We start from the raw sequence: 144,179 nt of genomic DNA on the forward strand, positions 1-144,179 counted from the left end.
GTTTTTGTGTATCTGTGATGTTTTTTGTTCGTCCTTGTCGTGTTATTTGTGTGTCTTTGTGGTGGTTTTGTGTGTCTATGTGCGTGTTTTACGTCTTTTTGTGTATCTGTGGTGTTATTTGTGGGTCCTTGTGGTGTTTTTTGTGTGTCAGTGTGGTGTTTTTGTGTATCTGTGGTGTTATTTGTGTGTCTTTGTGGTGATTTTGTGTCTCTCTGAAGTTGTTTTGTGTCTCTTTCCAGTGATTTTGTGTGTCTATGTGGTGTTTTTGTGTTTCTGTGGTGGTAATTGTGTTGCTTTATGGTAATTTTGTGTCTCTTTAAATTTGGTTTGTGTCTTTTTGTGTATCTGTGGTGTTATTTGTGTGTCTTTGTGGTGATTTTGTGTCTCTCTGAAGTTGTTTTGTGTCTCTTTCCAGTGATTTTGTGTGTCAATGTGCATGTTTTTGTGTTTCTGTGGTATTAATTGTGTAGCTTTATGGTAATTTTGTGTCTCTTTGAAGTTGTTTTGTGTCTTTTTGTGTATCTGTGGTGTTATTTGTGGGTCCTTGTGATGATTTTGTGTGTCAGTGTGGTGTTTTTGTGTATCTGTGATGTTTTTTGTTCGTCCTTGTCGTGTTATTTGTGTGTCTTTGTGGTGATTTTGTGTGTCTATGTGCGTGTTTTACGTCTTTTTGTGTATCTGTGGTGTTATTTGTGGGTCCTTGTGGTGTTTTTTGTGTGTCAGTGTGGTGTTTTTGTGTATCTGTGGTGTTATTTGTGTGTCTTTGTGGTGATTTTGTGTCTCTCTGAAGTCGTTTTGTGTCTCTTTCCAGTGATTTTGTGTTTCTATGTGCGTGTTTTTGTGTTTCTGTGGTGGTAATTGTGTCGCTTTATGGTAATTTTGTGTCTCTTTAAATTTGGTTTGTGTCTTTTTGTGTATCTGTTTTTATGTCTTTTTGTGTATCTGTAGTGTTATTTGTGGGTCCTTGTGGTGATTTTGTGTCTCTTTGCAGTTGTTTTGTGTCTCTTTGTGGTGATTTTGTGTGTCTATGTGCGTGTTTTATGTCTTTTTGTGTATCTGTGGTGTTATTTGTGGGTTCTTGTGGTGATTTTGTGTGTCTGTGTGGTGTTTTTGTGTATCTGTGGTGTTATTTGTGTGTCTTTGTGGTGATTTTGTGTCTCTCTGAAGTTGTTTTGTGTCTCTTTCCAGTGATTTTGTGTGTCTATGTGCGTGTTTTATGTCTTTTTGTGTATCTGTGGTGTTATTTGTGGGTCCTTGTGGTGATTTTGTGTGTCTATGTGCGTGTTTTATGTCTTTTTGTGTATCTGTGGTGTTATTTGTGTGTGTTTGAGGTGATTTTGTGTGTCAGTGTGGTGTTTTTGTGTATCTGTGGTGTTATTTGTGTGTCTTTGTGGTGATTTTGTGTCTCTTTGTGGTGGTTTTGTGTGTTTATGTGGCATTTGTACGTCTTTTTGTGTATCTGTGGTGTTATTTGTGTGTCCTTGTGGTGATTTTGTGTGTCTGTGTGGTGTTTTTAAGTCTTTTTGTGTTCCTGTGGTGTTTTTTGTGTGTCCTTGTCGTGTTATTTGTGCGTCTTTGTGGCGTTTCTGTTCTGTTGTTGTTGTGGTTTTATGTGTCATTTAGTTGTCGATTACCAATAAGATTGAGGGGCCCCACACACCCACACACACACACACACACACAGACACACACATCCAATTTGGCTCACCTAAAGTGACTGTTACCGTGGTAACCGGTCTCTGGGGGTGTGGTCAGTGATGTCATAACTCCGTCTATCAGCGTCGTCCTGGTGGAGGGTGTGACCTCATCAGCGGCGCTAAACAGGAAGTTTATCAGCGTGTTATCACAGTGTGTGTCTGTCTGTGTGTGTGTGTGTGTGTGTGTGTGTGTGTGTGTGTGTGTGTGTGTGTGTGTCTGTGTGTCTGTGTGTGTGTGTGTGTGTGTGTGTGTGTGTGTCTGAAAGTAAAAGTGACTGAAGCAGAATTAAAAACCTGTTCAACAACGTGTCGGCATCTCTGGTTTCAACTGGTTTGTGTCTGAAATAAAGAGTTTTATTTTATAATGAATTAAAGGGATAGTTCAACATTTTTGGCAAATTGGCCCATTGCCATAATCCCTGTAGTCATAGCAGTAGGTTTGTTACATTTAATTGTCGGTGCAAGCTGTTTTTAGAACGGCGGAGCAGAGCCGTGAGCTGCTCAGAGCTACGCTACGGAGGCTCATTATGGGATTTCTTGGTTTCCCTCATCAAACTCATCAAATACACAATCCAACAACTCCACAATGCTCTGGTGGACAAGTTGTGACCTGCACATTCACCACGCTATGAGATAATAACACAACGTTACCAGACAGAGTTGTTTTAGAGGGAAATTCAGAGACTGTTGATGAAAAACTGTCCCTGAAGGCAACGTGCATCAGCTGTTTTGCATGAATTTCCCTCTAAAACAACTCTGTGTGGTAACGTTGTGTTATTATCTCATAGCGTGGTGAATGTGCAGGTCACAACTTGTCCACCAGAGCGTTGTGGAGTTGTTGGATTGTGTATTTGATGAGTTTGATGATGAGGGAAACCAAGAAATCCCATAATGAGCCTCCATAGCGTAGCTCTGAGCAGCTCACGGCTCTGCTCCGCCGTTCTAAAAACAGCTTTCACCGACAATTAAAGGTAACGAACCTACTGCTACGACTATAGGGATTATGGCAATGGGCCAATTTGCCAGAATGTTGAACTATCCCTTTAAGGACTTCGACCTCTGGTTTATTTAAACATGTTTATATTTGTTAAATTACTGTTAATTATCATGAATCGTTCTGAGTTGTTGTGAATATTTCAGGTGGTTTCAGTCAGAAGTCACAGCTCACTGACTCAACCTGTGAAATGTCACAGACTCATTTAAACACAATGAACTTCCTGCTCGTCCTCCGCTCTGGAAACTTCAGACAGAATAAATTCCCCCTCAGTTTATTGGAAAGTTTTTTGTTTTTTATTTTTCATTTGTTATTTCCCTGTCCAGAAACAGAAACAACTTCCTGTTTGATTCCAGAACAAGAACAAACATCAGCTGACGAGAAGCAGCTGAGTTCAGGTGAGAACTCACCTGACAGGAAACTAAACTGGGTCACTGACTGTTTAAGACTTTAAGAGACAAAGTTATTTTATTTTATTAGTTATGTTGAGTTTATTATTCTTATCATTTTTATAATTATTATCATAGATTAGATTCTCAGCCTCTGGAAACAATGGAGTTTAGAGGTGAATATGGTCTGTTTCAGTCAATAATTCACTGTGTTGATCAACTAACTTTATGAAAATCTGAGAAACTCATTATTTCTTGTTCAGACTGAGATGTTGTTAACTAATATCTGATCAATAACTGAACATGTTCTCTGATCGATCAGTTCCTTCTTCCCGTAAATAAACATTACAACAACTTTTTAATCTGGCTTTTATGCTATAGTCTCATAGTGATTTTATTCTATTTTACAGTTTTATACTCTTTCTTATTGTTATCTTTCTCCTTAGTATTTGAGTTTTTTTTGTTTTTTTAAAATTTATTCTTAATATTTTGCCCTATATTTCTATCTTGCATTTTATTCTATTCTATTTTATAAAATTTGTTATTTTAACTATCTATTTTCTATTGCTATATTTTATTTTATTGCTGTTTTTAATCTTCGTGCATTAGTCTTTCTTTAATTTTTTCTTGTTTTACCTCCTATACAGTGTATATATTGTTAAATCAAAATGTAAAGCACTTTGAAAGGCATCTATTTGCTTTGAAAGGTGCTATTTAAATAAAATTTGATTGATTGATTGATTAAAATATTTAACCTAGTTACTCAAGAGCCAAGATGGAGGCTCAACCCCACCATAATTGACCCGTTGTTATGGCAACGCCTTAAATAAGCCGTCTGTCTGAGCCGTCTGTAATTCACCAAAATGACACGTTTCCTCTGCAGGAAAACTTTTACAAAACAGGTGATTTAAGAATAAAGAGGAATTTATTTTGAGACCTTTAAAAAAAAAAAAAAAAACGTGACGGAGATAGAAAACCACCCAGAGTGTAAATACTTTAAATACTGTAACCACGGTGACAGGCAGCAGCAGCTGGTCGGACTGAAACTGTGTCGTTAGAGAGTTAAAACTGAAACTGAAGAGTTTTGTTTCGTCTTTCCTGCTGCTCTGAGTTCAGTCTGATTGTTGGTTTTCAGTATTAACAATACATTTATGATGATTTTCTGTATTCTGTATAGTATATATGTTTGGTTACACTTTATAATAAGTAACTACACACTATTAAGCATTAATAAATACTGAATTCTTCATTTATAACACATGAATACACTTTAGTATGTAGTTTATAAATACAGTTAGTGCTTAGCAAGGATGACAAAACATTTTTAACTGTTTATAAACTACATACTAATGAGCATTCATGCGTTATAAATGATGAATTCATTATTTATTAATGCTTAACTAATGCTTAATAGTGTGTACTTATTATAAAGTGTTAGGCCTACCATCTACCTTTATTCTATTACCGTACTCTACTATTCTTTTTTATATAAATCCTAAAATGTATATAGTATGCGTGTTTTTTGCACTAGAAAATTACATTTTTTCTATTTTATCGCTACGTTTTATTATTTTTTGTACCTTTGTGTACGTTCACTGTGAACTGAACTTTACTCTTGGAAATAAAAACATTTCTGATTCTGATGAACACATGAATATTGTGTTCCTTTTTTATTTCTACTTTGTCTTTGGTGTTTTTTTTGGTTTCTTTTTTTCTTTCTTTAATATTCTAAAATTCTGGTTTTCTTTTTTTTTTTTTTTTTACACACGTATATACATTTAAAAAAACCAAAACATTTCTACTCGATGATGTCATTATGTTTTATTACTGCAGTAGAGAATCACAGACCACAGCAGAGAACTGATGACATCACAGAAGCCCCTCCCTCCCTCCCTCCCTCCCTCCCCTCCTCTCAAAAAACAAAACAAAAACAAAGTAAATCAAAAAAAAAAAAATCCAAAAAAATCAAATAAAACACAGCAGAGCTTCAATAAAAAGCACCAATCGCTGCTCAGTCACGACAGAGTCACGTGACCCGACTGCTCCGCTTGCTCATTTACTTCCTTCCATGATGCAAGGCATTCTGGGAAATGAGGTTCCTTCTCTATTAAAGTCTGTAACTGCAGGTATTTTGTGAATCGGAGCACATACGTAGATATATAAACACGTAGATGCCCATGCCCATTGACGCTTTACCATAGATAATATACAAGGAACTCCCTCCCAAGATGGCGGCCGTGCCTGACAAGCCCGAATGCGCCATCATCTAACGTGTATATACTGTATCTATAGACCAGAGCGGCATTTTTATGCAAATGAGAATGACTGATGCATTATGGGTAATTTAGGGGCAGCATCCGGCATTTTTACTGTAAATTGCACTCAGTGGCTTTTTGTGTTTTGATGGAGCGTAGACTAACTAACTAACAATCAATTTGAATGTTTTATTTTGTGTTTCTTTTGTAGCACTATGTCTCATATTAATTATTTTGACACCCTCTTTGAAACCCACCGTTCACGCTAATCTTGAAAAATTACAATGGATGAATCTAGCGGTATGCTCCTTTAGCCTCCCACAGTGATCAATGACTCCACACAGTGGCCAGAAATGTCTGACCCAGACATCTACACGTATTTGGTGGAATCAGCGGGGAGGTTTTGGCTCAGTGTTGTCTGGAAACAGCCTGTTAATAGACAACTTTTTGTTAGTTAGTTAGTTTGTCAAGAAGCCAGTTAGGCTGAACTTTTTTCAATGGAGGGATGCCAGGATTACCCAGGATGCATCAGTCATTCTCATTTGCATAAAAAATGCCGCCCTGGTCTATAGATAATATACAAGGAACTCCCTCCCAAGATGGCGGCCGTGCCTGACAAGCCCGAATGCACCATCTAACGTTTATATATCTATATATGGTCGGAGCAGACAGGAAGTGAACTCTGTGTTTCCAGCAGCTTCACAGGAAAAAAAAACCAAAATAAAAATAAAAGAAACGGAATAAAAGTCTCTTAGAAACAGCTGTTAAAATAAGATCCATTAAAATAAAGGCTACTTTATATTTTCATATATAATATATATATATAATATGTATATTTAGCTTTGACCCCTCCCACTCCCCCCGAGGCGTTGGCTCCGCCCACTCTAGCTTTGACTCCGCCCACTCTCCTCCCGTCAGGATCGGCTGTTTCCTGTCTGAACATCTTCATCTTCACACATTGATCAACTCATCAATAATAATAACTGATCACTTCCTGTCGTCAATAATCGGCTTCAAAATAAAAGCATCGGCTTCAAAATAAAAGCGTTGATTATTGATTATTAACTAGCTGCTGATGGACAGGACTCGTCCGTCCTTCCTCCCGAGGTTTATTGATCCTCACAGTTTTTAGTGTCCTGATCAGTCCCGATTATTATTATTATTGATCCTGAGTGGAGGAGAGCAGCTGCAGCGGCGGCTCAGCGTTGTGATGTCACAGGAAGTAGTAGTAGTAGTAGAAGTAGAAGAAGAAGAAGGCGATGGTTAGATTGTTATCGTCGTGTGCGCTGATCAGCGATAAGGTGAGAAGAAGAAACGCGGCGGTCGTTGTGGTGGTGTCGTCACATCTGGAGGAAACAGAAACAGACAGAGACACGAGGTGAAGCAAACTTCTCTGTAAAAAAATTCTAATAATTTGTGATATTTAAGTAAATAGACGTGCATAATATAAAAAAAAGCATGCAATTTATCATTTGTTTTCATTATTCTGAATGGGTATATGCCAATATGCAACCAAATAATCTCCAGGAGATTGTAGCTACAGTAGATACAATAGTGCATACACAATAATTAACCCAAATAACTTCAGATAAGACCAAACCAAGATAAGATAAATAAAATAAATATATTTCCATATAATAGTTTCCATTTTCCATACTTTTCCAGACCTGGAAATGTATCAAATCAAATTCCATACTTTTCCATACTTGCGTAGGAACCCTGAAATATGGACTTTTTCATTGTTACTATTTTTACTGTTAGGATCATGATTTCTGTTTGCTCATTCTCCTCTCGTTGATCTTGTGCTCTGTATTGTTTAGTCTGCTACTGTCATGATGTGGTGTCATGCACTTGGTTTTATCTTATACTGTTGATAACATGTGACCTGATCCAGCAAAATGAGTCGCAGTGACCTAAATTGAGGTTGATTTTGGTATCAATGGAAAGAGGAGAAAATAAGCTTTAAAATGATACCCTAGTCAAAGTCATACATTGGATAGTTTTTAAGATATGGCGATTTTAATTATGGTCTTCCACTCACTGCTTTCCATTGAAAACCTGAGAAAATTGCGTTCAAACAATTTAGAACGTCTCTGGTTTAAAGCCTTCTGTGAATCTGGCGTCTGTTCCTTACCATGTGATTACACGTACCTTGTAGAGGCACCGTTCAATGACCCTCGGAAAGCAGAATGTAACTATTCAGATGCTGTTTACAGCTCGTCTCTTTCATAAACGCTTCAGAAGATATTTCATGTTTTGTAAAACACAGGGTTCCTACACATTTTAAATTTCCAAATTCCATACTTTTTCCAGACCCTAATTTCCGGACTTCCACTGCAAAAAACTCAAAATCTTACCAAGAATATTTGTCTTATTTCTAGTCAAAACAAATCTCATTATACTTAAAATAAGACTCATCACATAAAAAGTAGCTTGTTTTACTTCTTTCAAGCAGATTTTCACTTGAAATAAGTAGAAAAATCTGATAGTGGAGCAAGTTTTTTCTTTCTTATTACAAGCACAAAAATCTTGTTTTCACTGGCAGATTTTTCTACTTATTTCAAGTGAAAATTTGTTTGAAACAAGTGCAAATTATCTAAAAACAAGATAATTTTTAGGTGATGAGTCTTATTTTAAGTGGAAAGAGATTAGTTTTGACTAAAAATTAGACATTTTGACAAGAAATAAGACAAATATTCTTGGAAAGATTTTGAGTTTTTGCAGTGTCTCAGTAAAAAAATTCAAATAATTTGTGACATTTGAGCCAATAGATGTGTTTCATGCTAATAAATTATACAATTAATTTGTTTTCATTATTCCGAATTTGTATGCCATTATGTAACCAAATAATTTCCAGGAGATTGTAGCTAGGTAGCCTACTGTACAATAGCGCCTACAAAATATGAATAAGACTGAATAAGTATTAAGATAAATATATTTCCATACAATAGTTTCCATTTTCCATACTTTTCAAGACCTGGAAATGTATAAAATCAAATTCCATATTATTCCATACTTTCCATACTTGCGTAGGAACCCTGAAAACATCTGCAAGCGTTAGCATGCTATGCTTGGTTTAGCATCGATGCTACCGCTCAGCTAAGCATCTGGTCCCGTACTACGTGATTACACGTGGCTACCCTTGTTGTCATAAATGCACCATTCAAGGCCCCTCGGAAAGCGGAGAATCTCACGATTCAGATGCAGTTTACAGCTCGTCTCTATCAGGTTCAGAAGTTATTTAGTCTAATGTTGTGCTCCTCTCTAGAGGGTTAAAAGTTGTCCTAAGTCAGCTTTAATCGTCATTTACGTGCCTTTCCTCAATTATCTGGACTATGAAACTTTGGGAGATAGTTTTTGAATGTCATTGCTTTGAAATTAGCAAAAAAAAAATGTCCGTTATCAGCTGATTATCTAAAAATAGAACGTTGCGACTTCCGACTCATTTCGGCAGGGCGGGTCACAAATATGGACTTTTTCATTGTTACTATTTTTACTGTTAGGATCATGATTTCTGTTTGCTCATCCTCCTCTCGTTGATCTTGTGCTCTGTATTGTTTATTATGTTATATGTATTGTTGTCTGCTACTGTCATGATGTAGTGTCATGCACTTGGTTTTATCTCATACTGTTGATAATATGTTCTGTATTTTTAGATTAGCTGCCAATGGACTGGTGTTGGAAAATTAGCACAAGTGCTCAAGCAAAGCATCTGGTCTGTCCACTGGAGCAGTCTCAATGTATTTGTGACGTCCATATCAAATAAATTAACATAACATAACATAACATGTAATGAGACAAAGCTTCTTGGCTCTGACGGGTGAAGTGAAGACGCCGTTTCACTGTTTTAACAACTCGACTCACCTGGACGGGCGCTCTGTGCAGCCACTTCTCTTTGTCTCCGCCCACTTTCATACAGGAGAACAGGTCGCAGACGGTCGGCAGCGCCAGACGCTCCTGAGGACGGAAACAAAAACAACATATACATCTATGAAAACACTCGGGGTTCAGACACATTTTAGCCAACAAGTTTCTCTAATCCGTCAATGTATGCATGAAATATAGGAATAAAAATATGTTAAAAAAGCATGTGCTCCAACATGCTTGAGCTTTACACCGCTGACCAGTGATGGGAAATAAACGGCGTTACCAACGGCGCTACTTCTTTTCAGTAACCAGGAATCAAACAAGTTACTGTACCATCAGAAAATAAAACACCTGTTTAGAGAGGAGCTATGTGTAAGTCCAGTCGCTTTTCCTCTGTGTTTTTCTAACCCTCTGTCTGGCCATGTGCATTTGTTGACAACGAAGCTGGCGAGAAATCAATAAATGGAGCGGTGGATGACGTAACTGTCATAAACAAAAGATTACGGGTGGGTTATGGAGCGCGTTTGTGTCGCGGTGCCGCAAAGACAGAACGTTACCAGACAGAGTTGTTTTAGAGGGAAATACAGAGACTGTTGATGAAAAACTGTCCCTGAAGGCAACGCGCATCAGTGGTTTTGCATGAATTTCCCTCTAAAACAACTCTGTCTGGTAACGTTGTGTTATTATCTCATAGCGTGGTGAATGTGCAGGTAACAACTTGTCCACCAGAGCGTTGTGGAGTTGTTGGATTGTGTATTTGATGAGTTTGTTGAGGGGAAACCAAGAAATCCCATAATGAGCCTCCGTAGCGTAGCTCTGAGCAGCTCACGGCTCTGCTCCGCCGTTCTAAAAACAGCTTGCACCGACAATTAAAGGTAACGAACGACTATAGGGATTATGGTAATGGGCCAATTTGCCAAAATGTTGAACTATCCCTTTAATAGTGTGCACTTATATACCGTAAATTCCGGACTATTAAGCGCACCATGAATATAAGCCGCACCAGCTAAATTTTAAAAGAAAATAGATTTTTTACATATATAGGCCACACCTGAATATACGCCGCAGGTTTTTCATGTTGTAACATGACATATTTACACAGAAAGACAGTACGCGGAAGATGTGTGGAACTATGCAAGTCCGCTCGCTTTTCCGCTGTTTGGGTTACGCGCCACACTGAGGAAGACGTTGTCGAAACCGGTTTGTGCATGTTAAGCGCCGACGCAGTATGAAATAAAAGACAATGAGAGGGACACGAGTGCTGCTGGCCTTTCTTTTGTTTCTTTGGGTTACGCGCCTAGCCATGTGCATTTGTTGACAATGAAGCCAGCGAAAAATCAATAAATGGAGCGAGGTGGATAACATTACATAATACGATGTTACGGCGCGTGTGCATTTGTGTAGTAACCGTCATGAACAAAAGATTATGGGTTACTGAGCGCGTTTGTGTTGCGGTGCAGCAGAGACGAGAGCTGGGACACCGGGGCAGCGACCAGGTAGCTACTGTAGTGATGTTGCAAGGTTGGTTTTCAGCCGTGAGACGCCAGGTGAAGACAGAGAGCCTCCGTTCTCACTCGTAACAAGTCACAAGTCATGTAGCGAGTTAAACCATCACAATTACTCCGGAGCTTTTTAATTAAGGTACAAATGTAGCAGAGCCACGGGGGAAATCCTGCTTAGTTCCTGACATGCTTTTTTTTTTCAAACTGTGCCTGAAAATCGGCAGTACGGCACCAACACGGCATCAACACAGCACCAACAGACAGTAACATGCCTGGTCAGAAAATAAAATACTGCACCAAAACGCAAAACCAGTGTCTTCTTCGGAGGATAATCTTTCCCCACATGTCTGTCTCACTTGCGCTTCCTGCTAGAGCGCCTCCCGGAGGCCGTTAGCCAGTAAAAGTCTATAAATTAGCCGCATCGTTGTACAGGCCGCAGGGTTCAAAGCGTGAGAAAAAAGTAGCGGCTTATAGTCCGGAAATTACGGTATATAAAGTGTTAGCGATACTTTTTGTTTTGTTTGGACGTGTCTTTCCCTTGGTGTTTGTGGGAAGAGGAAGTGTCTCTGCTGCAGTGATGATGATGAAGGTTACCTGAGCCTGACTCCTCTTCTTCAGCAGCCACTTGTCCTCCTCCTCCTCAGCAGGAGCAGGTGAAGGAGCAGGAGAAGGAGTCTTGGTGGGGAGAACCCAGAGGTCCGGGTCCAGAGGATGCTGGAACGGAGAGGAGGAGGAGGAGGAGGAGGAGGAGAAGGAGGAAGGATGTTTGAACTCTGAGCTGTGCTCCTCTCTGCTGGCCTTCTCCGCCTCAGGAAGCATCCAGGCAGAGAGGGAGGAGGGGAGCAGCTTCAGAGGAGTCCTGCAGGAGGAGGAGGAGGAGGAGGAGGAGGAGGAGGTGTTGGTGGGGTGCAGCCAGGCCTCCAGGATGGCCTGAACCTGAGGAGAGAGGAAGAGGAGGAAGAGGAGGAGCAGAGTGAATCCACAGGTACCAGAACAACTGTCCTACAAAGGCAAAGTGCAGTAGCGATCTGTAAAAATGCCAAACTGAGAAAAACAGCTTTTTGTGTTTTTCATTGTCAGGTTTAAGCATCAAATTATGAATAACTACCAAGTCTATAATTGATTAGATAAAGGTGGAGTGAATTAAATTTATTTTATAGTTTGTCTTTCTGACCAATTTTGACCGTTTTCTGGCAGATACTGCACTTTGAGTTTTTGCAGTGTAGCTAAGCCAAAGGATATTTGTCTTATTTCTAGTCAAACAAATCTCATTCTACTAAAAATAAGACTCATCACAGTAAAAAGTAGCTTGTTTTTAGACACTTTCAAGCATATTTTCATTTGAAATAAGTAGTAAAATCTGATAGTGGAGCAAGTTTTTCTTCCTTATTACAAGCACAAAAAACTTCCTTTCACTGGCAGATTTTTCTACTTATTTCAAGTGAAAATTTGTTTGAAACAAGTGAAAATGATCTAAAAACAAGTTAATTTGTAGGTGATGAGTCTTATTTAAAGTGGAAAGAGATTAGTTTTTGACTAGAAATAAGACATTTTGGCAAGAAATAAGACAAATATTCTTGGAAAGATTTAGAGTTTTTGCAGTGTACTGCTTTTTTGGATGGAAAGCAAAAATAAAAAGCCCAATAACTCTGGAAATTTTAGCAGCACCAATATCAAATTCTACCAGATTGAAGAGAATATGCCATAGTACTTGTGATTGGTCAAAAAAAAAAACCTGATCCAATCCGTGACTCAAAACCGTTGCACCTCTACTGTCTTTCCACCTCTAGACTCAAAAAAAAAAGACTAAGATTTAGATTCTCAACATGTGCAGGTCCAAATTAATCTAAACTTCATGTGCAGTAACAGTATTTTCCGTCACTAAAGTTCGTTTTGTGTTTTTCTTTATTTAACCTGCTAATTCTTCCATACCATGTGCAATAATAATAGGTGACCCTTTAATCTACAGGCCGCTAATTACGTCATAATGTCTAGAAATAGCCTAGAAATAACAGTCCAATGGTATTTCATAGTGATGTTGAGAAACATAGTGAAGAAATAACAACTGATTGTGTAGAAATAACCCAGAAATGACGACTTGGTGGAGAAAAAAAATGCAAAGCATAAAAAAAGCATGTGTAATCTTTTGCCTTTGTGAAAAACATGACATTACTATGACATTGACTGTTATTTCTAGGCTATTTCTTGACAATTAATTGTTATTTCTTGGCTATTTCTTGACATTACCATGTAATTAGCGGCCTGTAAATTAAAGGGTTACCTAATAATCATTAACACGATGTCACAAGTTCAAGTTGAAGCAGATTTTCTGACCATTTAAAAAAATTAAATAACAAAATATATAGCAATAACACGATTTTTCTCCTCAGCAGGTAAAGAGTTAAAGCCTCATTAACATGTTTTATTCTGTCCGTTACCTTCAGCAATAATAATAATAATAGGTGACCCTTTAATTTACAGGCTGCCAATTATGTCATTATGTCAAGAAATAACAAGTAATTGCGTCATAATGTCTAGAAATAGCCTAGAAATAACAGTCCAATGGTATTTCATAGTGATGTTGAGAAACATAGTGAAGAAATAACGACTGATTGCGTAGAAACAACCCAGAAATGACGACTTGGTGGAGAAAAACTCAACAAAAAAAGCAAAGCATGAAAAAAACATGTATAATCTTTTTCCTTTTTGAAAAACATGACATTACTATGACATTGACTGTTATTTCTTGGCTATTTCTTAACAATTAATTGTTATTTCTAGGCCATTTCTTGACAATATCCCGTAATTAGCGGCCTGTAAATTAAAGGGTGACCTAATAATCATTAACACGATGTCACACGTTCAAGTTGAAGTAGATTTTCTGACCATTTAAAAAAAATTAAATAACAAAATATATGTGCAATAATACGATTTTTCTCCTCGTTAAAGCTCATCAATGTGTTTTATTCTGTCGGTACCTTCTGCTCCTGCTCTCTGAGGTGCAGCGTGGGCGGGGCAGTTTTCACCGGGGCGTTCTTCTTCTCTGTGGCGTCGGCGTCATTCTTCTCCGTCGTCGTCACGGGAACGCCGTTCTTGTCCCGCCCGTCCTGCTGCAGCAGCCAGGCGTTCAGGGCGCCGCGGCCGCAGTTCTCCTCGCACACGCACTCGGAGTAGGCGGAGCAGAGCTCGTTGGCCCGGCAGTTCTGCTGCACCGGCGCCAGCTGCTGCAGCCACGCCTCCAGGGCCGTTACCGGGGCAACGGCGGGGCTGGAGGCGTGGCTGGAGGCGTGGCTGGAGGCGGGGCTAGAGGCGGGGCTAGAGGCGGGGCTAGAGGCGGGGCTAGAGGCGGGCGGCGTCTTCAGGCACTTGAGCTGCCCGAGGTTCTCGATCTCCACGGCCGAGGTCTTGGTCTGGCAGCAGGAGGAGCAGTCGCCGGCGGCAACCGGGCGGCTCGGCGCCACCAGCCAATCAGAGGACGACCAGCCGGCGTCGAACGGCTTCAGCACCTGCCGCCACCGCTCGGCGTCCGTCATGGTCTCCGTGGCAACGGTGGACGGAGTGATGAGCCAGTCGCCCAGCTCCTCCTCCTCCTCCTCCTCCTCGCCGCCGTCACCTTCCTCCATCTTCTCCTCCTCGCTGTCGTCGAGGGTGACGATGAACTCCGACTCGTCGATCTTCTCGATGGAGAAGGAGGAGGCGGAGCTGCAGTTGCTGCTGGTGCGTTGCCGGGCGACGGGCGGCGCCTGGTCCTGCAGCAGCCACGCCTCCAGGTCGCGCAGCTGACCCCAGGCCTGCAGGAAGTCCATCGAGGCCAGGACGGGACAGGACGTCTGCAACCAATCACCCATCAATCAATCAATCAATCAATCAATCATCAGCTTTTAAATGTGAATCTGTTTGTACATAGCCTCACGTGTCTGTTAACTCCGGACAGGAAGTTTTTTTTAACTACAAATGCTAAAGTCTCTTTTTCTCCTTTTTTTACATCTTAATCTATAACACAAGGACGATAACTCCTCCTTTACTAACCACGGAAATAAAGAAAACAGATATAATGCTCAAATAAGATGAAAGAAATATTTAAATAAAGAAAGTTGACAATTTAATAGAAATAATGATCTGGGTAGGGGTTATAAAGAAGTATATAGTTTATGTTCAAATGTGTTTTTATACTGAAAAGTTACTGCACACTTCCTGTATGAAAGGAAATGAGAAATGCTGTCGAATGAATTTACAGTTATCATCATTATCAAAACTCAATCACACTGAGGAAGGGGAGAAATAAATTTACTTTTTACTTCTGCTTTTACTTTCTGTAATATTTTTATATCATAATAATTATTTGTGTTTAATTTTCATTTTAAGGGCTCAACTTCCTCTTTTTTTTAATATATTTGTTACATCTCATTTAACCCTCCTGTTGTCCTTCTGGGTCAAATTGACCCAATCCGTTCCCTTCCTCCATCGTTCCTTCTTTCCTTCCTTTTTCCCTTCCTTCTTTCCAAAATCATTTTTCCATTTCTTCCTTCCTTCTTTCCCATCGCCCATCCTTCTGCTTCCTTCCTTGACCTATTCTGTTCCTTCCCTCCATTTTTCTTTCCTTCCTTTTTCCCCTCCTTCCGTCCTTCCTTCCTCCAGTTTGTACATAGCCTCGTGTCACCTGGTGTCTGTTAACTCTGAATTTTTCTAGCGGATCCGGAAATCACCAAATTCACCAAAATAAAAGTGTTCACCAACATAAAACTTATAAAATAGAGATTAACTTGTAATACAATAGAAGCAAAATGTTAACTTAACGGCTCGGGGTCTTTCTTGTAAATTATATTCCTTAAATGAAAGAGTTTCACCGCATTTTATTAGCTTGGTGCTTTTATTTTGACGGAAAGGCCTGTCTCTCTCGTCCTTACCAAAACAGCGAGTCAACGGCCCCAGACTACTCCCACAAAAAATGATTTATAAACTCTTCCTGAGTTCAAATATTCTTGCTGTGTTGTTTAGGAATAAATATGAACATGTTTTCTTTGCATTATTATTATTCAAGGTCTGAAAAGACTTGATATATTTTGTTATTTAGACTAGTTTAGTCATTTTCAGCCAATAGAAGCTCTAAATGACAATATTTTTATTTCAATTTTGGGAGAAATGTTGTCGGTAGTTGATAGAATAAAACAATTTTTTTTAAATTTAATTTTACTCAAACACCTATAAATCTCTGTGTCGCTTACCTTGCTCTCCTTGTGTGCCATCAGCCAATCCTGGGGATTCTTGCTGGACTGGTAGCCAATAGGAGCGCTGCTGCTGGTTGGACGGTTTCCCAGCAGCCAATCACCCAGAGCACCGACCTCGGTCTTCTGCAGAGACACACACACACACACACAAACATCAGTCCAGTTCACACACACACACACACACGTAGCTTCCTGCTCGAGGGGGAAGGGGGCGGAGTTACCTGTTTCTTGGCTGCGATTGGACAGTTCTGCATCTGACCTCTCTGGTGGGCGGAGCTCTGAGTGGACACGCTTTCAACCAGCTGCAAACAGGAAGTACAGAGTAAATATCAGCACCGTATGTACAAGCGATGGCTCAGATTTTTATTAACCCAATCTGTTCCCTTCCTCCATCCTTCCTTCTTTCCTTCCCTTTTCCCTTCCTTCTTTCCACAATCCTTTTTCCCTTCCTTCCTTCCTTCCCTTTTCCCTTCCTTCTTTCGACAATCCTTTTTCCCTTCCTTCCTTACTTCTTCTTCCTTCCTCTTTTGATCCAGTTGACCTGGTCTGTTCCCTCCCTCCATCTTTCTTTCCTTCCCTTTTCCCTTCCTTCTTTCCACAATCCTTTTTGCCTCCCTCCCTTCCCTTCGTCCTTAATTCTTCCTTCTTTTTTGACAGAATCTGTTCCCTCCCTCCCTCCATCTTTCCTTCCTTTTTCCCTTCCTTCTTTCCTCCCATCGTTCCCTTTGTCCTTCCTTCCTTCTTTTTTCCCCTTTGTCCTTCCTTTCATCTATCCCTTCGTCCTTCCTAACTTCCTTTTCTTCCTTCCTTGACCCAGGAGGACAACAGGAGGGTAAAGACAGACAACTGTAACATGACAATGACAAGGAGCATAATAACAAAGCAAAACTGTGAAATTTGAAGATGCAGGACGACATTTGGCCGATCGTCCCTCTTAGTGCAAGGTAGAAAAACACCTATGGAGTTCTTTACCATCAGAAATTAAATCCCAAACAGAACTAAAGAGGTTTAGTGTTAAAGTTAAACATTGGCTTAAGCAGCAGCAGAAATATGAACATTAACTTCTCTCAAGTCACTGTAAACACAGCACTTTATTAATGTTTATTGGTAAATTTAACTTGTGTAATTGTTTAATCTGAATTTTGCAGCTGTGTTTATTTATTCATGTTACCTATTTCATTTCATTTTGATTTATTTCATTCATGGTTCTCACATAGTTGCACATATACATTGTGTTCACATTTTCATCATGAATGAAAAGGAGCAGGATGAAGAAAAAACATATAATACCTGCTCCTCTCTGTTGTTACAAATTTCATTGGCTTACTTCAACACCAGTATTATTCTCTGTTTCAAAATATTAAAGATAATGAAACATAGTAATGACAAAAAAACAAACAAACAAAATAACGGTAAACACCACTCATCTATCTATCTTTTTCTTTTTTTTCCCCTTCTTTTTCTCTTTCTCCTTCTTCTTTTTTGTATTCACTGTATTTGATCCTATTCTAAAGCCTGATCAGGGACAACGACTGCAAATTAGCTGAAGCTACTGTTGACGTCTTGTATGCATCACATTTTCCCATTTTTTGTGGCAATGTTGTTATGTATAATCCCTGTTAAATAAACATTAAAATAAAATAGATAAATGGTCACATTACACCTACATTGTGTGTGTGTGTGTGTGTGTGTGTGTTACCTGTGCGGTGATGCTGCCGAACGAGGTGATGGCCTGTCTCAGAGAGCGAGTGTCGGCATGGAAACTCATCTCAGGCGTTTCCTCTGGTGTCAGACTCAGAGACGACAATCTGCACACACACAAACACACACAAAGGAGGAGAAAACACACACACATCGGTTAACACCTCACACACCTTCATCATCATCATCATCATCATCAAACACAAAGACAGGAAGACGCTGCAGCCTCTTTGGATTCCTGCAGCTTTTATTGTGAAGGGTCGTCCTCCTTGGCAACACTCAAAAAGAAACTACTTCGTCAAAATTAACAGAACAAAAAAAAAATTGGGTTTGACTTTTCAATTTTGCCTTTTCTTTTTCTCTTTTTTATGTTTTATTAAATTTAATTTATCTGTATCAGTTTTTTTCTTTTGCTTCGCTTTCTTTTCTCACCTCTTTCCATTTATTTATTTATCTAGTGTTGTTATCATTACTACTACTATTATTATTACTATCATCATCTCCCCTTATCTTCATTTCTTTTCCTTTCTTTTTTTTAATTTTGTTATTTCTCCACCAGGCTATATACAGGAATCTTGAAGTTAATTTTTATACCTTTTTAAGACTTTTTCAAGTCCTTCTCAATATTTTTTAATACCTCACCGCCACTTCAAGCTGTAACCATTTACATCAGTGACACTTTTAACTTAACAGTTCTAGTTTGTGGTGAAGACTATAGACCACTATGATACAACAGTATTCAAAAGAGGCTAGGATAATAAATAAAAGGCAAAGTTTATCAAAAAACAAAAAAACATTGCTCTACTCAAAAAGCAAAAACAACAATCTTCTTTTCTTTTTTACGTACCGGTTCATCTTTGGTTTTTAATATAATGAATAAATTCACACACTTTTACAATGTTTTTTAGGACTCAAATTTTGAAGGTATTTTTTCTGAATTAGCTGTCCAAGAGTTTAAGACTTTATAAAGTCGTGAAAAGACTTTTTAAGGGTCTTAATTTTCCCAAAATTGATTTATCGCCTTTTAATACTTTTCAAGATCCCGCGGATACCCTGTCCACCTTGCACAAGGTTTGTGATTGTTATTTCTTCACTGTGTTTTAATTATCCGTTAGGTCGAGGTGAGGTCGTGTTATAAGCCTTTCACCTGCACATTTTGTCTCGTATCTTTCTCACTAGTAAGGGAGAAAAGTAAATGTTATGTTCCGTTTTAAATGTGCAAATAAATAAAGTCTAAAAGTCAGAGGTGATGACATCATCAGGAAGTGGAAACTGCAGCTATTTTGAGCCGATAAGTAACGAATGACTGAGTGAAGGTGTGTTTGTTCACAGATTAAAGACCGACTGTTGATGATGCAGAGTGTGTGTGTTATTAAGAAAAGAGAAACAGTCATTCAGTGAATCCTCCTCATCCTCAGTGTGTGTGTGTGTGTGTGTGTGTGTCACTCACTTCTCCATACAGCTGGTCAGTTGGTTGTTGAGGTCGTTGCTGCTGTTCGAGTTCTGCAGCTGATGAGCGATCACATCGAACTGACCCCGGAGCTGAAACAATTCATCGAACAATAATCGATTATTAAATTAATCATCACTCATTTTGATCATCTAATAATCGGTTTGAGTCGTTTTTTTAAGAAGAAGAAAAAGTCCAAATTCTCTGATTGCATCTTCTTCAATGTGAATATTTCTGGTTTCTTTGTTCCTTTATGACAATAAACTGAGTCTCTCTTTGGTTTGTGGACAAAACAACAAGACATTTGAGGACGTCGTCTGGTGGTTTGAGAAACACTGATTGATGTTTTTAGACATTTTTTAACCTTAAATTGACCAAACAACTAATCGATTAATCGTTTAAATACTCAACAGATTAATTGATAATGAAAACAATCGTTAGTTGCAGCCCGACAGAAAATAACTAGAGAATGCATTTCCTGAAGGAAATACGGGTGAATGCTGAAAGCTGGAAGCTGAATGAGCTGAATAAATTGTTTCAACAAAATGGAAAGAAAATAATAATCATAATAATTGTTAGGGCTGTTCGATTAATCGATTTAAAATTGTAATTGCGATTATTTGGAATTGTAAAAATCGATTTTTTGAAATCGTAAAAATCGATTTTTTACTGACTGCTGCCTCCTTCCTCCCATCACGCTCTCCCACTGCTCTCCTCTCCTCACACACTGGAAACAAGCATGTCGGCATTTTGCTAAGACCAGCGAGGATTTTGTTGCCAAAAAGACCAACGGCCCTTTTCCACTACACATTTACATCTCTCACGGTCCATTAGGTCCATTTAAAAAGACACAAACAGCACACAAAATAGTTTATCAATCATTTAACAAAAAAATCGTAATTGTAAATCGATTTTTCAGAGAAGAAAATCAAGATTTTATTTTTGGGCAAAATCGAACAGCCCTAATAATTGTTATTGTTATTAAAAAAGCAAAAAAAAACAATATAATAATGAGAGTAATATTTACCCGGTGCAGTTGGTGCAGTTGCTGCTGCAGAGTTTCGGTCTTGACTTGTTCGAGCAGCTCGATCTGACTGAGCAGCCAGACCTCGCGGCAGCGCAGCGCCTCCTGCTGGCGGCTCACGCAGCTCTGCAGCTCCGAGCGAACCTGACAAAGACACACAGAGAAACGACACAGGACAGTTAACACGATCCACTCAGCTGCTGCTTCTTCTCCTTCTTCTTCACCGTTTCCAGAAGTTTAAAGCAGAAGTAAGCGATCCTTACGACTTTGTAGCGTTCCAGGCAACCCACTCGTGTTTTTCCGACCTGTTTTACCTGTGAAAGTCACTATAACGGCCACTCGTAACTTCTGACCCGTGAACTCGTACCAGATCGAACTGGTACGACTTCACAGGTCGGAAAAACACGAGTTACGGGTTGCCTTGAACGCACCATAACTTCTTGTCAGCCGATGGAGTTAGCAGTCCCCGCCCTCGTCATGGCTCTATTGGTCCTCGTCCCTACGTCACCACATTCACGCGCATCCCTTGGCTGCACACACAGAGAGGACTGCCCCTTTATGCCGTTCTCTCTCCTCATTGGATAAAACGAGTGACTGACAGACCCGTGTTTCAGTCCAAACACTCTATAGAAGTGATTGCTGTCGGAAGATACAACTATTTAAGACTTATATTAACACAAAAATATCACTTACTTCTGCTTTAACGACAAAATGATGAGTTGGAAAAAAAGAAAAACAGGAATTAAAAAACAGCTGCCGACAACTCGCTGACCTCAGACGTAGTCACACGACACAGTGGCAAACGACCAATCAGATCAAAACGAGCTCTTTTTAACAGAAAGCCGAGTCCAGAGTGGAGGAACTGAAGGTCTCAGGTCTCAGTCCGCCAGCGATCTGAGCTGCTCTCTCTCCTCCACTCTGTTATATACTCACTCTACCACGCCTCTTCTCTCTCTTTCTCTGTCTCTCTCTCTCTCTCTCTCTCCAGTCTTTTATATGCTGACTCTACCAGCTGGTCACGTTTCCTCATAAACTTACACACAAATAACAAGATCGGACCTGTCAATGGGTGATGATGGGAGCCTGGATTACCATGGCAACCGCAGGTGGAGGACAGAACAATGCGAGGGCTTGTGTAGGAGGTGTTTCTGCGACCACACACACACACACCTACACACAGACACACACGGTGAGTCAGCAGCCAGAGGATCAGAGGATCAGACTGATCCAGGACCAGCAGCTTCAGACGACGTCATCGTCTTCAAACTAAAGGACGAGCCCGCGCCGCTGAGTTACAGAGATCGTGATGAATTGATGAGTCGTAAACGTTGAAACGATGAGTCATGAAAACTGGATCGATTTCAGCTGATCCGAAACTTTTTTATTTACAATTTGATTTGCTGACAAAACAGTAGAAGTTAAACTTGTTCTGTTGTTTTGTTTTGTAACGCCACGTGAGCGAGTGCAGAGACCAGAGTCGAGTCGAGTTCACGGCTTCTTATCAGCAGCTGATTCAGCAGCTCAGGAAGGAAGCAGCTCGTTAACTTTATTTCATTTTATGGCTGTTTTTTTATTTTCATTTTTTTCCCACCAAAAGCAAAACGTGACGACGGCAGATTCTGAAAACAACAGCTGCACAGACTTCATCCAACACAGGCTGGATGGACCTCTGTAGACCAAAGAACCAGAACTAGGAATCAGAACTTAAGACCTCTTTAGACTTTAAAACCAGACCTCCAGACTTCTGTAGACGCAGAAACGAGAAACTTCAGACCTATTTAAACTGAGGAACCACAACTAGAACTAGGGATGGGCATTTCAAATAATTTTCTAACCGAGTAACCTAACCTGGTGTTACCCGGGTAACCGAATACTGTAATAAAAAATAAAATGACTTCATGTCTGACGGACAGAGCGCAGCCGGGGGAAATAAATGCGCTCTGTCCGTCAGACAGTCGCATCACTGACACACAGCGTCGTCAAACTCCAGTCTCTACTCTTATTATCCACCTGATATTTAGTCTAAGATGCACATATGGGGCAGATGTGTGCATGTTTATGCCGCGGAGGAGAAAACCTTTTTAAAAATCATTAGCAGTGCTTATTTATTAGTCCACACTACATTTTGGTGCCTTCGGTCCTCTCTGCCTCGCATCGTTTCTAACAGACTTGATGACACCTGTCGTCTCTCTCCCCCGACGGTTTAGGCCAGCAGAACCACCACAGATTCTTGTAAAAGGTTTGAAAGTCCGAGGCTCGATCCAAAAACGCTTTTACACAGCAAAAAAAAAAATCACGTTGCTTGATCCGAAACTGTTTGACACTACAAAAAGCCGAACCATGCTCCTCCCCTCTGGCACCCGCTTTAGTTTCCCCCGTCAGAACCAACAGATACAAATACTCATTCACCCCCACAGCTATCACCCTCCTTAATGCGGGGAAAAGGAGGTAGTCACGCAGTCACTTTGTTTTGCAATTACTTATTTATTATGGTTATGTCCATGTATTTTTAGATTTCGATCTATTGTTGTTTTATCTATTTCTTGTTGATTTTTATAGCGGCTTGTTGCTTTTTACCTGACATCATTGTTGTAGTGCTGTGCTCTTTGTCTCTTTGTCTTTCCATCCCCTTGTTGCCTGTCATGTATTTTAAATGTTGAAGCAGTTGCTGCAAAACACTTGCCCGTTTCGGGACAATAAAGGAATTTACTTACATGGCATGATAATGTAGTTTGATCCGACACTAGACTGCGCTCTAACGTGGCATTTTTTTAATCCTAGGTTAACCGGGTAATAATTCATAACCGAGTAGCAGATAGCCTACTCGGGTACTCGAGCACTCGGGTAACCGCGCACATCCCCAACTAGAACCTCTTTAGACTGAGGAACAGGAAGTTTCCTATTGGCTGCTCGCTCTCGTTGTTGATGATGATGATGATGATGAAGGTGCTCACCTCCCGGGTGTTCTCCCTCAGCTGCTGCTCGGCCTTCGTCACCCCGGTGACGGCGTCCTCCAGCTGACTCTGGGCCAGTCGGCACTGCTTCAGCCCGGCCGCTGCTGTGGCCTCGGCGGACGGCATCCTAGGAAACAGGAAACAGGAAACAGACGGCAAAGTGTCAAAATAAGAGACCAGACTACTGGACCCAGACAACAGTCGTCATGTGACTGTTTTAATTTAGCAGCACTGATCCAGCTGCACAGACTCTCAGTGTTTCTATTATTACCTCCTGTGGTGTTTAAAGGGGATTTTAACAAAACTCCAGCTCAACACAAAACAACCTCTTGTGTCTAAATCCCCTCAGGAGGTTTAACAAACCTCTCATTTCACTCCTCATGTTGTAATTTCTGTTTTCAGCTCTGATGGTGAAACAAAACACACACAAAAAAAACAAAAAAAAAGGAAGAAGAAAGAAAAGAAGTGGGGGGAAACACATGGGGACAGAGTTTCAACTTTCTCTTCTGTTTTCTTGGCCAACGCTGCAACTCTGTCGTCCTCTTTCTGCAACATTAACACTATTCACGCCATCACCTGATCTCTTCAGTTCCCTCGCCAGTTTAACACTTTACTTTCTGCATGAAGACTCTTTGTCAACTAAACACCGAGTCACAGGAGTCGTTTTAAATTAGGAAAATGTCAATGAACATTATTAAAGGAATAGTAGCATTTTTTTTTTTAAAGTGGGGTTGTATGATCTCCAAATGGCCCCTAAGTACTTTAATTGCAGTAGAAGACTCTCTGCACTCCTCCCGTTAGCAATGCCAGCCCATAATAGCCCTGCCCAGAGATTTACAACATACAGTGTTGTGAATGGACCCAAAAAAACGGCCTATTTTCGCGGCCTAAAAGAGGTTTTACCTGAAAAAAAAATACAGTTTCATTGTTCGCTATAATATAATTTTTTCCAGCCCTTCAAAGTGCAGGAAAAACACAGTTTTTATTTGGACCTAACCAACTGCTGATCGGCGGGCGCTAACCCTGGGCGGAGGGATACGTGAGTTGGTTAGGTCCAAATAAAAACTGTGTTTTTCCTGCACTTTGAAGGGCTGGAAAAAATTATATTATAGCGAACAATGGAACTGTGTATTTTTTTTCAGGTAAAACCTCTTTTACCCCTTGGTCGCACTGGACGCGGAACCGAAGCGCAGCGCCCTGGAGCGGAGGCAGTTTCAGATCGGCGTACATGTTAACCGGTCTGCCTGGTCGCACATCTCGCGCCGTGGAGCGCAGTGCGCGCGCCTACGGCGCTTCAGATCGGTTCATTTCTATTTTTCACGCGAGCCGCGCGCGCCGTCTGTCAAGCTGGATAGACCAGATCGTACCAGACAGGAAGTCGGGCACAGAAAAGGCGAGAGAATCCGGTCAATTTTCAAAATAAAATAAATAAAATGATGATTAATTAAGTTGTTGCTTGTCCGTCTATACATATTTGACCGTTGCGTCTGCACACGGGACACACACACACACATGTTTAAAATGACGTGTGTGTGGAAAACCGAGTGAATACGAGTATGAACGACTGCAGTCAATGTCTGACCGGCGCGGAGAGAGGAGGAGAAGTAGCTCCCAGTTCGACCACCCAAGCGCCCGAGAAGCCGCGCGCAGTGCGACCAAGGGGTCAGGCCGTGAAAATAGGCCGTTTCTTTGGGTCTGTTCACAACACTGTATGTTGTAAATCCCTGGGCAGGGCTATTATGGGCTGGCGTTGCTAACGGGAGGAGTGCAGAGAGTCTTCTACTGCAATTAAAGTACTTAGGGGCTATTTGTAGATCATACAACCCCACTTTAAAAAAATGCTACTATCCCTTTAAAATCTTTTTCTAATTTGGGTTATTTGTATTTTTCCACCTCCACAAACCAAATAAGGTGTCAAACAGTTCATGCAGAAGATAAGTGAGGTTCGACCTGGTTGATGATGTCACGTGAAGCCAGGTTTACAGCTTCAGGTGTTTCTCAGACGGCAGCTGACCACAGATCAGCTTCAGGTGACACACAGATGTTTGTCCACAGCTGCTTTGTGCGGTGCGACTGCCCACGGCCCAACTGGATCAAACCAGTTTAACCACCGAGCTATTTTCAGACGCAGTCGGCCAGACAGAACTCACAAATACAGAAACACCGGCTCAGTACTGCAGTATTCACAGAGAGAGGAGTACTACACAGATGCTGCTGGGAAGTACTTACAGTACAACCAAGGTAGGCCGAGTATCTCCAGATGTGGCCGAGTACTTGATGACCCAGAACCTCCGGACCGGGATGCGTTTGTGACGAGGAAGTAACTTCCAGATACCAAGTACTCGTACTGTGAAGTACTTCTTGGTACTGGTGTGTACTTCAAGATAAGTGAAGTATTTGCAGGTACTGGGGAGTACTTCCACACAAGTGAAGTACTTACAGTTACCATGCAATCCTTCCAGACAAAGGAGGTATTTCCACACATTATGGAATACCTCCGTAGAGTGAAGTATTGCCTGATACAGAGCAATACTTTTAGACATTGGAAGTACTTCCAGATACCCAGGAATACTTCCACATAAGGGAAGTTCTTCCAGATAACATGGTGTACTTCCAGATGGTTGAAGTACTTCCAGATAACATGGTGTACTTCCAGATGGGTGAAGTACTTCCAAATACCCAGGAATACTTCCACATAAGGGAAGTTCTTCCAGATAACATGGTGTACTTCCAGATGGGTGAAGTACTTCCAGATAATCCGGAGTACATCCACACAGAGTGAAGTACTTCCAGATACCATGGAGTATTTCCTGTAACAACGAAGTACGTCCAGGTGCCCCGGAGCGCTTTTTTGAACAGTGAAGTACTTCCTCATACCACGACGTACTTCCTGACACAAAGAAGTACCTCCAGATACCGTGACGACGTACTTCGGGACAACTGAGGTACTTCCATGTACCACTGAATCCTTCCAGGCAAGGGAAGTACTTCCAGATTCCCCGGAGTACTTCCTTGCACTGGGAAGGACATTCAGATACCATGGTGTGTACTTCCGTGCACAGTGAAGTACCCTCCAGATATCATGAAGTACTTGGAAGTACTTACAGATATCGTGGAGTACTTCCATGCACAGCCAAGGACTTCTAGCCTACCTCCGCCTCCTCTAGTACTCTGATGTGCGTCTACTGTCCAGAGAGTACAGAGCATTATAAAACGGAAAGGTGAAATCCGGCGATCTGATTGGCTGTTAACCGTGGTATAATGAGCATATACCACGGCTACTATTCTAAAGCCTAAGCTATCACCAAAGACGGTTTATAAACCAAGACCTTCCATGAGGAGTCAGCTTCCTGTATGATGTCACTAGGCTTCTGCACGGCCACGCCCCTTTAGGGAGACCAGAGGCAGCCTGGAGTGTATTGATTCCTATGGGACAATTTAATGTGAACACAGATTATGGTCTGTCCTTTCTCCCCACAGTCACTGAAGCAAATTTTGGACTCATTTTTCACAAGCCACATCTCTTCTGAACAGTTTGACACCAAAATGGCAACTTTCAGATGGACACATCAGGAGAAAATCCACTTTGTTCCAGACCTGTCTCTGTCTCTATCTCTACGACACACTCTCGCAAGATTTGGCACCGATCTCCTAGGCAACGTCAAACAAACGCCCGCGAACTCCCGTGAAAATGATTTAAATTATTTTTGTCATGCTAAATATGACTGTTAGTAGTGTAAATATTTAATGTTATCATTAGAAAATATAAAAATCTCACTTTCATCTACCTACAAATTGTATAAATCCACACACACGTTCACAGACGAGGTGGTGACGGTTGGCCACGCCCATTTAGAGAGACAGGAAGTGAAACCGTTTCATATCATTGGAGCAGCCGCTCATGGAGGATCTTTCCATTTATTGAATATCTTTGCCACTCCGCGTCCGGCACGTATGACTGGTATGAATGGAAGTTGTTGTCATGCATCCATGACAACGGACTGTTGCAGTCCGTAGCAAAAGACAGTCGATGTTTTTACGATGTTAAAAAATGGACTAAAGTAGTTGAATTCACATGTTTAAGGTTTAAACTTTCACCTCCGGGGAGGGTTAACAATAGTAGAGGGGACTGAGCAGTGACTTTCACCTGAAAAAAAGCGGAGGAAAAGACGAGATGCAGAGCTACTAGGAGCTAACGTCTGAGAGGTGGGACTATTTTTTTCACAGTGAGGCTATTTTATTGGATAATATGTCAGGGATGCAAACGGGTCAGGACCAAAAAAGAGAGGAATTGTCTGGCGTGGGGGGGGGGGGTGCTCACCATTAACAAATTATTACATTATAATATCATGGAAAAGTCAATTTCCAGTACTTCAACCACAACCAAGTAATTGAGTGCAGATGGACATAGTTTTCAGAAGGCCAACATTTCTATATTAAAAATGCTTAAAAAAAAAAAAAAAATCCTTTGCAATATTTCAATTTTGGAGATACTGAATTTTAGGTCTTCACTGAATGTTAGTCATAATTATTACTATTAAAATAAACTGAATAAATAAAGACATGGGATGTTTCATTCAGTGTGTAATGGACATATATATAATGTGTTAGTTTCACTTTAATTGAACACAATCTACATCGCGGAGGCGACGTCTTTCCACTTAGAGCTTCCTTCACCTCTGAAACGGGGCAGAGCTCCGTGGGAGACACCTGCCTGACACAGCAACGTAGAGAACCGTGCATGTCCGCGGCGCACAGCTCCATGGACATGCACGGGGGGAAAAACGGCGTCGCCGTCGCACCGACTGCACGCGGATACGCGCCGCTTTAATGAGCGCGCATGTCGCGCGTCTACATCGGAGGTGAATAGGTAGGCTGTTATCAGTAGTTCGCCTCAGTTTCACGTGATTGTCACTGTCAGCCTGTTAGATAAACATTTTACTGACCCCAGCTGAGACGCTGAGACCCCCCCCCCTCCCTCAAAACAAAAACTCTTCGGATCTGAACGATTCACACAAGTCACCTAATTGGTCATGAAAAAAGCGAGTTTCGCTTTTCGGCGCGCTGTTTGCATCCCTGATATGTATTTCTGTTTGAATAAAACTACATGAAATTGATTGCGTATCCCTCTTTTATATTGTCATTATTGGTAACCATTTTAGAAAAGCAATATATCACTTCAGTCCGTGGCTCATTGGGGCGTTGTTCGGCCCTCCGCGAACCCCCTTAGCCGTGGTATAATGAGCATATACCACGGCCTGTCGTGATATATTCACTTTAAAATACTGTGGTATACTTCTTGTCATCAATATAGTATATATTGGTGAGTCTGTTGCTATGGAAACTGCACTGATATGACACCGTATATTGACTAGCGAGGAGGTGGTTGGTTGGTTGTAAGTCAGCGAGGGTGCGGCGTGTTTTTCAGTATCAGCTGTGAACACACGTTCGGTCGCCGTCGGTGATAAGAAGAAGCTGCTTCACTTTCTCTGCAGGAAAACAACAGTCGACCTTCGGCCTTCACCTCGCTCACGCTCCGTGTTTACAACAGTCAGCACATTCAAAACGAGCAAAGAGTGAACTTGACGACCTTTTGTCACTGTCACATGGGGAGTGAAAACAAAAAAAAACGTCTGAAATTACAACCTCTAGACTCGAGCATTACCGGTAGTTTGTTTCCAATAATATGATATCACAGCTGTCTGAACATGTAATTCAAGATTTAAGAGCTCAGACAGCGTTTTAAAAATGAAAAACCTAACAACAGACAGCAGGAAAAATGAATAATACTCCAATAATATCACAGCTGTACAGTACAGTAAATGTTTGAGCTCTCTGAACATGTAATTCAAGATTTAAGAGCTCAGACAGTGTTTTAAAAATGTAAAACCCAACAACAGACAGCAGGAAAAATGAACAATACTCCAATAATATCACAGCTGTGTGGACTCAGGAGTAGCTACAGTAAATGTTTGAGCTCTCTGAAAATTTAATTCAAGATTTGAGAGCTCAGACAGCGTTTTAAAAATTTGAAACCTAACAACAGACAGCCGGAAAAATGAACAATACTCCAATAATATCACAGCTGTGTTTGTGGACTCATGAGTAGCTACAGTAAATGTTTGAGCTCTCTGAACATGTAATTCAAGATTTAAGAGCTCAGACAGCGTTTTAAAAATGTAAAACCCATCACCAGGCAGCCAGAAAAATGAATAATACTCCAATAATATCACAGCTGTGTGGACTGAGTACAGTAAATGTTTGAGGTCTCTGAAAATTAAGAGCTCAGACAAAAAAAACAAAAAAAAAAACGTCTGAAATTACAACCTCTAGACTAGAGCATTACCGGTAGTTTGTTTCCAATAATATCACAGCTCTCTGAACATGTAATTCAAGATTTAAGAGCTCAGACAGTGTTTTAAAAATTTAAAACCTAACAACAGACAGCCAGAAAAATGAAAAATACTCTGAATATTTCGACAGAACAAACCTGTAACTAAAGGGAAGTGTAGTTACTTCATGTAAAGATTATATAATCTAATTTCTAGAGTAAAAGGAGACGCCTTCAACTGAACTAAATGTCAACACCTGCAAACCACAACAGCTCATTTGCATATTAAACACTGTGGCAACAAGACAACCTTGGCTTATCCTTGAATAAATACAGTAAAAGAAAGTAGTTCCTCCACTTTCCTCCACTACTTTCAAATTCACAAACTAAAACGCTATGACTACTTCATCAATATGAAGCATTGTTTCAGGTAAAGCAGTAAATAACAAAGAATAAATCATAAAATAGTTAAAAGACTGAGTCAAAAAACCTAAATTAACCTCAATAAAGTACTAAATAAACAGTACTGCCATAAAAACACACAATGATACAAAGTGCAGTATCAGATCATCATGAGGCACCTGTTTCCTGCAGGATAAGCAGTTTTTAATTTGCATTAAAGGAGTATTTTTAGCTATAACCTAATGAAAACACAAATTAACTTTCTCCCTGTGTCTCTAGTCTGCAGAGTTTCCTCTCATAACTTCTCTGCAGCAGGTTTATGTATTTATTTCTATCTTATCTGCTTCTTCTTACACAATAATCCCCATGCAGCTCCATCAACAGAGCCATGTGCGAGATAACCCGGCAAAAAACACACACACACACAAAAAAAACACTCGTACCTCATGCCACGGATAAATCGCCTCGTAAAAAAAAAAGAAAATTGTAGATACAATCTGGCTTGTGTGTCCTCCAAAGCTCCGCGGCGGATACTGAAATGAAATAAACCCGGTCTTTGTTTGGCTTTTTCTTCCCTTCCTTCTTCTCGCTGCTGCTGTTTCTCTCTCTGTGAAGGTTCAGAGTTCAGAGGAGGAATGAGGAAACAGAAACACAGCAGCAGCTCAGCGCGTTCAGCTTCAGCCCGGCCGCCATCACTGCAGCTCCGCCCGCACGTAGGCTGCTGCACTCTCACCCCGGGGGGGAGGAGGGGAGGGAGGAAGGAGGGCCCAGTCGGCTTGTTCAATAATATTCAAGCCCCATATCAACACCCATATTACCCCATGATAGCAATTATAGCTCCGATAAGGACAGACAGAGCGCCGGTGTGTGCGGCTGATAACGTGACAAGCAGCTGTGACTATCTCCAGTCCAGACTCCCATAGAAAAACATTACATATGTATTTCCTCACAGGTTTATCTGGTGCAATAAACAGCTATAGGAAGAAATTCACACTTTCTCCTACATCTTAAAGATCTCCTGGTAAATTCAGCACACAAACCAGCCACCTATTGGCACTTTATTTTTCAGTAAAACAGCTATTTTAACAGTAAAAAGGTGCTGTAAACACAGGACACAATGCGACCAATCAGTGAAGGTGACATCTAGATTAAAAGTGCCACAATACAAAGTAAATCCACATACTGTATGTTTACTAAAAACTGAACTGGTCTCTGGATTCCCATATAAAAACATTACATTTGTATTTCTCACAGGTTTATCTGGTGCAAAGAAACAGCTGCAGGTACAAATTCACTATTTTTCCTAAATCTGAAACCACTTATCGGCAATTCATTTTTCAATAAAATAGCTAATTTAAACAGTAAAAGGTGCTGTAAACACACTGTCACGTCAGTAGGACAGTCTCACCTCTCTTTCAGGACACAATGCGACCAATATGTGAAGGTGACATCTAGATTAAAAGTGCGGAAATACAATGTAAATCCACATATATATAAAAACTAATGAGAATTTTGCAGCTGTCTCCGGATTCCCTTATAAAAACCATTTAGATTAGCCCTATTCATTCCTCCCATGTTTATCTGGTGCAATAAAAATGCTTGAGGAACAAATTCACACTTTTTCCCTAATCTGACAGCTCTCCTGGTAAATTCGGCACACAAAACCATCCACTTATTGCCATTTAATTTGTAATAAAATAGCTAATTTTAACAGTAAAAGGTGTTGTCAGGTGCCTGCGTCAGTGGGTCAGTATCAACTCTCAGACAATGCGACCAACCAGTGAAGGTGACATCTAGATTAAAAGTGCCGAAATATACAGTAAAGCCATGTAGTTTTAGTTTATAATATTTACTAAAAGCTGGTGTTATATGGAGCAAAACTTAACACATGTGCAGGCGATGCTAAAAGCTGAAATTGTCTAAATAGAGTTTGGTTTTAGACTTTTAGGAGACAAAGGTGAGTCTGTTTTTATTAAAGCTGAGGTGAAACTGTGCTACAGCATCGAGACTGGGTCATTACAACGTTTTAGATGAGAGAAAAACCTCGTTTATTGTGTGATGTTTTGTCAACCAGCTGGAGGTCACGCTGCCTGTTAGCCGAGCTAGCTTCGCTTAGCTTAGCCTAGCGATGCTAGCTACGTTAACGGACACCGTAACATCAACGAAAAGACGTTATTGAAAGGTAACGACATCAAAAACACACACAACAACGACTTTACAACCTCATTTTCAACACAAATTGGCAAAAAAACGCCATTAAAACAGATAAATAAAGGTTCTGGTGTCTGTAGCGGTCACAGTTAGCAACCGAGCTAACGATGCTAACAGCGGAGCTAACGATGCTACCTCCGTTGTCAGCGGGGGAATCGCCGGAGTGAAGCCGGTCTAACTCACCGTGAGCTTCGGCCGTGGACTCTCGTCTTCGATGTCATAAATAATCTGGTTGGTGACAAGTTGGACTAAAAAAACTAAACTAAAGAAGAACCTCCGCTCGGTGCCGGTTCTTCTCTAAAAAACACCGGCCGGGACCCAATGTCACGATTACGTCAAGGAAAGAAAGAAGAAAAAAAAAAAAACAATATGGAAAAGGAAAATGCTCACACGCAAACCGTGGAGCTATGACGCAAACGCCGCGGTCGGTGTAGGAGTTATCGCGAGAACTGAAGCAAGATCTCGTTATAGTTATTATATTCAGGTCAACACTGCCCCATGCTGACCATACTTCATTTTTAACATAATATATCATTTAATATGGTAAAATTTTTATATAATTCAAATGTTAGATTTAACAGGGTATATACAGGAATCTTGAAGTTAATTTTAATACCTTTTTAAGACTTTTTCAAGACCTTATCAATATTTTTTAATACCTCACCACCACTTCAAGCTGTAACCATTTACATCAGTGACACTTTTAACAGTTTTAGTTTGTGATAAAGACTATAGACCACTATGATACAACAGAATTCAAAGTAGGCTGGGATAATAAATCAAAGGCAAATTTTATCAATTTACAAATTACGAACGCACCCACAATAGCCTATTTTTTTTATGTACCGGTTCATCTTTGTTTTTTAATAAAACTAATAAATTCACACACTTTCACAATGTTTTTTTAGGACTCTAGCTAATTCAGTTGATTCAGAAAAAATACCTTCAAAATTTAAGACTTTATAAAGTCGTGAAAAGACTTTTTAATACTTTTTAAGGGTCTTAATTTTCCCAAAACTGATTTATCACCTTTTAATACTTTTCAAGACCCCGCGGATACCCTGTTTAAATATGATTACTAAAAAGTTAAATAATTAAAAAATGTCCATATTCATTATCCTCACACCCTGCCTGCTGTAAATATTGTCAATACAGTAAATAATTAATATATTTACATATATAGAAATGTAAACCATACAATGGAGATGTCATTCATAACTTGTACAAAAATCTATCCAGCATTTTTTAAAATAGAACTACCTCATTATCTATTTGTACAACATGTGACTGTACAGTACAATTTGGCCACTTTATTTATCTTATCTTTTTTTTATTGTTCAGTTGTTCTTGTACATCTGTTATGTAAATATCAGAGTTATGCAAACTGGAGTCAAATTCCTTTCATTTATGCAGCAAACTTGGCAAATAAATCCAATTCTGATTCTGAAAACCTCCTACATGATGTAAATAAATGAATCTGCTACATCAGCCAGTCAGTATTTATGGCCTGTGCGTGTTGTGTTGTTTAATTCTTCAGTTGTTTAGTTGTATAATAAAGCTACTAATAAATACTTAACATAATTAATAGTTGTGTTAATTTTTCTGCAAGCTCACAACTGTACAGGTTCTTGGCCTCAATTATGTGTAACAAACCAGACACCAGGTGAGAATGCAAATGTGATTATACAGCTTATGATAAAATGTTTTACTTATAATAATAGTGTAATATAATAACAATAACACAGAGTTGAAACAGACTTTCTGTAATGAAATGAAGCTTTTCATTGACCTGCTTCACCCTCTGTGTACTTTAGATTTATTATTCTTTAAAGACGAGCTTTAGGTTTGGATATCAAATCAAGACTATAGTTGAATATACATATTATTTATAACGGTATGTAACGGTGTCTCTGATAAATAGACTCGAGTAGGTTTTTTTTTAGCACAATGAAGTGGTGTACAAGAGATTTTTTTGTTCTTCTCAAATAGTTAATAGTCTCAAAATAAATTTGCTTTTTGAACCAAAAATTGCAATAAACTTTGGACAATTCAAAGATAAAACAAGTCTGTGGTTTAGTTTTGAATCGACAGAAAACAGAAAAAACATCAATTTGTGGTGGGTTTGGATGCAAACAGTTTTTTCTAATTTTTTTATTAGTGCCTTGAAGGTCACACAGTCATCGACCCTGATTGACAGCAACACGCTTTAAAACAAAAACATCCACAGTTACAGCAGCACCACATCTCACATCTCATTAAAATCTCCCCAACACACACACACACATCTCACAGAAACTCATACACACACACACCTTGACACTGGCAGAGACAGGCACAACAAGGACCTGATGTGAACTGTGTGAACTTAAAGGGATAGTAGCATTTTTTTAAAGTGGGGTTGTATGATCTACAAATAGCCCCTAAGTACTTTAATTGCAGTAGAAGACTCTCTGCACTCCTCCCGTTAGCAACGCCAGCCCATAATAGCCCTGCCCACAGATTTACAACATACAGTGTTGTGAATGGACCCAAAGAAACGGCCTATTTTCACGGCCTAAAAGAGGTTTTACGGGAAAAAAAAAAAAAACACAGTTCCATTGTTCACTATAATATAATTTTTTCCAGCCCCTCAAAGTGCAGGAAAAACGCCGTTTTTATTTGGACCTAACCAACTCACGTATCCCTCCGCCCAGGGTTAGCGCCCGCCGATCAGCAGTTGGTTAGCTCCAAATAAAAACTGCGTTTTTCCTGCACTTTGAAGGGCTGGAAAAAATTATATTATAGCGAACAATGGAACTGTGTATTTTTTTTCAGGTAAAACCTCTTTTAGGCCGTGAAAATAGGCCGTTTCTTTGGGTCCATTCACAACACTGTATGTTGTAAATCTCTGGGCAGGGCTATTATGGGCTGGCGTTGCTAACGGGAGGAGTGCAGAGAGTCTTCTACTGCAATTAAAGTACTTAGGGGCTATTTGTAGATCATACAACCCCACTCTTAAAAAAATGCTACTATCCCTTTAAACGTGGTCGTCTTCTGCGACCTTCTGACCTTCACAGCAACAATATCACAAATTTAAGTCGTGTGGAAAGTGTGAACACGTCAGTAGTGGTTTTATTTTATTTTTTTAGAGTGAGCTACGTTCAGGAAAAATCGTACATAAAGGGCTCAGAAAAAATACTTCAGGTTCGACTCAGTGGCAACGAAACAAAAAAAAGTCAAGTTCTTCAGGTTTTGGCCTCGGCTCAGTGCGAAGAAGAAGGTTTGGCTGAAAAAAAGGCAAAAATAAAAACTCACAAGTTGCATAATTTAAAATGAGAAAATCAACAAAACAATGATGGATGTTGTTTTTGTCGTTGTTGAGTTCAAGTGCAAAGAGTTTCAGTGCCGAGCAGAACGGACGTCTGTGCTGCTCTTCAGTCGGTTCATGCAGGGAGAAGAAGGAGAAGACCAGTGGTTCAAAGACACAACGTGCAAAAAAAAAAAAAAAAATCCAACACTGAAATAACAACAGGCAGGTTCACCATGATGCGTTCAGGAGCAGTCGTTCACATGAGAAACATGGGAAATCCACTGATTCCTCTGCTCACATCTCTGGGTTAAACGAAAATAAAAAATAAAATCTATAATCAAAGTCATCAGGAAGCGCCAGGAGGAGGGAGCGCTCGTTTCGCCTTCTGCTTTGACGTCAGTGAGCGGAGATATGGCCTTTAATTAAGAAATACTGCAATACATTTAGGCTTTTATCACAATACGTGATCAATATGGCGACGATTCACAGCCGTACGGTGGCCAGGGAGGGACAAACCAGTGTTACAAAGTGTGAAATACTTTTACAAAGCTTGAAACAAATTTACGTTTTTGGAAAACATTTTTTTTTTTACACATTGTAAAGCAAAATGACATCATCATAACACAGGGTTCCCACTCTTTTCTAGGACATTTTCAGCAGCTAAAGTCTGACGGACATGTTATTATTCTACATCCTCTGTCCCGTTCATGCTTTGGAGAAGTGTAACTTCTTTTTGACAGTTGTACCTTACTTTGTACATTTTTGTTTCCATGTTTCTTCCTCTCTCAGCCCCAGAAGTCTGGTTTAAAGATGTGCAGTCTATGGCTCTAAGTTATGAAATAATCTCTTATAGTAACATGCTTAGAAATTCCTATGAATGTATCATAGAACAACACAAACATGGGATCGATTGGGATGGGATTTCCAGGACAAGTGGGAACCCTGATTTACATTGTGGATAACAGATTATTAACAAGACGCAAAACACTTTTATAATTGGCAAGTAGGGGTGTAACGGTATATGTATTCGTCCCGTGCCGTCACGGTACGGGGGTCACGGTTCGGTGCACACAGTCACACGACGAATACGTCTGAATGAATATTAAAAAAAAAAAAAAAAATAAAAAAAAAAAGTCGAGTCCTCACTCCAATCTAGGTGGCGGTAATGAGCCTCGAAGCTGCCACAACCGTCATAACAGACAAAGAAGAGAAGTGATGAGAGAGTGAAGTTAGAGGAGGAGAGCTGTCTGCTTCATTTATGTCACCGTGGCTTCTCAATGAAACACAACGGCGTCGGCGGCGGCTCGCGACCATAGACTGTGGCAGCTCGCGACTGGTCCACCGGACAAAGTCCGTCGGCGATGTTTCACGGATGCGCGCTGCGTCGCTAGAAACGCATCAAACACGTAGCGCATGTTCACCCGCCTCCCCTCCCACATGTCAATCACTGGTGCAGGAAAAAGACAACTTGTGTGCAACAACTTATCCCACTGCTTCTAAGCCTCTTGAGATGAACACAGACAGGAACAGAAACATCACCAAAGCAACTGGCATCTAGTCTAAATTAACTGTGTAAACCAACATTGATGTTAGTTTATTGTTTTTTTTAATAATAGTTGTCAGTTGTCAAGTGCAAGTTTTTTTTCCTCTAGAATTAATGAATGGCATGATCCTAATGCACTTGTTTAATTTTATATTCTATTTTTTTTTTTTTTAACTTTTATAACACAAGACAGATTTTAGTTTTACATTCAATAGTGTCTGTTGTACCGAAACCGTACCGTACCGTGACCCCTGAACCGAGGTACGTACCGAACCGTGACTTTTGTGTACCGTTACACCCCTATTGGCAAGATAAATTTACAATTTACAGATGACATTAACTGGAAAGGGAACGGACCAAATCTTTGGCTGGAAGTGAGAACTTGACTTGGCCTGGTTGACGTCATCTGTAAATTTAAATTTTCACGTCTTGTTAATCTGTTTTCTGAAATGTGAATGTGTTTCAGGACTTGTAAATGTGTTACGGTGATGTAAATTTAGTTTTTTATGATATCTAATATCTTTTTATTTGTCATCGTTCATCACTATATGATTCACTGCCACTTTACAATAAGACGATCAGTTATAAAGGTTTACAACTAGGCTGCTAATTCAGTTGCTAACACGTTACAAATAGTTTTCATATGTTGATATTTTATTGACTTAAATATGGGACTTGTTTTTTAGGACACTATAATGTGTTACTTATTTTTTATGACTTTTTCAGTGGTGATACGAGGCAGACTCTCTTTCTTTATCTTTTTTAATATGTTTGAAATAAAGACTAATCAATCAATCAATCAATCAATCAATCAATCAATGTGGATTACTAGTATTTATAACTGGGTTTAATGGTTTGTGAGCATTAGCTTGATCTTGCCAAATAGTTTGTAATTGTTCACCCATGAACAATAAAGTGACAACAGCCAAATATTTGAATGTTTTCATTGTATTTTTTGTTTTACGTTATCTAAAAATGTTTTTCCAAAATGTAAATTTGTCTCAAGTTTTGTTAAAGTGTTTTCACATTTTGTTATTTTGGTTTGGACCTCCTCAGCCACCATACAGCTGCATGATCTCAGAAATATTAAATATGACGGAAACCTTTCACTGGTCTTCAGCTCAGTGTCTGGACTTGATATGAAAGAAAAAAATATGTAAATAACGTAGATTTTTAACGGTTTTATCGTCTGAACGGAGACAGAGGAGACACGTAATCTAACAGTGATCAATAATCAATAATCTTCACTCACGTCTTCGTTATGAGACAGTTTCTACTCGTTGTCTGTCTGTGAGTGTGTTTGTTTTATCCACCTGTGACAGGACGGAAGACGACGTCGCTGCTTCGTCGTTGTTTTTTTCCGTCTCAGCTAGAGATGCACATGATTAACCGTTTAACCGTTAACCGATAACAAGAACTTTGACCGATTAATACTATCGTTTTGGTTTTTTTTTTATTATTAGGTCCTTATGTCGTCAACTCATGAGGGCGTGTGCGTCGACACGTGCAGAGTTCACCTGCCTTCAGTCATATTTTGCAGCAAAAAGTTCCACAGGAGGACTGACAGTATGTGCAGCAGCAGCCCCCATGAAGGAAGGTCAGACCATAAATGTAGCTACACGGACATAGATGTGAATCACCTGTAACTACGGCGCTGAGAAAAAAAAAAAAAGGAGCTGTCAGAGGAGCTCTGCTGCTCCTTCAGTCTGGTGTTTGGCTGCACGTTGTATAAAAACAGTTCTACAGTGGACAATCTAACCTCCATGAGCGCGATCAGCTGAGACAGAGCTCAGTGGATGTGGCGCTGCTCTGTCGCAGCGCACGTGTGTATTTAAAGCAGAAGTAAGCGATCCGGTCGTTTTGGCTAAGCTTCAAGTCACGACTTACGACTTTGTAGCGTTCCAGGCAACCCGCAACTTGTGTTTTTCCGACCTGTTTTACCTGTGAAAGTCACTGTAACGGCCACTCGTGTTTTTCTGACCCGTGAACTCGTACCAGATCGAACTGGTACGACTTCACAGGTCGAAAAAGCACGAGTTACGGGCTGCCTTGAACGCACCATAATGTCTTGTCAGCCGATGGAGTTAGCAGTCCCCGCCCTCGTCCCTACGTCACCACATTCACGCGCATCCCTTGGCTGCACACACAGAGAGGACCGCCCCTTCATGCCGTTCTCTCTCCTCATTGGATAAAACTTGTAGGATACGAGAAAAGTTTTCTCTTCGGCTCAGAGCAGAGCAGAGGGACTGACAGACCCGTGTTTCGGTCCAAACACTCTATGTAAGTGATTGCTGTCGGAAGATATAACTATTTAAGACTTATATTAACACAAAAATATCGCTTACTTCTGCTTTAATGGCAAAAAAGCCTCTTAATCTTTTCGGTTAACGGTTAATAATCGGTTAACGAGCGTCGGTTATCGGTCAGAAAAAAAATTCATCAAAATGTGCATCCCTAGTCTCAGCTTCCGGTCGTCACTTCACTTCACTTCCCTCCCGTCTCGACTCGCTCCGGCTGCGCCGCCACCGTGTCGTCGTCTCGTCCGGCTGCTGCTGCTGCTGCAGGAAGCGGAACAGCAGCGTCCTCTCGTCCCTGAAGCGGATGCGTCCGGTGCGGTGGTCCAGCACGCCGCCGCGCTGCAGCCGCACGCCGTACAGCTCGGCCTCGCGGCGCCCGGCGCACAGCAGCCGCCGCAGCAGCCAGTCCACCAGGTCGCTGCCGCGGAACACGCTCTCCATCGTCTCCGCCGCCGCCGCCACCGATGATGATGATGCTGATGGAGCGAGGTGCAGGTGCTGAGGATCGTGGGAAATCTCCGGTGGATCGTGGGTCTGGTGGATCAGAATCTGGAGATCCTGATGCGAGTGTTGTCGTCGTCGCTGCTGCTGCTCCTCCTCTTCCTCTTCCTCTTCCTCCACTCCTCCTCTTTCTCCTCCTCCTCCTCCTCCATCAAACCTGTCATTATCAGAGGAAGGATTCACCTGTCGAAGCGCTCACACTCTCACCGGAGCCACTAGAGGGCGATGGAGGAGAGGAAAAAGAAAAGGAAAAAGGGAGGGAGCAGAGGGAAGAAAAAAGGAGGTAATAATAAGGAGGAGGGAAAAGAGTGGAGAGACGTTTTTAATGTGTTAGAAGGAAGAAAAGAAAAGAACCCGAGAAAAATAAACTAAAAATCCACTGAGAGAGTTTTAGTGTCGTTAGTTTTTCTTTTTGAAATATAGTAAATAAGAACAACAGAGGTTTATAGATTCAAAACCTTTTCACACGGGGGACGAATTTTTCATGTGAGTAATTTGTAATTTGTGCGTGTGTGTGTTGTTTGTCTTTCTATGTTGCACTGTACATTTTATTGTTCATTTTTAATTTTTTGCTGTATTTCTCATTGTTTATCTTGAGTTCATGTAATTCTTCGATGATGGGAGTGGAACTTTGTACAAGCCTCCTAGGCTTCGTTCCCTCCTTGCACTGTTTTAAAATTGTGCTAAATAAATAAATCAAATCAAGTCAATATTTATGGTTTTTCATCATGAGTCCTTTCACTCAGACCGCCAATGTCACGCAGGAAAAATGTGACATAGTTTTTCTTCAAAGTGAGCTTTCGCCCGGCCAACGTTAACAAACCGCTGCTGAATACGTGAGGGAGAATCTACGAGCAGCTGTGTCAAATGGATTTGAAGGGATAGATCAACATTTTTGGCAAATTTCCTCGTTGCCCATAATCCCTCTACTACTATGACTATAGGGATTATGGCAATGGGCGAATTTGGCAAAATGTTGAACTATCCCTTTAAGGCACGACGCGTAAGCGAAGAACCACAAACTTTGGTTCATAATCGTCACGCCTGTGTCACATATTCGCATCGCCGTCAGTGTGAAGGGTTTTGATGTGAAATATTTGCTGCTGAATATTTCGCCATTTCGTGTCTTTCATGCGTCTCGTCCCCGGTGTGTACGGGCTTTAATCTCTACTCAAGTCTGTGTGTTAATGAAACAGTTAAAACATGCATTCACAGTCACAGTGAGAGATTTCTACTATTTAAATACTCGTATCTGCAAACTGCACTCAAGCAAAAGGTAAATTATATAAAATAATAACACAACATTTCCACCTTTAATGTGTAAAATAAAGATCAGATTAAACAGGAGATATGAAGCAAATCTGGTTGTTAAAAATCTAAATGGTCTATGACACACACACACATTAGCACTGCATACCTGCGTGTGTGTACGATGTCCTGCACACACTGGTCTTTGTGGTAGCGGACGAACTGGGTGCAGGTGAGTCTGACTTCCTCAGGTACGGCCGACGGACTCAAGTCCTCGCTGTCCCGGACCGGCCACAGAGCCTGCAGCCTGATAGGTCAACAAAATAAAACAAGAATTTTGAAATTGGCTTCATCCATTGTTCAGATGAACTGAGATTGTTTTGTTTTTACAGTGAAACCGTGGCCTCAGCCTCTCACCTCTTCTTGAACGGTAAGATGATCAGGTGTCTGTCCAGACCGAAGATCCCGAAGGACAAGAAACCCTGAGAGACACAGAGACAGAGAGGAGACAGATGAGTCAATGTACACACCTGGAAACACACACACTAGCACACACTAGGCCAGAGGAAGATCAACATATTTTTTAGAAAGAGTAACTGGTTGAAATAAACCTTTACCAAATAATTTATAATATATTTTAAAATCTCTTTTATGGAAGAAAATACACTAAATCCACTTAAACAGCTCAACAGCGCCGCCTGCAGGAAGGTGGGGGCTTAGGGGAGGACGGAGGGCTTCTGTCCTCCTCTAGACGCCTCGGGGCGGGATCTCCTTCCAGCATTTAGGATTTTTTCATGCTGATCTGTGATTGGCTAAGACACGTAAAATGACGCGCTAAGGGAGGACGTCCTCCATTACCAATCAGCAACCAGAACACAAGATTGACATCAGGTTGGTCCAATGACAGTTCTCCAGCTCCCCTTGGTTACTGTTGCTATGTGCGCCAAACTTTCACTCCCAGCCGTGCTGCTCATGCTGCTCCTAGCTCAAGAAATACAGAGTTTTCAGCGATATTGCATCGATTTTAAAGGAAATATCAGCAGATTTCTGGATAAACTGTTGGGAGATATCAGAAAGAAGCATTCAGGAGGTACCAGTAAGGAGAAGTGACAGCGTGTGGCGGTCAACAGTACTGACGGTAAACTCACTCACCCATAAAAGACGTGCTAACCAACCTGCTTAGGGCATGTTGGGCTCTTGGTGAAGCGGTTAGCATTGTCGCCTCTGGTGCAGGGTACCTGGGTTCAAAACCAGCTTAGGGCAAGTCACTGAACAACTTTTTTTTTTTTTCTTTTTTTTTTACATCCCACATCCATGATAAATGCTCTGTCTTTTCATTAGGCCTGTGTTAATCTGAAAAAAGTAAGATTGAATAAAATTATGTTGTTTTTAAGAAATCTTGTAAGACATTGTTTTACTGTTTAATTTTCATTGAATATAAGAAAGTAGGGGTAAGTAGTCAACTAAAATAACATGACGCTGTGGACTGGTGTTCCTCCTGTCCTCCCCAATTTTTTCAGTCACCAGCCGCCACTGATACACAGACACTACACACACCTGTCCGTAGTTTGCCACGGCGCAGAAGAACTGCAGCTCCAGGTAAAGCCTCCCTGGGTCTTTGTTGAACAGCCACCACAGGCAGCTGGACAGGTTCTGCAGAGACACCAACGGACCAATCAGAACACAGCGGTTTTTGAGTCGACATAAAACATGATGCAACTCACATTTTATCCGGCAAAGAACTGTTTCCATCACAATTTGTCACATAAACTTTGTATCGATCAAGAGAAAATCCGATGAAATCGAACGTATTAATGATATTTATGACATTTAATCGAATTTTATTGTTTCCATGAAGCATTTTTAATTGGATATTGCTTAATGGGAATAAAAACGTGGTTAGTGTGGTGACGTCATCGTCCTCACCGCCAGCAGGCTGACGCTGAGCAGCAGACACAGCAGGACGTGTCGGACCGTCTGCTTCTCGTCGGGCGGCTGCTGGCCGGGCGGCGGCAGGTTGAGCGGCTGCTCCGAGGAGGAGGCGGAGCTCTGCTGCAGGCCGTCACACAGCGCCCCACTGAGGCCTGGAGGGGAAATACACGTTACTACACACAGCACACAGCGCCCCACTGAGGCCTGGAGGGAAAACTACACGTTACACACAGCACACAGCGCCCCACTGAGGCCTGGAGGGGAAATACACGTTACACACAGCACACAGCGCCCCACTGAGGCCTGGAGGGGAAATACACGTTACACACAGCACACAGCGCCCCACTGAGGCCTGGAGGGGAAATACACGTTACTGCTGCAATACAACAGCAGGACGACTGGGGAGACCTAAGTTGTCTCTTATCATTATAACATGTAAGAAATATATAAAGTAATATTAGTACATGCACATGTTTCAAATATACAGTATCTATATACAGAATTTTAATTTCCAATAGTATACCGGTACATTTATTTAAGTATATGCGTTTATTAAATACTTTAAAATGTTTTTCTTATTATTTCTCATTCATTTTAAACATTTCTCTCTCTATATATATATATTTATGTATCATATGTCAACAATATAAGCTACCATACCGCTAAACACATGTTTCAATATATGACGTTATTCCAATTTCTTAAGGATTTTATTTTTCCATCTGTCATATTCAGAAATTTCATGTATCATAGAATATAAAACAAAATAAAAATATGTTTTAGTTATTTATCTTGACTAATGATCAACTGTGATAATCACTGCTGAAACTTTTGTGTTTAAAGTCCATTTTTAATTTTTCTACTTGACTGTGCAGATTTCTGCTGTTATATGTATATATATACTATATTTTATATAAGTTTTATTCTACAGAAGGAAACATGTGAACTTCCCTCTGCTCCACTCTCTAAATAAGATCATTAACATGAAACTAAACTTAGACCGTTTTTTTGGGGGGAAGTAAATTTTGGAAAACAAAAGAAGAAAAGATAAATCTTGTTACCTGCGTTGTTTGTGTGATCCCGTTGTGTACTGGCGATCATGTCGGGTAAAGACTGGAGCGGAGAGAAACTGTGGATATCTGACAACACAACAACACAACACAAAAGTGAACTGGATCGTCGGCCTCAGAGTCGTTCATGTCATCTAAAGCCGTGTCGTACCTGAGTTGTTGATGCTGCCGGCCGGTGAGTCCACAGGCGGCGTGTGTTGTTGTGGTTGTGACTGCAGTGAGTCCTCCAGACCAGCGGGGGGCCTCAGCTCCTCGCCGACGCCCATCACGCCGGCTCGGCTCAGCGCCTGGTAGCCGCTCTCCTCCCGGGCGCCCTGACTCAGACCCATCAGGGAGATCGCTCCCAGCAGCAGGCTGACGGCCAGAACCACGGCCGAGCAGATGATCTGATGGAGAACACACACAGAGATTTACTCACAGATTCAACATCTGTTAAGTTTTCAAAGCGCAGAGTTCAAGACAACTCCGAAGTCGGAAAAAAACGAGCTCAGAGTTGTCAAAATTGAATTGATCAGCGTCGAACTCGGACATTACAGGTCGGAAACTCGGTTCTCAGAGGTTTTAGCTCCTCCGACTTTCCAACTTGACGTCACAACAACATCAAAACATGGCGGCCCGTGTCTTAAACGGTTAGAATTTAGACATTTGAAGTTATTTGTTGAGGTTTTAATGCAAATTTTTTGTGTATTATTGCAGTAGCCTATATGGAATACGTTTATATTAAGCTGTGATTGTTGTATTGTGTGAAATTGCGGTCCTCATATGTGACAGAAATAACGTTTAACTGTTATCAAGGCTATAACGTTATATGTGCACTCATCTCCTCTTCATTTGCCTCCAAAACAAACATCATTTACTGCTGCATATATTTTTCGTATTCAGCGATGAGCCACAATACGCCAAACTTCCTTCGGGTATCCATGTTTTTTCTCTTCCGAGTTCCTGCAGCGTGAAGGCAATGATGTCGGAAGTCGGAAATTTCCGAGTTGGGAATTCCGACCTCTGAGTTGTCTTGAACGCAGCATTACTCACAGATTCAACGTCAAACAAGTTTTCAAAGCGCTACAGTGGAAGAGGTCGTGAGGTCTCGGACACATGTTACGGAGGATTCATGAGGTTAAGACTCGACTGTCTGCATCTATACTGAGCTTCTTCTTTATTTATAACACTAGATTTAGTTCCTTTTCTCACCACAGAAACAAAATTAAATGTTAAATTAAAAGAGCTGTAACACAAGGAAAAAAAAAAAAAGAGGAAGTTGGAGTAAAATGAAAATGAAACAAAAATAATTATGTTATAAATAATAATTTGCCTTTTCTATCTATCTATCTATCTATCTATCTATCTATCTATCTATCTATCTATCTATCTATCTATCTATCTATCTATCTATCTATCTATCTAAAAATATTACAGAAAGTAAAAGCAGAAGTAAAAAGTAAATTTATTTCTCTGCTTCCTCAGTGTGATTCAGTTTTGATAATGATGATAATTATAAACTCACTCGACAGCATTTCTCATTTCCTTTCATACAGGAAGTGTATGAAAGGAAATGTAGGGGGTATAAAGAACTATATACTTCCCCTACCCAGCAGCTTTTATTGTCAACTTTCTTTATTTAAATTTTTCTTTCATCTTATTTGAGCATTATATCTGTTTTCTTTATTTTCATGGTTAGTAAATGAGGATTTATTGCCCTTGTGTTATAGATTAAGATGTAAAAAAAAAAAAAGGTTATTTTGACCGAGGCCAGAGACTTTAGCATTTGTAGTTAGTAAAAAAAAACTACAAATAAAGAATTCAGAATAGAAACAGGAAGTGATGTGTGTCTCTAACCTGAGCTCGGCCGTAGAAGAAGGCCGAGTCCAAGGTTTCAGTCCTCTCTCCCGCTACGAGGAGACCGCCGACCATGAGGAAGGGCACGCTGCACACACACACACACAGATTATTAAAACCAAGCAAATTCCTAACATTCATTCCCTATTGTGTTATATATGTGCTGTTCCTGTCCCCTCGTCCTTTCACAATAAAAGCCTCTGAGCACAACCTGCTCGCACTGCAAAAACTCAAAATCTTACCAAGTATATTTGTCTTATTTTTAGTCAAAATGTCATTTCTAATCAAAACAAATCTCATTATACTAAAAATAAGACTCATCACATTAAAAAGTAGCTTGTTTTTAGACACTTTTTACTTCCTGCAAGCATATTTTCACTTGAAATAAGTAGAAAAATCTGATAGTGGAGCAAGTTTTTCTTTCTTATTACAAGCACCAAAAAACTTGCTTTCACTGGCAGATTTTTCTACTTATTGCAAGTGAAAATTAGTTCGAAACAAGTGAAAATGATCTAAAACCAAGTTAATTTTTAGGTGATGAGTCTAATTTTACGTGGAAAGAGATTAGTTTTGACTAGAAATGAGACATTTTGACAAGAAATAAGACAAATATTCTTGGTAAGACTTTGAGTTTTTGCAGTGATATGCAGTCTGGTCATCCTGAATATCAGAATAACTTGGATGTTAACTGTGATAAATGATAAAAAAATAAAATGTATTGATCTCTACGAGCCGGTGAATGTGTTGCTTAGAGACGGTGACGTACCCCCAGCCCAGAGTCATGAACACTCCCGGTCTGAGCCTCAACATGTCGTCTCTGTTCGTCAGAGCCAGACACAGAGGGATCAGCCCTGAAAACACACACACACACACACACGTTACAGGATATTTGTTTTCCGAGCATTCCTGTTAAAATACTTTATTTTATCTTTATCAATCGCCCCAAAATGTTAGCACGTTGGATATCGGCAGAAACAGAAACAGAAACCACAGTCGTTCATCCCCAGATTGTGAACACAGACAGACTCACCGGTCCAGATGTAGGTGCTGTACAGAGAGCCGTAGAGCAGAGTGAAGGTGAGGATTTTGCCGAGCAGATTGTCCTCTTGTTTCACCAGGAAGTTCCACAGGATCATACTGACACACACCAGGAACTAGAAGTACAGACGATGGATCAATAATTTTTTCTTTTTGGTTTTTCAGCTTGCTCAGTTCATACAAGCTTTATTAATTTACTTGTATTCATGACTATCCATCCACACTGCGCAATATCTCCAACCAAACAACATTTTTCTCTATTTAAACAATATTTTGTACATAACAGACAGTACATATTTTTGTTTTCTATATATTTTTGTACATTACTAAGTCTTTACATGTCCTCCTGTACTTCTATGCTACTGTTGCAGTTGAATTTCCCACTGGCAACTGGAAACTAAAAGGCGTGAATGAAGTTGTAACTGCAGACTGACCTGAGCCAGGAAAAGGTTTAAGGCAAACAGGTGAGGAAGTCTGTTAAACTTCCTGCTGAGTAACATCACTGCGATGGTCCAGACCTGAGAGGAGACACAAACACAAACACAAACACACATCACACACTTTGAATTCTGTTTATTTATTTATTTTTACAGGGATAGTTCAACATTTTGGCAAATTGGCCCATTGCCATAATCCCGGCGAGCTGCTCAGAGCTACGCTACAGAGGCTCATGGGATTTCTTGGTTTCCCTCATCAAACTCATCAAATACACAATCCAACAACTCCACAACGCTCTGGTGGACAAGTTGTGACCTGCACATTCACCACGCTATGAGATAATAACACAACGTTACCAGACAGAGTTGTTTTAGAGGTAAATACAGAGACTGCTTGATGAAAAACTGTCCCTGAAGGCAACGTGCATCAGTGGTTTTGCATGAATTTCCCTCTTGTGGAGTTGTGGAGTTGTTGGATTGTGTATTTGTGATGACTTTGATGAGGGAAACCAAGAAATCCCATGAGCCTCCGTAGCGTAGCTCTGAGCAGCTCACGGCTCTGCTCCGCCGTTCTAAAAACACCTTGCACCGACAACAGGGTTTATACAGGAATCTTGAAGTTAATTCTAATACCTTTTGAAGACTTTTTCAAGACCTTCTCAATATTTTTCAATACCTCACCGCCACTTCAAGCTGCAACCATTTATTCATGTGACACTTATCAACTTATCAACAACAGGATAATAGATAAAAGGCTAAGTTTATCAAAAAAAAAACACTGCTCCACTCTCAAAAAACCAAAGCAACAATCTTCTTTTCTTTTTTTATGTACTGGTCCATCTTTGTTTTTTAATAAAATGAATAAATTCACACACTTTCACAATGTTTTTTAGGACAAACTCTTGGACAGCTAATTCAGAAAAAATACCTTCAAAATTTAAGACGTTATAAAGTCGTGAAAAGACTTTTTAATACTTTTTAAGGGTCTTAATTTTCCCCAAATTGATTTATCACCTTTTAATACTTTTCAAGACTCCGCGGATACCCTGGACAATTAAAGGTAACAAACCTACTGCTATGACTATAGGGATTATGGCACAATGGGCCAGTTTGCCAAAATGTTGGACTATCCCTTTAAAGAATCTAACCAGGTGTGGAGATGTCTCACCAGAGCGAGGAGGCTGACGATGCTGATGTTGAAGCTGACGTTCTCCAGCTCCGTCACCAGAGGCGTGGGGTCCATCAGGGGGATGGTCAACAACCAGGCCGACACGTACATGATGGGCGCCGACAGAAACGTGCTGATCACCATCCCTGACGTCACCTGCAGACAGAAACACATGGAAAGAGGATGTGATGTTTTCCTGGTGTGAAGTAGTAGGGATTAGAGCACTGGAAAAGAGAGTAATGACACGCATTGGTCCAATGGAAGCGCCTCCTGGTGGAGGAATATGGGTTTTGCAAAAGCACCCAAGAACTGACATCTCTGCATTGTTGGTGAATGAGCAAGTGTGGTGTTTTCAATAATTTAAGGACATTTATAGATCACCCACGTTAATAGCATCATTGAGGACCCTTTACAGATAAACATTAACACATAGGCCAGTAAAAAAAAAAAAATTGTTGTCTACATTAATGTTTCAATCTACATTTTGTAATAAACAAATTATAAGTATAATTTGATATGACCAAGACACCTAAAAACAAAAACACGGCCGTTTTCATCAATTTACAAGCAAGTGGGCAACACACATACATTGGAGTGAATGAGTTTTCTGGGCGCTTTTGCAACACCCATATCCTGCCACTCGGGGCGCAAAACCCTTACCACGGGAGTCGTTACTCTCTTTTCCAGTGCTCTAGTAGGGATGGCTATCGATACCGAATGCTCTACTTTTATCGGTACCAACAGAATTCCCACCTAAGTACCGAGCATCGATTCACATGAAGTCAAACGGTTCCACATTTCGCGTTATGGCATCAGCGTCTCTCTCTCTCGTCCGTCATTTGAAATGAGAAGCGATACCGAAGGATACCGGTACCGACTGAAAAACAGCCAATCTGTCGCTTAAAAATAAAAGCACGGACTGAGAATCGGTAGCGGAGAATATTATACATACACCCGGCGGTTAATTGGGACCGGTGGTAAATTGGGAGTCGGCCATTATTTGAAGTTTTACGGTAGTCATCTAATCTATTGTTTTGTCTGAAGAAACGTTCGCTTTTTTCCTGTTGCAGAAGGAGAAACATGGAGAGACTCCTACAGCCATCAGAAAGTTCTGTGTGAAACTCTGTCAAATAAAAAACAAATGAGCACAAACTCTCCAAGGTGCCGACTTTGATGAGAAGCTACCGGAGAATATGGACATATTGACGAGAGGAGACTTCGTCCTCGTTTTGATGTGCTCTCATTCTGTGACGAGGACTTAATTGAACAGTACCGGCGTTGTGATGAGAAGTACCTGCAAAATAGGCCTGGGACGATAATCAATAAATCAATTAATCGCACGATAAATGAAAATGAACTCGAACTCCGGCCTCGCTAAATCGCCATGTGCATGCGCACGTATTTGTTTTCCTGGTCTCTGGCCTCCAACCAGGCTGGATGACAAGAGGCTTCACTCTGTGCATCGGTCTCAGCACCTGGGCCATTTGTTTTGCAGAATGAAAGGAGTGAACCCTCTTTTCAGTCATCCAGGATCTTTGTTTCCCAGAATGCATTTGGCAGCAACCGGCAGCGCTAGCTATACAGTTAAGCAGCTAAAAGCTATTTTACAGTAATTCTCGCTGCAGCGCTGTTAACACGTCACTTTTTAAAGTTTTAATATTTTTTCATGCCAGAAAGTCACAGTTTAGAGCCCCAGTCTGTGGTCAGTTTATCCACATATCGCCTGTTAGGAGATTTCCTCCGACGTTTTTGGAGCTAATGTGGTAGCAGCGAGCAGGAGGAGCGGGGCTTCCCACAGTCTGCAGCCGTCTGCAGCAGCTCACGGGCCGGTCAACCTCCGTCATTGGGGGAGCAAACGATTAAGAAAACTTATCAGCAGGTTTTTAGAGGTTTACCGCCGGCTGGTTTAATACTTTTTAGGAGATAAATGCTAGTCTCATTGATGAAATCTTACATCCGTGGAAGTCATATTAGTTTGTTTGAATGAAAAGTGGAGCTTCAGGTGTGTAACGTTATTGGACAGAAGAGCTGCACTGTACTGTTTATTATTTTTTGTTTATTTTATTTATTTAGGATAGTAGCTATATAAGTTATTGTCATTCCAATTACAATGGTTAAAAAAAAATACTCATGAGAAATAAAAGTGTATCGCATTTAAAAGGGTCTACTTGCATTATTATGAAATATTATTATTATATTAGTGGTTAATTTGTTCTCAAAAAAATGTGTCAATAATATCGTTTATCGTCAATAATTTGTGGGACAATATATCGTCCAGCAAAATGTATTATCGTCCCAGGCCTACTGCAAAATATTTTTTGTATTAACGCCCATCCCAAATAAACGCCAGATCAAACAGTGTTTTTCTGGTTGCAAATATAGCCTCCCCCAACACAAACAAATAACCTTAAACAAATCGAAAAGGGCGTCTCGAGACATTAAAGACGGCGAGGACCGACAAGACGCCTCTCGGCTGGTTGCTCCTGCCCGGTCTGTCCACTCCTCTCAAACGCACTTCAGTTGTTGTACACCGGCACCGTCTCGGGTCAAATGTGAAAGGTTTCCATCCCACGTTGTGAAGGTGTGAAGGGAGACAACTCACCACCTCCAGCTCCACGTTTTAGCAGTATTTTTTTTTAAATATACCAATGTTCATTAATATGCGCTGTCCCTATTCAAATAAAATGTAATTATTATTAACTCTCCAAAAATAGAAGGTTCAAAAGAGTGTTCTGCTAGAACAAAACATGCTGTATTCAAATGAGGATAACTAAAAAATGGAACATGCTACGAACTCACTTTCTTTCCTGGTGAAAGTAGAGAGTCTCCCCTTTCATTTGAGATATTCTGTGTCATTTTAGTCATAGCACAACATATTCTGTGGCTGTTTGAAAAGTAGTAAAAATCATCAAAAGTGCTGGCACTGGCTGTACACTGAGGGAAAAAACTCTGACAGTGAATGAGTTAAAAGGCTGAGGAGTTGTGATGTTGTTGATAGATAAATATTCAAATTAAGAAGGTTTGACTTTTTTTTTGTAGACAAAATGCCTTTAATTACCACACATACACACAAAAAGTACCAAAAACACTCACCACCTCCAGCTCCACGTTGTAGTGGCCGGCGTAGATGGCCACGCTGGGCGCCGTGGGGAAGACGCCGTAGAGGAAGGCGAAGTTGGACAGACTGGTGTGGTTGGCGCTGGTGCTGTTGGTCTCTCCCGCGTCCAGGATGTCCACCATGTCTTTACAGACCAGCGGCATCACCAGGCTAAAGGCAGAAGGTCACATGATGACAACGAGGACGAGGCTTTTCACCTCCCATTCATTCTCTATGGGGATTTTTTTTTTGCAGTTTTTCATGAGTTATGTCGCGAAAAATGTGTATTCTGTAGTGAAAAGTAATAGCAGGGTCCAAAACTAACACTCGCCACTCGCCAATTACGGGTAGATTTTGTCTCTGGCTGGTAAATTTTTAAGACCACTCGCCACTCTGGCGAGTTATTTTTTACAGACGAAAATTTCATTTTTTCGTTACTGGTGGAGAACGATGCTGGTATGTTGTTTCCTGACAGAGTAATGTGTCTTTCCAGCAGAGACGATCTTTGGTCAGGTATGCGCGTCACGCCGTCATTCACAGCGTTGAGGTGGATAACTGTTGTTACTGTCGTACCCGTTTGTGTGGTTTAGCGCGCCCAGTAAAAAATGCTCTCATTGCTTGAGTGATCAGCTCCGGTGACCGCGGCGCTGACTGTTTATCCCCGTATTAATTAAACCCAGACGCGGCCCGACACACGGTGCTGAAGCACGGACCAGCGCGGTCCAACTTTTAATTCTCGGTCCAGACTCCGAACCCGCGCATCTGATTAGGTTGGTTGGACACACGTCAATCGCTCTGGTCGGACCTCACCGCTGAGAACATGTGTGTGCGCGCCCGCCTGTTTGTTTGTGTGCGTGTGTGTGTGTGAGAGAGAGAATCAAAACTACATTACCCCCCCCACACACACACACACTCTGAGAGCAGACAGGAAAGACAGTAGAGCAGTGTTTTTCAACCTTGGGATCAGGACCCCATGTGGGGTCGTCTAGAATTCAGATGGGGTCGCCTTAAATGTCTAGTATTTGAAAAAAAAGAAATTACTGATAAAAATATATTTTAAACTAATTATTATTCTTTAAAAAATATATGATTAAAAACACCACACACAATCCTAAACAACTGTAAGAGAGAGAGAGATTTTTGAACTAATGATAGTTCATTTGTTTATATTCTGTCTGTTCAGCAGGTGGTGGTGGGATTCATAATGGATTAGAATTATAAGTGTATCTAAAAAAAAAATGGATTTTTACACCTATTTTGAATTTTACTCGAAGACAAATAGAAATACTTTCCCCCCCTCAACAAATACAAATACCGGATGCTTTGCACACCCCTAATTGCTAGTATTAGTGCATACTACTAAAATATTGATTGAGAATCGCATATAAGACCCAAATGACACGCTAAATAATACTGACAGACAGCATTTAAACGCAATTTTTAGTTGGTTGGCTGGTAAAATATCTGCCTGGCTGGTAAAAGTGAAAAAGTTAGTTTTGGACCCTGGTAATAGCACAACAATCCCGATCAAAACACATGTATTCATATATAATTAACCTGGGTCCTCTCTCAATATCCAACACACAGACACACACAGACACACACAGACACACACACACACACACAGATGCACTTACAGTTTGGCTGTGATGAGGAGAATCAAGGCGACTCCAGTGTCTCTGGTTAATTTTCTAAGTTGGCCGACCTGCCACAAAACACAGAATATCTCACACTGATCAGTTCCTCCATCTTGTTAAAGGGATAGTTCAACATTTTGGAAAATTGGCCCATTGCCATAATCCCTATAGTCATAGCAGTACCTTTAATTGTCGGTGCAAGCTATTTTTAGAACGGCGGAGCAGAGCCGTGAGCTGCTCAGAGCTACGCTACGGAGGCTCATGGGATTTCTTGGTTTCCCTCATCAAACTCATCAAATACACAATCCAGCAACTCCACAACGCTCTGGTGGACAAGTTGTGACCTGCACATTCACCACGCTATGAGATAATAACACAACGTTACCAGACAGAGTTGTTGAGACTGTTGATGAAAAACTGTCCCTGAAGGCAACGCACATCAGCGGTTTTGCATGAATTTCCCCCCTTAAACTATAGGGATTATGGCAATGGGTCAATTTGCCAAAATGTTGAACTATCCCTTTAAAAGTGTCATCAATATAACTATAAATTTACAAAGTATCTTAACACCAAGCAGCTTTAAAACTAATAAGTTAAACTCACCATCGTGAGGCCGAGGTAAAACAAGGCTGCTCCTCCGAAGGAGTTGGCGAGGCCGTCGATGAACTCTGACAGCACGGCGGGAATACGCTGGCCCAGAGCGAAGTGGGAGACGATTCCCACCATCACCATGAAAACTATCGGGTTCTTCAACACCTGCACGGGTCACAGGAAGTGTTTCAGGCTTCAACAGGAAATGTTTCTGACTTAAGACTAACTAACTAACTAACTAACTAACTCCTGGTTATGCTGGTTACCTGTAAGACTACAACTCCCAGGATGCTTAGCGTGCTGTGCTGTGCGTGGCTGGCCTGCCTCCACTTCTGCACCTCACACAGAGCGAAGCCGATGGGGTTGAGGAGCATGAGGGAGACCGGGGCGACCAGATAGATGTACTGGAGGTATTCTGGGTAAGTGCTGCGATACAAAGCATCGACTGGAAGGAGAGAGAGAGAGAGAGATGCATCCTCTTTGTTTATATTATATATATTACATTGTTTATATTATATATTGGCTGAATATGAATGTATTTAGGTCTGGAAATGGGTGTATGTAGGTTTTTGAATAGATTTCTATATTTGTTTTCATATAGAGGGATTACCAGCCTACGTCACTGACGTTCTACTGCGCATGTCGCCTGCAGAAAGAGAGCAGCAAGAGCCGTGATCATGTCTTTTTGTGCTGTTAGTTGCACTAATTGCAGGGTTTCCCGCAGCGCTTTCCTGTTAAGGCGGCCGCCTTAACAACAAAGAGCTGCCGCCTAAACTAACATCTTAAAAAAAAAAAAAAGTAGCGATATTCGCCGCCGCCGCCGCCGCCCCCCCCCCCCCCCGTCGGACGATGGCCGCATCCTCTCACACACATACACACCACAGAGAAGCGCGCACGCATAACAGCAGCGCGTGTTGAAAGCGAATACGGCACGGTGCGTCCCCCCCGTCGATCGCCCCCCCCCCCGTCAACAGATCTCCGAGCTATCCCCCCCCCCCCCCCCCGTCAACAGATCTCCGCGTTACCCCCCCCCCCGTCAACAGATCTCCGCATTACCCCCCCCCCGTCAACAGATCTCCGCGTTATCCCCCCCCCGTCAACAGATCTCCGCGCTACCCCCCCCCCCGTCAACAGATCTCCGCGTTACCCCCCCCCCGTCGACAGGTCAGACACCACCTTAACTAACAAATTTTCTGGGGGAAACACTGAATTGTTTTGATAAAAATAACCAAAACGCGCAAAATTTACAGAATACCGTCAACTCGCACCCCTTTCAAGGCAACAAGAGAGAAAATAGTACATTGGCGATTCATTTCGAGCAATATAACGTGTTAGATACGTTGGTTTGAATGGTGATAAAGCTAAATGCCCACAGGCACAGCTGTAACTGCAGCGAATTGAGTTGTGAAATGTTTACTACGACAGTGACTGAAGACAAGGTCACATACTAATGGAAAGCAAGCTGACATTAATTAACGTTAAGCTATATTGTTTTAAATTACCGGTACATACTCAGTGGTGCACGTAACGTTACAGTTACGTTATGCAGTTGCTCCAGACTTTAGACAGGTCCGTCCTCTTCCCTCGTCTCTGACCAGGCAGCAGCTCAGTCCTCACAGCCACTGAGTTTTGTAATCGTGTATTTTCCTGAACATGATTGTCTGTTAAATATCTGTAGGTAACGCAAGGGATGCACAGTGTTGTTTTTACCGCTGACCGACGCCGTGCTGTGAGTGTCCGTGGTTTGTCCCGTGGCTGAGTTGCCGTTGCCGCGGTACAAACTCGATCCTCCGTCCTGACGTTTTTTTTTTTCCTGCCGTTATAAAACTATAAAACCGTCTATGTATAAAACACACACTACATCAGTAGGTGATAAATTGTTGTGGTAGGCTGACAACATCGCTAGCAAACACCGCTTTGACTACACTAGATCCATGGAGGTAACCATGACAACCGGTTCTTTCTGCAGTCAGGTTGCGCACGCATCCTGATTTGTTGGTAAACAGATAATCCCTCTATATGTACAGTATATATGTATAAAAGAGGATAATATGATAAAAAGGACAAGGGGTAGGATTATATTCATATTTTACTTCTTCCTACTCCCTTTCGGGCATGTTAAGACTGTTAATGAATATATTTTATGAATTTTATTTGTTTTCTATTACAGTGGAAGCCGCTTATAGTGATCACAGATATAGTAATAAACCGCTCGTATGGATCAAAAGGATTGGGACAGGATCATTTCTATACAAATGCTGTTTAAATAATTAGTTTATAGTAATCAGTAGTAAATCCGCTTATAGTGTTTATTTTTTGGTCATTTTATGAATGAAAATATGTGCAAACACAATTGGTGTGGTTCATAATCGAGGTGCAGACGGGTGTGTTTGGAGCTGACGAGAGAAAAACTATACAAATGGCATTTTAGATGATGTTCTGCATAAAAAATGAGGTGAAATAATAAAAAAAGTCATAGTGACACATTGACTCTGGACCCACGTGACCCACTTCTGTCAGTCTCTCTTTATACTACCTTACATGTTCAAAATAAAGGCTTAATAACACTATTAATAATAATCATAATTTATAAACAAATGAAACTGAGTAGTTTCATGTCACTGCTCAGCGTTGGTGTCTGTGTTTGACTCACCTATGGGATATCCCAAGGCGAAGTCGTTGCTCTGCGTGGCGAAGATGGCGTACAGACCGGCCTTGCTGTACCTGGTGTCTGGACTGGCCACCATCAGCGTCAGCACACACACCAGCACGAACACCGTCACCTGCACACAGGAAGTCGAGTCAAAACCATCAGTTTCTCTGGTTTTACAATTTTAGGTTATGTGTTTGACTAAAATGAATGTTTTTTTTGTTTTATTCTATGAACTACTGTCAACATTTCTTCCACCATTGAAATAAAAACTATTGTAATTTAGAGCATTTATTGGCAGAAAATGGCAACTCGTCAAAAAAAAACCAAAGTATTATGTCTTTTCAGACCTTAAATAATAGTAATAATTCAAAGAAAACATGTTCAAATTCATTTTTAAACAACAGAAGATGAATTTTCTAATTTAGGAAGAGTTTATAAATCAATTTTGGTGGGATAATGTCAATGTTTAATCCCAGCAGTATCAGTGCTGTTTGGTGCTTCAGTTTATTAGTGAGTTCATTCCCATCTCCAGTAGCAAGTTTTACCAGCTCCATAGTGTTAGAGCCATTTGTACATTATAAACAAAGTGGCAAATAATTTAGATTGTGTGATATTTTTTATTTTAAGATAATAAGCAGTTCCATAGTTCATTGCAGAGTGCTTATTTAATACTATAAATGACTGCAGTTTTCTTATAGACCTATAATGTGACGTATTTGTGTTTTGGTTAATTGAGTGAAGATATGGAACTAGTTTTTGACCATGCTTGCACGGGATTATTGTTTTGTCAGCTTACTGCACAACAGAGAGAAATGTTTTTCAGTAAACCTTCTGAACGAAGAGCAAGGACTGTGGAGTTTTATTTTGAAGCACGCGTCAGTCAGCTCATTCATGTTTTTAGGGCAAATGTTTTGCACATTGTACTGTATTTCTTTTTTAGATGATTGTGGGGCGGGCCTACATCTGGGTGCAGTGTCCGTCTTATCTTATTTTATGTTTGTACCTAACTGTCTTATTATTTATCTATGTTTCACAGTCCTATGTCTTGAGTGTGAATCTCTCGCAATTGCTTTCCAATGCGGTTTTTACTGCAAATGGCAAATAAATGACAGAGAATAGATGGAGCCACACTAGCACATTAGAAGAAAAATACAAATAAATAAAAATAAGTAAAGAGAGAGGAAGAAAAGAAATAATAATCAGGATCAGGTATTAATCAGATATTGTTGGAGTGTGATGATGGAGATGAAAGGACGGCGACCTTAGCGACCAGGACGCTCCAGAGAAACGCCCAGATGACGTTTCCAAAGTCGAGCAGCACCATGTTTTTAAAGAGCAGCGCTGGAAGAGCAAACTTTGACACAAAGTTGCCCAAACCCTTGGCCTGGCTCTCTGTGATGATGTCCGCCCTGCGCACGGGAACAAACAGAGGAAACAAGAGGGGTAAAACACAAAAAATTAACAAATAAAAACCAACAAACAAACAGCGTGTACCTGCAGCCACTCACCTGCCTGCGATGTAGCCACACAGGATGATGCCGAAGCACTCAAGGAGAGCTGGGAACAGTTTGTCAATGGACATGTGGGCCCCAGCAGCGGAGCCCACAATGGCATTATGAGATATGTTCTTCCCATGGATCAGCACATAGTTGTTGGCGGTCTCCATGGTGACGACGGGCTGGCCGGGGGAATGTCAGCTCTCTGAAAAAAAAGAAAAGTACTGTAAGAAGGGAAAAGAGGCCTAGTTGGAGGGAAACAGAAACATAGAAAGACTTAAAATAAATTGCAGCATCTTGACTAAACTAAAAGGAACCAGGATTAAGTGCTTTCATCAGGGGGAACCAGCATCACGGATTTAGATTTGGGCGACGATGAAAGGAAGGAACCATGAAAAGCTGCCAAATAAGCAAAGTTCATTCGTAATACCTCGACCTGCCGTTTCAGATAAACCAGTTTTCTGGGTCATCTCAGTCAGCAGCAGTTAGTCCAGAGTCCTGGTCTTATATACTAGCTACATACATTCCCATTTCAGAGAATAAGGCTACTTTCTTTCTGTTTGGAAAATAACGCTGTGTTCACACCGGACGCAAAGCGAATTTTTCACACAACGAGATTACATACAAAGTCAATGCCAAGACGTGAATAAACACAAATTTGAGCCAGCAGCGCGAATGACGGTCTTGGCAAGATAAAAATACACGAATGCTCCGATTACGTGAAAACTCCGGGAGAAGGTGGTGAAATTTACTGAGGACCTCCAATCATATTATTAACTCAGACATGAGGGCGTTTGGTTTTTCAACCGATCTCCTCTTTTGGTGAATGTGCGAGAGTAACACGAGTTGACAGAAATACTCCCACAAGTAGAGCGAGGCAAAAACTAGGTTTAAAGGGACAACGAGGAGTTTTGGAAAAGCGAAGCGTTTTCACACTACATTTATGAGCCTCCGCACGCACCGTGAAATTCTTTGACCGGCGCAAGACAGACTCATGTTTTCATTCATCAAGAATTAAAGCAGATATCAGTGGAATGTTTTTGTTAATATAAGTCCTAAATAGTCCTATTTTCCGTCAGCAATCACTTACATGAAGTATTTCAGCCTAAACACGAGTCTCTCCGTCACTCTGCTCTGCTGTAACCCGAGGAGAAAATTTTCCTTGTGGGATACAAGTGTTATCCAATGAGGGGAGAGAACGGCATGAAGGGCTGTGTGTGCAGCCAAGGGATGCGCGTGAATGTGGTGACGTAGCACGAGGACCAATTGATGCCTGACAAGGGCGGGGGCTGCTAACTCATGGTGCGTTCAAGGAAACTCGTACTTTGTGTTTTTCCTTCCTGTGAAGTCATACCAGTTCGATCTGGTACGAGTTCACGGGTCGGAAGTTACGAGTGGCCGTTATAGGGAACTTTCACAGACAACAGGACGGTAAAAACACAAGCTATGGGTTACCTGGAACGCTACCAAGTCGTAGTTGTGACTTGAAGCTGTAACTTACGGTTTCAAAAGCCTGCCTTGAACACAGCATTAGCCGAAACGGCCGTGCCACTGATATCTGCTTTAAAGTCAGAGGTTCGAAGACGATCAGATACCGACCATAAACGGTGATTCGGCGGCGTTATTCTCATGACTCGCCGGGGAGCGTCCGCGAAACCGAAAGTAAGGAACCGCTGGTCGGCTTGCCCAGCATTTCCGCCACCACTAATAATAACAAAATAACGATAGAGACAAAACGATATATTTATCGAAAATGGGCCAATTAACAAGTGCAGGTAACATAGATTCATCCACATTAATATGAGACTTTTTTATTGTCGCGGAATTTTTCATTCTGCCGACGGAGAAACTCCTCGTTGTCCCTTTAAGATAACCGTGTAGGCAAAAACTAGGTTTATGATAACAGTGTAATATTTAGGCTCTCTTCAATCCGTTAATGTATGATTGTTTATGTTATAAGTTGTTCTAATAATAATTATATAGATATAAATATCCTATACAGTACACGGGGTGGTGGGGGCTATTTAACTGCCCAGGGCCCCTTAAATGCCAGCACCGCCCCTGATGTGTATGAACCTGAACCCACCGTTAGCTTCAGTTTCCTCCAGTCAACACCTGCTTTATTTTAACGGCGGGAGATTTTCACATATTATTATCTAACGTTAACGACACCGTAAACAAAGTGACGTTAAGGTACCACGACGTCAAAGAGCACGAGAAGCTAACGGCTGTCTTCGCGGACCGTTAGCGTTAGCCACCAGGTAGCTAAAAAATGCTAAAAACATCAGTTGGAAACACGGCGTTAGTTACCGTTAAACCTACAGGGAAACGATAATCCTCAACGCGACACATCTGGTACAAATAAATTAAACGATTAAAAAAACGACCGGAAATGCTCCCGCTCACCTCCGTCGGTTAGAGGACCATCTCTGCTCGGTAACGACCGAGATTCATCCGTGTGGTGTCCGTTGAGGTGACACTACAGTCGGTCAGTCCAGCTCCGTGTTGTCGCCGTTGGAGACTCAGTGAGTTCAGTTGCTTCTCTCTGACAGCTGCTGCTGCCCGCGAGCGGCGACGCCCTACGACGTGACTGACAGGCGGCTCGGCCAATCAGCGCCGAGATACGATTCACATTCCAGCTGTGATTGGTTGGACGGATGGAGCTCATTGGCGTGTATGTATGTGGCGCTGCTGCTGCTGCTGCATTCACGTGATAATAAGGACATCATGATTAAATCTTTTTGGATCTCATGGCTCAATTTGTTCTGCAGCAAAAGTTAACAGACAAAATGTGACCACTAAATGACATATATGGTTATTTCATCACTCATTTGATCATTACACATATTAAAAATATTTAATTATGGTTCATTGAAGCAACAGGGACAGTATATATAAGTGAAATGGGAAAAATAATTAAATATTGAGTTGTCTGCGTCCCTTATTTTCATTTCTGAAAGGTGGCAACACTATCTGGGAGTGATTGATCGTCCGTATTTAAGACCCAACATACCTCAACAAGCTCTAAAAAAAATTTGGTTGGAAAAAATTAACACGTTTTCTTATTACACCAAAAACCAAAAACAGTTAGGCCAACATCAATATTGTTGGAGAAATTGTGGGCAACTGAATGCCAACCATTGTCATATATTTGGTCATGTATGAAAATACAGTCATTTTGGGAGGGGGTTTTAAGAGTCATGGGTGAAATTTTTGGATATAATATTCCTAATGATCATCCTCGGTATATCTAATTGATACCAGACGGTGTAATACGTAAAGAAGGCATAAACCTGTTCGAGATCCTATCACTTGAAGCTAAGAAAGCCATTACAAGAAGTTGTGTTTTTGTATTTCTGTATCTGTTTTTATTGATTGGGGAAAAAAAAAAAGTAAAAAGAAAAAAAAAGCTGAAGCAGCATCAGTGATAGGCCATAACACTTTATATGTATAATCTTGTAGCATACTTCTGTAAGAGATAAACATATGTATTAGTAACCTTTATGTCAATATATGCCAAAATTACCATTTCTAATAGGTTCCGTATATATTTTTTACTTATGTGCATGTATATCATGTACAGAATTCAATGCATCATATGATTGTATGATATGTATTTATGTCTTTTACTACAAATTGTGACCGTAACTGCAGAAAATGCTTTGTCTCCCTATAAGCCAGGTTGTCTAATGATGATAACGTGGCTATTCTTAATCCTCTACTGTTCTGGATGGTGACGACATTTAAAATACATCACAATACATTCCTGAGACACTTGAGTATCAAATTATTGCCAGATTTTATTGCACAAAAAAACATGTAAATCACGCATATTGTGTATCTGATAATACAAAACCAAAAAGTCTTCATGTGGATTCTGACACCGCAGTAAGTTCACCGTCCTTGTTTGTCCTTGTGTGCACTCTAATAAAAATAAAAAGCACCCCGCTTCCTCCCTGACCTCCCCCAGGCAGAGCACATGTATGTAAAGCATCTTAAAGCATTTTATTTATTGACGTAAATAGATTTTTGCTTCAGTATGATTGTCTTAAAGAAAAAGTCTCTTTGACACAAAAATAATAATAATAATATTGCATCACGTGTACAAAAGACCATTGGAAGCAGTGCTGGGTGAAGCCAAAAAAACAAAACATAATACTGCACAGTCCTGAAACATAACTTATAATAATACAGTCCTTCAATCAATACCATACAGGTACATACACAGCTCCTTCTCACACAATAACAAAAATAGATCAGTTCAATTGTAAACCCACGCTGACACAAACCCACACAACGCCTTTATAAACATCTGGACAGCGACACATGAAAAGTACCGTTCAGTGGTTCCAACAGAAACACAGATGTAAACACACACATACCTGTCAAAGGCACACGTGGCTTTGGCAAATTAAACACCCGCGTTTCCTCCGCATGTCTTTAAACGCAGCGCAAGGCAGGAACTTGGAAGCCATTTTTGGTTTGGTTTCCTTATTCGATGCTGTAATTAATTAATTAATTAATTAATTAATTAAAGGGATAGTAGCATTGGGGTTGTATGATCTACAAATAGCCCCTAAGTACGTTAATTGCAGTAGAAGACTCTCTGCACTCCTCCCGTTAGCAATGCCAGCCCATAATAGCCCTGCCCAGAGATTTACAACATACATTGTTGTGAATGGACCCAAAGAAACGGCCTATTTTCGCAGCCTAAAAGAGGTTTTATGTGGAAAAAAAACACACAGTTCCATTGTTGGCTATAATATAATTTTTTCCAGCCCTTCAAAGTGCAAGAAAAACACAGTTTTTATTTGGACCTAACCAACTCACGTATCCCTCCGCCCAGGGTTAGCGGCTTAGCGCCCGCCGATCAGCAGTTGGTTAGGTCCAAATAAAAACTGTGTTTTTCCTGCACTTTGAAGGGCTGGAAAAAATTATATTATAGCGAACAATGGAACTGTGTATTTTTTTTCAGGTAAAACCTCTTTTAGGCCGTGAAAATAGGCCGTTTCTTTGGGTCGATTCACAACACTGTATGGTGTAAATCTCTGGGCAGGGCTATTATGGGCTGGCGTTGCTAACGGGAGGAGTGTAGAGAGTCTTCTACTGCAATTAAAGTACTTAGGGGCTATTTGTAGATCATACAACCCCACTTTAAAAATTTTTTTACTATCCCTTTAAGAGTCTTTGCTATGCTAAATAATCAAGATAACGTGGCAATCCAGCAGCTGTATTGTATTGCTTCTGTTATTTTTTTTCCTTTTTCTTTACATTTACATCGTTCAGAGGTGAACAAACATACATGTACATAACGATTTAAGGCACAAAAGGCAAATTCCCTTAATTCTTATCAAGCAGCCTCAAAGAACAATCCTGAATCCCTCCAAAAAAAGAAAAAAGGCATGAGGGAAACACTGGTCCACAAAAAATAAATCAAAAAACAAACACAAAAGGGAAACAGCTTATCAACACATCTGTTTGGTTTGGTTCGCCCTGCGCTGCTGCAGATGTTGACAATAATATGACCTGAAGAAGTTGATCGAGCTTCGCCTAATGCTGTCTGGTACGGAGCACCGTGACGTTACAGGAAAAATAACCAAAGATTTACTTTATTTCATATTTTAACAGAAAGAAAATGTTAAAAATGAGATTCACATCCATCTAGATGTAATAATAGATTCACAAAAACAGCATAAAACTGCCATTAAGTCAACTACTTTTTGAAATATTTGTGTTAATTCATTAATAAATGACAGAATAGAGTCTTTTTTCTGATTGGCTCCCAGGTAATCAGTGGGTGTGACCAGCACTGTTATTATTATTTATTCATGAATTAATCTATAAATATTTTATTTAATTAGTATTTTATGCTGTTTTTGTGAATCAATTTAGAAATCTGAAGTATTAATTGATCATTTATTAAATAATTTTTTACAATTCTTATCTTTAATGGCTTGTAAAATATGATTTATTTTTTGTTTTTTGTTTTCTAAATCAAATTTAAATAGCTTTAATGACTTTTCTCCTGTGACATCAGTGGTTTGTTCACAGTCTGAGCTGTGTCGACTTCATTTCTCCATAAACGAAAGAGGAAACAAAAAGTCAATATTGATCAAGTTTCATGGAAATACTATTGTTGATGAGAAACTTTCATGTTACAGCGACCAGAGAGAAGAAATGAAATCACAAAATAAAAGGCTACTTCCTCCCAAAGTTTGGTTGTAAACCTGAAAAACACATGTTTTTTTTTAATATATTCTAGTACCAACACAGGCACATACTGTATGTGTTTTTATTATCATGTTCTCAGTGTACCGCAGTAGGAACAGGCGTCGGTCTTTGGATGCTGCTGCCGTTCTGCTGCTACAGAGGCTCGGATGTAAACTGTTACTTGGTCACACGAACGTCCGGTCCGGTCCACGCTTTTATGAGTTTTTTTTGTTTGTTTTTTTTACCTGTTGCAGTCCAGACAAACACAAATCAAGCAGCACGATGAGCGACAGAGGAGGAGAGGAGGAGGAGGAATAAGAGGAGGAGGAAGAGGACTGAGGAGTCTTCAGGCGTGGCTGCTCCTTCACCTGGGGATGGGAGGGAGAGGCGGAGCTCCTCTCTCCTTCTTACCAGGACCTGGACCAGAGGAGAAAGAAACACAATATACAATAAATATACAATATATACTTTTGTACGTTACATTTTATTTTATTTGCTATTTTATTATGTATAGTTTGTTCTTTATCCCTCTATGGTACACTGCATTATGATGCCAGTGGGGGAAAAAATATTTGGAGTGTTTTTATGTCTCAAAATAGACTAAATAAACATGATCTAAAGACATTTTAAAAAATTATTTATTTTTGGAAGTTTTTGGGATTTGTTGCCTGTAGGCAACATTGTACCATTACGGTTCATCATCTACTGTATTAGAAACAGCAGTCTCTGTAGACTTTCACCTTCACTGGCCTCATCCTCATCCACATTCTCATTCTCATCTTCCTCATCATCATCATAATAGCCTGATGTTTACTTTACTGCATCCAAAATCACATTTATTAAGGATAAAAAACAAAATTATGATGAATTATATGTTTTTGAACATTATATTTACACCTAAACACACACTACCATAGTCTCATAATGCAATTTTGATTCCATAATGGTCCACTGTCGCCTCAAGGCAATATTGCAATTTTCTATAATGGTACGTTGTTGCTTTCGGGCAACAGGCTCATTTTAACAAGTTTCCATTATTTAATAAGTAAATAAATTGCATGGAACTATTAAAAATTAAACTTTACTAATCTATTAGTGTAAATATATTTTTTTCCAGATGAAAAAGGGCCAGGAAGTTACTGTATGTTTTCAGACCGTTTTAGTGGAGCAAAATGGCAAACCTGTTTCCTTTGAAAAAGTCTGCAAAAAAGGGTTTCAGTGGCTTCTTGAAAGTCATGTGATAAATTAAAGCATTGTTATTGGTTCTCTAAGGTCTCCTCTCTTTTTTAAAGTATTACAGCATTAAATGGGATGAATTGTGGAGATGTGACAGGCCAAAAAGTGGTATGTTGCCTGAGGGCAACATGGTACCATAGAGGGTTAAGTTCTTATACTCTATGTTGTTATCGTCACTGTGTGTAATGCTGCTGCTGCACTGTAATTTCCCAGCTTGGGATCAATAAAGTATCTATCTATCTATCTATCTATCTATCTATCTATCGTTCTATCTATCTATCTATCTATCTATCTATCTATCTATCTATCTATCGTTCTATCTATCTATCTATCTATCTATCTATCTATCTATCTATCTATCGATCGTTCTATCGACCGTTCTATCTATCGATCTATCCATCCATCGATCTATCTATCTATCTATCTATCTATCTATCGTTCTATCGTTCTATCTATCTATCTATCTATCTATCTATCTATCTATCGTTCTATCTATCTATCTATCTATCTATCTATCTATCTATCTATCTATCTATCTATCTATCTATCTATCTATCTATCTATCTATCTATCTATCTAAATATCTATCAATCAATCAATCAATCAATCAATCAAAGAGAGGAGTTAGTTCATGTATTTGTGTGTTTATTAGAGGATGTTATGTGACGTTTCCTCCACTAGGTGGCGCTGTGAGATCACGTGAGGTTATATCATGTTTTATTTATCTCTTTCTTTCAAAAAGGAAAGAGTTTTGTGCTTTAATTTAAATTTTTAATGTATAACTTGGCTTGTAAAGTTGTTTTTTTTCCAATTAATAACATCCTCTAAATTTAAATACATGTCAGTAGATGGCATTATGGACTTCTGTATCTTTGGCAAAGAAAAAACAAACTTTTAAAATATTAATCACAGTTACTGTTTGTGCATACAGTTTATTTATTAAATAAACTGTATGTGACAAATGAAGCCTGGGACTTAGAGGTATTCATTGAACCCAGAAGAAAATCAAGTACAGCAGAGAAATACAATTAGAATACAGTATAAAGGACATTAGTGAAAGAGATTAGATTAGTGAAAAATATATATGTACATCCAATGTTATGTATAGAATACTAAAAATAGAATAAATAGAGAACTGAAATAGAAAAAACAACTATGACTTCCCTGAGGAGGAAATGATGAATAAATATAAAACAGATTAAAGTTTCAATTTGAGTCCAGTCGCGTTAAGAGTCGTTCCAGTGAACTTGTTCTGACATGAAATGTGTTTAAAGCTTTAAATTATGATGTCATACAGTGATTCGACCACTCTGCTTTAGTAGTGAACAGTGGTGCAATGAATAATGATTAAAAAACAGGAAGCTACAGAAGAATAAATGTGTGGATTTTTACTAATGAGTCATGAGTTGGTTGTAAACGTCTGAAAAAAACACTTTGATGGCAAATCACAGAATCTACATTTTAGTTTTCCAGCTGAAATCTGATTTATTTGCTTTTTTTTTTAACACTAACACAACTTTTTCTGTTATTTAACACTTAAATAAATGCTGTTTTAACATTTTTAATATGCAATTTTTAGCATTTTATATATTTATTTGTTGTATTTGCTTCTAAGATCGTGTGTGTGTGTGTGTGTGTGTGTCTGACCTTTGCTGTCGGTCTTGGCGATCTTGCTGGGGTAAGTCTTCTGGCACGGGACGTACGGCTCCGGGGGCGGGAGGTCGGACAGGGGGTGGAAGTTAAAGCGACACTCCCACTCGTCTGTTAACGAGACAGAAACAGACAAAAAAAAAAGTCAATCAGTGACGTGACATGACGAGGCGTTCAGGAACATGGCCGTGGGAAGTGGGGGTGCTGGGGGTGGCCAGAGTGAGATTGGAAAAAAAATATTTCAAATAATTATGAATACGTAGCCTATTAATAATTTATGCTGAATGTTTTGGTGACTAATTAGATCTTCCAATGTTGAACTCTTTCTAGACCTAAAGTAGAGTGTGTAATCTTCCCACTGAGAGAAACAGCAGAGCGCTCCCTGACAGCTCTCAGTGAGCTGCAGGTGAGTCGGCAGGAAAGCGGAGCTGTCCTTACACAGGTGTACACAGATGTCCATGTAAGTTTGTCATCTGGTTATCTTTCACGTGAACAGCTCTTTTACCAAGTTTGCAAATTGGCTGTGTGGTTTTTACCTTGTATTTGTGTCACTGTCAGTTCAAAACTAGAGAAAGTTTATTGAAAAGTTTCTTTCTCACCGTAACGGGAAAAAACGATTTAAATCGTGAAACTGATTTTTTCATGAAAAAATCTGAGATTTTACTATACTAGGCTGTCTCGCCCAGCCCTATGAGGAGAGTTGTAGTGTAAATAGTTGGATAATAATTCCTTATGGTGTGCCTAAACGGATTTTTGAGACAACAGAGGTGTATCATAGACTGTGATGGTACAGAGACTCACTTTATAGCGCCAATGACTATTAAAGCAGAAGTAAGCGATATTTTTGTGTTAATATACGTCTTAAATCTGCTCTGCTCTGAGCCAAGGAGAAAACTTTTCTCGTATCCTACAAGTTTTATCCAATGAGGAGAGAGAACGGCATGCAGGGCTGTGTGTGCAGCCAAGGGATGCGCCTGAATGTGGTGACGTAGGGACGAGGACCAATAGATCCATGACGAGGGCGGGGGCTGCTAACTCCATCGGCTGACAAGACGTTATGGTGCGTTCAAGGCAACTCGTAACTCGTGTTTTTCCGACCTGTGAAGTGGTACCAGTTCGATCTGGTACGAGTTCACGGGTCGGAAGTTACGAGTGGCCGTTATAGTGACTTTCACAGGTAAAACAGGTCGGAAAAACACAAGTGAGTTGCCTGGAACGCTACAAAGTCGTAAGTTGTGACTTGAAGCTGTAATTTACGGTTTCAAAAGCCTGCCTGGAACGCAGCATTAGCCAAAACGACCGGATCGCTTACTTCTGCTTTAAGAATGCCGACCAGTTTGTTATTAGAATAAGACTTAGTTAATAATAAGACACAAAACGTGGGCAGATTTCTTTTTTTTCTGAATTGTACGCTTTGCATCAGGGCTCCGTTCATTCTGTCGTTCGGGAGGGGGGTTTGTCGTCCTAAAAAAGGAATTTCTTTTTTCAGCACCCCCTGCTCAAAATGACTTCCAGCGGCCCTGCTCAGGACATCTCAACGCTTCTCCTGTGAACTCACCCTGGTTCTGGTTGTGGTGTGAGTTCTGGAAGCCGTTGCCCATGGGCGGGGGAGGGAGGGGCGCTCCTCCGGCGCCCGGCCGGTCCGGGGGGAGGGGGGGTCGACCGCCGCCGCCGCCGGGGCCGCCGCGAGAAGACGACTCCATGGGCGGCCGGCCAATAGGAGGGGGAGCTGGCGATGACCTCACGCTGCCGCCGCTGCGCCCTGAGGGAGGCGGCGGAGGAAGAGGTCCTGAAGAGAGGAAACAAAAAATGATGAGTTAAAGGGATAGTTCAACATTTTGGCAAATTGGCCCATTGCCATAATCCCTATAGTCATAGCAGTAGGTTTGTTACCTTTAATTGTCGGTGCAAGCTGTTTTTAGAACGGCGGAGCAGAGCCGTGAGCTGCTCAGAGCTACGCTACGTCAGAGGCTCATGGGATTTCTTGGTTTCCCTCATCAAACTCATCAAATACACAATCCAACAACTCCACAACGCTCTGGTGGACAAGTTGTGACCTGCACATTCACCACGCTATGAGATAATAACACAACGTTACCACACAGAGTTGTTTTAGAGGGAAATGCAGAGACTGTTGATGAAAAACTGTCGCTGAAGGCAACGCGCATCAGCAGTTTAGCATGAATTTCCCTCTACAACAACTCTGTCTGGTAACGTTGTGTTATTATCTCATAGCGTGGTGAATGTGCAGGTCACAACTTGTCCACTAGAGCGTTGTGGAGTTGTTGGATTGTGTATTTGATGAGTTTGATGAGTTTGAAACCAAGAAATCCCATGAGCCTCCGTAGCGTAGCTCTGAGCAGCTCACTGCTCTGCTCTGCCGTTCTAAAAATAGCTTGCACCGACAATTAAAGGTAATGAACCTACTGCTATGACTATAGGGATTATGGCAATGGGCCTATTTGCCAAAATGTTGAACTATCTCATTAAGACGCTAATGAGGATTAAAAATATGGATCTATTGATTAGTAGATTGATTGATTGGTTGTTCTACCTGAGCGAGTGGAGGACTGGTTCCTGCCGAGAGAGGGCGGCCTCTCGTTGGGCGGAGGAGGGAGCGGTCCGGCCCGGGCGTGAGCCGGGACGGGAGCGTGGCTGAAAAACAGAAAAATTTTAAGTACATTTAAGTTTTTTAAATCATGTAAATAACAACTTATAACTAAATAATCATAAATGAGCCTAGATATAGTAAAATTCAAAAAGTTAACCTTGAAAAAGCCGATACGTGTGAGTTTAAAACACACAAACTAGGATGGTTTTGTATTGTATTTTATAATATTTAGTTATATTATATGATCATATTTTTAAGTTATAACTTTATATGTATCTTGTATATGAGCATTTTACATATTTATCATATAATATAGTTTCATTCAAAAGATAACAGGCAATAATTTAATATAGATGTGGTTGTAAGAAAGAATATTTTTGTATAATTTGATAAAATTACATTATTTTCCCAAACGTTTTTTCCTATTTGGAGACAAAATGTTATATTTGTGTATAAATAGACTGTATAACTGTATAATAGACTGTATAAATAGATATTTGTGCATAAAACTGTGTATATTACAGTTAATCTGATTACTGCATAATGTGATTATCGCAAGTTAACCAATATTGAAAATCCTCCATTAACAGTAAGATAAATTATGAATAAATACAACATAAACAGATGTTCCATAGTCTCTATTAAAGTAAATTACACTATATTAAATTCATTATAAAAACCTTAATACATTAAAGTTTTATATTCACACATAAATGCATAAAAAATCTGAATAAAACATTATGATTTATGTGAACTGAGAGGTTTAAAAAGAGACCGATCACTCATGGTGTCGGCGGGAAGCGACATGCAGCAGTTTGCATGATGATGTTGCTGCAGCAGAAACGAGCGGCCATTAGATTTGAATCTATATGCAAAACGCGACAGAGCGACGGCCAGAGAGATTTCACTATCACACACTCATCACACACTTTATCGGAGTGTGTGAGTGTGATAGGAGCCGCTGTGTACACACCTGGCTGCGCCCGCAACTCATCCATCACCACTAAACAAATCAATCCACTCTCCCACACGTCCGTCTAGCTGCTATATTACAGTAAATTATCATAGTTTTGAGTTATAACTTTATATGCATCTTGTATATGAGCATTTTACATATTTATCATATAATATTGTTTCATTTAAAATATAAAAGGCAATAATTTAATATAGATGTGGTTTGAAAAAACAAAAATTTTGTTTGATTTGATAAAATTACATAAAGATTTCAATTCAATTATTGCATAATGTGATTATTGCAAGTTAACCAATATTGAAAATCCTCCAAGTGCAATAAGATAATTTATAGATAAATATATGTAGATAAGTAGATGTTCCATATTCCCTTTTAAGCTAAATTACACTATATTAAATTAATTATAATAAAGACCTTAAAGGACAATTCCGGGCAAATTCAACTCAGGGCTGTATTTTCATATCATTTTAGGTCTAAAAGAAGGAATCTGAAGATTTTCAGTTTAATTGCTCCTGTTTTGCGGTAGTTGTGTCTGTCCCCGCATCGCCACGGCAGCGATGAATAGGAGTGGATGGAAGTTCCGCTGCTTAGGCCAGTGGTTCTCAAACTTTTTTACATCAAGGACCCCTAAATTGACACAAATTAGACTACGGACCCCCATTGGACAAAGATATACACAAATATTTGTATTGAGACTGAAGATCATTACTTTTTTAGTCAATGTACGTTCAAATTAGGGCAGATGGCGTGATTTTTTGGAAATATTGTAGAGAATCTTCTGGAAAAAAGTGGTACAATTTCAAAAAATAAAAAAAAAATTTGGAGGAAAAAGTGGGAAAATTTTAAAGTTTAAAAAAAAAAAGCTAGAAAAAGTCAAATTTCTAAAATAAATTTAATAATTTCTCAAAAAAAAGTTAAAAAGTTCTAGAAAAAAAGTGGTAAAATGTCCCAAAAACAATTCTAGATAAAAAAAAAAGTGGTAAACTTTCAAGAAAAAGTTGTGGACCCCGTTCAACCCTATCAAGGACCCCTGGGGGTCCCCGGACCCTACTTTGAGAACCTCTGGCTTAGGCTGTTTACATCCGTCAAAGCCGCAATTTTTTTCCACAGACAGCGTCAGATCCCACACAGAAAGTACCTATAGGTTTTAATATAGGTTTGAATATGTGACATACATAAAATTGTCCGTTTTCATATATACGCATACGTATATAGGCTATATACTATATAGCCTATACACCGAGTCGGTAACCAAGGAAACGTCACTTCCGGTCAGAGCCGTGGGGGAAAACAAACCGATTCCCCCATAGACATAACGTGTGAAAACGCGGCATTTTAAACAACTATATAAACAACTCTTGGGCATCGTCTCCGAGTGTCTAGAGCCGGGCCGGCGGCGACCAAGGGAACGCCACCTAAACGTCAGAGCCGTGGGGGAAGACAAACAGTTCCTCCATAGACAGACGGATGTGACCGACTGAAAGACCCAATATTTTAAAATGTACGGACAACAATCGACAATCGTGATTCAAACTAAGACATGACAGTGGACAAGCGTTAGACAAAGGTTTAAAATGTCGCGTTTTCACACGTTATGTCTACGGGGGAATCGGTTTGTTTTCCCCCACGGCTCTGACCGGAAGTGACGTTTCCTTGGTTACCAACTCGGTGTATAGGCTATATAGTATATACAGTAGTATGATAAACTGCATATAGGTTTCATATGCACATAACTCATCCATCATCACCACTAAACAAATCAATCCACTCTCCGTCCGGTCCGTCTACCTGTTGAGAGAGCTGTTCCTCTGCGGGAGCCGCGGCGTGCTGTGGTCGTCTCCTCCGGCCGGCGTCGGGGGCAACGGGGGGGGGCCCGGTCGCCCCGGCGGCAGAGGGGGGCCGCCCATGTGGCCGCCGGGCGCCGAGCGAGGAGACGAGGAGGAGGGAGAAGGTTTGGAGTTGATGGAGGGAGGGGGCGGGGGGGGCATGTCGCGGGGCATCGACGGCCGGGCGCCGCCCATGGGGGGAGGAGGGGGGCGGTCGTCGGGCAGCGGCGGCCTCCCAGCGGGCGCCGGGGGCAACGGGGGCCGGCCGCCGCTGGACGGAGGAGGAGGAGCGGGGGCGGAGAAGCCCGGCCGCGGCCCCGAGGGGGAGGAGCCTCCCGGGGGGGGGGGGCAGGGCGCCGTGGCGACCCGGGGGGACGCTCGGACCGGACAACGCGGGGCTCGGCCTCGGCCCCCCGGGCAGCGAGGGAGGGGGCGGACCCCCCCGCGACTGGAAGGACGGGGTCGGTCGGGGCGTGTTGGGGACAGGAGGAGGGGCGCCGCCAGCGGGGGCTCCTGGGAGTTTAGGGGGGCCGCCGCCGCCGGTGTCGTGGCGGGACGTGAAGCTGGGGCGGGAGCCGCCGCGGCCGCCAGCGGGGGCTCCGGGGAGTTTAGGGGGGCCGCCGCCCCCGCCGCCGAAGGGGGTGGGGCCACTGGAGCGACCTCCTGGAGGGAACACGGGCCCACGGCTGGGGGCGGAGTCTGGAGGAGGAGAAGTCAGACATGTCAGCTTCACACAAAACACCAAAAATGTGTAAAAATTAAAATAATGTGCTTAAAGCTGTACAGAAAAGAAAATTGAGGTTGAGCCCACTCTGGGTCATAAAATTTGTGTAATAACTCATCTATCAGACGATGTAGGCCAAACTTTGTTCAAAATTCTATTTTTGAGTAAATCCAGGATGAAAGTGTGTATTTTTTTTTCTCATTGGATAATGCAGGCGCACGGATTATACGTCAGCCTGTACACGATTCACCAGCCACTGATATTGGATCCGTAATCCGTCATTCAAACGTCTGAGACACACACACACATACGGAGCTCGGTCTCGCCCCAAGCTTTGAATATCCCACCCGCTCCATAACGACCAATCACATTAGTTTTCCTTACTCGGGTAAACTCGTGTTGCAGCTCGTGACAACTCGGCGTGACAAACAGGACAAATGGCCATTTCTGTACACCTTTAAAGGTAGGGTCTGGAGTTTTGTTCGTTGCAGTTTGTAAACAAAACATTAAAACTTAGCCCCTCCTCTCGGGCTAAGCTGTGTAGCCTCCTGCCACCAGACAGCAGCGGTTGTCATGACAACAAAGGAAAGGAAATACAGTCCGAGTGAAGCGCTGGAGCCGTGGGCCGATAGCCGACCGTCACCGACACCGGGAGCCTCCGGTGTTATGTTGTTAACATAAATGTTTATTTTTGGGCACAAAACTCCAGACCCAACCTTTAAAGGAGAATTCCGGTCAATTTCTTAAAGGTGCGTTCACACCGGACCTTTTATTTTTATCGCGGGCGACAAGTTTACATCTTAAGTCAATGTAAAAATGTAAAAATCGCTGGGGCTCCGAGTGACAGCGGCCGAGCGACGGAGCGATTTTTTGCCCTGTCGATCGAGATGAGAAATCCCAAGTCTCTGGTCGTCAGTCGCTTGTCGCTACGGTGGGCGACCGTAGGAAAAGACCCGAGAAAATATGCGCAGAGGAGACCTAGCTCTCTTCCTGCTAGCTACACAACACTGCAGTTAAAGGAATAGTTCACCAAAAAATGAAATTCATTAGTGAGTCATTAGTGACTCTCCCTCATGCTGATGAATACTCCGGAGTAGTTTTTTATTCCTCAAAGTGCATCTGGAGACTCGGGAGGCCGGTTCCTAGTCCAACCAAAACTTTATATGAGAGTCAATAGGGCCAGACACAAAAACGTCCATAAAACTACACAAAAACCATTTAATATTCCTCCACACTGCTCGTCCACTGCAATCCAAGTTCCAAATTCAATACAGGACAGTTTAGGCTGTAAAAATGTCCTAAATGAGGTAGTTTCCAGTAAACTCTGGACTATCTCCCTTCAGGACACTTGGATTGCAGCGAACGAGCAGTGTGGAGGAATATGAAATGGTTTTTGTGTAGTTTTATGGACGTTTTGTGTCGGGCGCTATAGAAGGATTTCGTTGGACTACGAATGAACCGGCCTTCCAGGTCTCCAGATGCACTTTGAGGAATAAAACTTTACTGTATATATCACTGTTTATAAAAAACTATGTTTATTGTAAGGTTTATTGTCTAAGAAAAGCTCAGATGATCATCAATGACTTCTTACCTGTTGATTCTCTGTTTCCTGAAGACCTCAGTTTTGGCATCCCACCTGCAAACAGACCTCCTAAAGGAGACCCGCCCCCTCCTCCTCCTCCTCCTCCTCCTCCTCCTCCACCGCCGCCTCCTTTAGGTTCTGTAACGTCACAAATTAAGTGTAGTACGTTATATTCACTTTTTTTTTTCAGTCGAACAGCTGGTCGGGAAAAAGTAATTTATCTGGAACTAACCAACTCATTCAGTATTCCTGTATTCCTCCACACAGGAATACTGAGTGAGTAACACAATAGTTAGGCCTACTTTTCCTGGTAATTAGTTAGGATCTCTGTCCATAAAATGATTTTCTTAAGCAAAAAAATATATGTATATATGTCCTAGCGCTAGTGAAGAGTGCAAAACCATTAACTTTGATAAGGACATGGCTAATTTACCTCTTAATTTTGGTAATAAAAGGTGTTTCAGTCATTTACCACCGTTATTCTTAACGCATTTTATTTAATTGTGGTGATTAACACATTTATTCTGACAGGACTAAAGCTTATTCATCAGTTTATCATATCACCACTTCCCATCGTGGAGCTATTTCTCACCAGGCAGATGGACGCTACCACACCTAGTCATTGATATGATGTAAAGACCAAATTTTCCAGTCAATCAGTTTTCAGATCAGATAAATGCACATCAAAATATATAAATTCTTACCACGAGCAAACTAGCGACCAGCTACACATTGTATGGTTATTAAAAAATATTACTTTTGATTGCTTGCAAATGAAATTAAATCAGTAAAAACAACAACTTCTTCATACCAGCATTTATATGATAATTTATGAGGTTATATTGGCTGGATTAGGTATTTGGGTTGGGGTTATAACCCCCCTAACCCCACCATAAATTACACCCCTATGTCACATACTTGGATAGAATAAATAAATAATGAATGATGTCAGTGGTGGTGTGTGGAGAGAGGACGTTCAGACTTACTGTCCATCACGGGCGCACTGCGATCATTGGTGACGGTTTTCTTTAATCTGGCGCCTTTACCGATGTCTGACAGCAGAGCGCTGCGGCCCTGCTGCTCGGAGCGGTTCAGGCTCGGCTTCTCTGTGTTGGCCTGAAGCAGAACAGGAAGAAGATGACACATGTTTGATTTATTTATCGATTTCAAACATGCAAAACAAAATAAGGCACAATTTCAGTTCATTCCTTCGTCTGTGAATAACATAAACAAGTTGAAGAATAAAAACTGGAAACAAAAACACAAAAGCATAATCATACATATTTGAAAAGGAGTGAGAAGAAGCTGTTTAATCATGAATAAGTCACGGTAACCCTTTAATTTACAGGACGCTAATTATGTGATAATGTCAAGAAATAGCCAAGAAATAACAATTAATTGCATCATAATGTCTAGAAATAACGGTCAATTTCATAGTAATGTTGAGAAATACAGCCAAGAAATAACATGAGATTGATTGCATAGAAATAGCCCAGAAATAACGGTCAATTGCAAGAACTTTGTGGAGAAAAATTCTGGCCTTTTATTCCCCCCAAAAAAGCATGAAAAGCATATGTAATCTTTAACCTTTATGAAAAACATGACCTTACTATGAAATTGACTGTTATTTCTTGGCTATTTCTCCACATTACCACACAATTAACGGCCTGTAAATTAAAAGGTTGCCTACACCAAAATCTTTCCAAGAATGTTTGTCTTATTTCTTGTCAAAATGTCTCATTTCTTGTCAAAACTAATCTCTTCCCACTTAAAATAACTTGTTTTTAGATAATTTTCACTTGTTTCAAACAAAATTTCACTTGAAATAAGTAGAAAAATCTGCCAGTGGAAGCAAGTTTTTTTCTGCTTGTAATAAGAAAGAAAAACTTGCTCCACTATCAAGATTATTTTAAGTGAAAATATGCTTGAAAGAAAAAGAAAAAGTGTCTAAAAACAAGCTACTTTTTATGTGATGAGTCTTAGATGTTTTGACTAGAAATAAGACAATAGAAATATTATTATTCTTGGTAAGATTTTGAGTTTTTGCAGTGTAAATCCCTTGTCCCACTTCATTTATTGCCCTTTATGACGTTGTTTGTGTTAGGAAAAAGAAGACACATGTTGTTTTTGTGACACAGTTTGTCCACCGGGTGTCTCCACTGAGGACCGGACGGACGGACGGATGACTTGGATGACTTACCAAATTAAAGGTGGGAGGAGGGGGAGGCCCCGGGGGAGGTGGGGGAGGTGGGGCTGGCATCTTCCTCTCTCCCTCTCTGTTACACTATCTGCACTGGAGGCTGCGCCCTGCAGAGACACACAACACACACACACACTTTAAACAAACAGGAAGAAGGAGAGTCCATTGATTGATGATTGATGATTGATTAGAGCAGCAGCTAAATGCACATTTCTCACATAACAGGGCTCAGTCATATTTAGTTCAAAGCAGTGACGGTTTGAAGCGAGTGCTAAAAACCGCCGCAGCTGCACACTGCAAAAACTCAAAATCTTTCCAAGAATATTTGTCTTATTTCTTGTCAAAAAGTCTCATTTCTAGTCAAAATTTATCTCTTTTCATTTAAAATAAGACTCATCAGCTAAAAATTAACTTGTTTTGAGATCATTTTCATTTGTTTCAAACAAATTTTCACTTGAAATAAGTAGAAAAATCTGCCAGTGAAAGCAGGTTTTTTGTGTTTATAATAAGAAAGAAAAACTTGCTCCACTGTCAGATTTTTCTACTTATTTCAAGTGAAAATATGATTGAAATAAGTAAAAAGTGTCTAAAAACAAGCTACTTTTTAATGTGATGAGTCTTATTTTAAGTAGAATGAGATTTGTTTTGACTAGAAATGACATCTTGACTAGAAATAAGACAAATATTCTTGGTAAGATATTGAGTTTTTGCAGTGCAGCTTCTTATACAGGAAAAAAAAGAAAAGAAAAGAAAAGAAAAGGCAGCTGAGCCGGCGTTGTTGCATATGAAGTGACTTCACAGTCAATTCACAGTGTCCACAAGAAGCAGCGGTGATAAAACACAGAGTTTCACTTCCTCCCTGTGTGAGTTATAAATATATAGCTATATGTATATTACTGCTGCAGCACCGTCCCTGCAGAGGTCGACTGAGGTTGGGACTGAAGGTGTCGACAGGAAAGGAGTGAGGTCGATGAAGTGGTGGTGGTTGTTGTTGATAAGAATCAGAAAACAAATTGCACTTGACTGAAAATGAAAAGGTCCTGCCTTTCAATCTGATTTATTCTTATTTTATCTTTTATTTCTTTGGCGTTTGTTGTAAGTGGACAGTTTACAGAGACACTTTAAAGACACTGGGAACAACATGTCTCCGATGAGCTGATTTACTGACCGACTATAAATGTTTCATGTAGCAGGAACTTTACTGTCAAGTTCCTGAAAACGTCCTGTAAATCAACTGTTAAATTGTTCTTTTCTCATCAGCTGTGACACAGACAGGACGCAGGGTTTTGTTCCGCTGAGGCTCAGAAAGAAAATACAGTCAGACACAGAAAAAGCTGCAGACAACAGAACCAACGATGTTAATGATGATACTGAAGCTAAAGCTAACGTTCTGCTACCTACGGTGGCCCTGAAGGCTCAACACACTGAGGAAAACTGACACAAAGCTACATGTTCAAGAAAAGAACTTGGCAAAAAGCTTCCTACACAACAGGAAGTGTTTCTGGGGACACAATAAAGTGAGGGACACAATAAAGTGGGGGACACAAGAAAGCAAGGAATCGGTTTGGGGACACAATAAAGTGAGGGACCGGTCAATAAAGCGAGGGACCGGTCTGGGGACATAATAAAGCGAGGGACCGGTCAATAAAGCGAGGGACCGGTCTGGGGACATAATAAAGCGAGGGACCAGTCTGGGGACACAATAAAGCGAGGGACCGGTCAATAAAGCGAGGGACCGGTCAATAAAGCGAGTGACCGGTCTGGGGACACAATAAAGCGAGGGACCGGTCAATAAAGCGAGTGACCGGTCTGGGGACATAATAAAGCGAGGGACCGGTCACAATAAAGCGAGGGACCGGTCTGGGGACATAATAAAGCGAGGGACCGGTCAATAAAGCGAGGGACCGGTCTGGGGACATAATAAAGCGAGGGACCGGTCACAATAAAGCGAGGGACCGGTCAATAAAGCAAGGGACCGGTCAATAAAGTGAGGGACCGGTCAATAAAGTGAGGGACCGGTCTGGGGACACGATAAAGTGAGGGACCAATCACAATAAAGCGAGGGACCGGTCAATAAAGTGAGGGACCGGACAATAAAGTGAGGGACCGGACAATAAAGTGAGGGACCGGTCAATAAAGCGAGGGACCGGTCTGGGGACACAATAAAGCGAGGGACCAGTCTGGGGACACAATAAAGCGAGGGACCAGTCTGGGGACATAATAAAGCGAGGGACCGGTCAATAAAGCGAGGGACATGATAAAGCGAGGGACCGGTCTGGGGACATAATAAAGCGAGGGACCAGTCAATAAAGCGAGGGACCGGTCTGGGGACATAATAAAGCGAGGGACCGGTCAATAAAGCGAGGGACCGGTCTGGGGACATAATAAAGTGAGGGACCGGTCACAATAAAGCGAGGGACCGGTCAATAAAGCGAGGGACACGATAAAGCGAGGGACCGGTCTGGGGACACAATAAAGCGAGGGACCGGTCAATAAAGCAAGGGACCGGTCAATAAAGTGAGGGACCAGTCAATAAAGCGAGGGACCAGTCTGGGGACACAACAAAGTGAGGGACCAGTCAATAAAGCGAGGGACCAGTCTGGGGACACAATAAAGTGAGGGACCGGTCAATAAAGCGAGTGACCGGTCTGGGGACACAATAAAGTGAGGGACCGGTCAATAAAGCGAGGGACCGGTCAATAAAGCGAGTGACCGGTCTGGGGACACAATAAAGTGAGGGACCGGTCAATAAAGCGAGGGACCGGTCAATAAAGCGAGTGACCGGTCTGGGGACACAATAAAGTGAGGGACCGGTCAATAAAGCGAGGGACCGGTCAATAAAGCGAGGGACCGGTCTGGGGACACAATAAAGTGAGGGACCGGTCTGGGGACACAATAAAGCGAGGGACCGGTCTGGGGACACAATAAAGTGAGGGACCGGACAATAAAGTGAGGGACCGGACAATAAAGTGAGGGTCAGGGGACACAATAAAGTGAGGGACCGGTCACAATAAAGTGAGGGACCGGACAATAAAGTGAGGGACCGGTCTGGGGACATAATAAAGCGAGGGACCGGTCAATAAAGCGAGGGACCAGACAATAAAGCGAGGGACCGGTCTGGGGACATAATAAAGTGAGGGACCAGACACAATAAAGTGAGGGACCGGTCAATAAAGTGAGGGACCGGTCTGGGGACATAATAAAGCGAGGGACCGGTCTGGGGACATAATAAAGCGAGGGACCGGTCAATAAAGCGAGGGACCGGTCTGGGGACATGATAAAGCGAGGGACCGGTCAATAAAGCGAGGGACCAGTCTGGGGACACAATAAAGTGAGGGACCGGTCAATAAAGTGAGGGACCAGTCAATAAAGCGAGGGACCGGTCTGGGGACACAATAAAGCGAGGGACCGGTCAATAAAGCGAGGGACCGGTCAATAAAGCGAGGGACCGGTCTGGGGACACAATAAAGTGAGGGACCGGTCAATAAAGCGAGGGACCGGTCAATAAAGCGAGGGACCAGTCACAATTAAAGTGAGGGACCGGTCTGGGGACACGATAAACTGACATGTTGGCCCAATTCCAATCCGACCCCTCACGGACTCACTGACTTAGAGGAGCGTTCACGGGAAGTCTGTGAGTGTGTGAGTTCTGTTCCACTGTCAGATCATCAAGTCAGTGAGTCAGTGAATGAGCCCTTACTGCCCCCCCCCCCTTACCGTCAGTCAGCACCGATGCTGACTTTGGGTAGGGGAATTACCCACAGTTCATAGCGTTGTGAAGTCAAACACATGAGATGCCGTTGGAACGCAAGTGTTAAAAAAAAAAAAAGAGTAAATTACCACACGTAGTCAGAGAGAGCTCCGCTGTCCCTTTATTGTTAATGGACAGGAGCAACAACAAAAAAAAAGAAAGAAAGAAAAAAAAAAAGAAGTTTACTGTCAGTATTAACGTGCAGTTTGTGATTATTGATGATGATTTGATCAGATCTGATCCGGGAATATTTTGTTTTGAGTCCGCGCCCCTCACACTAGGGCTGAACGATTTATCGTTTTCTGATCGAAATCGCGATTTCAAACAGCGCGATCACGTGATCGTCAAAGCTGCGATTTTTTTCAGTGCTCCTGACTGACCTAGGATCTGTTTTCGACTATTTCACACATGCATGCCGTCTCCGTCCCATGCCATGTTTCTTAATAAATAATTTTCTAATCAATGCTTAACTTTAGTTTTCATTCTTCCATTAGAGTAATGACATTTATTTTGAATGGAATGATGTAATATCTGTTAATGTTACTGTACATTATGTATATTGCACTGAAACATGATTTGAAGAAAATCGTGAAACAAATCGAAATTGAAAAATCTGCCAGAAAAATCGCAATTAGATCTTTTCCTAAAATCGTTCAGCCCTACCTCACACACCTTGTGCGTGTTGAAAGTACAGTAAATTATCGGCCCAAGACCGGAGTCAACAACATGTTGTTGTCAAGGTAACGTGTCGTGAGAGAGGGTAAGTGCTGTTCCATTCATGTTTACAGCATCTGGACCCTCACACACTCTCACACTCTGTCACTTAGAGCTGACGTCACTTCAGTCAGGGAGGGTTCAGGGCCTGAGGCTTTAGGGGGCGGATTGGAATTGGGGGGTTATTGACATGGACTGTTAGCTTAGCATTAGCCTTTAGCCTTTAGTCCGTCACTTTATTGTGTCCCCACAGAAACACTTCCTGTTGTGTTGGGAGTTTTTCTTTAGACTGAAATCTTGCCGCATGAACTCACTGCACAGTTACCAGTTCAGTTACGTAGCCTAAAAAAAACGCTGCGAAATACAAAACTAGTGAAACAACAACAACAACAACAACATGATGAGGACAGAAGAGCCACTCCCTCACACGTACACTACAGACTATAATGCTGCTTCCCCTCTCGTTCACACACACACACACACACACACACACACACACACACACACACACACACACACACACACACACACACACACACACACACACACACACACACACACACACACACACACACACACACACACACACACACACACACACACACACACACACACACACACACACACACACACACAGAGCTACTTCCTGTATGCAGCTGACAAACAGGAAGTCACCACGCGGCTCTAGCAGCACCACAGCCATCCGGTTGCCAGGACGATGATGATGATGATGATACAGCTACGCATCAGTTCTGTCATGCTCCTCTTCCTCTCTCTCTCTCTCTCTTCTCGCTGCATCTGTTTATCACCTTTTTCTCTCTTCCTTCCTCCTTCTGCTTTCTTTCGTCTGTTCGGACGCTGAACCGAGCTGCTGCCCTCCTCCTCCTCCTCCTCCTCCTCCTCCTCCTCCTCCTCCTCCTCTCTTCCTCCTTCTTCTCTACGCCTCTCTATTTTAATCTCCATCTCCATCTCACCTGCATCTCTCTGTCTTTTATCTTTCATCTCTCACACTGGAAGAAACCGACACCCTTTCAAAATAAAAGCTCAGCAGCTAACAGCTAGCTAGGTCTGCTCAGGTTAAAGGTGTGCACGGATCAATTTTGAGATTTTGGGCTGTTTTTCTTCCTTAACATGTCTTCTTTCAGAAAAGTCAAAACAAATGGTAGAAAATCCACATTAAAGTTTTTAACTATGACATTTTTTACAGTACAAGGCCGTTTTCTCAAAAAGAGTTTTTCAGACTCAGACTCTTAACCTGAAATCTCCACTTCAGCAGCACTTACAGACACCAAACCTTCCAGTTTTATTCCTGTCTATATTCTGAAGGTTTTTACAGAGGGGATTGTTGATATATCATTCACAGCCTGATTTATACAACATTTTATTACTAAAAACATGACAAAATTTGATTTTTTTTTTTTAGATCTGGTGACAGTATTTTCTCATTTACAGAGTGATAAAAAGAGATATCCAAAATCCTCCTCTGTAAAAACTTCTGACTCTAATATGTCAACAAAATAAAACAAGAACTTTGAAAGCAGCTTTATGCATTGTTCAGATTTCTGTTCTGGAAATGTAGCTATGCAAATTAGCGCATATTTCATTCGTTATCGCCCCATTTATATATTTAAACATAAAATTTGACAAAACTTGTAATATAAAAAATATTTGTTTTAATGTGAGTGATAAACTTGGTAAGTTTCATGGTGATATCTGTTAGTTAAAATTTTTACCCTATTCACCTGCAGTGTCTCCCCTTAAAGAAATATTTCACTTTTTAAAAAATAAAATCACAGAACTTTCCCACAATGTTCCAGTTCCAGTTTTCTTGTGTTTTCTCAGTTCACACCTGTAAATTACATACCGTACATGTCGCGTGCACGTGAACGCATCACAGAAAAGCCGAGACTGAAACTGTTTATGAACAAACACGAGTCACGACTTCACAGTTCATCAGGAAACGAGAGAGGCTGAGGTTCTTCAAGGTGATGGAAACTCCCCCACCCTCCCTTCCCCCCCGGCCTGGTTCTGCAACGATGACCGACTGATTGATTGACAGTTGCTACGGGCAACCACAGGTAAACCAAGATGGACATTTACTGTTGTGTTTATACTATTCTTTATTACAGAGCGACAGCGAACGAAGGAAGGAGCTGCAGAGGAAACGAACTGAGGCTCGTCAGGAAACAGACCTGAGTGTTGAAATGTTACGATGCACGACACACACATTTGCACACACGCACACACACACACACACACACACACACACATTTGCAAACACACTAAACTTTGCATTGAAATAGAGCTGCAACAATTAAGCGAACAATAATCGATTATTAAATCGATCGGCAACTATTTTGATAATCTAATAATCAGTTTGAGTCGGGGTTTTTTAAGAAAAAAAGTCCAAATTCTCTGATTTCAGCTTCTTAAATGTGAATATTTCTGGTTTCTTTGTTCCTTTATGACAATAAACTGAGTCTCTCTTTGGTTTGTGGACAAAACAAGACATTTGAGGAAACACTGATTGATATTTTTCAACATTTTTTAACATTTTATTGACCAAACTACTAATCGATGAATCATTTAAATGATCAACAGATTAATCGATAGTGCAAATAGTCATTCAGCCCTACACTGAAACAGGATGGAGAGGGTGGAGAAGGAGATGTGAGGGTGTGGACGCACACACACACACACACACACACACACACATAGAATATGGTTCACATATGTTCCAGTTTACAGTCGGTCGTTAAAACATCTCTTCATCCTGCGACTGAACCTTCTGAGCTACATGACCTCGTTAAAGTTCCTGCAAACACACACACACACACACACACACACACACACACACACACACACACACACACACACACACACACACACACACACACACACACACACACACACACACACACACACACACACACACACACTCTGGAGGCTCTTTCAAAATAAAATAAAATGCCACATGTTCGTTAAGTCACAACATTACATTTCTTCTCCAGGTAAAAAAAGAAAAAAGATTTATCAGATAAACTTCAGTCGCTGCAGAGTGACAGAGGAAAAGTGTCGTCAAACACCTGAGAGGAAATTAAAAAACAGTTTGACAACATGCTAAAACATCAACCACTATGTTTCAAACACTATATTATTATTATTCACCTTCTTTCTTTCTTTCTTTCTTTCTTTCTTTCTTTCTTTCTTTCTTTCTTTCTATCACCACTCAGATTCAGAGGTTTAACCTTAAACCTGACTAAACTAAACTAAGCCTGAGTGCAGGAACATGCACTGCAAAAAATCAAATATCTTACCAAAAATATTTGTCCTATTTTTAGTCAAAATGTCATTTCTAGTCAAAGCAAATCTCATTATACTAAAAATAAGACTCATCACATAAAAAGTAGCTTGTTTTTAGACACTTTTTACTTCTTTCAAGCAGATTTTCACTTGAAATAAGTAGAAAAATCTGATAGTGGAGCAAGTTTTTCTTTCTTATTACAAGCACAAAAAACTTGCTTTCACTGGCAGATTTTTCTACTTATTTCAAGTGAAAATGTGTTTGAAACAAGTGAAAATGATCTAAAAACAAGTTGATTTTTAGGTGATGAGTCTTATTTTAAGTGGAAAGAGTTTAGTTTTGACTAGAAATGAGACATTTTGACAAGAAATAAGACATATATTCTTGGAAAGATTTTGAGTTTTTGCAGTGTGTGGTGATGATGGTGGTGGTGGGTGGAGCTCTGTCGCCTCCCGTCGTTCAACGTTTCTCTGACAGTAACAGAAACAAACGCACCTCCAGTAACTCAGTCAGCAGCGAAAAACATGAAATAAACCTGGAGAGAGTTCAGAGCTGTGGAGCTCAGAGGAGGAAGAGGAGGAGGAGGAAGAGGAGTAAATGTGTGTGCTGTGCAGGAACTGTGCTGAGTGGCTAAGCTAACATCCTGTGGTGCGTTCACATGCAGCTGTTTCTGCAGACAGATGTGGTTCTGTTGCTGCTGTTCGACTCAGCAGAGGAAATTTACCTCCTGAACGTTTCTCTCTGCTTCTTCTAACACAACGTTACCACACAGAGTTGTTTTAGAGGGAAATACAGAGACTGTTGATGAAAAACTGTCCCTGAAGGCAACGTGCATCAGCGGTTTTGCATGAATTTCCCTCTAAAACAACTCTGTCTGGTAACGTTGTGTTATTATCTCATAGCGTGGTGAATGTGCAGGTCACAACTTGTCCACCAGAGCGTTGTGGAGTTGTTGGATTGTGTATTTGATGAGTTTGATGATGAGGGGAAGAAATCCCATAATGAGCCTCCGTAGCGTAGCTCTGAGCAGCTCACGGCTCTGCTCCGCCGTTCTAAAAACAGCTTGCACCGACAATTAAAGGTAACGAACCTACTGCTATGACTATAGGGATTATGGCAATGGGACAATTTGCCAAAAATGTTGAACTATCCCTTTAAGCTACAGCTTCATCAAACCTAGTTAGTTTATTTGCTTTTCTACAGTTTCTTTTTCCTCAACGGCACAAAAAAGAAAAGAAAAACAGACTTCCTGTCAAGACCACGATGACATTTAAGTTTCACGCTGCTCAACATCAAGTGAAGCTTCATGCAAGATGTGCAACAATAAAACACGTGCACTAATTTAACTGATGCAGCAGGTTAAAGAAACAACAAACTCTCATCTCATTCATACTAAAGCAAATCTGGTGAATGAACCGAAATAATCAGCAACTTTCATCAGAAACCAGTGGCCACACACACACACACACACACACACAGATAACATCCTGCCAGTGTGAACCAGTGTAAACTCTAATCAACTCTGTGACAAAACTGATCTAATCAATCAAATCAAATAAAAATAAAAAACAGAACAACTCCTTCTTCATCTTCCTGCTTCATATTTCACATTAAATCCATGAAAATGAACCAGAAGCTGCAGAGACGACAGAACAGAAGCTGAACTTTAACTTTAAAAGGATATTTCACCCAAAATTGAAATTGTCTCACTCATTATCTCCTCCCCCTCATGTGGACTAAGGGCTGGGAGAAGTTTCAGAGTCCTCCGTGGCTTCTCTGAGTTACAGGGGGTCTCGGCGTAGCAGTGCATGTCCATATAACGGTTGCAAATGGACACCAACTGTCTTTGTAACAAAAAGACACACCAAAAAACATCCAAATACCTCCATGCTGCTCGTATGTAATGTCCGTCTTGTATTGAAGCCCCGAAATGCAAAATCGTTCCGACAAAAATTTTAAAAGTCTATATTTCAAGCTTGTTTGTAGTGGAAGCTTCTCGAAGCTCCTCTTCCTGGTTCGTCCAAATCTCGCGAGATTTGCGCTTCTTCAGATCTTCAGACGATCGTCAGTGCGATTACTGACGCCGGCGCAAATCACGCGAGATTTGGACGGACCAGGAAGAGAAGCTTCCGCTACAAAACAAGCTTGAAATATAGACTTATTTAATTTTTTCCTGAACAATTTCGCATTTCGGGGCTTCAATACAAGTGAGACATTACATACGAGCAGCATGGAGGTATTTGGATGTTTTTTGGTGTGTCTTTTTGTTACGAAGACAGTTGGTTTTGAGTGAACTGTCCTTCCTTTAACTTGAACTTCCTGTTCCCTCAACTGACCTCTGACCTTGACCTCTGACCTTGACCTTCCTGTGGAGCTTCTTTAAACTAAACCACAAACTAAACTCTCTCTCTCTCTCTCTATCTCTGTGACTCAGACGTTTCTTAAACATTTCTTCTGCAAACCAAAACAATTAAATAAAGAATCCAAGAAGCTGCAGATTCAAGTTTCAGGAACTCGGCTTCAAACGTCATTTAAAAAAAAACGAAGCATCGACTCGTTTCTCGCTAAACGCAGCGACGACAGGCTTCAGGCCCGTTTCACTTTCACCGAATAACACGACATCGACGACGTGGTGGAAAAAAGCAGTGGACGGTTCTTTACTTACTCAGTGTGAGTCCATAGAAGAATCAGCAGCAGGTTCAGAAGGAGAAGAAGCAGAAAGAGAAGCAGCAGCTCAGTTCATTCCTCAGTAAAAACAGCGAGTGAAGTCGGAGCGGCTGAGAACAGAGGGAAGCGGAAGATTAGCAGCATCTGAGAGGCTGAAAAAAAACACTCTGCACTTCTTGATTCCTCTTCCTCTAAACTCACACATTGCACATTCAGAGAAAACACACACACACACACACACACACACACACACACACACACACACACACACACACACACACACACCACATGCCACTTCCTCTTTTCAGTTCCCCACCTGGGGGAGGGATCCCCGCCTGCCGAGGCCTCAGGATCTGAAATGAAGTCAACAAGACGACGACGACCCGGAGGGGGAAAAAAACGACGGCACGTTTGATTCCCGAGGAGTCGATCTGTTATTGATCATCTAGTATCTGATATCAGTTATGTAATAAAACACGTTCAAGTTCAAGTTTGACTCATTAGAAACCAACGAACACTCAGAGACTCAGTCACTCACTCAGCTCGTCCTCCATCGTCTCTGACCACATCTGGTTTTATTCTATTGGAGTTGTTTTCATAGAAACTTAGTGTCCAATAAAAACCAGAAAATCAAACTGTCACAGAAAATCCCAGTAAATATTAAGATTAAGAATAAGATATACGTTTATAGCACAAGTAAAACCTGCATATGTGCAAATATTTAAGAAATAATATCTATATAATATAAATAAAATGTTAGGAGCATGTATTTCAACAATATATTTTAATGTATGTATGCTAATTTAATACATTGGTATATATTTAGGTATATTTGGATTATAAGAAACCGGACTAAGACTTTATAGATACTGTTTGCATAGTGCGAATTACAGGGGGGTTTGGGGGGGTTTGACCCCCCTAATTACGACTTCAACCCCCCTAAAAGAGGTACAAATAACAGATAGGGGGGGTTGAAACATTTATCTTTCTTATTAGTAATCATAAATACTACAATATACAGTATTTCCATAGTCATGCCAGGAAGATGCTTGTAGTAAAATTTCAGACACCCCTAGTGGACTAAACCATTTCATTGTCTTTGCTAGGGTGTGTGTGCATGGGTCTGAATTTCGGCAGTTTAGATCTAGAATATTTTGTTGGTGACTACAAAAGTTGTGCCGCATGAACTGTAAAATTGTGTAAAATTTGGTTTATCATCATCTACAGACTGTAGACATTTCATTGAACAAGCAAGATACTGTAAGACTTCTGTTAACTCAAGCACACGTCTGCGCTGTACTGCGCGCTGTGTAAAATGTTGACCCCCCCAATTGTCATTGTATAATTCGCACTCTGACTGTTTGTAATAGATAAGATGAATATACATGTGACATATGTCTACAAATTGAGCAAACACAGGCCTAGATACTTATAACTATCAATATTATTTAAAAAAAAAAAAGATATTAAAACAAAAACTGCTGTTGAAATATGTTTAATTCAAGCTAGGATCGCTGTATTTTGCTTCACGTACCTGTACCTGATGTGTTGTTATTGTGTTAAACTTTATACTCTCTGTTACCTTAGGTTGTTTTAGGGTTAGGTTAGAATCTAGGTTGAAATAGGAATTGTTTTCATAATATATTGTATTGTTATTTGATGTTCTGGGCCGCCGTTCATCAGTTACAGACAGCTTCTACCCTTTTTACAAGATCATGTCTTGCTGTAGATTATGAATTGAAATTGGATTTGGATTTTAAAATGATTTGTAAATGAATAAACGAAACAGTCGTAATGCACCAGTATAATAAATGTGCAGCTTTCACAACAGTGTGTTTGTATCAGAGGAACTTGATGCATCATCTGCATCAGTGAGGTCAGAGGTCACGGTTGTTACAAGAAGACGTGACCCACTGATGATGATGATGATGATGATGATGATGATGACGATGATGCTCACTGAGCTTCCTCTGTGGGAGGAAGAAAAGTCTCATTGATGAATGACACATCAGAGCAGAAGAGTGATTAGTCACATAAACTCATTCACACCTAATTATAATAATCATCATAATAATGATGACGAACTGAGACTCGTTTAGAAAACCTCTGACTCCTCAGGTTTAAAGGGATAGTTCAACATTTTGGCAAATTGGCCCATTGCCATAATCCCTATAGTCATAGCAGTAGGTTTGTTACCTTTAATTGTCGGTGCAAGCTGTTTTTAGAACGGCGGAGCAGAGCCGTGAGCTGCTCAGAGCTACGCTACGGAGGCTCATTATGGGATTTCTTGGTTTCCCTCATCAAACTCATCAAATACACAATCCAACAACTCCACAACGCTCTGGTGGACAAGTTGTGAGCTGCACATTCACCACGCTATGAGATAATAACACAACGTTACCAGACAGAGTTGTTTTAGAGGGAAATACAGAGACTGCTTGATGAAAAACTGTCCCTGAAGGCAACACGCATGAATTTCCCTCTAAAACAACTCTGTCTGGTAACGTTGTGTTATTATCTCATAGCGTGGTGAATGTGCAGCTCACAACTTGTCCACCAGAGCGTTGTGGAGTTGTTGGATTGTGTATTTGATGAGTTTGAGTCTGAGCAGCTCACGGCTCTGCTCCGCCGTTCTAAAAACAGCTTGCACCGACAATTAAAGGTAACAAACCTACTGCTATGACTATAGGGATTATGGCAATGGGCCAATTTGCCAAAATGTTGAACTATCCCTTTTTAGCTACAAATCTTGCTTAGTTCCTCCTTAAACCCTCTGTCCTGTTGGACTTGAACCTCTAGCTCCTCAGACAAACGAATGAACCCTGAGCCTCTTATTATGGGCTGGGCCGAGCTGCTGCAGGTTTCTCTCTTTAATGTCGACTGCAGCTCTGAAGTTAAACACACACATTTCCTCTGAGCTGTGTGTGTGTGTGTGTGTGTGTGTGTGTGTGTGTGTGTGTGTGTGCAGCAGCAGCTCAGATGGTTTTCATTCTGAATCCCTGAGTCACATCATCATCATCATCATCATCAGACATGAGAAGCCTCCATTCATCACCAGGCTGAAGGGAAAACAAAACCTTAAATGAAGCCTCTTCCTCCTACGTTTTATTTATAGAAAGAAAGAAAAAAAAAAAAAAAAGCGGCTTCGTTCGTCCGTCGGTGCAGCTGAGAGTGAAGAAGGGATCCCGGGCCGGGCCTCTCTGCCTCTCTGCCTCTCTGCCTCTCTGCTGCTGCTGCTGCTGCTGCCACTTCCTGTGCTCTCAGTGTCACACTTCCTGCCTCGCAACACAGTCAGCGGCGGCCTGCCAACCCTCCTACCCCCTCCTCCTCCTCTCCCTCCTCCTCCTCCTGAGCTCAGCTGCTTTCCTTTACCAGGCTTCGTTTCTGCTGCAGCAACGGCCATAAAAAACAAAAACAACACTCTGGTGCTGCTGGTGGAGTCACATCAGCAGAAGAAAACACGCAAAAATGAGCAAACAGGAACCTGAGCGACTCCACATGTCGAGCTGTAAAACAGACTTTCCTCTCCTCGCTCAGATCTGGAACTGATACCGAGAAAGAGACTGCTGCTGAGTGAAACAAAACAGCCACAAACCAAAACTCACATCCACATCTACCAGCAGGTAACGGAAAAAAAACCAAAACCAAATAATCAATTCCTCTGATCAGGATGAGTAATAATAAATGTGCATATAACTTCTGATTTGTTTCCTGTGCTGCCGGAACAATAACGGTTTATCGTCTTATCTTAATTCTATAGTTTCACTGACGCAGAGATTTGTGAGCTTCGGATGCAGAGAGAGAGACAGATGTCGACATGCACTTTCACTGGATGTCTGTGAACACAACACAAGCGTCGTCAGCTCTATTTTATCTATTACCAAAACTAAAAAGCTCAATGTGGTTAAAAATGTCAGAACGACCAAAACGACCGAGTCGGACGTCATGAATGATAGAAAAACTTCTGTCTGAACTCGTCTCAACTCGTCTGAGTTTATATTTAGATCTGGGTCACGTGACTCCATCCTTCAGTTATGCTGCATTAGACTTATTAGACGGCTGGGGGATTTCCCATGATGCATTGAGGGCATGTTCTCTCTATATTTATATCATACCAACCACAGTATTTCATGTCACTAACTTTGTATTTCTTCTCTTATACTTTCTCTCTCTTATTATTATTATTATTATGAGCCGTATCAGGGAGTTTCTATACTCTGTTGGTTTCTCTCTATGATGACATTAAAGGTCGTGACCTCGGCCTGTAAAAGTGCTGATGTAGATTGTTAGTCAGTTTTGTGCAAATAAAGTTTTGTTGAGTTGAATATTTCCAGGGCAACAGGAAAAACACTCGAGGCATCGAACCCTGAATCATTCTGGAAAAACTGAGAATAAAAAACATCTGCTCCGACGATTTCATGAGGAAAAACAAGAACAAGAACAAGAAGAAGAGGAATTCATTCAACGCTTCACCAAACTGGTCCTTCCAGGCTGCCGTAGCCGTACTGTCCACATTCCTCAGTAGTAAATATTATCACTCCATCTCAGGCCTCCTCTTATCTCCGTAATCAGCCATAAACTACAGTCTGACAGGTCCAGGGGGATGAAAACAAAGATAGACGTCGCTTTTGTGATGTTTTTTTTTTTTTTTAAGCTGCTGCACTGTGAACCATCTTTGCAACACATGACTCCGCCCCCCTAAAATCCAAATATGGGCAAAGAAAAGAGGAGGCGGGGCCTGTGTGGAGCCGAGACAACGGTGCATGTTAAAGGAGAATTACGGTCATTTTCAAAGTAACACTCTACAGCTCTAGGTCCCCGAGTGCGACCATTAGGAAAAAATCTGAGAAAAATCTGTGCAGCCCGGACCTAGCTCTCCTCCTGCTAGCTGCGCTGCACTGCAGTTAAACAGCGAAGTAATGGGGGCAGTTCTTCTAACAGCGACTTTGGCCTTTATAATGCTCAAAATATCACTACAAATGCTTTGCTGGGAAAAAAAGCATCAATATAAATATATAACTTATTTTTTCTCCATCCAAGATCATTTTTTTCCTCCTAAATCTATGTTTTCCTCACGTTTTTGTCTTTGTTGATATGGAAACAGTCGCGAGCTCGACAGTCGACTAGTAAGGTCTACCCAGGAAGCTAGAGTAAACAGGGCTACGTGACAAAAAACACACATGTAGCACTGCTCTCTCATATTAACAGAGTTTATGCAGACTCATTGTTGTGTGGTAAGGAACTGGTGGATGTTGCAAAGCATGTGTAGTGATATTTTGAGCATTATATAGAGGCCAAAGTCGCGGTTAGAAGAACTGCCCCCATCACTTTGCTGTTTATCTGCAGTGTAGCGGTGTAGCTAGCAGGAGGAGATGATGCTCAAAACATCACTATAAATGCTTTGCTGGAAAAAAAAAAACATCAATAAAAATATATAATTTCTTTCCAAAATCATTTCCTTCCCTCCTAATTCCATGTTTTTCTCACGTTTTTGTCTTTGTTGATATGGAAACAGTCCCAAGCTCGACAGTCGACTAAGGTCTACCCCAAGCTAGCATGAACAGAGCTACGTGATAAAAACACACAGTTAGCACTGCTCTCTCATATTAACAGAGTTTATGCAGACTCATTGTTGTGTGGTAAGGAACTGGTGGATGTTGCAAAGCATGTGTAGTGATATTTTGAGCATTATATAGAGGCTAAAGTCAAGTTTTAAAGTTCTGCCCCCATTACTTCACTGTTTAACTGCAGTGTAGCGGTGTAGCTAGCAGGAGGAGAGCTAGGTCCATGCTGCACATATTTTTCTCCGATTTTTTCCTATGGTCGCACTCGGGGACTTAGAGCTGTAGAGCAAAGCATTTATAGTGATATTTTGAGCATTATATAGAGGCTAAAGTCAAGTTTTAAAGTTCTGCCCCCATTACTTTGCTGTTTAACTGCAGTGTAGCGGTGTAGCTAGCAGGAGGAGAGCTAGGTCCATGCTGCACATATTTTTCTCAGATTTTTTCCTATGGTCGCACTCGGGGACTTAAGAGCTGTAGAGCATTATTTAGAAAATGACCGGAATTCTCCTTTAAACAAGGACTCTATGGAGACTGTATGGTCAAATGAGAGATAGAAGAGGTCAGAACAACAGTGATCTTCTCTTCTTCCCTCTCTCCGTCCGTCCGTCCTGTATGTCACAGTCACATGAGTGTGAGTGCGTCTCGCCTGCAGGACACTCACTCACTTTAGATGCTTTGTGATCGCACACACTCATGACTCACACACACACACACACACACACACACACACACACACAGAAAGCAGGACGTCACTCAAACGCCTCGGCCCTGTGGAAATTAACTGCAACAGTTATTGGGCTAAAAGTTTTCACCTCGTCGTTTATTTTATAATGTTTAATAAATGATAAATGATGCAAAATGTGCTCGTCTCTTTCTAAACCACTTGTGTTGCACTTGCATTAAGTAATAATATATTTATATACGTATAGAGAGAGAGAGACAGAGGTGTCAAAGTAAACGTGATATTTACACCACTATTTTTTCTCACCACAAGTGTGAATCAGTTGGTGGAAATGAATCGGCTTCAGTCTGAACTGTTTCCACTAGGCCTATGTGTATTTTATTACATGTTAAAGGCAGCGAGGTCTCTGATCAATAACTGTCATTGATTTTTGTCCCTTTAAAATAAATATGAATCACAGTTTCCTCCATTTTTAAACACCTAAAATTCACAACTTCTAAAAACAAAAGTGCAATTAATTGTGATTAACTCTGGACACTTGTGATTAATTGAGAATATTTGAATGAATTGACAACTCGTATGTGTTTATATAATAACAGAATGTTGTCTTGATGATACATAATATGACAGCCGCCATTTTGCTTTCACATGTCTTTCTTTCTTCCTCTTCTTCCTCTTCTGTCATTTCCTCACCACATAAATAGATAAATAAATAAATAATTTCCATTTACAATCGACTGCAGCCGTCGATGACTTTGATAACGATGCGTGAGAAACAAAGAGTCGACCATCGTCTCACTGTATTCTGAGTTATTATCAATAAAGATCAATACAACTCAAAACTATTTTACTGCCGTTTTTAAATCATTTGCATTTTACTAAACCTTCAAACAGGAGCAAATCCTACGTATTAAAGGAGAATATAGATCAATAATGATGTTGTTTAGGTTCAACAGATGATCATGTTCTCTGTATTTTATACATTTTATTGTTTATTTATCATTTTTATAATATACTCCTGTTTTATTTCTCTGTTGAAGTCCACACACTGCAAAAAATCAAATATCTTACCAAGAATATTTGTCTTATTTTTAGTCAAAATGTCATTTCTAGTCAAAATAAATCTCATTATACTGAAAATAAGACTCATCACATAAAAAGTAGCTTGTTTTTAGACACTTTTTACTTATTTCAAGCAGATTTTCACTTGAAATAAGTAGAAAAATCTGACAGTGGAGCAAGTTTTTCTTTCTTATTACAAGCACAAAAAACTAGCTTTCACTGGCAGATTTTTCTACTTATTACAAGTGGAAATTAGTTTGAAACAAGTGAAAATGATCTAAAAACAAGTTAATGTTTAGGTGATGAGTGTTATTTTAAGTGGAAAGAGATTAGTTTTGACTAGAAATGAGACATTTTGACAAGAAATAAGACAAATATTCTTGGAAAGATTTGGGGTTTTTGCAGTGCAGTGGATTTATTATCTGAATGCTGGAAGTCGTATTTCAGGATGTTGAAGTTTAAATTGAGATAAATAAAGAGCACATGATGACTGACTGACTGACTGACAGACAGACGGACCAGGATCACATGCTTCAGACAGGAAACAAGCCCCGAGCTCAGAGCTACTCTACGTTTCTACGACGACGACCCACAAACACGCTGAACAAAAACGCACACACATGTGATGAATCCTCTGACCGACCTCAGAAGAGACGATGCGACGGCTGCAGCTCGGTCTCTGCAGCTCAGGCAGGAAGACGACTCAGGTCGAATCAGTTTCAGTCGTCCGGCACCTCACTTCCTCCTGAGCCACGCTGAGATGAAACTAGTTCTGTGAACGAGGACGTGACCAGAGGCGACAACAACGGCACCACAATGACGACAAACCTTATAAACTCTGAGAAACTGACTGGGTCGAGGAATTAGACTGGGACCAAACCAGAAGCACATGTAGGCTACATCACAGATCTGTGGAAACCAACCCTGATCCTCACGAAACCTCAGTGTTTCCACCTGCAGGTCTCAGTCAACTGTCAATCAAGGAAGGCCCAAACCTGCTCATCTTAAAAGGGATAGTTTAACATTTTTGGCAAATTCTCTTATCGCCATGATCCCTATAGCCTAGTCCCCTGTCCCTCATCAAACTCATCAAATACACAATCCAACAACTCCATAACGCTCTGGTGGACAAGTTGTGACCTGCACATTCACCACGCTATGAGATAATAACACAACGTTTCCAGACAGAGTTGTTTTAGAGGGAAATGCAGCCGGAACTAGCCTACTTTCCAGACACGGCTGCTGGGCAGAGGGATTTGAAAAGTGCAAGTAGGCTAGTTCAGAGTATTTGCTTCATGAGTCGTAATGTTACATGATTAGGCTATACATGATTATCTCATAGCGTGGTGAATGTGCAGCTCACAACTTGTCCACCAGAGCGTTGTGGAGTTGTTGGATTGTGTATTTGATGAGTTTGATGATGGACAGTGGACCTGGACCGTTCACTGAGCAGCTCACGTCTCTGTCCCACCGATCTCAATACAACATGCACTGACAATTAAAGGTAATGAACCTACTGCTATGACTATAGGGATTATGGTGAGAGGAGGATCTGACTAAATGTTGAACTATCCCTTTAAGCTGTTGCGATGATTTCGAACAGAAGCAACAATTTCACAAAACATGCACCACAAAAAAGCAACAACACGACACAAACACACTGCAAATGTACAACAGGAAGTGTTTCCAGGGGGACACTAAAAGGTGATGCACCTGCCCAGACTTATGGTTATTAGATTTTCCAAGTTTCCAGTCGGCTTTGTTACGTCAAACTCCCGCCTGAAGTCGAAACTCAGAAACTTATTGGAAGAACTTCAGCTCACAATCCATGATGGCCGCCCCCGCGCATCAACAGATTCAGCTAATTAAAGTTGAACATAACGCCGTTTATCAGACGCTCAGTCTGTTTTTGTGTCGTTGAATTAGTCGTAGCAACAATATTGTGCAACTTCAACCTATAGACGCGTTGTTACGTTGCTTTCACACTGCAAAAACTCAAAATCTTTCCAAGAATATTTGTCTTATTTCTTGTCAAAATGTCTAATTTCTTGTCAAAACTAAACTCTTTTCACTTAAAATAAGATTCATCACCTAAAAATGAACTTGTTTTTTAGATAATTTTCATTTGTTTCAAACACATTTTCACTTGAAATAGCCTAAGTAGAAAAATCTGCCAGTGAAAGCAAGATTTTTGTGCTTGTAATAAGAAAGAAAAACTTGATCCACTATCAGATTATTTCAAGTGAAAATCTGCTTGAAAGAAGTAAAAAGTGTCTAAAAACAAGCTGCTTTTAATGTGATGAGTCTTATTTGAAGTATAATGAGATTGTTTTGACTAGAAATTACATTTTTGACTAGAAATAAGACAAATATTCTTGGTAAGATTTTGAGTTTTTGCAGTGCAAACACAAACTATGACGTTAGAGAGAGTTGTTATCGGCTGGCGTTAGCTAGCAATGCTAACAACGACAACAGGTTGATTTTCAGACTCGTTACCGACACGATCGACTTGAACGTGGCGTTGTTCGCAACTCGGACTTCTGAGGTGATGACAACGCATAATGAACTCCTTATTTACGAAACAGGAAGTGACTGTGCAGGTGGGCGTGGCTTAAAGTGTCTCCACCTGCTAGTTCCTCCTGTCGAGCAGCCATTAGTGTGTGTCTGTGTGTGTGCACTGAGCTGCTCTCTGTCTAAGTGCCTTCATCTCCTATTTAAGAAAACATGACTAAGATTTTAGAGTGTGTGTTTGTGCGTGTGTCTGTGTGTGTGTGGCTGCTACACACACAGAGAAAATGAGATTTCCCGGAATATGTGAATGTAAATTACCAGCTACATTAAACGCATCTTAACTCGGTTGCTTCAAAGACACAAAAATCAACTTAAACTAATCAGATTTTCAGGAGAAACTGAACTGCTTCATATGAACTGCTGTAAATACATGATTCACTCAATTTAGGATCATGTGCGTTCAGCAGATTAACACACAAACAAACAGTGTGTGTGTGTGTGTGTGTGTGTGTGTGTGTGTGTGTGTGTGTGTGTGTGTGTGTGTTGATCCCAGCAACACACACACACGCACACACTCAGCTACAGAGCAGGAAGCTTAAGTTCATGCTGACACTGCAACTTCAGAAAACACCTGCAAAGACACAAACGTAGGCAGCTACTGAAGAGAACAGGAAGTGTTTCTGTGGGGACACAATAAAGCGAGGGACCAGTCTTTAGTCCTTAGCTATGTGTTTTCTGAAGCTGCAGTGATTTGACCCCTCGGGGCCACCGTACGTACTCCGCCTCACACTGGGAATGTAGGCTAAATATTTGGATCAAATTCTACAATAAAAGTGACAAAATCTGCAAAAACTCAAAATCTTTCCAAGAATATTTGTCTTATTTCTTGTCCAAATGTCTCATTTCTAGTCAAAACGAATCTCTTTCCACTTAAAATAAGACTCAGCACCAAAAATGTAACTTATTTTTAGTTAATTTTCACTTCTTCCAAGCTTATTTTCACTTGAAATAAGTAGAAAAATCTGCCAGTGAAAGCAAGTTTTTTGTGCTTGTAATAAGAAAGAAAAACTTGCTCCACTATCAGATTTTTCTACTTATTTCAAGTGAAAATCTGCTTGAAATAAGTAAAAAGTGTCCATAAACAAGCTACTTTTTATGTGATGAGTCTTATTTTAAGTAAAATGAGATTTGTCTTGACTAGAAATGACATTTTGACTAAAAAAAAGACAAATATTCTTGGTAAGATTTTGAGTTTTTGCAGTGTGTCGACATCGCTGAAGTTGTCACTTTGGGATAATTTACATGTTACCTGCACGTTTCCTGTTTGCAACATCCAATTCAAGTCAATCAATCAATCAATCAATCACAGTATTGATCAGGCCACAGACTCAGAGTCACATGATCGGTGTCAACACGTGTTCTCCACTGTGAAGGTTTTTCCACTGAACCGCAGCGTCGCTCTGTAAACTACAGTGTTTACACCAGAGAGAGAGAAGAGACCGCTGCTGCTGCTGCTTCTTAAGGCCAACATGGCATTCAGTCAAACAGGTTCACACACACACACACACACACACACACACACACACACACTGCACAGACACACAAACACAGACACACACAGAAATTCCTCTTCCCTTTGCTTCCTGACTTTACTCCAGCTAATGATGTGGATGATGTGTCCAGCTGAAGCCTTTTGGCCTGCACATGTGTGTGTATCTGTGTGTGTGTGTGTGTGTGTGTGTGTGTGTGTGTGTGTGTGTGTGTGTGTGTCCGTCCATCAGTGCCAATAATAAGCTCTTTGAAAATCAAACCCAGCTCTGTGGGAACAGTCCAGTCCTGCAGCTCCTTCTCCTTCTTCTCCTCTCACTCACAACTGGAAACACATGTCTAATGTCTAATAACGTCCACAACGCACACACACACACACACACACACACACACACACACACACACACATGCACACACATACTACACACACTACACACAACACACACTATGAAAGAAAGCACAACGCCTTCGCCCTGGCTGCGCCGCTTCCCGGACAGTTCTGACCGACTCAACGCGGCTCCTCTAAGCCGGAAAGCAGCGCCTCTAGCCCGGCCACATCGGAGCTGAGACTCGGCCTCTTCCTCCGGTGCTCTGGAGGAGGAGGAGGAGGAGGAGGAGGAGGAGGAGGATGGTGGTGGTGACAACAACTTCTCCTTTTTCTTGGCTCAGACTGAACTCTCACGGTTTCCGCTTCACTGCAGTTATTTTCCACACAAACAGTTTCAAACGCGTGCGCAACACCACACATTTACGCACAAAACACGCCAAACTTAGCGCAAAGTTGGATGAACATGAACTTACCTCTGACGCTGTGGGTGAGACGCTGTGCACGGTCAATACTTTTCCATCGACCGTCAATATCCTGTGAGCGTGTGAGAGTGTGTGTGTGTGTCCAGTGAGATGAGAGAGTGTGTGTGTCGAGGAGAGAGCAGCCAATCAGAGAGCGAGTTGAGTCCTGAGCCAGAGCCGTACACACCCCGGGTTGAGTCAAGCGCCTCTGCAGAACATCATGTGATGAAATATTTATGATTTTATGTCGGAAAAAAGAAAGGCACTGCAAAAAGAAATTGAATATATAATATATAATCAATCTAGCTATAATTTTAAACATAGATTATTCATTATTATGAACATAACTTGCTGTTTTTCGTAGCACATTCATGAAACAATCCAAAATTATATATTATTACTCATATATTTCATTATTAATACATATTATTATCAATTAAATTATAAAAACATTTAGAATTAATGACTCAACTGTTAATTTATGGTCTTTCTAATAAAAGTTTTATGTTCTTAAAGACATATTGATGGATTAATTCATAATTTAATGATCTCTTTTTCGCAAATTTGTAGATATATTATATTATGAAAACACAACCAGAGACTTTTATTGTTATTATTTGGATGTGTGCCCGAACCCTATTTATAATTATTGTGGATTTCCAAAGTTTACTATGAGTTACGTATAGATTGTAAACTCATTTTGATCATATATCCAGAGGATGAAGCCTATGTAAATGATGGTAAATCCTCTAATATGTGACATAAAAGGTGACACATGAGTCGCTGTGTGAGTTTATTGTTGATGTAGATGTGCAGAGATTATATTTATGCAAAGTCTCCCTGATAATTAATAATTAATCAATAAAAGCGCTTCAGGATGACTCAGTGAAACCGAGCTCTTCGTCGCCTCGACTCAGTGTGTGTACGACTCTGTTTGCTCTGGCTGCTGCAGCTGTGCAGCTGTGCCTGTGATGCAATGTTTCCAGATGTGGAACAAGAAGGAAAGAATCTGTATTAGTCTGGACCGAGGAGCAACAATGACTTCCCCCGACAAATGTTTGTGTGTGTGTGTGTGTGGGTGTGTGTATGGCACTAATACAGAGGCTCAGTGATGTGTTAACGTTGTTTTCCTCCTCTATGTTCTGTATGTTTTTCCTTTATAATCAGATTTCTTAAAACAACTTAACTCAGAGTTACTAAATTAGTTAATTGAGTTCATTTGCACCAAATCAACACATAAAAATCTGGAAATGTTCTTGTTTTTGTGTTATTTCATAATTTGTGACATTCATGCCTCTTATATTAAGAGTGATTTTTATCATATATTATATGGTATTATCACATGTATTCATCCTCTGGATATATAAAGATATAATTTTAAACTATACTGTATTGAATTTATTTAAGTTTATTGAAACAACATGTTGGAAAATCTATATTTCTTATTAATTTCTCATTATTTTTAAACATGTGTATCTCATAGAGGTTTCAGACCGTTTATAATATCAACGTATACTGACGAGCTTCAGGATGGATGTGTGTTTAGTATATAACATCTGTCTGTCATATACATTTGTATATAGCCTACATATGTATATTTATCAGTTTTTTAACCTTTATCTTTAATGAACTGTATTTATTTTAAAACATGTCAGTATAGTAAATGAAACATACAGTATGTAAAGACTTCACATCCTCACCTTCACACATGGGAGTCATGGAGTTACTGTGCAGAGACAAGTCGAGAGCGCCACCTAGTGGATCAATGTCAACATGACAAACAGGACTCAGAATTAATTAAATTCCTTATTAATCCTCTGAGGGAAATTGTCTTTTTTTTTTCATTTTCATATCTATATTTAATTTTCTTGCCCCCTCCAGGCCACCGTACTCTGCTGCTCTTTGTTAACTTGTTATTCTCAAGTCATTATCCAGGGCCGTTGTATAGGGGAGAAAGGTGATGATAATTCTAGGGGCCCAGCGCCTAGTGGGGCCCATAAAAAACCCCAGTAGTCTAATCTTTGTATGACTGAATTATTCTGCGTAAGACCCTGACTAATACTCATAGTACACTGTAAAAACTCAACATCTTTCCAAGAATATTTGTCTTATTTCTTGTCCAAATGTCTCATTTCTAGTCAAAACTAATCTCTTTCCACTTTAAATAAGATTCATCACCTAAAAATTAACTTGTTTTTAGATAATTTTCACTTAAATTCACAATAAATGGAAAAATCTGCCAGTGAAAGTAAGTTTTTGTGCTTGTAATAAGGAAGAAAAACTTGCTCCACTATCAGATTTTTTCTATAGTGAAAATCTGCTTGAAAGAAGTAAAAAGTGTCTAAAAACAAGCTATTTTTAATATGATGTGTCTTACTTTAAGTAGAATGAGATTTGTTTTGACTAGAAATGACATTTTAACTAGAAATAAGACAAATATTTTTGCTAAGATACTTGAGTTTTTGCAGTGTAATGCTGCATTAGCATCAAAACAAAGAAGGCTAAATAAAAAACGATAATACATACGTAGTCTAAGAAGAAAACAAAGGAAAAGTTAGGGGGAGGGGCCCACTTTAGTATTCTTTAAGGGGGCCCAGAATTCCTAGCAACGGCCCTGCTGGTCATTATCTGTGGTTTGACATGTGACTCTATGACAAAGGTTGAAGTGTATAACATATAGGCCATACATTGATTGTTTTTAAGGTGGTATTGTAGAGATCATAACACACACCGTGACTTCTGGACGCTGAGGTTTGACCCTCCTCCTCCTCCTCCTCCTCCTCCTCCTCCTCCTCGGCCCAGGTGGCTGATGGGAGGAGACAGGAGACAGATGGGGTGAAGAAGAAGACGGTTTGTTGGACGAGCTCGAGGTGAAGACTAAGACTTGTGACGGCGGAGCAGCAAGGGAACTCTGGGTAAACACAGGATTAACACAGTGGGCGCCGGGGTGTCGTCCTGCAGAAGGACTCACTGTGACCTCGACCTTGACCTTCGACCTTCGACCTGCAGCTGAAGTCTGCAGGAAACAGCAGCGTCACAAAATGTAGAAAATATAGGAAAAATATTCATAAACAACAGTGCACATAGATATTTAAACAAAACTAGCCAGGATTAGAAAACTGAGCTCCTTCTGCAAACTACCACTGATTATTAAATGGTTTTATCCTCTAATTATAATAAAAATTCAGAATAATGACTCATTAAATGTCCTAAATACATTAATTGGACAAATGTTCATGTGTTTGAAGCCAACAGCTCAGTCAGAGCAGCAGCAGCTGGTTGGTTCGTGGTGCGTTCAGGTGTCACTCTGCCCCCTGCTGGAAGTAACAGGAGATTTACTGTAATCTGCCCAGATTTTGCCCTTTTTAAATGAGATTTAACCTATTTTCAATTATCTCTTCTTATCCCTTTTTGTTGTTGTTATTGTTTTGTTCCTTTTACTTTTTTTTTGACATTTTTTTGTTTTAGGACAAAAAAAAATTGTCAGTTTTTTGACACATTTTTTTTTTCTTTTTTGAAAAAAAATTCAGTTTTTTGTTTGGACAAAAAAAAAATTCTGTTTTTTTTTTTAATGTTTTGATTTTCTTTTGTTTTTTGGATACATTTCTTATTCTGTTGTTTGGAGTTTAGAGATAATTTAAAAACAGACAGAACAGACTCTTTCTCTTGGTTCGTGGTGCGTTCAGGTGTCACTCTGCTCCCTGCTAGAATTAATCCGATTTTGCCCTTTTTAAATGAGATATTACCTATTTTATCATTAATCTGTGTTTTTATACTGTTTTCTCGTTTTCTGTTTTTTTTTTAATTTCTGTTGATGAGCTCTGTGTTTATAATGTGCGATATAGATAAACATGTTTGTATTTGAGACAATGCACTTATTTTATGTTTCTAAACATAAAACAAGGGGGAAAAAGACAAGCTGCAGAGAACGGTGGCCAGAATGGGTCAATCAAATATACTATATATTTTTCCATATATTTGGACTGAAGCATCGAGATGAAACACTTCTCCTTCTCCCTCAGGAGATTTATACATAAGAGAGGGGAAATTGAATAATAAAATGATGGAGATAAAGGAATAAAAGCATTTAAATTAGCAAATAATCATTAATCATTTTACTGCAGCTGCAGCAGAATAAACAGAATCAAAATCTAAAGAGTGGTTGTTTTTAGGAAGGTGCAATTGGGTCACTTCCGCGAGGACTAAACCCAAAAGAAACAACTGGAGCACTCGATATAATGCAGAGATTTAATACAGGTGCACAACACAGTGGTTGTTTTTAGTTTATGTGATGTGAACATGTCTCAATGTGCAAATAAACCAAAAAAAAGTTTAAAATAAAGATAGAAATGTTGCTGCTGTGAAGTTTTACACTGTTTCTGTGCAGGATTTCAATTTTGTTGTTGTGGAAATGACAATGACAATAAACATATCTATCTATCTATCTATCTATCTATCTATCTATCTATCTATCTATCTATCTATCTATCTATCTATCTATCTATCTATCTATCTATCTATCTATCTATCTATCTATCTATCTATCTATCTATCTTAAAGCAACTTTACTGAGTCACATATTTTGATGTGATGTAAGATCTGACGATGTTTCACCCTCTGACGTCTGGACTCTCATCTCTCTCTATCTCTTTCTCTATCTCAGGTGCAGGTTGTTGACACGGTAACAGAGAGATGCAGGTGGTTGACACGGCAACAGGTGTGATGAGGAGCTGCTGCGTTTAAGAAAGTTAATCTGTAAATCAGATTGAGAGAATTCACATCAGTTTCACTCTGAATCTCGTGAGTCTCTGCAGTGAAAAGCCACCGGAGCAGATGGAGCCTTCGTCTGTCTGGTGGTAAGAGGATAAAACCCTGAGTGTGTGTGTGTGTGTGTGTGTCAGTAGGTGTGTGTGTGTGTGTGTGTGTGTGTGTGTGTGTCAGTAGGTGAGTGAGTGTGTGTTAATCCCAGCTGCAGGAGAAGAGGACTGCTCTGCCTCTCGGTCTCAGTTGTGTGGAGTTTCTTCTCGAGGTGAAGAGTCGACAGCAGCGATGCAGCGTTCACGATCCCTGGAGAACAAGGAGCTGCTGGCTCTGTTCGGAGGAGGAGAGAGGGAGAGAAGACGCTACTCTGTCAGAGAGGGGGACTGGACCAGTGAGGTGAGGCGTTCAGGGACTCTAAATATAGGCTACAACCTGTAAAAAATATGGAAAAGTGATAAATCAGTGTAGATGAGACTTGTAAGACTCTGATGAGTCAAAGTTAATCAGATTAGGCAAGGCAAGGCAAGGCAATTGTATTTGTATAGCCCGTTTTTACAAACAGTTTTACATGGCATCACAACAACATCCTCTGCCCTTAGACCCTCACATCGACTGAGGAAAAACTCCATGGAAAACCCTTTTAACAGATGGTATCATATTGATTATCATTTTATCATGCCATTATTTATAATGAACCAAACGTCTACTGTATTTAACAAATGTTTCCTCCCCATCATCTCTATTCTGAGCAGACATCCTGCAGATCACAGTGACAGATTCAGATCTACACTTGATCTCCTGATGTTCTAAACTCAGCTCATTTTTGTGAGCAGGGTCAATGGGCCTTTATTTTTCAATTAATGAAACTATTTATCAAAAAATGAATGAAACTGAATCAATCAAGTCAAAGATTATCCAAGTTCAAGTGGGTGATAACAAGTTGGTTTGTAAGACTCTGAATCTATATTATAGTATAGTGTCAAACATTCAAAAATTCAGTTTTCACTATATTATTGTGAGGTGTTTAGAGAAAACTGATGGGTTTTTTTTGTTCTTTGTTGGTTTAATGTTCTTCACTGTTTCAGAAAACATTCATCCAGTTACACCTGGAAACCCTGAGATATATCAGAACTGATGATTGGTGCTTTAAAGCGTCATTATTGTTGGTCGACTGAAACCTGCTATTCTGTGAAAGTCTGAAAGTTCAGGAAAGGCAAGGCATAGGCAAGGCAATTTTATTTGTATAGCCCGTTTTTACAAACAGTTTGTCTCAAAGGGCTTCACATAGCATCGTAACAACATCCTCTGTCCTTAGACCCTCACATCCACTGAGGAAAAACTCCATAGAAAACCCTTTTAACAGGGAAAAATCTGAGAAAGCTCAGGGTGAGCAACAGAGGAGGGATCCCTCACCCAGGACGGACAGACGTGCAATAGATGTTGTTACAGACAAGAAAACAGTTTATAGTTTATGACACAAGAATGTGGGAAACATGGAAATGTTAACAAGAGATTACAAGTTAAACAAACAGTTGAGATTCTTCAAAATAAAATTCATTGATTTATGTTGAGGCAATTAGGTTATAAAGTACAATATATTACAAATCTTCTTTTCTTACCTGGTAAATGGTTGAAAGAAAAACAGATTCTGTATGATAGAGACCTGAAACGGTTCGGAACAAGTTCGATTACACATAAATTTGGTTTTATTAAATCACTTTTACTTATTTATCTATGCAGCAGCTTTAAAAACAAGCAAACAAACACAGATTTAATATGTGACATTAAAGCAAAAACACACAAGAAAACAATGGCTGGAGCTGGAGAACCCAAACAACAGGAACATGCAAGAACTGAAGATGATAAACTGAGAGCAGAGAGAAAAGATGGAAACTAATTTAAACAGGAGGTAAAACAACGTAAAACAACAGGATGAGATGAAAAGAATAAAAAAAGAGAATATAATAAAAGAAATAAGCAATAAAAGGGAATAAAAACAATATAAACAGATAAAAATAATGATAAAAAACATTTGTAAAGATAAAAACAGTGGTTTTCAACCTGAGCTCTGGAGCCCCCTGCTGGACTGAGGAGGAATTACGAGTGACAACAACTAACACAGAACGACGATGGTGAAAAGATAAAAATATAAAAGCATGAATGAATTAAAAATATCAAACACATTTTAAATATTTGAAACAATCTTATTAAATCCTGTCACTGTGAAAAACTAAGGGTTGTATTAAATCAAAAAAGAAACAGTTCAGACACAAGTTATTGAAAAGGTTTGGTTCGATAGAGAGATTTTTCTTTTCCACATTTACTGAAATATAAAGTGGAATATATTAAGCCTTGAAAATCATATAATCCTCAGTTTTGTTTGCAGGTTGTCATTTTAAATGTGAAGAATTCAAATTAATGAAATATTCCTCCTGTACTTTCATACATTTCAGTAAAATTCAGACATTTTGTTTGTTTTGCTGCTGTTATGAAACATTTACACTGTTTCTTACAAGGTGATTAAGACTTAAATCATAGTTTTTTTATCATGTTTTATTTCCCTCCCCCTCCTCAGGAGTTGGACCTGGACTGTGACTGTGGTGATGAAGGTCACGGGGGTCGAGGAGGCGTCCGCAGCTCCGTCTCCTTGGAGATCTACGGGCTGCAGAGGGAGCAGCAGGTTCACTTCTCCAACCAGGAATACTACCGGCGGCTGGAGGAGCTGAAGAACGCCCACCTGAGGAACATGGCCGAGCTGGAGCGGATGTACATCAGCCAGGGGAGGGAGTGGCACCGCGAGCAGGAGGAGCAGGAGGAGGAAGAGGAGGAGGAGGAAGAGGGAGAGCTGAGGAGAGGGAGGAGCAGAGACAGCAGACAGTCCTTCAGGTCAGAAAACTCAGGGGGAAAACTTCACTTTCAACCTTCATTTAAACACACTGAAACTCAATGAAATCAACAAAGCATCAAGGAAAAACTTTGCCACCATCAATTTTATAAGACACAAATCTGAGTCTGATCATCTCACTTTAGGCTAATTGTTTTTATTTTGACTGAGTAACAAAGTCAGAAAAACATGGAAGTGTGTTGCATTCAATGGAAAAAAAGCAGTTTTTTTATTTTATTTTTTAACTTTTTTTGTTTGCTTTTTGGACTTTTTTTTTTTTACAAAATATATTTTTTTAATGTTTTGTTTAGACATTTTTTCCCTGTTCTTTTAGAAATTTCTTTTTTCATTGTTTTGTTTGGACAAAAAAAAACTTTTTGGGACTTTTTTTGCCCCATTTTTTGATTATGTTTTTTTTTTCAGTTTTTTTTTGGGACAATTTTTTTCAGTTTTTTTTTTAAATTCATTTCTTATTCTGTTGTTCGGAGTTAAGATAACAGACTCTTTTATTTCCTTCTCCATTTAATGGAACCAAACATGGCCCCATGTTTAGTTTAATTCAGTTTTCCAAAAACAGAAAACCAGAGCTTTTTTTTGGTGAATTTGTGAATGCAACACGCTCCGTGAGAAAATCTACTCTAGGATTCTAGTACCAAAAAGTATAAATTGTATTTATACAATAAGAGATCAATATATCCTCCAGTAGCCTATTGCCACACAAAATATCACAATGCTATGCTATATTGTATTGTATTGTATTGTATTGTATTGTATTGTATTGTATATGTTCAGCAGGAGGCCAGACTAAGGAGTTCATTATATCAACTCAAACAAACAGATCCAAAGACAATAGGCTATCAAAAATCATTGTCATCTACTGGCATTGTTAATAATTATGATATCAGATATATATCAATAAGGAGTCTCTTGTCTCTGGTCCTGCAGCAGCAGCTGCTCGGCTCGTAGACTCCAGAGGATCAACTCTCAGGAGGAGCTGGACTTCCACGACACGTCGAGTGGTTCTGACCAGTCGGAGCTCTGTGGAGACGGCAGCACGGGGGAGATGGAGCTGGACCACCGGAGGAAGTCTGCAGGTCCAGGCCGGACCTTCAGCAGGTGGGTGAAGTCAGAGGAGACCAGGGGATTCACCAATACTGTATGTTCTTAATTAAAGTCTTAAGAAATGTCTGAAGAACTTTCTTATTAACTTTTTAATTTTAGATTGAAGTGCAATTCCTCTTTTCTTTTTCTTTTTTTCCTCAATATTTTCTTAAGAACAGTCATTTCTTACGAATTTCTTGTTTTTCCTACTTAAGAACTTCCTAAAATACATCCCTGCATTGCACACGCCAACAAACCACATAATAAATAGTTTGCATCTTATCCGTCAGTCACTCACTAACCATGGAGAAGGACAAAAAGACAAAAAGAGATGCAGAAACTTGCTAACTACAGTTAACTAACATTCTAACTAACAGTTAACTAACATGCTAAACAAAGAAGCCATCTATGTTAAAGTAGAGAAACCATCCCTCAACAGGGGAGGTGGTCTCAGACACCACCTATCTCCAATTTACAATGCTGCCCTTTCATCCCTTCCCAGGAGATTCAACAATCTAGCCTCAAAGAACAACTACTGTTCACAAGTGGCAAGTGACTCCAACGACTGTCGTTATAACAACATAGGGCACTAACGAAGTCGAAACCAACTTTCCATCAAAGACAGTCATTTAAAGATGTACAGAAAAGAAAACTGAATTTGAGCCCACTCTGGATCATAAAATTAGTGTAATAACTCATCTTTCAGACGATGTAGGCCAAACTTTGTGCAAAATTCTATTTTTGAGTAAATCCAGGATGAAAGTGTGTATTTTTTTTTCCGCATTGGATAATGCAGGCGCACGGATTATACGTCAGCCTGTACACGATTCACCAGCCACTGATATTGGATCCGTCATCCGTCATTCAAACGTCTGAGACACACACGGAGCTCGGGCTCGCCCCAAGCTTTGAATATCCCGCCCGCTCGATAACGACCAATCAAATTTGTTTTCCTTACTCGGGTAAACTCGTGTTGCAGCTCGTGACAACTCGGCGCGACAAACGGCCATTTCTGTACCTTTAACTAACAGTTAACTAACAGTAAACTAACAGTTAACTAACATGCTAACTAACAGTTAACTAACATGTTAATTAACAGTAAACTAACATGCTAACTAACAGTTAACTCATGCTAACTAACAGTAAACTAACATGCTAAACAGTCAACTAACATGCTAACTAACAGTAAACTAACATGCTATAACTAACATGCTAACTAACAGTAAACTAACATGCTAACTAACAGTAAACTAACATGCTATAACTAACATGCTAACTAACAGTAAACTAACATGCTAACTAACAGTAAACTAACATGCTAACTAACAGTTAACTCATGCTAACTAACAGTTATCAGACTCTTTGTGTAATTAATTCCAAATTATATTTATCTAAACTATGACCTACTAGTCTGAACTTGTATAAAATTTGTTGATATTAGAGGCTTACCTATTCACTGTAGGAATTTTGGGACAGATCAAGGTTGCCTTAAAGTTAAGAAAAAAGTAAAGGACAAATTTGAGAACTTTGATTTCAAGAATACCATTTATTCTTAAGAAGTTTTTTCTTGGAGAATATGACTTCTCTTTTTTCTTCTGAAGTTAAGAAAAAAAATGACACTCAAGAAGATTTTTTTTCTCCAGAAGGTTTTGTGAGTCTGGCCCCAGGTGTTGAGAGGAGGTGCAACGAGACGAGAGGAGTTTTTATTTATTTATTTATCTGTGACTCTTCTTTTGTTCCTCTCAGAGACGTCCTGCTGAGCCCGGAGGAGGCGACAACGACCCAGAAACAGTTTCGATTCCAGACCAAGACCTCGTCGTCGTGTCCAAAGCCGAAGCCAAAGGGGAGACCGAGCCGTCAGAACGAGGCGAAGGCTCGGTCCAACTCCAAGGTCACGGTGCCCAAACCCTTCCAGATGATGCTGCGGGAGGAGGACAGGAAGAGGCACAAGGTCCGGACTCGCTCGGAGATCGAGCTGGAGAACTCGCTGCTGCGCCGCGAGCTGGAGGAGCTCAGGGAGTGTCAGAAGAAGTTCAAGGCCTCGCCCGCGCCGCCGCACACTCACATGCCTCTCTACGACGCCGTCATCAGCCGCCGCTTCATTAAATCCAGGTTAAAAACATTTCTCTTTTCACATGCTTATAGCTGAGCTCTTTTAAGATATTAAAGGGATAGTAGCATTTTTTTTTTAAAGTGGGGTTGTATGATTTACAAATAGCCCCTAAGTACTTTAATTGCAGTAGAAGACTCTCTGCACTCCTCCCGTTAGCAACGCCAGCCCATAATAGCCCTGCCCAGAGATTTACAACATACAGTGTTGTGAACAGACCCAAAGAAACGGCCTATTTTCACGGCCTAAAAGAGGTTTTACCTGAAAAAAAAATACACAGTTCCATTGTTCGCTATAATATAATTTTTTGCAGCCCTTCAAAGTGCAGGAAAAACACAGTTTTTATTTGGACCTAACCAACTCACGTATCCCTCCGCCCAGGGTTAGTGCCCGCCGATCAGCAGTTGGTTAGGTCCAAATAAAAACTGCATTTTTCCTGCACTTTGAAGGGATGGAAAAAAATTATATTACAGCGAACAATGGAACTGTGTATTTTTTTTCAGGTAAAACCTCTTTTAGGCCGCGAAAATAGGCCGTTTCTTTGGGTCCATTCACAACACTGTATGTTGTAAATCTCTGGGCAGGGCTATTATGGGCTGGCGTTGCTAACGGGAGGAGTGTAGAGAGTCTTCTACTGCAATTAAAGTACTTAGGGGCTATTTGTAGATCATACAACCCCACCCCAAAAAATGCTACTATCCCTTTAAAACTTTATCTATTTTCTTTTCTTTTACTTCTATTTGCTCTTGCTTTTAACTCTGTTTTTAGTGTTTTGTTTGTTTTTATTCTGTTTTATGCTTCTTTTTTTTAATGTTTTGTCTTTATGTAAAGCACATTGAGTTGCCTTGGTATGAAATGCGCTATATAAATAAAGATGCCTTGCCTTCAGTCAGCAGCAGCCGCAGCGCAGAACCAACCGGTCCAATGGAAATTCGGTTGCAGCCTCGACGCAGCCTTTCCACTTCCTGGAGCGAGAGCGGAGGAAGAAGGAGGCCAAGATCGTGGCCGAGCTGGGGAATCTGGGTCCGAAGGAGGAGCGTCAGGCCTTCAAGGCGAGGCCGATTCCCAGCTCGGTGTACGGCGGCAAACACAGGGAAGACTCAAGGCCGCACAAGAACGCAAAAAACCACCGCCGGCCTCGGTTCTTATCCATGTGCGGCCTGGAGCGGGAGGTCACGGAGGGTCACAGCGATCCCAACAGCGATCCCAACTCCGACCTGGAGCCCGAGATGCTTCCCTCCCCCGAGCTCTGCCGGCCTCAGAGGAGTCCGCTATCGTCCAACAGGCTGGTGAAGAAGCAGATCGAGCTGTCCATCGAGATGGTGAAGGAGAGGGAGTGGTCCTACCTCGACCCGCTCCAGTCCAACAGCTGCAGCATCTGTTGCTCACACGGCCCCGAAACTCTGATGTCCCACAGCAGCGAATGCATCAGTGTGTAGCTAAGATTCAGATTCTGTTCAACGAGTCCAGTTCTTCTGAATTCTCGGTTCCGATTCCAGTTTTTCATATTCACTGCAAAAACTCAATATCTTACAAATAGCCTATATCTCATTTCTAGTCAAAACAAATCTCATTATACTGAAAATAAGACTCATCACATTGAAAAGTAGCTTGTTTTTAGACACTTTTTACTTCTTTCAAGCATTTTTCACTTGAAATAAGAAGAAAAATCTGATAGTAGAGCAAGTTTTTATTTCTTATTACAAGCACAAAAAACTTGCTTTCACTGACAGATTTTTTCAAGTTCATTTTTTGTGAAAAGAGTTTAGTTTTGACTAGAAATGAGACATTTTGACAAGAAATAAGACAAATATTCTTGGAAAGATTTTGAGGTTTTGCAGTGTAGCGACACAAAGAATGATTATTTCAAGAACAGACTTTATTTTAGGCCATAATCAGTAAAATAACATTAAGCAAAAATATTGAATAAAATATTAATCTTTCTTAAAAGGGAGGTATCAACTTAAACAAATATATCTATCTAAATAGGTGATGTGGACTCTTAATGAATGTCTGCGTACAGCAACCAAGACAACAAAAGACTATTTATAGTTTGGACTATAAAATGTTGTGTTAGGGGTTAAATGCTTATGGAGTTGAAAAATAGAATCAAAATGCATCCTTAAAGAAAGCAGCTGATTGTGTTTGTGTGTTAGAACAGTTTTTTTTTACTACGATGTCTCATTTTATAGTGTAAAGTGTGCATCCCATAGCAACGTGTTGTTGTTGATGTATTTGTTGAGTTAGCTATCTCTGAGGCTCTTAGCTACAACTGTTTCTAACCAGACTTCTTTGTGTGCACATTATAAACCTGTTTATTTCTGTCTCAACATTTGCAAAAAGCAGGAAGAATTTTTCTTTTTTACCCAACTGTCTTCCTCTTGTTGCATTTTGTTGAACTTGTTAGCATCCAAAGATAAATGTGGGGATCCAGAAAATGTTTCTGTATTGAGCTGCTGTTGGTTAAAAATGGCATAATAAAGCACCTTTAATGTCAGTGAAGTACTTTAAAACACTGAATTAATAAAAAACTTTAATAACTTGAAGTGTAACTGATGTTTTCTAATAAATAAGTGATATTGTTGTTCTGTTAACTAAGCTAACTAACTAAGCTAATACTAGCTGCAGATTTGTTCAGGATCAGTGGCTGCAGGGAGGGTTTAGGTTTTTAAAGGACAATTCCAGGCGAATTCAACTCAGGGGTGTATTTTCATATCATTTTAGGTCTAAAAGAATGAATCTGAAGATTTTCAGTTTAATCGCTCCTGTTTTGCGGTAGTTGCGTCTGTCCGCGCATCGCCACGGCAGCAATGAATGGGAGTGGATGTAAGTTCTGCTGTTTAGGCTGTTTCCAGCCCTCAAAGCCGCAATTTTTTTCCACAGACAGCGTCAGATGGCTACTCAAACATGCACCGAGAAGTTTATTTGCTTCAAGCAAGCCGACATGTTTGTAAAACTAGATCTAATTCAAAGTCTCCCGGAGTCTCGCGCGAGACCCAGTTGCCGCTCGGTGTGTTCAGGTGCAGTGGGAAAAGCTACCGTTTGTGTCATAAACACAGGAATATCAACTCTTGACTTGCTTCAAGTAAAAAAAACTTCTCGGCGCATCTTTGAGTAGCCACCTGACGCTGTCTGTGGAAAAAAATGTACACTTCAAGCAAGTAAAGAGTTGATATACCTGTGTTTATGACACAAGCGGTAGCTCCGACTGCGCCTGAATACACCAGCACTGCAACTTTGGGCTCGCGCGAGACTCCGGGAGACTTTGAATTAGATCGACTTTTACAAACATGTCGGCTTGCTTGAAGTAAATAAACTTCTCGGTGCATGTTTGAGTCTCCATCTGACGCTGTCTGTGGAAAAAAATTGCGGCTTACATCCACTCCCATTCATTGCTGCCGTGGCGATGCGCGGACAGACGCAGCTACCGCAAAACAGGAGACATTAAACTGAAAATCTTCAGATTCATTCTTTTAGACCTAAAATGATATGAAAATACACCCCTGAGTTGAATTCGCCTGGAATTGTCCTTTAAGTACAAATCATTAAGAAAAATATGACGTAAGACAAGTTTATTCCACAACATCATTCATATCTGTGTTGAAACCTATGACAAAAATGAAACTACAGAGAAATCACAGGTGTGTTTGTGGTCATGAAGACGCTGCTTTAAAACTTTAAAGGTCATTTAATTAAGACACAAAGGTGAGGACTCGACTTTCAATTCAAAATGGCGAAAAACAAGAAGTGAAGTGAAGTTTGGCAGCAAACGGCAGCAAACAGACATTGTGTCGCAGTGTTTCTGCTGCAAAAACACATGGACGTCCAGATTTTTGAGGAAAAACAGTAGACGGAGAGTAAGTAATGAACTGTCACAGATTTTTTTTTTAGCAAAATTGCACCAGACAGCATCACATTTTGGGAACTTGGGCTGTAAATAAAGATGGCCGTCGCCTCTGTGACTCCGTCCAGAAGTTTCTTCATCTTGTCTGTTCCTGACTCCGCCCCCTAACTCCCAGCTCATCCAAATATGGGCAAAGGGGAGTGGCCTGTGTTTGTCAATGAGACTTGGTGCATCCAACTTGTGGCAACGCCTTTAATTATGTAAAACTTGAAGCCTTAAAGGTGAAGTGTGTAATAATTGTCAAGGTTTATTGGCAAAATCGGAATATACTACCCATGAATAGCTTTGTATAAGTGTATAATCGCTATAAAATACATTTTTTTGTAGCACACTGGACCTTATAATAATAAAAATTAAAATGAGGAACTTGTATAAAAGTGACCAAAGCTGTTTCTGTACCAGGCTGTAAACATGTTGATTTCTGCTGTAAAAAGTTGAAGGACATTTGAACATGGGCGTCTATGGAGACCGACTCACTCTAGTGTTCAGGAGAGGAACTGCAGCTTTGGTTTTCCAGGTTCATGGCTTAGGGTGAATTCCAATTCCTATCTTAACCCTCAAGCTCAACCCTTAAAGGGATAGTAGCATTTTTTTAAAAGTGGGGTTGTATGATCAACAAATAGCCCCTAAGTAAAAGTATAAATTATATTATAGCGAACAATGGAACTGTGTATTTTTTTTTCACATAAAACCTCTTTTAGGCCGTGAAAATAGGCCGTTTCTTTGGGTTCATTCACAACACTGTATGTTGTAAATCTCTGGGCAGGGCTATGGGCTGGCGTTGCTAATGGGAGGAGTGCAGAGAGTCTTCTACTGCAATTAAAGTACTTAGGGGCTATTTGTAGATCATACAACCCCACTTTAAAAAAAATGCTACTATCCCTTTAATCTTCAAAACCAAGCGTTATTATGTGACTTAGAAATGGGACACCCCTTAAATGCAGATACGTCTTCAGACTGTGTGGGGGGGTTACATACGAAATGACCATTTTGTAACTAAACGATAGCAACGTGGCTTGTCCGCACTGGCCCTGCTATTGACAAAATTGTGATTGTGAAATAAAAAATAAATGTTATGCAACAATGAGGTAAATAATCCATAATATGGGCCTAAAAACTAAGATAATACAATGGTTTTCGTAATATTTATATCTCTATTAACAAAAAAAAATACTGCATTCTGGGTAGCCCTTGCTCCCAGAATAAGGGTGGTGTCGGAGAAGTTAACATCCTGAGAATCGGGAGTGCACATTTTTGAGACTCAGGGTTAAGATAGGAATTGGAAATCACCCTTAATTTTCCCAACCTGGGTCTCATGATCCACATCAGAGAGCGTGAAATCGACAAAGGACAGAACAAAGGACATGAAGTGCAGCAGGGTCAAGTGTGGCTCTGCACTGTGGATTTAATACCGACAGGAAATGACTTTTAAAGCTCCGTGTGATGATGACCGGACCCCGCTGCTTCATTACAGACATAAAAAACTAAACAACAAACAGATCAGATCATCAGGATGTTTGCTGCAGGCGTCGACAACAACAAAAAAGGCGAAAACAAAGAGGTGAGACTCTACAGTGAAAACCATCAGTCAGGGCTTTAAGGTGAGACACCCCAGGCAAAAACACTGTTTTTTCATGCACTGCACTGATCAATTTTGAGATTTTTGGCTATTTTTCTTCCTTAACATGTATTCTTTCATAAAAGTCAAACAAAATGGTAGAAAATCCACATAAAGGTGGTTATTTTACTTCATTTTGTCTCTTTTGTTGGTGGATTTCTCCTAAATTTGCTAAAAGTTAACAGCTACTGTGACATACTGTGCTGTGCCTGTTGTCATGTCAGGTATCATTGTAAAGCTCTCTCTCCTGAACAATGATGTGGCTCCAAAAATTGTCATCTCCTCCGTATCTTCAACCAATCGTAAAAGTATGATTTACATTAACAATCTATGGAATTTTACAGTACAAGTCTTTAAAGGCCGTTTTCTCAAAATGAGTTTTTCAGACTCAGACTCTGAGCTAGAAATCTCCACTTCAGCAGCACTTACAGACACCAAACCTTCCAGTTTGATCCCTGTCTATATTCTGAAGGTTTTTACAGAGGGGATTGTTGATATATCATTCACAGCCTGATTTATACAACGTTTTATTCCTAAAAACATGGTGAAATTGGATTTTTATTTTGGATTTTGGATTTTTAGGGCTGGTGACAGTATTTTCTCATTTACAAAGTGATAAAAAGAGATATCCAAAACCCTCCTCTGTAAAAACTTCTGACTCTCATATGTCAACAAAATAAAATAATAATTTTGAAAGTAGCTTTATCCATTGTTCAGATTTCGGTTCTGGAAATATATGCAAATTAGCGCATATTTCATTAGATATTGCCTCATTTACATATTTAAACATAAAATTTGACAAAACTTGTAATACAAAAAATATTTGTCTTAATGTAAGTGATAAACTTGGGAAGTTTCATGGTGATATCTGTTAGTTAAAATTTTTACCCTATTCACCTGTAGTGTCTCCCCTTAAGGCGACGTGGTGACGCTCCCAGTCTCACATCTCTACAACATCTGAGTCAAAACTACAAGTGGAAATAAATAAATAAATCAATTCAAAAAACTCAACTCCAACATTTAAAATGAAGATAGACGGTGTGAGTGTGAGCTATCGGACACTCATCCACCTCGGTGACTTTTAAGACTTGTTTTGGTTTTTGTTGTCTTTAGTGCTGAGTGACCTCTCGTTTACAGTTTCAGCAGTGAGAGATCTTTTGGGGGGAAGTGAAACCGTTGACACTCTGGTTGGTTGAAACACGACCTGAGAGCATTTCCAAACAGGCCGTCGCCCGTTATTACTGAACGTATGATGAGCATCCGCTGTGACCTCCATGAAATCCCGCGGGCTGAAGGCCACAGAAGGTCACGGTGGTGAAGAGTCGTCGACCGGTTTCTCTCCTTCTCTCCTCAGTTCTTCTGACAAAAAAAAGTTCGGCTTCAGTTCTCCGTCTGATCCCAGAAAGAATCACCGTCTCTTCCGGTCCCGTTTGACCTCGGCCCGACCTGTGCCGGTGCCGGTGCCGTTGCTGTCCATGCCGTCGACCTTCAGGTGACCTTTGCTGTAGCGTTTGATGAGCGCGCCGGGGACGAGGGCGACCAGGGCGATGGCGAGCAGCTGGGCCAGCGTGCTCCAGGAGAAGATGTCGTCCAGGGAGGAGATCTCCGACAGGATGGAGCCCGTACGGACGCAGATGAAGTTGTAGGGAATCAAACCTGCAGAAGAAAAAAAAGAGAGAAAACAGCTGCTGAGTGATGAAATATACAATACCTACAGGGGTGTCAAACTATGGAATGCATATTCCCACTTAGCAAAAAAATGCTCATCTGTACAAGGTTATAAAGGATGTCTGAAACACCATTTATTTTTTGTTTTGTAAATGAAACTGGCATAAGTAATGGATGTACTGATATGACACTTATTTTATCCTTTTGTGCAATTGCCAAGTTGAAATTATTTCTTGTTTGTTTTATTTGTATTGTCCTTTAGTCGTTGTTTTTTGTTTGTTTGTTGGTTTCTTAATTGTTATTCCTTATTGTTATTGATATATTTTGATTATTATTCTTTTTGTGTAATATTTTCTTTTATTTCTATCATCTAAATATTTTTCTGATTGCTCATTTGTATATTTTGTTTTCTTAAGTATGATATAATATTTCATTGTTAGGTGGAGGCACGTGAAAAGCTCTTTGAGTTTTCGCCTCTTCCTGCACTTCAAATTGTTATAATTGTTACTCTTACTTGTGTAATTTTTAACTGTGCAAACAAATAAAACAAAACAAATAAAACAAATGAAAAGATTAGGGGATGTCACGATTACTTGTTTTCACAATTAATCCCGGCATTTAACGCCACGATTATTTAATCGTAAAGGTTCCTAAATACCGTCACTTTCCAAAAAAGATTATGTCGGACGCATGGAACGAAGACAAAGTTACACAAAAACCATGTGTGCAACTTTGTTTACGTTCCGGTGAAGGAAGAATTATTACTTCCAAACAAACATATTAAGTATTCCAAAATAAAGGTATTGGTCGTCATCGAGTTACACAGTAACTGGGTTAAATTATGTTAATGTCAATTTACCTAACGTAACAGTGAATTGGTAGGAATTTAAATGTTAGCACGTCATTTGTAAGAAACAAAAATTTAAAAAAACTTCAAGCATTTCTTCTGAAGGATTAATAATTGGGCCGATACATTAAGAGATAGCCTACTGCAGTGTCCAAGCATGAAACAGTTTAAAATGAGGTACAAAGAGTCTATTCTCCAGAAGTACAGGGACGAGGTAAATGTTGGGTAGCACCAAGTGTAATGAAGTGCTGTGCATATTTATTTTTATCTTTTTATACTGGTCATTATCTTGTGGTGTTGTCTGTTGTTGTTGTTTTTTGTTGTTGTTGTTTTGTTGTTGTTGTTTTTTCTTTTTTTCCTTTTGCATGTAGTATGTGCGCGTGTATGTATCTGTATGTGGACACGTGTATGTATGTATGTATGTTTGTATAATTAGTATGTATGCATAATTAGTGTGTATAAGTAAATTATTAGTAAACGTAAATTAAATTAAAACGTAAAGTAAATTATAAATAAATTATATTCATGATTTTGTAACATAAGATATGTTTAGACAAGGATCTTAGCTAGACATATATAAGGAGAGGGGGTGGGAGTTTATAAGTTTTACTTCTTCTCACTCCTTTTCGAGTATGTATTCTATTTTTTTCATGTTTAAATGTTTTTGTCTTATTCTCTTTTTTTATTACTTTATTTTCATATTCGAAATAAACATTTCAATCAATCAATCAATCAATCAATCAATCAATCAATCAATCAATCAATCAATCAATCAATCAATCAATCAATCAATCAATCAATCAAACTTTAAATATTTTGTTTATATAACTAGTAATGCAATTATATTTTGACTATATTTGATTTTACACATTCATAGTGTTCTAAAATTATTTAAAGCCCCAGTATGTAACTTATTTGGCTTTTTATTAGCAAAAATCAAACATGTCTTTCATAAATACATATTTCACTGAAGGTGAATCACAGCTGCATACAAAGTAAAGCTTTCTGGTTCCTTAGAATGAGTTGTTACAAGTCGTTACAAATACATAAGTGGGCGACGCACCGAACCGAGGCAGCCATGTTGCAGCGCCATTTTTTTTTTTACGTTGAGTGGCATCGTGACCGTAGGTAACCACGGAAACTGAGCGGAGCTGTGGGCTCGGCCTGTTAAAACTGTCACCACTGTGTAGTGTCAAAGACGGTTTATAAACCAAGACCTTTCATGACGAGTCAGCTTCCTGTATGCATGTCACGTGGGCTTCTGCACGGCCACGCCCCTTTAGAGAGACCAGAGGCAGCTTGGAGTGTATTGATTCCTATGGGACAATTTAATGTGAACACCGATTATGATCGGGCCTTTCTCCCCACGGTCACTGAAGCAAATTTTGGACTCATTTTTCACAAGCCACATCTCTTCTGAACAGTTTGACACCAAAATGGTAATCTTCAGACGGAGAGATCCGGAGAAAATCCACTTTGTTCCAGACCTGTCTCTGTCTCTACGACACACTCTCGCGAGATTTGGCACCGATCTCCTAGGCAACGTCAAACAAATGGTCGCGAACTCCCGTGAAAATGATTTAAATTATTTTTGGCATGCTAAATATTACTGTTAGTAGTGTAAATATTTAATGTTATCATAAGAAAATATAAATATCTCACTTTCATCTACCTACAAATTGTATAAATCCACACACACATTCACAGACGAGGTGGTGACGGTTGTTGGCCACGCCCACTTAGAGAGACAGGAAGTGTAAACCATTTCATATCATTGGAGCAGCCACTCATGGAGTATCTTTCCATTATTGAATATCTTTGGTAGTGTGAGGAAGGACGGAGGCACTGGTGTTGCATTCAGGTGCAGTCAGGCAGACGGCCGTCGGCAAACCAACCGGATGTCATTTTACTCCACCAGAGAAAGACGGTAAAACAATACCACATCACCATGACAACATGTTGTCACATTGCCTGTATTGTTTTGCCTCGTGCTGGCGGACCGTTTGTTTACATAGACGCTTGTTTATCCTGTTACATGCAGCGTCTGTTGTCTGTCTGACGTCTGCCCCATTTCACGTGAATGCAACATCAAGAATACGTTCAGATGTGCAACCGCACCGCTAGATGGGGGGAATTCCTACATATTATACCTTTAAAATAATAATCGTAATAATTGTGATAATCGTGTTTATTTCTCTGACAATAATCGTACCAAGAAAACCTATAATCGTGACATCCCTACTCCACATGTTTATTCTCCTGTTGTTGTTATTGTCTCACCAATAAACACTGAGAAGAAGAAAATGGGCATAGGGATGTTGAGGACGGGACAGGTGATGTTAAGGAACCAGTTGGGAGTCATGGGGAAGAAACGGAGGAAAAGAAGGAAGAAGAATAAACTGCTGCGGTTTTCCTCCACCTGATGGAAAAAGAAGGAGACAGAGAGAAGGAAAAAGGAAAAAGGAAAAGGAAATGGTGGGAGAAAATGGAAAAGAGAAAACAAGGAAAACAGAAACGAGGTCAAAAAGAAAACTGAAAGTGTCCAGGTTTATTTTTTAGTTTGATTAAATTTAATGTAGATGAGACTTTAAACTTTAGACTCTGATTTCATGTCGTACTTTTAAACCTTTATGCCTGAAATCGTTCATAGTGACTCGTATGTTCAAATCCCAGTTATCATATCACATGTTCATAGAAATGTGAATATAAATTTCACTTTAAAAAAACCCCTTGTTGTTAAAGGGATAGTTCAACATTTTGGCAAATTGACCCATTGCCATAATCCCTATAGTCATAGCAGTAGTAGAGATGTTTTAGAGGTAAATTCATGCAAAACCGCTGATATGCGTTGCCTTCAGGGACAGTTTTTCATCAAGCAGTCTCTGCATTTCCCTCTAAAACAACTCTGTCTGGTAACGTTGTGTTATTATCTCATAGCGTGGTGAATGCGCAGGTCACAACTTGTCCACCAGAGCGTTGTGGAGTTGTTGGATTGTGTATTTGATGAGTTCGATGAGGGAAACCCATTAGAAATCCCATTAGCCTCCGTAGCGTAGCTCTGAGCAGCTCACGGCTCTGCTCCACCGTTCTAAAAACAGCTTGCACCGACAATTAAAGGTAACAAACCTATAGGACTATAGGATTATGGCAATGGGCCAATTTGCCAAAATGTTGAACTATCCCTTTGAAAAAACAAGCGCTGGATGGAGGATTTTTCTTTGGGCTTTACAAAACCTATTTGAAACGTAGTGTTTCCTGGACATTGAACTCATCGTCTCACCTTCCTCTGCAGCAGCGCCACCTTGTCTGGGAAGAGTTGGACCACGTGCTGCTTCCCGAACGCCTTGGAGAGCAGGAAGCAGAAGGTGGAGCCCGTGGTGGTGAGCAGACAGGCCAGAACCAGACCCTCCCACGGCCCGAAGATCGCCCCGGCCAGCATGTTCTGGAAGAGAGGTGGGGCGGGGGAGAATGAGTGACAGTCTCTAAATCTACGGTGGCCCTGAGAGGACAATACTGGTTAGGAAAACACCTAATAAACAATCATGATGCTAACTCTGAGTTTCCTGGGGACACTAAAAAGTGATGCACCAGGCCAGAAATAATGCAAACATCCTGTTAGCCGATCAGTTCATCCTTATTTTGATATTTTATCAATAAGGTCTACATTTATTCTGTGTTTTTGTGGCTTTTATTTTATTGTTGTTTTATTTTTATTTTATTTTATTGTGTTTTTACTTTTATCTATTAGCTCAACATTGTTCCTTATGCCCCAGACGAATTAACTGATCCTCGACCCAGCTACGTTATGAATGTAAATCTCTTTAATCAGTAGGTATTCATGAGTTAAACATGGTGGCACAAGATTGCAACACTCTCTAAAGCAAGACCCTTGATATATGTATATCAAAGGTGGAATTATAAGGCTACCAATAAACCTTGACAATTATTACACACTGGAATTTTAAACTCAAGATTGATTTAAAAAACATTGTACCTTTAAACATTGTAACTTTATTGTATTCATTACACTTGTATTATTGCTGTGGTAGCCTATCACGTGAGCCGTTGTGATATGACGTGTTTCCCTGCTCTCCCAATCAGAGATGCAGGCACGGGATTTAAATCCCCCGTCCACTGAACAGCTCCGTTTGCTCTGAAGAAGACCTTGTGTCGAAACGTCAGCAGCCGCACCTCAATAAATGTTTATTATTTGACCGTGTGCTCCAGCGTCCTCCCTTTGTCTCCACTGCTCGTCTCCAGCCCTGAGACGCACCGGTCCAGAGTTCGTCAAGCTGAAGCGCGGAGGATCTCCCTTTTTTGATTTAAAAAACTTCTGCAAATTTCAACAATCTTTGTTGTTTCGCGATGATAATGAAGTCGTTAACTTTGATTAAAGTTGCTCTTTATGCAGACGATGCTGCTATTTATCCTTCATCACTGCACTCTTTACTTTACGCCTGTCTCATAATAACTGCAACCACTAGGTGTCGCCTGGCAGCCAAATGCAAATACGAGTCATAATAAACTGCAAAAACAAATGAAGTGGCACTGGTTTGATCCAGATAATCAGAGAGGAATGAAAAACGTTTGTGTTTCTCACCAGGAAGGAGGAGCCGGGGATGGCGAAGGACTGTTTGTACAGGTAGGCGCTGCAGAACAGCAGCAGCACGTAGCCGTGATGTTCTCGTTTGTAGAACTTGAGCATGTCGGCGAGTTCCCGCAGCTCGTCCAGGTCGGAGGGGAACGTCAGCCTGGAGCGGGAAAGGAAAAACACAAGAAAACACAGAGTTGTCATCAATAGACCGAATCACCGTTTACAACTACTTCCGGGTAGAAAACCAGCACGTAATTTGAATGAGAACAGTAGTAACGAACGTGAATTTAGCTAGGCTATATCATATTTTTCACGCCCTATCACCGTTTAGACAAATCTGAAATGATTGAAGAAACATTACTATTTCTGTGTGTGTGTTTCGTGTTGCTATGTGTGGTATTTATTCAGTTTGGGGGAATCACAGTGTCTAGAAAGCATCAGTGGCTGCAGCTGACAGGGACAGCTAGCAGCGGTAGCTAAGCTAACGGCGGTAGCTAAGCTAACAGCAGGACGTCAGCTGTTAAAACCCTCCCGTTGTCAGACACGACATGAAACTACTCCAGTTAGCTCAGTCATGTTGTAACTCAGATATCCGCTGGAAAAAATATTTTTTCATGGACCGTTTATTGAGTCACTGAGTTATTAAAGGTGTACAGAAATGGCCGTTTGTCCTGTTTGTCGCGCCGAGTTGTCACGAGCTGCAACACAAGTTTACCCGAGTAATGAAAATGAATTTGATTGGTCGTTATCGAGCGGGCGGGATATTCAAAGCTTGGGGCGAGACCGAGCTCCGTGTGTGTGTGTGTGTCTCAGACGTTTGAATGACGGATTACGGATCCAATATCAGTGGCTGGTGAATCGTGTACAGGCTGACGTATAATCTGTGCGCCTGTGTTATCCAATGTGAAAAAAAAACACACACTTTCATCCCGGATTTACTAAAAAATAGAAGTTTGGCCTACATCGTCTGATAGATGAGTTATTACACTAATTTTATGACCCAGAGTGGGCTTAAATTCAATTTTCTTTTCTGTACACCTTTAAAGTTAAACAGGTAACCGTTAGCCCTGCTAATCTATGATAACCAGGGGAGCATACATCAGTCCGACTGCCCAAAAGTACGACGGCTCATTTCTCCGACTACCCATTCTACAGTGTTATGTTTAGGTTTAGGGTAAGGTTAAGGGTTAGGGCTACTTAAGTTGGAGAAGTGGGAGGTCGGACTAATGGACGCAAAAATAAAGAAATGTATGGTCGGAGAAATGGGTAGTCGGACAGACGTCATGCGCCCTGATAACCATGACTAGACTAATTACAAAAATGTGCACACAGAAATAGTAATGTTTGTCCAATCATTGGTTTTATAAACTTTAGTCTAAACGCTGATACAGTATAGTGACATGAAAAATGAGATATAGTGAAACTCTCGTCCGTCACTATTGTTCTGGAAGTCCTATAAATCCTCCACAGGTCAATTATCTGCTCCTTCAGTTTCCTACATTTCCCAGAATGCCACTCAGCACACACGACCCAGAAATGTGACATGACATGTCCCAGACGTCACCGGTTTACAGGCAAACGTGTGTGTGTGTGTGTGTGTGTGTCGGTAACAGGAGACAGTTGATTGAGGGACAGAAATAGTGTCGTTGCCTCTAGACTTCCCCTGCGTTGCCCTCCCCCCTCCCTCCCCTGAAACCCAAGATGCCCCCCCCCCCCTCCACCAGCTGCTCTGTCCCGACCCGTCACTGGTCGGTGGCCTGATGATGCGTCAGCGCTGAGAAAACGTATGTACAGTATTTAAGGAGGCGTTTTCAATATCGCTTAAACGCAAAACACACATTACGTTATGTATTCTTTAAAGTCTTGATTAATTAATCTGTCAATTAAACCACTTTATAAAAAGATTTCACTAATAAATAATTTATCATTTAGGTTTTTTGTCCAGTTGTCAACACTTTATATTGAATTAATAAATAATTATATAACTTTATCATGAATGAACCATGATAAATTGCAATTTCACCATAGTGACAGTCTTTTTATACTGTATGCACAATGTTATGTCTATTTGTTGTGTATATTTTTGTGGATTATTAATGAAAAATAATGACAATAAAGGAATTACAGACGTTATAACAGTTTTCCTAATTTCCAGTTCATCTTTATGCCTCATTTTTTAAAAAACACTTATTGTAACACAACTCTATTCAGAACATCCCATAATGCTTTATATTAATAACACTGTTAATATTATCAAAGTGGAAGGCAGGTTAGCATTTAGCCACATCATAAACTCCATGTTTATGTCTCATTGAGCTGAAGTTAAAGTTTACGTCGTCAGACCACAGCGGATATTTCCAACTTTACAATCCCACCCATAAATATCACTTTGTGGATTTTATGATATTTTAATATTTTAACAAATTATGAATAAATAAAATCAGTGAAGCTCCTTCCACAGGAATAAACTGTGAGGATATTAATGTAAAAACTAAACCTGACACTCAGTTTAAATGACTGTTAATTATACATCACATCACACCAAACATTTGGACAAATCTACAGAGGTACCATGTATAAGTTTTCATTATTTTACTGAAATTATCATATGTAAATGTAATTTTAGGACATATATTGACTTCCCTTATATGACCAACTGTATACTGCCATGTCTATGTAACTCCATTAGAAACTTGACTCATTTATGTTGAGCCTATAGGCCTACAAATATATGTTTTTTTTTAATATATATATATATATCTTATATATGTTACAGTATTAGAAGTATATGTAATAAGTCACACTGTTATGTTATGTACAGTAAACGACTGTGAACTTTATTTAACTTTATTTTGAACTAAGTTCAAGTTAAAGTTCAAGTCCGAGGTCAGAAACTGAGACACAACTAACACACACACTCCAGAGCAAACTGGGCGTCAACAGATGTGGAGGTGGAGGGTAAATGGCTTGATTGGTAACAGGATGAGCAATACACACACACACACACAAACACACAACTACACAACTACACAACTACACACACACACACACACATACACACATATACACACACACGAGTCGTGCTCTTGGCCTCAAAGTGTCCAAGTCGGCGTTATTCTATCATCCCTAGACAACCCACAGTCGACTGTCTGGCACATTTCTGAATACTTACACACACACACACACACACACACACACACACACACACACACACACACACACACACACACAAATATGTAAAAGTACTTGAACACACACACACACACACACACACACACACACACACACACACACACACACACACACACACACACACACACACACACACACACACACACACACACACACACATTCTGAGGAGTAATCTGATCAGTCCAACATGTTCTTGTTGAGTGAACAGGAGAAATAAGAGACTTTTAAATTCAAACACATTTAATTTTACTTTCACACTGACATCATCATTATTTATTATGAGGTAATATTATTATTTATTCTCTGAAGATAAATATATATGTGATCACTATAATATACTGTTATTATAAGGATTTAATAATGATAAGTATTAGTTTTATTACCGTTATTAACTTGTTTATAGGCTAGTAGGTAAATCACAGTCTTTAGGCCCCGCCCACTCTGAGTCCAGTTCAGGAAGTGAACATGTGCTGCCATGGTGGGACCTGCTGGGCCTGTAAATATGATATTTAATAATAAAAATAATAAAAAATAATAATAAGGCATGATATTTAAGAATTATATTTGAAAAGTTCAGCTCTATAGAAATAAAAAATAACTTTATTGACACTGACATTAACAGGACAGAGCTGCAGGTTTCCTCCATTTACGTCACTTATAGGGGAAGCACATAAATCTATTTTGTTTACGTCGCTTCATCCTGACATAACAGAATCTATCCCAGAATGCACTGGGAGGGAGCAGAGAGAGGTACAGTCAGGATGAACCTGGGAGTTTCCCCCCCAGGAGTCTTAAAATAGAGAAGAAGGATCTCAGACCGATCAAAGAGATAAAAGTTAAAGTTCTGCTGCTTTGAATCATAGGAAACTATTTGTTTTTATTATTAATTTTTGTGTCAGGTGAAACAACCTGAGGCAGTAAAGTGACTCTGTGTGAGTCACAGTTTCAGACCTGAGGCTCAGGAGAGGAGCTGATCATCAGCTGATCAATCAATACTCAGATAATTAATCATCAGCTTTTTATTTAAAAAGTTAAAGTTTCAGTCATTCCTCAGGTTAAACACCTGTCGCTTCTGAAACCTGATATTTCACCATTTGAATTTGTCTCTTATAAAAGTAAACCAGGGCTGCAACTAAAGATTAGATTTACTTTATTGATTAATCTGCTAACTGTTTATCAATTTATTACTTTTTTTATTTGAATAAAGTCCAACAGGTGCAGATGATGATGCGACCTACGTGAAATGTTTTATCCTGTTCACATCAAGTATCAAAACATCTTAAGATTCATTTTCTGTCCTTTAACTCATTGATTTTATATGTATTATTGAAAAAACATCTCTAATATGAATTTGGGTTGCAGAAAATTTCGTCATGCATTGTATGATGACAATAAAGGATATTCTATTCTATCTAATTCATAATGATCAGTGCTACTACTATTAGAGTTAATTCACTTCATTAATGAGTCTCTGACTGTGTTTGTGTTATTTTTATCCTTATTTACACTCTTATATATGTATTTATTTATTTATTTGAAAAAACATATTTTCTTGTTTGGATGTAACCTAAACCAGGGGTACTCAAATACATTTGTCGAAGGGCCAGAATTTTTCTTAACAGACACCTTGGGGGCCGCACATCCAAATAGGCCTAGATTGAAATTAAATTAACCTTTTTCGTCTAATAATTTAAATATTTTTATTTTACTTGTAAGCACATCATTTTTATTTATACACTTCATGGTGTTTTGTATGATATAAAATGAAAAATCTTGACATTATCATATCATCATTTACATATCATGCTGGAGCTTTACACTGCTGACTTGTATCCTCAGACATGCCCTGTGATTTTCAATTTAAATATGACCTGACCATCACAGGACGTCTGACTCTGTTCTGAGGATACAAGTCATTGGTCCTGAAATGTGTGTTTCTCTTCTATAATACACATTCTACATCTCGGAGGAGACGTCTTTCCACACATGGGCTTCCTTCACCTGTCAAACGAGGCAGAGCTCAGTGGGAAACAGTAGGAGACACAGGCCGAGGGCACCGATACACAACACCGGGGGAGAAGCAGGTCGTGCAGCTGTGCGCCGCAGACGTGCACGGAAAAACAATATGCATCTCATCAAATGCGCGCGGCTACGGCTTTTGAGTTGTGCGCGTGCATGACGCGCGGCTACATTGAATGGGTTTGAGCGCGCGCAAAAGACGCTTCATCTGAACGGCCCCCCATGCATGATGCACACACAGTTGAACCAAGACGGCGGTGAAAATCACCCACGGTCTCTGCAGACAGGCAGGGAAAACCCTGCAGTCCAGCCGACTCCCCAAACACTCGCGCATGGTGATTTGGGTTCGTCGGCGTTTCTGTATCCCAGTGCAGGGCCTCACAGGCACACACAAACGGAGCGACGTGTTTCCATGTCCCAGCGCTTTGACTTACAGGCGCACGGAGCCCGAGAAATACAGTATAGAGTAATATATAAACTAGTAGAACTCAGTCGCGGGTCTGATTGGATGGTTCGGCGGGCCGGATGCGGCCCGCGGGCCGCCTATTGAGTACCGCTGACCTAAACTAAAAACAAACAAACAGGTCAGTGTTTGTGCTCATGTGACTGATCTACATCCAAAATAATTCATAATTACTAACTCTATTGACATTATCTGACTCTATATTTAACTTATAAAAGTATTTTTTTAGGAGTTACCTGTACTCATGTTCCCCCTGCTCCTGGGTCTCTGCCCCCGGCTGCAGCTGCTGCCGCGGCCCCGGGGGGAGGTGGGTGGACAGCAGGTAGAGGTAGACGGTGGCCGCCGCCACCACGGCAGCGAGCCCGGCCAAGGAGCGCATGGTGCCGGCTGCTCCTCTCTGTCTGTCCCCTCTCTGTGGCTCCGAGATCCCCGGCGGAACTCCGGGAACAACTGTGGCCGAGTTTAAGAGCAGTTGGGGCGGACTGGAGAGTCTGACGGCGCCGGGAGGAGGAGGAGGAGGAGGAGGAGGAGGAGGAGGTGTCGCTCACCGAGGAGCAGAGTACTAATGACGGAGGGGGACACTCTGTCCGGGGCTCATACAAGCAGCTGAGACCACTGACTCCACTTCCTGCTCGACCTTTTCACATTAAAACACCCCCTACTCCCCCCACCTTGGAGGGAGACTCTTGAAAATGTTTTTAAATTAAAATAAATAACTGAATGAATGAATAAAATCATGTACATGGACTTGAATATACAAAGCAGGAAAAAAATACTTGACCAGAACAGACTACTCACAAACACCCGACGCAGTGAACACATCACCCCAGTCCTCGCAACTTTACACTGGCTCCCTGTCCATTACAGAATTCGGTTCAAAATCCTCTTAATCACTTACAAATCCCTTCATGGTCTAGCTCCACTGTACATCTCAGAACTCTTAACCCCGTATGTAGCATCAAGATCCCTCAGATCTGAAAATCAGATGTTGCTAGCTGTCCCACGTTCAAAACTCAGGACTAAGGGAGATCGTGCTTTTTCTGTTTTAGCTCCATTGCTGTGGAACAAGCTCCCCCTCAGCATCAGATCAGCTGAGTCTGTGTCATTTTAAAAAGCTTTTAAAAACCCACATGTACCAACTGGCATTTGTACAATAATTTTAATGTATTTTTTGTTGTTGTTGTTTTTTTCTCTATTGTCTTATCCATTTCCACTATTTTATCTTATGCCTGTTTACTGTTTTTCTGTATGATGTTTTAATTGCTTTATTGTTTCAATGATATTGTATTTGTATTTTGTGAAGCACCTTGTAACCTTGGTTTTGAAAGGTGCTATAGAAATAAAGTTTATTATTATTATTATTATTATAGGAATTCCCCCCATCTAGCGGTGCGGTTGCATATCAGAACGTATTCTTGATGTTGCATTCACGTGAAATGGGGCAGACGTCAGACAGACAACAGACGCTGCATGTAACAGGATAATCAAGCGTCTATGTAAACAAGTGGTCCGCCAGCAAAACAATGCTGCCACTCAACGTAAAAAATGGCGATGCAACATGGCTCTGTGCGTCACCCACTTATGTAGTAGGGCTATAATAACAACTCATTCTTACTAGAAAGCTTTTATTTGTTTGCGGGTGTTATTCGACTTAAGTGAAATACATATTTATGAAAGCAATATTTGATTTTTGCTAATAAAAAGCCAAATAAGTTACATACTGGGGCTTTAAGAAAACTCAAAATCGTAACTTGGGTCAAACCCTTTAATAGAAAAAGTTTTCCCCCAATTTCCAAGCAGGATCCTTACGTTTTTATTTTATTTTATTTTATTTTATGTATGATATGCTTATGTTGACTCTGCTGTCTTACTTGATGCCTAAATCCTTCCCTTGTTATGTTGTGTTATGTGATGTTGTGTTGTCTGTCTTGTGCCCAGTTGGTGCATATATGTGTGTAACTAAAAGAAAATGAATAAAAATAAATTTATAGAAAAACAAACAAATAAAAAACATCCCACTTCTTTTTTCCCTCTTACATTACATTATGAACTCACCTGGTTGAACTGAACTCAGGTGAACTTTCTCTGAACTTCACACGTGCACTGACGCCGAGCGGCCGCGAGGGGGCGACGTGGTAATAGAGCTGGACCCGCTCAGTCAAACACTATGAACCAGACTCCAGACACGAAAATTCACAGTAAACAGACTCTGATTGATGCCAAAATTTACTGAGTTCTTCTCTGACCCGGATCCAACATCCACACAAAGTTTGGTCCAGTTCGGATCAGTATTTATTTACATAATCCTGCTGAAAGACAAAGAGACACAGACTAAATATTGTGATTATTGATGTGAATTTTATTACTTTATAATTTACAATAACAGTTATCCTTTTTTTGTTTCAGAGTGTCTGTATTAATGTTAAATATCTTTAAAACTGTCACACTCGTTTTTTTTTGTTTTTTTTTAAAAGAGAAGAAAACCAAATCAACTGGAGATCAATTTATTTACTTATTGCTTTTTATCACTACACATTGATTGATTGATTATCTCTTGATGGAAACAGGTTCTGTTTCTTTCTCCTCTCAGGTTCTGTCCATGGGTTCATCTTCTACTGCAACAAAAACATTAGTATTTAAGTTAGAAACACTTTAATGTTTTTAAAATGACACGATAATTCACATTTTTTTTTCATGATTCCTCAAAGATTCAAGGATGAGCTGACTGCACAAAACACCTTAATTTTTCTACTTAAAACACCTTAATTTTTCTACTTAAATGTGACTTTTTTTTCTTTCTTTTTTTTTTTTTAAATGAAGGGAGTTCCTGAGGAGAGTTGCACAGAAGCGCTTTAAAAATTTCCCTTAGTTAATGGAAATAGTTAGCGAAATAGTTAGAGTTATTTTTCCTTATATCTCCTTTAGCATTGCTTAGTTTAGTTTTCACTGACTTTAAGTGATTTCTTAATTTAGACAAAGATAAACAGGAAACCATAAACAGAGAAGTTAAGTGTTTTTAACAGTTTAAACTTAAGTCTTAAGGTTTTTTGTGCTGAAAGTGATTAAAATCTCACGTTTAAAATCCGATGCTCCGGGGTCCATAAAGCCATCGTCACCGAGGAGTTCCCCCATAGCAACGTCCTCTGGAACAACTGAAAGACGACGATGACACAAGAGTTGTGTGATGTCAGAGACTCACAGGTGTGTTACAAACAAAACAAAACTAAACTAAACAAAACAAACAAACAAACACGGGACGACGAACCTTGAACGTCTTCAGGTGAATCGGTGGAGTTGCTGGAGGTTTCGAGCACCAAGACCAGGAGCAGGATGAAGATCTGGACCTTCATCTTCTTCAGCAGGTTTTAAATGACGAAGTTTTTTGGTTTTAACACAGCAGAGCAGGTGTGTGTGTCTCTGCGTGTCTTTGTGTGTCTGTGTGTGTCTCTGTGTGTGTGTCTGACACATCCAGACGATCCAGAAGAACATGTTCCAAAAATAAACCACCACCCAACTCACCTGTGACCGGTTCAAAAACACGACTCCTCCTCCTCCGAGGCTCAGACTGTAACTGGGTGTGTTCACTGTGTGTCTGAGGTCAAAGGTCAAAGTGACTCAGCTTCTAATTGTTGTAAAAAAACAACAACATCAGGTGCGTCAGAGTCCTCGCTTCAATAAAAGCTTTAAAGGGATAGGTAAACATTTTGTCAAACTGGCCCATTGCCATAATCCCTATAGTCATAGCAGTAGGTTTGTTACCTTTAATTGTCGGTGCAAGCTATTTTTAGAACGGCGGAGCAGAGCTGCGAGCTGCTTCTTGGTTTCCCTCATCAAACTCATCAAATACACAATCCAACAACTCCACAACGCTCTGGTGGACAAGTTGTGACCTGCACATTCACCACGCTATGAGATAATAACACGTTACCAGACAGAGTTGTTTTAGAGGGAAATGCAGAGACTGTTGATGAAAAACTGTCCCTGAAGGCAACGCGCATCAGTGGTTTTGCATGAATTTCCCTCTAAAACAACTCTGTCTGGTAACATTGTGTTATTATCTCATAGCGTGGTGAATGTGCAGGTCACAACTTGTCCACCAGAGCGTTGTGGAGTTGTTGGATTGTGTATTTGATGAGTTTGATGAGAAATGGGGAACCAAGAAATCCCATGAGCTTCCGTAGCGTAGCTCTGAGCAGCTCACGGCTCTGCTCCGCCGTTCTAAAAATAGCTTGCACCGACAATTAAAGGTAACAAACCTACTGCTATGACTATAGGGATTATGGCAATGGGCTAATTTGCCAAAATATTGAACTATCCCTTTAAAGGATTTTCACCGGGATGTTTTCAGACTCTGTTGCATTGGTCTTAGAATAAAATGTCAGTATATTGTTGCATTTGTTTCATTTTTTTTTTTTTTTACTGTTTTTATTCTATTTTATGGAAATGCATACATCCTGTTTGAGTCTGGGCTTCACCTCTTCATATGTTTTAAACCTACAGGAGTCAAAATAAAAAATACAAACCAATAAATAAGGGTTGGTGCAAATAACACTAAACCTGTGAGATCTGAGTGAGAAATAGTGAAAAAAAGAAAGAAAAGAAAAGCTATTTTAACTGAACAGGAAACAGACGAGCCACTCTCTGATTTGATATAAGAGCTCAGGTTTATTCACTCTTCTCTACAGAAGAAAATATTTACCAAAAATCCTCTAATACAGAACATGAAGAAACGTTATTAACCACCGTCCTAATATTATACATGAACATGACGTCTGCTGCCTTCACAGACCAGGAAAGAAAGAAAGAAAGGAAGGAAGGAAGAAAGAAAAGAGCGAGGAGGAAACAGGAAGTGACCGACATGTGAAACATTAATAACATACATGAAGCTACAGAGACCGAGCTGCTCTACAGCTGGAGACAAAGTCAATGAGACGTGAAGACGAGTTTTTCTTTTTTTTTTTTAAATCCTCCCGTGCAACAGCTTCTATAATAACACTGACATCATCATCTGCACATTTCACTTTAATCTAATTAAACCTTTAAAACGTCACACGAGTCTAAACCCACTCATCCAGATCCAGCGTTTGTCCATCCCTGCAGCGCCCTCTGGTGGACGGCAGGGCCGTTGCTAGGAATTCTGGGCCCCCTTAAAGAATACTAAAGTGGGCCCCTCCCCCCTAACTTTTCCTTTTTTTTCTTAGACTACGTATGTATTATCGTTTTTTATTTAGCCTTCTTTGTTTTGATGCTAATGCAGCATTATACTGCAAAAACTCAAGTATCTTAGCAAGAATATTTGTCTTATTTCTAGTCAAATGTAATTTCTAGTCAAAACAAATCTCATTATACTTAAAATAAGACACAGCATATTAAAAGTAGCTTGTTTTTAGACACTTTTTTTTTTTTTTTACTTCTTTCAAGCATATTTTCACTTGGAATAAGTAGAAAAAATCTGATAGTGGAGCAAGTTTTTCTTCCTTATTACAAGCACAAAAAACTTACTTTCACTGGCAGATTTTTCAATTTTATTGTGAATTTAAGTGAAAATTATCTAAAAACAAGTTAATTTTTAGGTAGTGAGTCTTATTTTAAGTCGAAAGAGATTAGTTTTGACTAGAAATGAGACATTTGGACAAGAAATAAGACAAATATTCTTGGAAAGATGTTGAGTTTTTACAGTGTACTATGAGTATTAGTCAGGGTCTTACGCAGAATACATCAGTCATACAAAGATTAGACTACTGGGGTTTTTTATGGGCCCCACTGGGCGCTGGGCCCCTAGAATTATCATCACCTTTCTCCCCTATACAACGGCCCTGGTGGACGGCAGGAGAACAACAACAACCGTGGTGCAGAGACATTGAACGCATCATTTCTTATCACATGATCAACACTGACAACAAAGAAGAGCCGTGTGGAAGTTTTTAGATTCTCTCTCTCTGTATTCAAAAAACCAAACATCCTCTGTTTTTAGTTTTCGACTTTGACTTTTTTAAACTATCGTGCATGTACGGTGGCCCTGAAGCTCAACGCACTGAAGACACATGCAAACAAAAAGATGTGCAGTAAAATTCAGAAAATATCTTCTATAATTTTCAGTTTGACAAAAGATGAGCTACAAAAACAAATCAAAAGCATGTATTTTTTTTTATATTCATGTGTTTCCTGAAGCTGCAGTGTTTTGACCTTCAGGGCCACCGTACAGTGACTCAAGAGTCTCTTGAATCTGGGGCAGAAGAAAAGAAAAAAGGTGCAAAAGAAGTCTGAGGTGTCCGTCTATGATCTTATCTGTATTATTTATTCAAGAAAACACAATGTTTTAGAAATCACTGGATCCTCTGGAGATATATTTATAAATTCAAAAACCTAATTCTGCTTCTTATAATTGTTTTTTTTTTGCAGGACGCTAACACTAGAGCTAATGCTAAGTGTCATATAAATGTGCAGGTCTTTTATAATCTGGGTAATTTTATAATAACGATCACAAACACCGGATAAATAAATCTACATGGCTGATTTATTTTAATAATAGAATCATCATGATTCACTAATTAGCCGAGGGCTCGTCTGAATTTACTCACAAGCCAATTAATCCTGAAATAGTAACAACAGTGGGAGAAGGTGAAATGACGTCCGTGTTTGTTTTGCTGATAAAAGTTTCCCTGAATCTTGGCGGGAGGAAAAGAGCGAGGGAGGAAAGGAAAGAAAAAAAAAAACAAGAAGAGAGAAAACAGAAATAAAGTTTGTCGATGACAGAGACGACGGTCGATGGGGAACAATCGAAAACAATAAACTAAAGGTCGCGACCTCGACTGAACTCTGAACAGAGCAAATGACTGGAGAGTCTGAGGTCGTGGTTACAAAGATGGAGATTTAACAATCTGTCAGAACAAACTTCACTATTCAAACAGAATTCTAATTATTTAAAGGGTAGTTCAACATTTTGGCAAATTGGTCCATTGCCATAATCCCTATAGTCATAGCAGTACGTTCGTTACCTTTAATTGTCGGTGCAAGCTGTTTTTAGAACGGCGGAGCAGAGCCGTGAGCTGCTCAGAGCTACGCTACGGAGGCTAATGGGATTTTCTTGGTTTCCCTCATCAAACTCATCAAATACACAATCCAACAACTCCACAACGGTGGACAAGTTGTGACCTGCACATTCACCACGCTATGAGATAATAACACAACGTTACCAGACAGAGTTGTTTTAGAGGGAAATACAGAGACTGTTGATGAAAAACTGTCTCTGAAGGCAACGTGCATCAGTGGTTTTACATGAATTTCCCTCTAAAACAACTCTGTCTGGTAACGTTGTGTTATTATCTCATAGCGTGGTGAATGTGCAGGTCACAACTTGTCCACCAGAGCGTTGTGGAGTTGTTGGATTGTGTATTTGATGAGTTTGATGAGGGAAACCAAGAAATCCCATAATGAGCCTCCGTAGCGTAGCTCTGAGCAGCTCACGGCTCTGCTCCGCCGTTCTAAAAACAGCTTGCACCGACAATTAAAGGTAACGAACCTACTGCTATGACTATAGGGATTATTATGGCAATGGGCCAATTTGCCAAAATGTTGAACTATCTCTTTAAAGTGTGTTGCAGATGTTGAATATTTAACATAAGAAGTGTTAGAAATTTGAATCTGATTTGGGGGGAAGATTGACAGCCCTAGTCAATACATCATCCATCAACACAAACAAAATAAAATCAAAAACAACGTCTGAGTGAGTTGTTACCGAAGTGCCATCGTCGCCCCCGACGGCGACTTCCTGCTTCGGTAACAGGTGATGTCATCTACAGGTCGTAGTGTCTCCAGGTTCACGCAGGTTTTCCCACCACAAACATTTTGTGTTTTTGTCAAAAACACAGGAACAGGTGACAGGAAGTTCATCCGCTTCTAGCTCAGAAACCTTCAAAATAAAAGCATGTGAACAAACACTGACTAGCACAAGACGAGACACCGAACTAGAAACCTGTACTCACACTTAAAGCTTTTTAAATATCTTTGATCAGGAAAACATTAATTAATTGAAACAGTTTTCACTGTAGAATCAATTAAGATATTTGATCGCTCAGCTTGGTCTTTGATCGGGAAATTTAACGTGCTGTTTGGATGTCAGTTTGTTTGAATAAAATGAATAAATTAACTGATTCATTTTTTAACATTTCTGATTCTCAGTGGATTTCATTTTGACTTAGCTATATGAAAATAAACTTATTGAGATGTTAAGGTATTGGCATACAATATCCTGAGACAAGAAAACAGACCAGTGGTTTCCAACCTGAGGAATGATTTCCTTTAAAAATTGGAAAATATATAATTACAACAACAACAACTCACAAGTCAGAAAAGGTTTGGAACCACTGATACAGACGATTGATCAAGACTCTACTTCCTGTTAACTTCTCTGTTAACCTTTGTTTGAGGGAGGGAAACGTCTGCAGTGACTCAAGACGAGATTATTCAGATTAATCTGGTCATAAGAGCAAAAGCAAACAAAAAAACAAAACACACAAGCACCAATTGCTCCAGTACGGAAGAAGATTAGGGTCAAAATTATATGCAAGTTTTTGAATTCTGACTTTAAACTAAACACAAAAACACAACATCTTATTTTCATTTATTCTCTTATTTTGACAGTACTGTCATTATTGCTGTTTAGGGTAGTTTTATTATTTTCTTGTATGTTAATTTTCTATTTTTATTTTGCGCTTTTTGGCCTTTTTGTTCTTTATATTCACAATATTTTAAATTGACCCTTTGTCAATTAAGTCCCGCCCTCCACGGTTACTGTTGCTAGGTTGGACAAATGGTCACGGAAGGGTTAACTCCCATTGGAAACCACTGAAAATTAGGCAGATTTAAATTGCTTGGAAGGAAATTTTGAATTAACTTATACATCAGAAAAATGGTGTCCGTGATAATAGACAGACGTGGCTAAAGAGCGATTTAACGGGCATTACCTGACTTTTCCGAAAACTGGGGAAAAATCATTGTTTTGGTCACTCACTAGCTAGTAGCTAACGATGCTAGTTAACGACGCTAGCTAACGTTAGCGACTAGCTAACGCTTAATCTCCGCCGATCTCCCGTTTCTCCTCGTAAAACTTCACAAAGTTCAAAAGACATTAGCAGCGGCAATGTTACATTTGCTAGATAACTTTGAAGGTTAAAGTAATATACTGTATGTTATATAGGCTAAGTATTTTTATTGATGTCTTGGGTTTGGGGAATGGGATAAAAATGACTCCGGGAATACGTTCCAGATATCACATTTTAACCACATTGAAAAAATTATAAAGTAGTTTTTGGCGAAGAAATTGCTGTCTGGCTATCTCGTTTCATAGGGTTTCATCCCAGGGTTGTCCAACCTTAGAACGCTGCGCAACACGTGACATGGGGAGAAGCGCTCTGATTGGTGGAACAGCAGGCCAATCAGAAGGCCAACAAAGGGTCAATTGTGCAAAAACAAACAAAACAACAAAACCTTAAAGTCAGAATTCTACAGAAGTCTCACTTAGCCTACGTATTATCAGATTATTATTAGGCTATTATTTATATGAATTTGACCCTCCTGGTCTTCCGTACTCCGGCGGACGCTGCGTTTCTACAGTTTTCTACAGTTTGATGTGTCACGTCTCCGTTGGTCCAGAGGCGGCGAGCTACATGTTGCTGCTGGGTCCAAGTGCAGCGCTGACATCAGAACCAGAGCCCTTTGACAGGAAACAGTTTGTTATGTTTGGATGGAGGAGGAGGAGGAAGGAAGAGTTGATGGTTAAATGGCTCGAACTCGTCTAACACAGGTTCATCATGACATCATACTGACAGGTGACAGGTGAGGATCGTACCAACTCAAACAGGAGAGAAGGGGAGCTGTGCTTGTGTTTACCTTAAACTAACACGTCTAAAATATTGTTCTCACTCCTCCCACACGGTCGCCCCGGCCGCTGTCTACGGTACGATGATGAATAAATGTGTCGTCACTAACTCTAAAGGGATATGCCAAGCAGTCCATGACAAGCAGATAGACACCATCCTTTCGACTGTACGTGCAGTAACAAGGGAGATACGGGCAGAGTTGGCGCACCGCTAATTAGCTTAGCTCAAACACTGTAAGTGTATGGGTAGTGTTAGCCTGCTTCCTACCCGAGCCGAAATCAGCAGTCAGAAGCTGATTTCATTTTAGCTCTAAACTCTGTAAATATATCACTTTATTGACATTTTTAGGCGAGAAAGTAGCCGTTTAGATCAGCGGTATGTAGTTAATTTGTCTAAATACCAGCTGTTTACAATTTTGTTCGGACAAATTCGGCGCTACTCAAGCTAGCCGTTGTGACCAACGCACTTCCGGTCACTTTCACAAAATAAAACACCCGTTGCCCTTTACATACAGAAAACCATGACAATAGAATTTGTGCTTTTACTTTGAAATAGGAAGCTAACCTACCCTCGATGTAACTAGCTTGAACCAAAATAAACCGTCTTTGCTTGAACTCTCCGTTTTGACCGATCTCGTCCCGTTAGCGGCATTTGACCGCTCAAGATGCCTTACTGGAGAGTTTTGTCAGCTCTGAGACGAAGATCGGCCCGCCGGTTTCCGTTTAGAGTTGCTGAAGAGTTTCTCTGATGTCTTTAGGTGGAGGCAGGCTAACACTACCCATACACTTCCAGTGTTTGAGCTAAGCTAATCAGCGGTGCGCCAGCTCTGCCCGTATCTCCCTTGTTACTGCACGCACAGTCGAAAGGATGGTGTCTATCTGCTGGTCATGGACTCGGGAGTGAGGCAAGACATGAAAAAAAAAGTTGGCGTATCCCTTGAAAACAAACACAAAACAAAAAAAAAGACGGATCAACAGTCAGAACCAGGTGACGTTTAAACCGGAGCGCCGCCATCGCTGCCGTAAAACGTCCAACTCGGCTTCGACAGTTTGAGAGTTTGTGTTTAGTCCAGAAAACAAACTGCAGGTTGGAGCTTAAGTCGGTCCACGACGTTCAGTCTCCGATGTGTCTGTCTGTGTCTGTGTCTGTGTGTGTGTCTGTCTGTGTGTGTGTCTGTCTGTGTCTGTGTGTGTGTGTGTTTCGTTTGGCGTACGTCCTGGCAGCCATTTTGTTCCTCGTGTCACCGTGTCCTACTACAGGATGTGGCTGGCACCGGGCTGCTGGGGGCCGCCACCGCTTCCTCCACCGCCACCGCCGCCGCCATCACCCGTCTGCTCCGACTGGTGTTTATAAAGGTCACATGGTGCGAGGGGGAGGGGGAGGGGCCGGTCCGGCTCGGCCAGAACCGAGTCGTACGGCGGCGCGGCGTCCAGCGGGAAGGCGATGGACGCGATGTGCTGGTGCTCCATGGCGTAGTGGTGGTGGGTTGGCGGGAACCAGTCGGTGCCGCCGGACGATGACGACGGGTCGGGGGGGCGGGGCTCCTCTCCTGGCTCCGCCCCCCTCTGATGACAGGGGTCCAATAGGGAGTAAGGAGGCGGGTCGTCCGTAGGAAGGTAGATCTGAGCCGAACCGGGCCCGACGCACTCATCGTAACTATGGAGACCAGACCAGACAAAAAAGAATCAAACAGTTAGTTAGCAACGCAGAGGTGAAATAGAACAAATCGCCTTGTTGTTTACAACTACTTCCGGGTAGAAAACCAGCATGAGAACAATAGTGACGGACCAGAGTTTATAGCCTAGATCATTTTTCATGTCACTATATCACTGTTTAGACTAATCTGATGTTTGTAAAGTCTATAAAACCATTGATTGGACAAACATTACTATTTCTGTGTGCATTCATTCATTTTCTATACCGCTTATCCTGCACTAGGGTCACGGGTGAGCTGGAGCCTATCTCAGCTGACTTTGGGCGAGAGGCGGGGTACACCCTGGACAGGTCGCCAGTCTATCGCAGGGCTAACACATATAGACAGACAACTATTCACACTCTCATTCACACCTATGGGCAATTTAGAGTCACCACCTAACCTGCATGTCTTTGGACTGTGGGAGGAAGCCGGAGTACCCGGAGAGAACCCACGCATGCACGGGGAGAACATGCAAACTCCACACAGAAGGGCCCCAGCCGTTTTCTGTGTGCACATTTTTGTAATTAGTCATGGTTATCATAGATTGGCCGGGCTGAATGGACTCAATAAACGGTCCATGAAAAAATATTTTCTCCAGCGGATATCTGAGTTACAACATGACTGAGCTAACTGGAGTAGTTTCATGTCGTGTCAGATAACAGGAGGGTTTTAACAGCTGACGTCCTGATGTTAGCTTAGCTACTGTCGTTAGTTTAGCTACCGCCGTTAGCTTAGCTACCGCCGTTAGCTTAGCTACCGCCGTTAGCTTAGCTACCGCCATTAGCTGTCCCTGTCAGCTGAGCCACTGATGCTTTCTAGACACTGTGATTCCCCCAAACTGAATAAATACAACACATAGCAACACAAAACACACACAGAAATAGTAATGTTTCTTCAATCATTTCAGATTTGTCTAATGGTGATAGGGCGTGAAAAATATGATATATAGCTAAACTCTCGTTCGTTACTACTGATCTCATTCAAATTACGTGCTGGTTTTCTACCCGGACGTAGTTGTAAACAACAAGGAGATTCGGTCTATTACATCCTTCCATATATGGACACAAGGGGGCGGAGCCAACACCAGCTTCACCTGTTAAACTGATATTAAACTCTTTGGACTCGAAAGATTCACAATTATTTCACTATATTAAAGGCAAAAAATTACAAATTAATTAATAAATGATTTAAACTAAAAAAAAAATAAAAATGGAAAAGCATAAAAATATGAATTGAAAACAACTTGTCGTCCAAGTAGAATGACCAGTACTGGCTGATTGTGCTCATTGTTAAAGTTGGTTCCTTAAAGGGGAATTGCTGTTTTTTTTTTTACAACCTGGACCTTATTTCTAGCATGGCCTTGTGAACGCAGCTTCTCTGTAACACAGTGAGGAAACTTTTTACAAATTTGCTGTAAACCCTCACTCAGACTCAACGATGAACTGATTAGAAGTTGATGATCTTACGCCAAAGGTTACCAAGACGATCAGTGATTCTAATTTTAAAGTTTTGAACTTCCTGCTGATTGTTTTATTTAATTTTTTTCTTCTATTTTGGGGAAACTGACCTCGAACGATCGTGCCAACGAGGCGTGTTGAGGTGAAAATTAGAAACGGGGCAGGACCAGGGTGTTCCTGAGGTGTCGTAACACTCTGTAAACCCCTGTGTGTGTGTGTGTGTGTGTGTGTCTCTGGAGTGAGCACCAAACCTCACACTAGATAATGAACGTGCTGTTTGACACTCGCGCTGTGTGTGTGTGTGTGTTACAGCGAGGTGTGGCTGGGTGAAAATAATTCGTCCCCTCTGAGACTCACGCTGGGCGTCGGGGATGGGAGTTTCACCAGTGCTGCTGTTTATCTGTCGCTCTGCGCTTCTATCTGACACACACACACACACACACACACACCTGCCCTAAAATAACACTTCTTAATTAGAGACTCGTCATTATTCAGCGGCAAATAACAAATAATAAATCACTCCACAATACTGAGGAGAATCAACAGACCCTAGAAGAATATTAAAATGTTAAAGGTCGTAATAATAATAATACAGTATAATAATCCAAACAGCAGGTGAAGTGACAGAAGAAGCTGCAGAGAGAAAACTGATGACGTCTGAGTTTAACTTTTTATGAGCCAAATAATAAAAGGTTTTTAATTTCATATTCCAAAAATATTTACAAGGATGAGATGGCGTCAAAACATTTTTTCTCAATATATTTGTCTTTTTGTGTGTAGTTTTGGGCCAAATATGTGAATAAAGTAGGTTAAAGTGGAAAAAAATAACTGTTGGATCATAAAGGTGAAGTTGTGCTCAAAATAAAAGTATTTATCTACGTGGTAGGTGTGGTGGAATCCAAGATGTTTTACATGTGCTTTTATTTTGAAGGAGACGTTGAGACGTAAACAGGAAGTGAAGAACAGAGCAGCAGCTTAACAGATAAGCTAGTGAGGAGTTCCATGTTGTGAGTCCTGCTGAATAAATGTAGGTAACTTAAAAGTCTCGTCTGTTGGCATTCATTGCGGAAGAACACGACATGGTGTCAGAACTGCGGCAGCGGTAAGAAGCAGAGGAAAAGCAGCGGGAGAGTAGTTTTTTTTTTCCAAGACTCGGAGTGGAAAAATGACGTCCGACGGTGGCGCCGCTGATGTGGCCGTCGCACAGGCTCCCCAGCTTGCAGCTAACCCTGCTAACCCACCTCCAAGTGCAACGTTCACGATTCAACCTCCAGAAGCATTCGACTTCTCAAAACCCCAGGACTGGGAGAGGTGGATCAGAAGGTTCGAAAGATTCAGACTGGCTAGCAACCTGCATCTTAGCTCTCAAGCTAACCAGGTAAACACGTTGATCTACTGTATGGGGGATGAAGCGGACGATATACTGCGGGGCCAAGCTTTATCCGACGCACAGAGACAACAATACGGAGCAGTAAAAGACTCATTTGAAACATATTTTGTGCCCAGGAAAAATGTAATTTATGAAAGGGCAAGATTTAACCAACGGGTACAACAGACTAATGAGACAGTGGACTCCTTCATCACTGCTTTGTATACCTTAGCTGAAAACTGTAACTATGGTGCACTTCACGACGAGTTGATAAGAGACCGCCTGGTAGTGGGACTCAGAGACACAAGTCTAGCAGAGAGGATGCAGCTGGACAGAGAGTTGACCTTGGAAAAAGCGCTCAACATGGCACGTCAGTCGGAAGTGATCAAAAGACAGCAAACAGATCTCAGGGGAGAAGCTAAAGGTGAAATTGATGCAGTGATGGCAAAGCATAAGAAACAAAAGCAGCCTACACCAAAGACATTGTATCAACATAAACACCTGGCAACAAAGTCCAAAGCACCAACGGATCGCCAGCAGTGCTACAGGTGTGGAAAAACCCCTGCACATGGAAAATGGCAGTGTCCAGCCAAGGAGGTGACATGCCACACATGTGGGAAAAAGGGACACTACAGTAAAGTGTGTAAGTCAGCCAAAGCAGTACATGTAGTGGAATCTAGTACAGTTTGTAGAGATACACCTTTGTTTTTAGGCTCAGTAGATGCAGGAACAGACCCCTGGTACACAGATTTGACTATCAGAAGCCACAAAGTGAGGTTTAAGATAGACACAGGAGCGGATGTCTCAGCCATTCCAGCCCAGACATACTACACCATCGCTGATACAGACTCCCATCTAACTGAAACAGACAGACCACTATTTGGCCCAGGTGGTACACCACTCAGTGTCATAGGCAAATACACAGAGTCACTATGTAAGGGGGAACAGGTGATTCAGGAGGATGTGTATGTGATAAAAGACTTAAATACAGCCTTGCTAAGCAGACCAGCTAGCGTGAAGCTTAACCTTGTCTCCAGACTAGATAGCTTGGATAAGAAAGTGATGGCAGAGACCTATCCAAAACTTTGTCAAGGCTTAGGGATGTTGCAGCAGTCATACACAATCAAACTTAAGCCAGATGCCATCCCCTTTTCTCTAACTACACCAAGACGC

The 144,179-nt window shown here is 40.5% G+C and overlaps 6 protein-coding genes and 1 long non-coding RNA gene across 8 annotated transcripts in view; 1 reads left to right on the top strand and 6 right to left on the bottom strand.

The window, feature by feature from the left end:
• Positions 1-4,886: 4,886 nt before the first annotated feature.
• Positions 4,887-32,411, bottom strand: ncoa4 (nuclear receptor coactivator 4). Of its 2 annotated transcripts, none has more exons than XM_085799323.1 (11): positions 32,189-32,411; positions 23,062-23,188; positions 20,111-20,251; positions 19,084-19,175; positions 17,632-17,740; positions 16,154-16,234; positions 15,930-16,055; positions 13,683-14,534; positions 11,299-11,640; positions 9,200-9,292; positions 4,887-6,681 (listed from the first exon to the last, which is right to left on the bottom strand). In XM_085799323.1, the coding sequence occupies exons 1-11, from the start codon at positions 32,224-32,226 to the stop codon at positions 6,676-6,678; spliced, it is 2,007 nt and encodes a 668-aa protein (XP_085655449.1). In that variant the 5' UTR covers positions 32,227-32,411; the 3' UTR covers positions 4,887-6,675. The 2 variants fall into 2 exon arrangements, with proteins under 2 accessions (XP_085655449.1, XP_085655450.1); XM_085799324.1 differs by lacking the exon at positions 32,189-32,411 and adding an exon at positions 30,238-30,484.
• Positions 32,412-39,296: 6,885 nt separating this feature from the next.
• On the bottom strand, positions 39,297-60,414 carry gpr155b (G protein-coupled receptor 155b). Its single transcript, XM_085799156.1, has 21 exons — positions 60,245-60,414; positions 57,851-58,043; positions 57,604-57,751; positions 56,343-56,472; positions 53,956-54,134; positions 53,702-53,854; positions 53,099-53,166; positions 51,458-51,632; positions 48,365-48,520; positions 47,194-47,277; positions 46,752-46,875; positions 46,488-46,572; positions 45,722-45,809; positions 44,037-44,271; positions 43,877-43,954; positions 42,810-42,967; positions 42,441-42,536; positions 41,301-41,365; positions 41,053-41,190; positions 39,805-39,850; positions 39,297-39,746 (listed from the first exon to the last, which is right to left on the bottom strand). Exons 2-21 carry the CDS (start codon positions 58,006-58,008, stop codon positions 39,312-39,314), a joined length of 2,799 nt encoding a protein of 932 aa, XP_085655282.1. The 5' UTR covers positions 58,009-58,043; positions 60,245-60,414; the 3' UTR covers positions 39,297-39,311.
• A 2,671-nt stretch (positions 60,415-63,085) lies between these two features.
• On the bottom strand, positions 63,086-87,476 carry wipf1b (WAS/WASL interacting protein family, member 1b). Its single transcript, XM_085799329.1, is given in 10 exon segments — positions 63,086-64,465; positions 66,932-67,045; positions 68,493-68,723; positions 69,489-69,589; positions 72,307-72,692; positions 72,694-73,043; positions 74,660-74,788; positions 75,637-75,766; positions 76,851-76,957; positions 87,285-87,476. Coding segments are annotated over 9 exon segments (1,554 nt in total). The 5' UTR covers positions 76,911-76,957; positions 87,285-87,476; the 3' UTR covers positions 63,086-64,412.
• A 17,007-nt stretch (positions 87,477-104,483) lies between these two features.
• LOC146973069 (uncharacterized) lies at positions 104,484-111,737 on the top strand. Its single transcript, XM_085799157.1, has 5 exons — positions 104,484-104,599; positions 106,779-107,089; positions 108,036-108,203; positions 109,935-110,300; positions 111,188-111,737. Exons 1-5 carry the CDS (start codon positions 104,492-104,494, stop codon positions 111,735-111,737), a joined length of 1,503 nt encoding a protein of 500 aa, XP_085655283.1. The 5' UTR covers positions 104,484-104,491.
• Positions 111,738-113,855: 2,118 nt separating this feature from the next.
• On the bottom strand, positions 113,856-129,149 carry LOC146973070 (transmembrane protein 41A-B-like). The gene is made up of 5 exons (XM_085799336.1): positions 128,840-129,149; positions 122,936-123,086; positions 121,616-121,777; positions 120,616-120,754; positions 113,856-117,476 (listed from the first exon to the last, which is right to left on the bottom strand). Exons 1-5 carry the CDS (start codon positions 128,980-128,982, stop codon positions 117,229-117,231), a joined length of 843 nt encoding a protein of 280 aa, XP_085655462.1. The 5' UTR covers positions 128,983-129,149; the 3' UTR covers positions 113,856-117,228.
• Positions 129,150-131,095: 1,946 nt separating this feature from the next.
• On the bottom strand, positions 131,096-131,985 carry LOC146973071 (uncharacterized). The gene is made up of 3 exons (XR_015037697.1): positions 131,869-131,985; positions 131,678-131,755; positions 131,096-131,218 (listed from the first exon to the last, which is right to left on the bottom strand). It is a non-coding gene; the product is annotated as an uncharacterized LOC146973071 (long non-coding RNA).
• A 7,719-nt stretch (positions 131,986-139,704) lies between these two features.
• Positions 139,705-144,179, bottom strand: part of bean1 (brain expressed, associated with NEDD4, 1) — a 62,353-nt gene continuing 57,878 nt past the window's right edge. Inside the window, exon 4 of the mRNA XM_085799335.1 lies at positions 139,705-140,140. Coding sequence (XP_085655461.1) covers positions 139,738-140,140 — 403 coding nt within the window. The 3' untranslated portion in view covers positions 139,705-139,737. The remainder of the gene's footprint in view (positions 140,141-144,179) is intronic.

The sequence above is a fragment of the Trachurus japonicus genome, chromosome 15 (genome assembly GCF_045865225.1).
Source record: "Trachurus japonicus isolate A0001 chromosome 15, Traja_1.0".
Classification (NCBI taxonomy): domain Eukaryota; kingdom Metazoa; phylum Chordata; class Actinopteri; order Carangiformes; family Carangidae; genus Trachurus; species Trachurus japonicus.

Coding starts and splice junctions, on each gene's coding strand:
- LOC146973070 (XM_085799336.1), bottom strand. CDS start 128,982: ATGCGCTCCTTGGCCGGGCTCGCTGCCGTGGTGGCGGCGGCCACCGTC. Junction 121,778..122,935: donor TCCCCGGCTCCTCCTTCCTG/GTGAGAAACACA, acceptor CCTCTCTTCCAG/AACATGCTGGCCGGGGCGAT. Junction 117,477..120,615: donor CTTCTTCTCAGTGTTTATTG/GTGAGACAATAA, acceptor TTTCTTCTGCAG/GTTTGATTCCCTACAACTTC.
- gpr155b (XM_085799156.1), bottom strand. CDS start 58,008: ATGGAGACCGCCAACAACTATGTGCTGATCCATGGGAAGAACATATCT. Junction 54,135..56,342: donor CGCCTTGGGATATCCCATAG/GTGAGTCAAACA, acceptor CTCTCCTTCCAG/TCGATGCTTTGTATCGCAGC. Junction 42,537..42,809: donor TCAGCGTCAGCCTGCTGGCG/GTGAGGACGATG, acceptor GTGTCTCTGCAG/AACCTGTCCAGCTGCCTGTG.
- ncoa4 (XM_085799323.1), bottom strand. CDS start 32,226: ATGACATCGAAGACGAGAGTCCACGGCCGAAGCTCACG. Junction 23,189..32,188: donor GTCCACGGCCGAAGCTCACG/GTGAGTTAGACC, acceptor CCTGTTTCCTAG/GATGCCGTCCGCCGAGGCCA. Junction 16,235..17,631: donor TCGGCAGCATCACCGCACAG/GTAACACACACA, acceptor TCCTGTTTGCAG/CTGGTTGAAAGCGTGTCCAC.
- LOC146973069 (XM_085799157.1), top strand. CDS start 104,492: ATGCAGCGTTCACGATCCCTGGAGAACAAGGAGCTGCTGGCTCTGTTC. Junction 104,600..106,778: donor AGGGGGACTGGACCAGTGAG/GTGAGGCGTTCA, acceptor CCCCCTCCTCAG/GAGTTGGACCTGGACTGTGA. Junction 110,301..111,187: donor CGCCGCTTCATTAAATCCAG/GTTAAAAACATT, acceptor CCTTGCCTTCAG/TCAGCAGCAGCCGCAGCGCA.